Raw genomic sequence first — 144,179 nt, forward strand, 5'->3', positions numbered from 1 at the left:
AGTTGTGACACTGCACCAAATTATTTTATTGTACATACTTAATCACCACGCAGGGAAATTAGTGGAGTTTGTTTGGGAAACATTGTGAGGCAAGCTGCTGCAATTTGACGGAACCGTATGTGAGTCCAAGGTACAAAGACAACATGCAGGGATTCCAGTAAATGACATAATAATGCTGTTATAGTCTCATGGGATCATGGGAAATTGTACTTGGTCTGAAGCACTGTTTACACCATGTGAGCACTTTTAGTCTGATTGGTACATTTACTCAATATTTGCATTTCAGTTGTCAGAAGTTGCAAAGTGTACAAAAGTAACCGATATGTACCCTCACACTTTTTGGCGGCCTTCTCTTAGGGTACGTACGTAAACCATGAACAAAAAGTGCTCGTAGTCTTTCAGTCGCAAAATGAACTCAACTCTTCTGAAGCCTCTAGGTTTGTGATTTTTATTTTATTATATTTGTCACTTTTTGACCTGCAAACAGCTGTCAATCTAATGCTGCTTTTCCATAACACAACTCAGACCGGCAGTCTGTTGACGTCACATTTTAGTATCGACTCAGCTCGCGAGGGTTAGGGTTATATATAGTTGGAAGTATATAACGTTAACGTTAAAGCACCAAAAGTAGTGTAGAGGTTGTGTATTCACATAGGTGTTTTCACACAGTGATCCACTGTCCCCTACTCATATGCGCCATGCTTTATTTTCTTTTTACCAATAAAGTGAAATGTTTACAAATTTGACATCTTCTATTGAAGAAAAGTTCCAACTAGTGAATGAGACATTACGTGGTAAACTCTGTGTTCACGTTGGAAACGTAAAAATGTATCATGGCCTAGCCATTGTTAGAAATAACAATCGAGTGATTTACTGTGAAATGCTACAGAAGTGGTATTCATGGTGAAAGTAGCAGCGTTTGTATGGTGGCAGCCATTTTGGAATCCTGAAGTTGTAATTTTGAATTCTGACGTCGGAATGTGTTGAAGTTGCTCCGAGTATCCTAGTTAAAAAATCCTGAGTCCTGACTACAAATGGAACGCAGCTATTGACTGAAAAGTAGGTATCATCATTCCATCTCATTCACATTGACCTCCATTCAAACAGAGTTTGAGAGTTTTTGCAACCAGTGGAATCACCATCTGGTGGCTATGAAATATAGTGGGACTTCCTGGTGAGGCCCATCCTGCAAACTGGAAGAATACAAATGACAGTAGAATGAAGTCATGCACATTGTATACATTTCTGTGTAAATCTCACTTTGGTGGTGTTCTGACTGAGCTCTTGCAGGAGCAACGTCAGAGCAGACCAGCGCTGAATACCATTGCCTGTGATAGATAGAATAAAGCTTTTTGCTTAACTGTTCTTCATAGTTTAAGTGGCATCACTTGAACCATTGTGAATTGATCCAAAGAATTGGGGTGAAGAAGCTTATAGGCTTGACCTCAACTGTTACACTCTTAAAGGGACACTGTGTAGTATTTATGGGTTTATATGACCAAAAATCCACTTTTTTATACATATTATGTGCTCCTGCATTGTCTAGTCGCTGTATAATATTCTTTGTTTCATTTTCGTAGTGTTTCAAAAAGTCGCGGGCCGCGGTTGCATAGCCACTGTTAGCAGCGAGACGCCATGTTTCTACCGGAGCCTGTATAGACAAACGCGAGAGAACAAATCAAGCGTTGCTTTACTTGTAGCGTAACCCTAACCCTAACCAATAAAATGAAAAATATAATAAAATAAAAAATATTTAACTTGATTTTAACATTTGAAAAAACCCTGTATTCAATTTTTTGCGATTTTGCGTGCTGTCAAGCAATACTATCAGACCAGACTGTTTGTGAGCAGTAGGTCACAGGTGGGCAGGGACAAGAAACATTTATCCTTTTAAACTACTGAAGAAACAGGCTTTTTTGTGCAGTGGAATTTACTTCTAAAACTTTTCTTTGGTACTTCTTTGTGTCTGAGTTAAACTTCAACCTGATTGAAGTCACCTCACTTTAATATCTCAACAATGCTGTTGCCGCTGTCTGTCTTTCTATGGAATAAATAACTTCCTGTGTGCAGCGTGGGAATTTTGCTGGGCACTACATAATCTAAACACTGCTATATTGACCGAGAGATTTTTTGAGTAAACTGTTCATTTTAATTTTTCACTTCCATAAATATTGAAGATCTCGGGTTGCATATTTACAGTTGCAGGTTTCATATATTCAGGTCTCAGTTTGTTTTTCACTCCCAAATCACATTTTTCATTGATGAATACATGACAAAGAAGTCTGAGAACCTTCCACAGACCGTCAGGAAACACGGGTACAGCAAGTCCTGACTCATAGATTGATATACACCAGTAAAGGAACTAAAAGTGTTACATTCAGTATACTATTCAGACCACCAGTTGCTGTATAAGAGCAATAAATGTTGCCAGACTGTGCAGTTCATCAGTCATAGTTTGTATTGTAATAACTATTATATTGGTTCCATATAAAAACAGCCATTACCAGGTATTATTATGGGACTCAACCGCACTGAGTATGTGACTTTTGAGTGCAACAGTGATAATTGGTCTCGAACAGTTATTGTATTTCCCCTTTGTGATGAGCCGTTCATAGATTTGACATGGGAGATGTTGGGTTCGCTTGGACCATAATAATAAATATAAGACTACAGTTGTGGAAGATGAGCAGTTTAGCACTGGAGCAGACACAGTAAAGAAATCACACACACACACACACACACGCGCACATGCACGCACGCACACACACACACACACACACACACACACACACACACACACACACACACACACACACACACACACACACACACACACACACACACACACACACACACACACACACACACACACACACAATAAATAATGCAAAAAACGTTACTATTGCTCATTGGTGTTGTGTTGCTCTGCATGCCCACTAGGGGGAAACCTAAACATTCCTTTAGTTTTAACTTTTTTATATGTATAGATTTTGTGAGACAATTTTGCCACATTCTTGTTACCTTTCAAAGGTAAATGCCGCTAAAAAAAAAAAATCACCACATTATTTTTGATATAAAAATGCTTGAGAGGAAAAAAGAAATAGAATAGAAAATAGAACCTATACGCACATAACATTTTCGTCAACAATGGAACTCTCTTCAGTGTTCCCACATGCTGACATGATCCCTAACCCTGCTTCAGTCTCAAACATATATTTCAAGAGAGATTGATTGGTAGATTTTTTTTAAAACCTTCTTTTACCTATTATTTTTTAGTATTTAAGTCTCCGGTGGTTTCCCTCGCAGCTCCATGATAGCGTTTCCTCGCATCCTCACTTCCCAATGATTGAGTGAGTGTGGAGAAGTGTGTTCAGTGTTTCACAGAATGTGTGAATCTGAGAATGAACTTAACATTGCGCAGATATAAGCTGAGGTTTTGCTCACTGAGTGTCTGTTTTTTTCGATCTGATTTGTTGGTGAAGATGTTCAGGAAGTAAAATTACTATGGGAAAATTAGCCTATTCATTTATAACAAGAGTAAACAAAAAGTAAAAGGAGTTAAAAGGAGTTAATGGTCTCAATCACGAGTTTCAAATATCCTTCAATAGAACATGATATCAATCGTTTAGGTGAAATGAATAATAAAACACAGCATCATAGTGATTGACAGCTGGTATTATCCAATAGGAACCTGGAAATTGTAAATCTCATATTCAGTATGTCCTTATGTCCTTTTTTTTTGTTTCCCCAATATTTTTTTTTAACTCACGTGTACAGTATATGCCTGCTAATGTCTACATCTTAAGAATATGTTGCTTTATCTTGCTGTTAGACAACATTTTCTGACTGGAAATTGAAGAATGTCCCGCTTTGCAAACTGCTTGCCCCAATCAAGACACCAAAGTCCACAGACAAATTCAATGATCACAGCACATAGGTATTGTGGATCCACTGCTGTCTCCATCACGAAATTTGGATGTGCTACTTTGTGAAATCCTTCATTTGGATTAAACCTAGTGATAAAAATGTACCAATCAAAGGCAGCAGTAGACTCGCAGCTCCTGTGTCACTGTGGGCTAAACAGTGACAGGGAGTAAGTGGTTTTTAAACTTCAGTTTCCAGTTTGTCTAACAATGCTATTTAACAGTGAAATGTATCTCTACACTATTTATTGTATGGAAATCCAATAAATGTACATATATTATGGGAGTGCACTTTTAGGAGTGTGATTGCTCCAGGTCCCTGTGGACCATCACATCATCACCACCTCGACTTTTGTTTAAACGTCTCAGACCTAACATGTGTCGCGTTCACTACCAGTTTGATGCCACTAGGTGTCACTCTTAGATCATCTGTTAGCATCAGGGTTATTGTCACTGCCACTGGATGCTGATGGTGTGATCGTGTGCTCTCAGTGTTTAGTTGACAAAAAAGAAACTGGAGTTTTTCTAATGGGTTTCATTAAATGCACAGCTTAAAATCTAGAACAAGAACAAAAGTCAAAAGGAAGTTGGCTGATTTGAGTATTTACAGGAATAATTATATATTTACCAAAATGTGAGTTTTTGTAGGTCCTTATGTACACATACATAATGTACTATATATACATATATACAATGTAAAGTTGTGATTTAAAACTTACTTTGCATTTGCAGTGATGTGACTGGACGATGCGTGTGTGTTGACACTTCTTTAGTCACTCACCGAGGGGAGACGCGCACACACACAGACACACACACACCCTGCCACAGCCTCATTCTGAGAGAGAAAATGTGTTTTGTTGCTAAGGAACAGTTTGCCTGGCGTCTCAGCAGGGGGTCTCCTTCTGAATATCATTATGTCCCCCTCCGTTGGGGAGGACGACACATTTTTCTTTTCTGCCAATATTTATCTTGGGCTCTGTACTCATTCTCCAGAGGCCCACAAAAACGTTTTCATTGATTAAAGGTGGTGAAAAGCAGACTCCACCGGCAGTTACCTCACCTCTTTCAATGTAAATGTATCAACATGGCTGCCTGTGAGCGGTGGCAGGTGACAACACAGCAGCAGCAACGGTTTGATTTTCTTCAGGCAGGAACCAGAGGAGAGGAGAGAGGGTGGTTGTTGGGATGAAATGAATGCGTGATTGAGAGCGTCACCTGTAAATGCACTGCTGCTACAATAAAGAACTGGAGAGGAAGAAAATGACACTCGGTGGCCACTTTATTAGGGACACTTGCTCAACTGCATTGAATGACTTTGTTGGTGTGAGTTTTCAAACAAAACCATCAGTAACATTTTCAGAGAATGGTTCATAAATGAGAGAGTGTTCAGTGAGCAGCAGTGCTCTGATATATAAGTATATATATATATATATATATATATATACATAATATAATACATTGGTGATGGCAGAGATTATAACCAGTGTGAGCATGGCTATTTACCATTCTTATCTTGGTAAATAGTTTGTATTTATATAGTGCTCATGTCGCTTAACTGAAGAAGTCTTTTTTTTTATGTAGTTTAAGTAAATGGGGAGAGGAAAATCATGCATTAAGACAGCTCAGCATACAACCCAGTGATCTTATCCATCATGGCCAAAAAAAAAAAATAATGTGTGAGAAAATCAGTTCATGAAGTTACTGATAAATGTGATGAACACCTGAATTACAGTTGAAGATAAGCATGTTGAGTGAAAGCGTTATAAAACTACTTCTGACAAATATATAATATATAAATAATATAATCATGTTAGAGTCTGCAGGTTTTCTGGCCTGACTTTATTTTAAAACCACCTCTACAAAAACAGAATACAAAGCATAGCAATGAAACCATACAATCCTATTCATGTTTAATAGTCAATGGAATTGATTTTTTAAAATCATCATAACATTACTTATTACTAATATACTTGTCGTTATATTCTTGGACAATAATACAAAAAAATAGCTCAAGATTCAATGTAAACAGTCAAATGTTTTAAGAAAACCTCTGGAACTGTAAAAGCAGGTAGCTCAGTGGATAAGAATCTTATTGAACATCACATCTTCAGATTCTGATACAGAGCGTGAGATCATCAGGACAAATAGCTCACACTGTCAGGAGAAGACTTGTACCTCTGAGGTTTGCAGGTCATATCTTACACTCAGACTCAGTTCCCCAACTGTGGGGTTGTTCAAGTTTTTTGGGGGGGGACCACCAGTGTGGAGCTAAATCAAAGTCTGATTCCTTGCAGACTGTACATAAGCCCACAGTTATGGAACCAAACATGCCACCTTGTGGACTGAACAAAGCCACCACTCAATGATTTCCTGGTGTACTTTTGGTCTCTTTTCAATCTTCACTTAGGATGTTAAACTTTAAAAGTGTCCTGTTCCTCACAAGAGCTGAACCTATGACCAGCTATTTTACCCACTGAGCGACCTGCTCCTACACTTCTGAGAGTTTATGACTGTCTACTTTGAACATTGACGTCTTTGAGTCTTGGCTCCCCCTAGTGGATGGGTTGTGTTCCATACAACTATTTAGTGCAAACCTTTTAGGCAGTATTTAACAAACTCACTATGTTTACACTGTAGTGTTTACCTGCTCATTTAGCATCTGACACACTTCATCACATGTAACATTACGTCAACAGTTAACTGGAGTGAACTTGTTCCTTATCTTTGTGAAGTGGTTTATGTGTTTATGCAAATAAGCAGCACTTTAACGCAGAGAAAATGAAAGTAAAACTATGAATGTTGCCATTCACTTCAAACCTGGTAACATTTCTATGCACGTTAGAACACAATAAGTACTCATACAACGTGAAAAAAAAATACAAATATGAAACATATGAACATATCTTTATTTTGAATATGTGGCAATATTTATATTATAGGTCATTAAACTTACAAGGCTTATTTATTTCTTTGACACTTGACATCAGTTTTTCAATGCATTTTACAGATATAAAAGTCGCAGATACAGAAATATCACAATCAATCAATGTCTACTTATATAGCCCTTTACAACACAATGTATCGGTACTGTCCATGGTGCTGAACAGTGTGACAGTCCATAAGAATATTCACCCACAGAAAGAAAGATGTAAACACAGACAAATATCTCAAGAGGTAAGACTTACAACTTATTTCTAAAGCACACCATTGTTTAAAACAACCAAAAAACCGAAGTCTGCTTCACAAAGGAAAAACAACAAGATGTGGAACATAAAACAATAAAACAGAAAAAAATGTAAAATAATAAAATTGTAAAAAAAAAGGGTCAAATGTTCTCATGTAACTACCTGTAGCTGTAAATATTTTACCTCATTGCCTGCACACTAGAGAAGCCAACCAGAGCGTATATACAGGGTGATATGGAACTGTGTAAAAGAGACACTTTTCCATGAGATATGACAATTATATCACACCTAACAACCAATCAGATCGCTGCTATATTGAGATATCCTTTCTATAATCATTAGTATGTCCCAAAATACTTAATCACCTGCTATTTCTTACATTTCATGTCTAATCACTTCCTCTCACTCCATCACCTCCTATTAAGACGTGGGAACAGCATTGTTAAGTGAGCAGACGTGGAGTCTGCATTCGCTGACATGTTCCCACCTCTTTACGTTCAAGCAGCACTTCCACAGCCCCTGCAACGAGCCAAATTTGGATTTCATCGAGACAATATGTGGAGCTTTAACTCACCTGTCGTCTGTTCCTCCAAAAGCTGGCACCGCCACAAGAGCTGCACAGGAATCCCCACCCCACCCCCAACTGCACCTCCACCCTTTCACTTCCTATACTTCCCCTGTAATGCAGTAATGAACAAGTGTGTGTCATTTCCAAGAGGCGAGGCCAAGTGAGGAGAGAAGGAAGTCTGCTTTCTCCTCTCCACTAATTAGAACCAGAAGGTTCTTAGTGTTTTCAAAGAATCAAAGAAGAGTGTTTGCAGTTATATGTCAGTCATCTCTGCCTATATTCAGCTGTGATGTACAGGACACATACACTCTGGAATTGCATATATAAATACACATATATGTTTATGCATGTTCCGTGTGCCTAGAACAGTGAAAAAACTAAGCAAAACATGGAACAGCAGAGACACAAGGAAAGACGGATTTAAACGTTAAATGTTACGTCAAAAAATAAAATCTATACAAAATGTTTGGAAGCTGAAGGTTATGCCACTTCTCACGCTTCTATACCAAAGTCCATAAAGAAAACACGCAATTTTACAGCACAGAACAAAGGAGCTGTTGATCCACCGTTGCCTCTATGAGTGAGTTCAGATGTGTTATTTTGTAACTTTGGTGTTTGAAATCATCTGCTCAGATTCACAGCAGTGACTTACCAAACAAGGTAAGTCAACAATTTTGTGAGTGGACTTTGGTATGAGAGAACCCTAGGTTTCCAGACAAAGTAGCAAGCATTCTTAATGTAGTATGTACTCAAACTGGAGTGGGATGGTTTATCTCCCAGTTATCCCAGTTTATATAATATAAAGGGTGTTGTGATGTGAACACCAAGAAGTGTGCTTGGTCTGTTGTCACCTTGAACAAAATAAAAAACATCTTTGGGTTAAGGGTTGAACCAAGGACTGAGTGTGAGTTTTACAGAAGCACTGTTGATCAAAAAAAAAAAAAAGGTCCTCACTGGCATCCAAAGACAAATGTGAGTGTGTGCAGTGGCAGGGGGACCGGAGGAGATGCAGAGAGCACCCAGAGGACGCTGCGAGGGGCGGATCGCCCACCGCTGGGCCCGGGCCTCAGGACGGATGGATGGAGGGATTGTGTTGACAAGAGGGAAAGATGATGATGAGGAGGAGGGGGAGAGGCAGCCACATATTCAGCAGGGAGGCTGAGAGTGCCGGCCAGAAACTCATCAAACCAATGGAAACACCTCCAGCAGCCCAGCAACAGCAGGACGTGTGTGTGCGTGTGTGTGCGTGCGTGTGTTTGTGGCCTTGGAAGAGTTGGGAATGTTTGTGGGTGATGGATGGGAGCAATGCAAGGGGCTTCATTCAACCATTGTTCATTAGTAAAGTACACAACTGTCCTGCTTAATTGCTCAGCCATAATGTCAGACTGTGATGAGTGATTACAACCAGCGCTGACCTATTCTTTACATCAGCACTCGTGAAGACTTCACCTAATCATGCGCAGAGGAGCAAAGGTGGCGACAACAAATTGCGCGTACACTTCATCATCTGATGCAAAACTTCTTTTTATTATGATCTCAATCTTTGTTCGTGCTCTTTCTTGTCATCCAATGGTTTTTACTCATTTCACTAATCATTCGTAAAATGGAGGAAACACCACCACAATAAACCAAATCAGATCAGATTATAACACATTAAAATCCAACTACCAAATAGTGTTCAAGTTGTGTTTCAAATGAGGGAAAAATATATATAATCGAAGATGAATAGCAAGTACAAACTTCATTATGAGTTGGACTGTGGAACTACTGTACAATATATAACCGTAATATAACCGTTATAAAGACGTATTTGATAGTGTGACTTGGGGTTCAATCGGCACTTGGACAAGGCGAGTGCGTGGAGTCACATGACTTCACATGCTGGCCCGAAAACCGAAGGTTCTGTTTTCAGTCAACTTTCTGGAACATGTTTAAAAGTCTTGAGGAGCTCAAGGTATGAGCTGATGTGTTTAAGCTGCTGAAAGGTCACATAAGGTAAATGGTTTGTATTGATATCGCACTTTTCTAGTCTTGAACTCAAAGCTGCTGTACACTACAGTTTTGCCATTCACCCGTTCACTCAATTTCATACAGAACATCTATGTGCAGCGCATTTTCTATCACTCATCTTTCATACCCACTCACACGCTGCCGGCACAGCCGTCAGAAAAATCTTAAGATTGACTCAGTTTTAAGTCAATTTAAAGCTCACATAGAGTGGTCCAATCGCACATATGTGAGTCATGGAGCAACTTACATACATTAACTTGTTTTTATGGTCAAAAACCTTCTAGTTGCTTCAAATGAGCCGATAGAAATCTCTCCTCACTGACGCTCTCGTCAGCCGCGCTGTTTCAGACTGAAATCTCACCCCCGGAAGACAGACTGCGTTGTGATTGGCCAGCCAGCGTAGAGCTTTCTCAACTGTCTTGTGATTGGCCAATACCCGGAAGTGACGTAAGTAGCAAGTCAGCTCTCAGACGTGCAGCTCCCCCCTCTGGAACGGTGGATGCACTGCTACTCATTATCAAAACATTGTTTTAACAATGTTTAAAAATGGCTTTGTCGCAGTCCCTTTTTATGACTTTGACCCGGAGCAGGAGGATCTGCTGTTCAGGAGACGGGATCCTTACGTAACGATTCCAGGCTTTTTCTTCAGGCCTTCATAAACGAGGTAATGGCGCAGATACACACTTAAAAAACTGCGTTAATTGGAAAATCCGGTCTATGGGAGCTTTAAATGTTTTTTTAGGTGGCGGGTGATGGGAGGGACACAGGCCAATTTGTCTGTATCTGGTGACTAAATTAGAAAATGCAAAAGTACCTTAATCAGTTCATGTAGTTGTATACTGCATGTGTTTTTGCTGATGTTCATGCCTTGCCCTCACTCCTCCCTAACTATGATAAAGTAGCTGCAGCCGTTCCCTGGACGCTGCCTTGCTCCCACTGCCCAGGCATCTGCCTCTGTTGCCGCTGCCATCCGGACTGGACCGGGTTCAGGGAGGCTGTGTGGGAGGAGGGTGTGTCCAATGGTTGTGCTCAGATTTGGGCTCGAAAAAGCATGCAGTCCTGGGCCACTTTGGCTGAAGGAGAGTGGAGATTGGGAGTGAGCCATGCCCTCATGGGTTATGATGAAGGAGGTTGTGGAGGATGAAGATGCAGGAGCCTGGAACATCAGGGCAGACTCGGGGTGGAGGGATTGAGGATGTGTGTGTGTGTGTGTGCGTGTGTGTACCACGTCCTATGGAGGGAAGCAGAGATCTCCCCTGCTAAATCTATTTGTCTGATCTCATCTGTCAATCACTGGATCTGTCAGCAAAGGTGTGCTGCTGGGTTTAGAGGGTAAACTGTTTGTGGATCTATTAGTCATGGGAGTCATATGTATGTATAGCAGATACTATTATTGTCAATTTTTTGTTGACATACTATACAGGAATCCAGCAAAATACTGAAAATGAGTAAAATGTACAGAACAAAAGGATCAAGCACATTACTTCTACAGTCTAAACTGGCTCACGGACTTTGAACTTCTGCAAATCACTAAATGGTTTAGATCCAGAATATGTTCATATTAAAAGAATATAAATCTACTGAATCAGGTCAGATAGTTGAGCCCAGATTAAAACCATCTCATACACTTATGATGGAGCTCTCTTCATTCACATTTGTGCTCTATTTTAGATTTATTTTTATTATTTTACTTACTTGGGTTTTGTTCAAATTATACGTTTATTATGTTTTACAACTTGTCAATGTGTGTGACATGCTTTATAAATAAAGCTGCCCTGCCTTGCCGACAGTCATATACTTGAACCAGTGTTTTTGTTTTGTGTGATTTCGCTACAGTGATGTCCGGAGACTCCTGGCTCCTCCATCACTAGTGATGAACTCAAACTTTCTGATGAGCAGAGGATCAACATGTCCAAACTTTTTAAAGTCACTTATCTGTCTTAAAATATCAAATTAAGGATTGAAGGGTTATTTTAACAAGTTGGTAATTTACAGCCCCATCAGTATCAGTACATTACACAGTAACACATGAGGCCCCTCACCTCATTTTATTCGACCTCCCCCTTAATTTCATTTCATTTTTATTTATATTTATTTTTTATTTGAACTTGTGACATCATTGTGCATGCTGTGTGATAAAACTGCTAATTTCAGGGTGACCTTTTATTGTGGCCAGCCTAAAGCACCCCTGTGCAATATTCATGCTGTCCAATCAGCATCTTGATTTTATAATAAAAAGGTTATATTTTTGTTCAGTGTATTTTATTGTTCACTGTGTATCTTCCATATCATGACAATCTTTAAATTCTGTGAAATATCATGACTATCCTTAATTCTTTATCGTGATTTATCGTGATTATCGTTTGAGTTGAAGACCCCTGGTCTAAATGTTGCAGCAGCTAGTTAAAAAGAAGAAGTTACTTTAAAAAGTCATGTAAAATAATGTTCGGGGGGAAAGTTATGAGATATGAAACGGAGTATTGGAAAATTACAAGAGGAACTATTACCAAGCGTCTTTAGTGGCTGTAATTTAGTATGTCAGCTAAACTACGTTCACTAAAAACACTTCCATGTACGCGACAGTGATTTACTCATTAAAACTTACTCATTTTAAAACGAGTCTGTAGCTAAACCAGCCAATCAGAGGACCAGGACAAGATGATGGCGGCTGAAATCTGAAGAGGAAAAAAAACAGCAGTTCATCACAGAGACAAGAAAAGGAAAAATCTAACATCTTAAAAACTTGACAGAGATCAAAGTTAAGTGGACCTATAGACATGAAACCAAGGTAAATGAAACCACGTGACCACATGTGTGTTTTTGTGATGAGACACACTCGATGGTTCTCCCCCCTCATGAAAGATCATGTAATGTTAACTCACAATGACGGTTGAGACACAACACAAGACAGCATGTCATGTAGTGTGGGATATGGTGATGCTACGACTCTCCAATTACACACACACACACATCAAATACACACATAAAGGCTCTCAGGTGGAGAAGGATTTATTTTGATGAGATTTAAAAAAAAAAAAAAAAAAAAAAACAGGAATAAAAGAGTCAATAACTGTTGCATGTGAAAAGGTTAGGACTCGTAAAACACTCTTCATTAACCAGTTAAGCGCTTGTGAAGAGAGTCAATGACTGAGATGAATTATCTGATTCTCCTCACACACACACACACACACAGACACAGACATCATTCTGGTGTGAGTGTTGTACAAAGGGGAGGGTGGAGGTGACAGTAGTGGCGTGGGTGTGTGGTGGCGGGGGGGTCTCTTCATTTCTAGGTGATTCATGTTTGAAGAGGGCTTGCAAAATTGCTTTATGGAAAAATGTCGAACGACTCGACGGGAACATTAGGCGGAGGCAGAGGGGAGGCCGGTGTTTCATTAGGGAGCTCTACTCCGCCTTTATTACCCAGATTTGGAGTTTTATGATTATCATTATTTGCGATAGAATCATTATTCGCATATATCTGCTCGTCAGCCATTTGGGTCGGGGACGGGTGGGACCTGAGCGTCTCTGTGACTGAATCTGTGAGTGCGTCTGAGGTGATGAGAACAAGGTTTGCCATTTTGCCTCCTCTCTCGCTGTGCGTGTGTCTGTGTGTGTGAGCTCAGACTGTAGCCGTGCTCTCGGCAGCTCGGTCGGCCTCAGTCGACGACATGTCTGACGTGTCCACGTCAAGGCCGCAGCGCCTGGCGTTGGTCAGGCAACACTGGGTGATCTCTGACTGTAGCCTCTTCTGAGTCTCCACCAGGAACTCATCCTGTTGATCACGCACACACACACACACACACACACACACACACACACACACACACACACACACACACACACACATTTTTGTACTTGCTGCATACTGAGGACTGGGTCGCTGACAAAGTGAGGACCAGCATTTCCACTTTATAAATCAACACAATTACAAATATCTACTTCATGAATGACATCTACAAAGAACTACTGTTTGCAGTACCATAAAATGTCTGCAGGTGGAGCCCCAGAGCAAAAAGGGCTGGAAAACCATTTTTTTATTTTTGGTCCAAAATTTTACAAAAACGACATATTTTTTTGTCAAAGATTTTTTCAAATTTTGGACGATTATTATACTTTATACGAAATTTACAAAAATTTTACTAATTTTACAAAAACGTCATACTATAATATAGTATCACGAAATTTACTAATTTTACAAAAACGTCATGTCGTCCAAAATTTGAATTTTTTTTTGGGACAAATTGAGTATAGCTAGCTATAGCAACCTGAGGAAGTGATTTCAATGAAAACAAAGTGAGGACCGGCCAAAATGTCCTCACTCTGTAAAAATGACCTCATTTTGTTGGTTAAAAACCCTTACTGGTCCTCAGACACACACACACACACATTGTTTCTTTGATCATTTGTCATTTATTATACATTTAGAATTACCATAGCACTTTGTGTGTGCTGCCACAAATTCTCACAGCCAATAAAATACAGCTACATCATTTTGGTTGTAGTAGATCATAGTAGATGACCCAACCCCCCCCCCCCCCCCAGTACCCACGACACTTGTTATGAAGGATTTCTTGGCTCAGGTCAAACTTGATCCAGCCCATACTGTATATATAATGCATACAATCTAACCAGTATGTAAGGATTACATAAGTTACATTGTGGAAACATTAATTTCATTCTGGCACTAGGGGGGGAAATCATATAGGATCTCTTGAAAAAAGGCTGGAAAATGAAGAACTGGACGAGCAGTACGCCTCCTCCTGCGTGGCTGGCTGCTGGCTGCCAGAATCACTGATGCACTTTCCCGCCTCATAAATTATCACCACGTCGCCACGTGAGATGCTGTCAGGACGGACCAGCATCTCACAAACCAAGAGCAACAGCAGCAGCAGCAGCAGGTCAGGGCAGCAGCACCAGACCTCCTCTCCAAACGGCACTGTCCTCGCTCTATGTCTGTCTTTTCAAACATCATGATGCTGAGACCAGCGCTTCTGAAAACATCTATCCATGTTGGCTTTGCATGATTAAGGAGAGAGGCCTGAGTGCACCCGAGGTGTGATAGACTGCTGTTGATAAACACCTCGTAATAGACACTTTCTCAATCAGGAATGAATCCAATTTGGTTTCAAACTTTGAATAAACCTAATTCTGATTCTAGAGGTATTGATCACATAAACTAAATATTTGTGAGTAAAAAGAGGAGAATTGTGGATTAATTCAGTTATTGTTCAGATCAGACCTCTTCAACTGCTCTATGTATTTGAAGGTTGAAAAGGGGGTTAACTGATCTTACAGCATCTATTAAAACAACAAAGTTCGACACACAAACAAAGACATCTTTATCTCACACTAAAGTCCACAGAGAACATTATTCACGAAGCAAGCAACACTTTTTCAGAAGCAAAATAAATATTGATTTAGTCATTCAAAAATGTTTTATTTTATTGTTTGAAAAATAAGTCAGCTGTCTGCTGATTGGCTACTGAGTTTTGAGGGACAGCTCAATGGACTGAAAGATTTACGGGATTAAAAGTGCCAAATATACGAGAAAATAAATTTGCAGATTTATGAGATTAAAAGTACATTTCCATTTTATTAAATATGTCGACTCACACCGGCGATTTCTCCCGCTGTATGTGTTCTGTTTACATATGGACCGTATCTATATTGACTGATCAGTTCAGTTTTATTTATTTTTTAACTTTATTTTCTTGTATATTAGCCACTTTTAATCTCTCTTTTAAATCTGCGACAACTTCCAAACCTCAGTAGCCAATCAGCAGACAGCAGACACAAATCTAATTCCATACTGGTCTACTACTGCAGTTTGTGTCACTAAGGTCAATTTGACAGAGGAATAAAACAAACATTTGAACTTAGGGCGCTTTCACACCACTAGTTCGATTATTTGATCCGCACCAGGCAATACAATTGTTATTATGTAACATATGACTCCAGTGTGGTCCACTTTCACACCAGCAAACGAACCAAAATTGGCCCGATTGACGTTTCATCAATGTGTTTATATCTTCTGGTAGAAAAGCGCCACTTTTGACTCACTGTGGAGCAACACGTTCGCACATTGCTACTTGCTCTGATCTTCGTTTATTACATTCTCTGTATTGGCCATTTTTGGCAAAATATCCAATTTGAGAATGAGTCGCGGCTGCGAGTGGAGAACAATCTGCTGATGCGCTGGAGTCGGCGAACACGTATATCGCGTCATTTCAGGCAGAGGAGACGCGCTATTTCCATGAATGTGGTCGTGCTAACTATGAGACGAAGATTGCGCCAAAGACCTAGACCTAGAGGCTATGTCCATGGCATTTACTGCAGAATCTAATCTGTTGGGCCAATAGGCTACAGGGTAATTTCCCACTGATAGCAAATGAGTCTATGTAAAATAACTGAATTAATAGTCTAGCCTGTTTGGACCCGAGTTCGCACCAGAGTCTGTTATTTGGTGCGGAGTCAAGCGGACCGAGACGACCTCTTTTTGGCGGTCTCGGTCTGCTTGAAAAAACGAAAACGAAACGAACAAGAGTTTTTGGTTCGAATGGATCGTTTGGTGCGCACCAACTGCTGTTGGTGTGAAAGTGCCCTTACTGATGAGGCAGCAGTGTGAGCCTGTGGTTTGCAAACTTAAAGGGACACTATGTAGTATTTATGGGATTATATGACCCAAAATCCACGTATTTATACATATTATGTGCTCCTGCATTGTCTAGTCGCTGTATAATAGTTTTTGTTTCATTTTCGTAGTGTTTCAAAAAGTCATGTAAAATAAAATGGTCCGCGGTTGCATTGACTGTTAGCAGCGAGACGCCATGTTTCTACCAGAGCCTGTAAGGACAAACGTGAGAGAACAAATCAAGCGTCGCTTTACTTGAAGCGGAAGTCCCGCCTCCTCTCTCTCCGCTTCGTCTGCTACGGCCCGCGGTAGCTCGCCCTCTCCCTCGCCTCACGGACCTCATCTGCTGACACGGAGAAAGACGACGAGGACGACATTTGACCGGCTGAGGATACCGTAGCGCTCAGTGAAGGGAGGGGGTGAGCAGAGGAGCAGTTCTTTGTTGTTAATTTCAGCCTCTCCTCTAGATGGCACTATAAACTACTTAATTCACCTTTAAGTTTCCAGTTAGAAAAAGTTGTCTTAAGTCATGATACTGTACTTTTTTTTTTCTAGCCGAGCCTTTAGTTAAGTTTCTGAAATCAATTTTTTTCCCTTGTGTCCCACTGGCAGCTGTACTTTTTCATGGAGAGCTAGTGTCCATATCAGAGGATTTCAGAATTCACACTGGACCCCAGCATTTGAAAGTTTGAAAGTTTGTCACTCTGTTGGACCACAAATCTGTCTATGTGTACATTTGTACAGTGATGATATTTCACCTCTATTCCTCATTAGCAATAACAATTATTTATTTTTCACCCTCAGTTTATGTCACTGATTGTTGAAAAATGTTGTGCCGTATAACCTTACTTTAAAGTTGTTTTTTTTTTTTAAAACTTCACCAACAGCAGAAAACAAAAATAAAAAAATGTCCAAGCTACAGCAGCAGTTGTATATTCTTCCCTCTCTCTTCCTTCCCTCTTTCCTCTTCACCTCCTCCTTGTTCCTCCCTCCCTCCCTCAGTGGTGGCGGTGGTCTGCAGCAGAGCAGTTAATAAAGAGATTGATTATCGGCCTGTCAGGAAGTGACAGTTGGACAGGGCTGCTCTGCATGAATGACAGAGGGCATGCTCACAACGCAGCAGCCAGCCTGATACACACACACACACACACACACACACACACACACACACACACACACACACACACACACACACACACACACACACACACACACACACACACACACACACACACACACACACACACACACGGGTGCCTTTGCCAGCACCGGGGGTAGGTGAGGTGGAGGAGGATGTGTGGGGGGGGGGAGGCTGGATAGTGGAGACATGAGCATGTGGAGAACAGCAAAGCAACCTTCTGCTGGTGGAAGAGGTTCGTCTGTGTGTGTGTGTGTGTGCGTGCGCGTGTGTGAGTGTGAGAGAGAGGGGAATAATATTTCGGTATTAAAATGACTGTACTGTCTCAAAGCCACAGTGAGTTCTCAGCAACTCTCTTCCCACTTGCACGCAACCGTCTTGACACCTGGGAGCAGTTCTTGCATTTTTACTACATGGTGAACACACAGTCTGTAGTTATCAGAAGTTCAGAGGAGAGTCAGTGCTGGACAAACGTGTGAGGAAAAGTGAAAAAAAAATAAATATATATATATATTTTAAATGCACACGTTTAGTTAAGATATAGGAAAACTGATGCAAATTGTTGGTCAACATTTAATTTTCATAGTTAAATTTGTAGTGAATCACTTCCTTTCAATATAAGATAAATTCCTTGTGTCCTGTTAGTCACTTAATTCGAGAGAGATTGTAGAGAGAGATTGTGCCTGCCTAATTCTAGATGTATTGATCACAACATAAACCAAAGATTGGGACTTGTTTTGTTAGAAGGTTATATATCCAGCATTCCATAAAATCTGACCTCTTTAACTGCTCGATGTATTTGAAGGTTGGACGGGGCGCTAATTGATCTCGCAGCATCTATCAAACCAGCAAAGTCCAACCCCGTCTCACAAATACTCTCATTCCACACCAAAGTCTTTAGAGAAAACCAATGATTTGAAGCTCATGGAAGACACAGGAGCTGCTTGTCTACTGCTGCCTTGTTTGGTCAGTTTGTGTCAAGTTTAAAAACAGACGTAGCTGCAGCCAGAAACTGGGTGTTCCTTAAAATAGTTGCACTACATGTGTCTTTTACTGGTGAGGGTCAGTTCATCTCTCATCTTTGGTACCGCTAACACAGTGGGACGTGCTGTGTGTCTGACAGTAGGATTGTATCATTGTGTCATCAGATACCCACGTTGACTTAAACTTAAAAACTGAAGCTTTGAACTAAATCACTGAATCCACTTTTGAAAACTTTTTTTTTTCTGAAAGAGCCCAGTTGTTATTTTCTTATTGAACACAGATGTCCAGCAGACGTTTCAAGCTACATAAAAACACCCTGGAATGTAAATCAACAATGCTACATAATCTGGCAACCTGCTATTGACTATTGATGTCAACAAAACATTTTGCCCATGTGTTGCTAACTTTATCTTGAGGTGTTTTGTCAGTTTTTCTTGATTAATGCTGACATTGAGATAAAGGATCTCTTCCTGGTCAAGACAGATATTGCCGTGTCTCCACGACATGGTCCCAGCTGAGTTTTTGTCTCAATCTCCAAAAGCAGGCAACAACAAAAAAGGAAACTATTTACGGACATAAACAGGTTAAAGGGTCAACAAGATTTGTTGTACTTCCTCCATGACCGCCGCGAGCAGCAGTGCTGTTACGAAATACACCAGACTCCTCTGTTCAATAATGAGATTCTAGACATTTCCTCTTGCTAACTCGTCAGCCGAGCGTACAGCGAGGTGCGCAGGACTCCGTTTACGCACATTTATGCTATGACAATAAAGGTCGACAATCTACATTTCTGACATCTTAAACTGATAGACGCAGAGGCGATTCTAGAGTCTGCAGGGGCCCTCAGCAATAAATAAATAATCTGACACCAACAAAATATTTATTTTTTTCCGAAAATGAATGAAATAACATGGAGAAACCTTGTGTATGTGAAAATATAAATGAAAAGAACAATAAAATAGCTTTTAAAAAACTATATAACTACAGAACCCACATTATAAAACAATATAAATATATACAAAATAAATAACTGAAAAAAAACCATATATAAACTGAGTAAAAAAGATGTGCATTACACTGTAAATAATCCTCTTAATTTTCCTTCATCGCTCATTGTTGTTTAAGGGGGACGGGGAGGCGGCTGGTCACTGCACATTTCAGTAAAAACAGCCCTCAGGCTCAGAGTGTCGGGGGCCCCCTATCTGCTTGGGGCCCCAAACAGTTGCCTGCCTTGCCTGTTCACAAACTGCGCCTCTGGGTAGATGTCTTCCACAGATTGTTACACCACAAACCATCCCATCGCCTTGTGAGAATTTCGGCCGATCAAACCTTTGTGTCATTTATAAAACCTTTCTCTATATTTTACTCTTTGCCCCCGACTAAAGTGTTAAATCTATAGTAAGAGCATTTTACATTAGCCCATAATGGCATAATGAAAAAGACGTTTTATTTATTTGTTTATTTATTAATTTATTTATATTTTGTACCTTTTAACAGTCAGTACCATCGTTTTAACCAAGTGCTCGATTCAACTTTGTCCATTAAGATCTAATTGAAACAAATTTTCAATTAGAACAATTTTCTGCACTTAAAAATGTTTACAGTCACACATCATAATCATTTGAATAAATCTTTCACCTAATGGGAGGAGAGAATTGCTTTTACATGTCTGTCTTTCATTTTAGCACAGTTTTAATAGGACACTTTTTAATTAGACTTAGAGAGAGGTGACTGGCATTAGCTGTCACAGTTGCTGTTGGTTTCGTCTGATACATGCTCAAGACTCGCATATTGGATCTTTACATGAAGTGTATTATCACAATAATACATTTCATTAATCACAATATAATTTACAGCCATTTTAAATTGGTAAAATAATTTTTCCAAATATATGTTTATTCATGTTATGCATGTTATTAAAAAAACGTATACATCTGATATGAACTTAAAAATTCTGAGAAATAAATAAATAAAATATTTACATACATATGTATGTAAATATATATATATTTTTTATTTTTTATTTTTTTTAAATCACAAAATAAAATCATCTTTTTATGTAAATGTGCAGGGGCTCCATCTTCCTTTGCTTTCCCTGACAAAAAAAATAATAATACTAGAACTTGCTAATAATCATATTTTAGTGGTTGGTCCCCTCTTGTACATGTTGATGTGTAAAATCAGCCCACATCTCATGGGAATGTCATGCCGTGATATCTTTCTTTTAATAATACATGGAATCGAGGTGCCAGACTTTCAGCACAGCAGAACTAATTTAGTGATTCCTCAAACACACACACACACACAAATACACACTCTCCTTCCCCCAAACCACACTACATATTTTTTTGCACTTGATCAGCGACTGGAACAATCAATACCTAGATTGAGGACTCATGAGCCTGGAATCAAGACTGTTTTTTTTTTGTTTTTTTTCACTAAAAGGGAGGAGGAGTGTTTCACACCCAGAGAGGAGGAATAAGAGAGGGGGAGTAGATGGAGGAGGAGGAGGCGGAGGAGGAGGAGGAGACGCAGATGGACAAGTGCTTTTTACGGCTGAGTCTTCCTCTGGCTCGCTGCCACGGCCACAGACTCTCTTTGTTTGCCAGGCTACTAAACTAATAGAGATGAAGGCAGGTTCCTGCTGGCCCCGAATTAGAAAGTCGTTAAGAAATATAAACACACATGGGAGCAGGCGTGTGTGTGTGTGTGTGTGTGTGTGTGTATGTGTGTGTGTGTGTGTGTGTGCGGGGACAAACAAACACACACATAGAAATGCGCAAGACATAATGCAAGTTTGAGCACAGTCAGGTAAGACTGAACAACAATAACTGTTCTAAAATCAATACCGCAATTTCAAAAAGCCACTTTCGAAATTCCTCTACGTTTTATTTCAATAATAGTTACATGTTAAAAACAATTCATATCTTTAAGTTGTATTCCTTTTTTTTTACAGTACAGAGTCATGTGGTCATTCTTCATCACATGTTAAATCTATCGCACAGTGAATATTTAATTGAAGATTAGCTTTAAAAGGGTATATCACATATATTTGACGTAGTATCCTCAGGAAAAGAAAAAGAAAAGTGTCTGCCTCAGGGACAGACATCCAGAATGCAACCACAGAACACACACACACACAGGCATGCACACACACACACACACACACACACACACACACACACACACACACACACACACACACACACACACACACTTCCCTGAGCCTCTGTGACTTTGTCACCATTCTCCTCCATTTGCTGTTGTGTCCATATTCTAATGACTGTGTCAAGGCCTCCATTTGACAGGTTGTTGTTGGTAGACTCGTGTGTGTGTGTGTGTGTGTGTGTGTGTGTGTGCATGTCGATGTATTATATTCCATCCATGTCAGATATCTATGTAGGGAAGTACTGCGCAAGTGTAAAAAATGTAATGTGTCTATCAAAAAATAAAGAGAAGGTTACGCTTTAAATTCTTAAACCACCATTAAATCCATAATTTGCTGCACATGCATGTGATGTTTATTCATAAAAAAATAACCGTTTTAGTGACCGATTGCACAGAAAGTGCATATTTTGTGTCGGTTATTCTTGTGTTTTGTGCTCACCCATACCCTGTTAAAAATAATACTTTACTTTCTGCTTCATATGCTGATGTTGCAAACTGTAATTTTCACAGCAGTAGTTGGGACCTTAAAGGGTGAGTTAAAACCGATTTTAGGCTCACCTAATATCATTTATTTTATTATTTTTGGACTGGAAACTGACATTTGTAAACCACTCACTCTCCCACACCAAATTCCAAAGAGAGAATCTGTATTTTTAGCTCACAGAGACACAGGAACCGCTGGTCCACTTCTGCCTCATGTATGAACACTATCCATCCATCCATCTTCTACTGCTTGATCCTCCACACTGCAGGTTGCAGGGGCACTTGTGCCAAACTCAGCTGAGTACACCCTGGACAGGTCACCAGTCCATCACAGGGCTACATAGAGACAAACATCCAAACCAGCCATTCTCACACTCACACCTATACGGTCAATTAGAGTTATAGTTTCCAATTTGCCTGATCCCCAAATCTGCATGTTTTTGGACAGTGGGAGGAGAATCTGGAGAATTTATCACATTTGAAATCACTGATGGAGGCCAAAATTAAGCAACTGCTGTGATTTTCTCTATGGACTTGGGTCTAGCGGTTTACAAAGTGACACTAACTCATCTTTCTAGCTGGAAAAGGTCTAATGGTGAGAAAAAGTGCCAAACCTATTCAAAAAATTGCATGATCTTAATTAGGTTATTATTATTTTTATGAGGTTAACCTCTTTTTAAGTGACTAAAATAATGTTTTCCTCATTTCCCTGCTGGCATCCATTCCTCAGATGTGTGTCTGGCGATGGACGTGATGTGGCACTGATGATACCTCATACGACTACCACTCATGTACCATGTGATGGAGTCTCTCTCTTGTTTATCTTTGTATAAACTCCACATGAATAACTAATGCTCATTTATTTCCTAAAACAGCTGCTCATTTGTGCTTTTCTGTCAAATGTTAGGAAAGCGTGCGTTCGCTGCTATTTCAGAAGGCTGATTAATCCACATTTAGCACAGGATGTTGTACTATGAGGGTTTGAGTCACAGCAGTGAGTTCAGCGTTGCTCACTGATGACTTTTTATTGGTTTCTGTACAACAGTGCGGGGCTCTGTGGTTCATGGGAAGACGCAGGGATGGAAAAGTAAGTACTGAGATCTTCATCCTCTCACTCAGTTTTTATCCTGTGGTCAATTAAATGAAAATCTGTGAAAAGCTTTGTGTAATATGATTTTGGAAAAAAATGATATTAAACAAAATACACCGACTTGTCAGGTATGCAAAGTTTTTGATGTCTCAATAACTGTTTTCAAATAATTGTACAGCATGTGATGATCCCACCCACATTTGCCCACCTCAAGACCATGGCTCTTTCTATGATACCTGGGTACTGAGTTGGCATGTGCTTAAAGTGAACAAATTATGCTTGGTACCCATATTGCCAGCCTGAATATAACCCTCATGGGGCAAACGTGGACATGTTTACTGGGTGGGGGAGGATAAGAGGAAGGTTTGGTTAATTTTAGTTCAGTTTAGTTTTATAAATGCATTTGAAGCAGGGAAAAGTGTACAAAACACATTAAGCTCAGCAAGAGAAAAAAAAATGCTGTGTACCACATTTAGCCACTTGCTAATTTCCATCTAGTCATGCAACACACAGTCTGGTTTCTATGACTTCAGAGGACATTACACTGACATTACATTGCATTTTATTTCCTGGAGACTAACACTGACCTTAACCATAACCCCAATCGATTACATGCGGCCCCCCCACTTAATATCATGTTTGTGTGACCATTAAACATTGGATTTTGTATAACAGTAATAATAAGACATTTGGTCATAATTATCCCATTATTAAATGTATCATATACAACATTCAATGACATAAATAAATACACTTGTTAGGGCCCGAGCCACGAATGGCAGTGACCGAAACGGCTCCTGGTATGAATTTTAAATACAGTTGTCCACACTATTATTTATGTAATTTAAAATAAATGTCTGTTTTTGATATTAATACATTAATTTTACATCATAAATAGTATTACATATAGTATATTTATGATATCATGATGCAATATTGTGAACAGTTGTTTTTTTCCCCCACCTTTTGTTCTCCAGGCCGGCCCCCGCTTGACCACGATAGATGCGCATTGGCCCCCAGGTCATTTGAGTTTGAGAGCCCTGCTTTAAAGGTGAAGTAAGTAGCTTATAGTGCCATCTAGAGGAGAGGCTGAAATTTACAACAAAGAACTGCTCCTCTGCTCACCCCCTCCCTTCCCTGAGCTGTAGCAGACGAAGTGGAGAGAGTGGAGGCGGGACTTCCGCTACAAGTAAAGAGACGCTATTTTACATGACTTTTTGAAACACTACGAAAATGAAACAAAAACTATTATACAGCGACTAGACAATGCAGGAGCACATAATATGTATAAAAAAGTGGATTTTGGGTTATATAAACCCATAAATACTACACAGTGTCACCTTAACTGACAAAAATCCCTTTGAAGTTGTGAGGACCAGGCAGAGATACACACACATGCACGCACACACACAGGTTTTCACAGCTATTCTTATCAGGACAACACATTGGCCTCCATTCACCAAGGTTTTCAGATTAAGAGGAAGCTTATTCCATTCTTTAATGGCCCTGAAAGATTAGACAGACTGTGCAAAGACAGAGCTGTGTGCAGGGATTCTTTACTCCCCCCCCCCTCCCCAGAAACAGAATATGAAGCTCTGCTCAGAGCAGAGCTGAACAAAACTCTTCACAGGTGGAGGTACAGCACTGTGGGTTATTATATATACTACTGTACACAAGTAGGGTGATGGTAGCTCACTGGTAGAGCGAGTTGTCTTGCAGCTTGAAAAGTTGGTGCCAGTGTGTGGCACCATTTCATATGCTTTTTAAAGCTCCCATAGAGTGATCCTATCGCACATGTTAGTTATGGAGGTCTATTTACATACATTAACTTATTTTTATGGTCAAAAACCTCCTAGTTGCAGCAAACGAGCCAATAGAAATCTCTCCTCACTGAAGCTCTCCTCAGCCGCACTGTTTCAGACTGAAATCTCACCCCCAGAAGACAGACTGTGCCAACGAGAGCTTTCCCAACTGTCTTGTCACGACTCCCTGCCGCAGTCCCTTTTACGACTTTGACCCAGAGTCAGAAGACACTTTCACAAGCGAAACACCTCCACAACAGATGTTCTTCTTTTATTTTGCGGTACAATGTACGCAACCGGACGTGCCCGGACTCGTGCCCGGACCAGGAGGATCCGCTGTTCAGGAGAACCGGGTTTTTTTCCGAAATCTCGCTGAGCCCAAAATTACAATACAACCCAGCGTTCTCAGCAGCGGCTGAACTGTTTGTTTTTGAATTTCAGGGCTTCGTAAACGAGGTAATGGCGCAGATGTGCACCAAACAAACACGTTAATTTGAACTTCCATTCTAGGTCCGCTTTAAAAATAAGATTTGGACCCTGAATGACCCCCAAATATTTTTGACCATTTAAAATCTAGGGAAGAATCATTGAGCCACTTGAAAACTTTTTCATGATAGATAGGTATAGGGCTCAATTCAATTTAATATGAATAGCGCCAAATCACAACATATATTATCTCAAGGCACTGTACATAGTAAGGCAAAAACCTTTTACAATATTATAGAGAGCAGAGAAACCCACAAAGGAGCAAACAACAGGCATCAGTGGAGAAAAAAAAGTTTTAACAGGAAGAAATCTCCTTTTAAGGGTAGTTTTCCCTTAAATAACATTTGATTTGATTTGATTTGATTTGATTTAGATAATGGTTGGATGGAAGTCATCACCATTATTATTATTATTATATCATTAAAAGTAGTAAAAAAAAAAAAAAATGTCAACACTTTCTCCTGCTGCTTATATAAATGATATCATAGTTCTATAACCATGTCATCACTGACTCTAACTATCCTGTATATCCTGCTTAGAGATTTTTTTTATCATATATAAACAAAACATACAGCAACAAATAAAGCCTCTATGAAAATTTAAAGACATAAAATCACAATGTAATACAAAAGAATGGTTCATCAAAAATTGCAGGCAGCAGCATTTATTACTGAAAAAAAAAAAAAAAAAACATCCACCCATTACCACAAGGTGGCGGCATCAGCAGTCTGTGCATTGGTGGAGTGTATTCCTGGTTGCAGAAGTGGTTAGATTTACAGGGTGCACACATGCATGCAGAGTGATAATCTCTTCTCTGCTCTTAGCAGCGCTACAAACATGTTGACGGTTTAATCTGACTATTAGTAAGACAAGCTTTTCCAACAGGAAACTGGAGTTTGTGTCAGTTTGCAAACCACTCACTCGCTCACACCACAGTCCACAGAGAACACATCTCAAATACAAATAAAAAAGGCTTTTTCCTACTATGAAAACCACACTATTTTTATTTTAAAACAATTATACACTGATACAAATATACTTGGGTAGTTATTTTTAGATTTCTGCTAATGTTATACAATAGACATTTTGCCTTCCGTAAGTCACAGCCCAAACCAGAGAGCAGGGAGAAGCAGTAAGTTATAAAACACTTCACAGCAAGTCAGCAAAAGCTTTGACTTGCAGAACGTGTCATACAGTATATACTACTATTCAAAAGTTTGGGGTCACTTAGAAATGTCCTTATTTTTGAAGGAAAAGCACTTCTTTTTCAATGAATATAACATTAATTTAATCAGAAATACACTCTACACATTATTAATGTGGTAAACGACTATTCTAGCTGCAAACATCTGCATGGTTTTTTGATGGAATATGGAGGCCCATTTCCAGTGTTCTAATGGTACATTGCGTTTGATAATCGTGTTAGAAAACTCTGTTAGCACAACTGATAACAGTTTTGCTGGGTCTTTGACGAAAGAAAAGTTTGAAGGGCAAAATGATTATTTTGAATAAAAATCATTATTTGCAATCGTGTCAATGTCTTCACTATATTTTCTATTCATTTTGCAACTCTTTTGATGAATAAATATGTTCACAAATATGGATGAATACTATACACCTTTTCTCTAGTTATTCTTCAATGACCACAGGGAAACACATTTATTTTTGCTTAATGTAATCAAAGTGAAATTCACAGGAGATTTTCGTATCCCACTTCTTCATGGTCATTGCTGATTTCATTAGATTTTTTTAAATGCCAAATTATTATTATCTTTTTACACATCAGTAGTGACAGCACAATGGGAATTGGGTGACTTGCTCAGAGGCACCCCAGCCCTTTCCCGGGATTTAAACGGGCAACCCACCCATTACAAGCACAATTCCTTTCCTCAAGGCCATGCATGGGAATGAGAAGAAGACCGTTCTTTGTCAAACATCTAATATGCACAGGTTTAGAGGCAGATCAACTTCAAAATTTACCACACGCACACACGCACACACACACACACACACACACACACACACACACACACACACACACACACACACACACACACACACCTGTGCTGAAATCGGGGGCTCAGAGAGCATTAAAATGTGTTTATAATAAAAAGAGAGAGAAGAGGAAGAAAACAGCATATGGACGCCCCAGCAGACGCATTCTTATTTCTAACTGAAAATTCATTACGCATTCTCACAATGACACTGTGTGTGTGTGCGTGTGTGTGTGTGTGTGAGAATGTCTTCCGTTTGTTCTGATCCTGGGCAAAACAAAGGCACATGTGCTCATTTTCAGCGCGGCCTGATTTCAAAGGCACAACTTGAAAGACGACAGACAGCTATTTACAATATTTATACATTTAGGATGCTAATACTGTGCATATAACTTCTTCATATGTGTGTCTGTGTGTGTGAGTGTGCGCGCTTGTGTGAGAGAGCGGCGACAGCAGTGGTGAGAAGAATTGCTGATGGAAAAAAAAAAGGTTACTTTGGAAATTCTCTGATAATTGGTGCCTTAAAAGGAGCTCATTTTTTAACTATGTCACCACGACTGCTCGATGACAATTAATCTGTTTGTGGCTGCTTCCTTGGCATCTGTGCCAATTACTTTATATGCTAATATATGTAAATGACATCTCAGATGCCAGTTTCAAGTATCATGCTAGTGGTGTGTTGTGTCGTTGTTTTTTTTTTTTTAAAGTCACATTGTTGAAGCTAACGTTAAGTTTTTGGAATTTACACCATTTACCTACAATGTGATGCTCTTCAGAGAAGAAGAAGAAAAAAAAAACCTGGCTCTTTGTGGTTTGTCTGATTTTGACTTTTGTCAGAGTGTGAAAAAAAAAAATGCGACATGGAATACTAATTTACATATTGGAAAGAAAAAAATGGCAGGAAATATTTTGACAGGTTTTTGCACGGCTGTGTTTTCCTGATAGTATGATGTATTTTTGTTCTTAGAAAAAAAAATATATATATATATGATACATTTAGTCACTGAAATAGCAGTAAAGATATTCACAAATAACCACAGGCATTAATAAGTTCTTGTTTATTCGTATTGTAGATGGGAAATATGGATGTTTAAAATTAAAATGTGCCATGCAGGGGTTTAATTCCCACACAATTGAAATCCATAGATACTGTCCAAACTAGTGAAAAAGCATATTTCACTCTCTTCTTCACCCACTGAGGATCTATACGCCTGTGATTCTCTGAGCCCCAAACATTTAGATTCCTGCATGAAAAGAGAGACGAGCGACAGCGCGTCGTAAAAACAAACGCAAACACGTCGCTCAGATATGAACATATTCTGGTCTCGAATCAGATTCAAATCCCCCCAAATTGTTGCTGTGACATCGACTCTCTCTCTCTCTCTCTCTTTCCGAGCGACAACCATTTGTCACACGACACCTCTCTCACCGAGTCCTTAATCAGTGAAGTCAAAACACTCGCAAATCACACACCACGTTGCAGGAAGCTCAATAAAAATATTTCAATAGCTTTTACATTATTATTTTTATTTTTTTATAAACTTCAGATTCATTTTTTTTAATAAAATGAATGAAGAAATTGTTGCTACATTATTTTAAAATTGTCTTAATGAACACAAACAAGAAAAATATGAGATTAAACACAGTTCAAATTTGGTAAAATTACTCCAGGAAGTATACACATGATCTTTAGAGAATATTATACTATACTATATTACTATATATATATATATATATTGTGAGTCTCGAGACAAATTGCATTTTTCATGAATGCTATTTGGCGCAATTTTTAAAGAGTTATAAATCGATTTAACAGGAAGGAAGCTGCTTTTTGGAGAGAATGCAGTGTCGCAGCAGTGTGTGCTTCTGTCTGGGCCAAATTCAGTCACTGTTGTTTGCATTATTTTAATCAGTGCTTGTAAAAAACTGGTCTGGTCAGATTTACATAAGTATATATGTTTACTGCAATTAAATAATTACTGATTGGGATTAAAATCTATTTTTACAAATAGCAGTATAGTAGTTATCAGCTTCAATACAAATGTCCGTATGTTTAAATGTGCTTTATAGTTGCCACAGAAGAGAACACACTCGTTCTCCTGAACTCAGAACAGCATCAGATCACTTCCCTCTTTTTTTTTTTAGGAAGCTTGAACATCTCTTTACTGCCATCCGGCAAACATGGAGCCGTGCCGACTAAATCTTAATGAACGCACTGAAAGCATATTCACAGAGCCTTTTTTTTTTCTCCTCCTCTTCTTTATAAACGGCTCTAATTACCATGTGTTTGCTCCATCGACAAACACTGTCGAGCTGCTTCTATTGTTCCTGCTCCTCAGTGCTCAGCCTTCCATCACTCCAACTGAAGATGTCACTGTTGTATACCAAATGTCTGCACTCTAAACTGCTGTGTGTGTGTGGGGGGGGGGGGGGGGGGGGGGGGGGTTTGAGGCTGCGTTTCCATGTTCATCAGTGAGAAACAAAGCTATGTTGTTTGTTGTTTGAGGCATCTGACTGTGGCGTTTTCACAAAACAGACACACACACAAAGAAAGAAATCCAACAGAATGAATCCAACTGGGTGATCTGTAAATCAAACATAAACACATACATGTAAATGTGTGGCTAAATTACATTTTCTTTTAATTTTCTTGTTGAGAAATTAAAGTTAGAGTGCAATTTTCAAGGTATGTAAAATGTCTCACTCCCCCCCCCATTATTTTCTTGTTATTTAGCCCCTTGTTTCATCCTAAAACTCTTTTGTACGGCATTAATTTAGAGTTGACCTATTGTTTTTGTATTTTCACGCAGCAATAATGGCAACCATTATATTCAAGAGTGGAAGTATTTATTACAGCAATTATGGCAGCGATGCCTGGTGTTTCAAAGGCAGGAGGTGGTGCCATGCTCTGTTTTAAGATACACATGCATTTTTTTTTTGGTAATTACAAGATCAAAATATTTATGTGAAGTTATGATTTGGCAATTATATCGATGATGACTGGAAGAAAGAGAGCCAAAATTAAGATCACATGCAGGCGTAGAAACAAAAATGAGAAAAACCTGACACTAAACACACACAATTGCAGCAAATTGATGTCACTTTTATAACTATATTACAGTGAACTTTATAACTTTTGTGGTGTCACAGGCTTTAGTGATGGTAGAAGAAATAACCGAACATAGAGTTTGGGTCAATTATGAACCACTCACTCCTTGCACCAAACTACATCGAGAAAAAAGAGTGATTTTCACATCTCAAAACACATGAGTTGTTGAGGCACTGCTGCCTCCATCAGTAAGTTCACATTAGTTATTCTGTGACCGTGGTGTTTGAAATCCCTTATTCAGATTTACCTAAAGTGATACAGTCTAACCAAAATGTCAGCAGCTGACCAGCAGCCCCTGTTTCCCCATGACCTGAAAAATTCTTAATTTTCTCAACAGACTTTGGCGTAACAGAAAAGGACACGAGGGATAGGGCAAGATGAAGGCAGATTATCCGCTGGGGCAACTCATAAGGAGAGAAGCTGAAAGAAGAAGACTTTAGTGAGTAGTTTACAAACTTGTTTCCAGTCATAAAAGGCTGTCTGACAGCAAGTTTTAGCAGCAAACATAGAGGATTCTTAAGATATTCATTAATTGAACCTTTAATTAGGTGGCTAACATCTTTTTTCACTGTCACTGCTGACAGCTGTGTTTTGATGAGAGCGAGTTTATGCAGCTATACGGTAGTTCCCTGCAACAGTGGTACACACCACAAAGTCAGAACTGACTGTGAGTCACAGCCAAACGTCGAAAAACCTTAACTACTTAAGCCTCGGTGTTGCTCTCCACCTATTTTGAGCCACAACAACACTTAAAGTTACATAGTTTCTGAAAAACTGGTAAGGAAACCCATCAAATGCCCATCAAAGAGTGACTGTATGTACATGTGTTCAATTGCTCTGTGCTTTAATCCATGGATTTTGTACTATAACTTCATCTGATCAGTGATATAAACGTGTCCACAGCTGCTTGGTTTGACATTTTGTGAAGGTACAGAAATTCATAAACCAGTTCAAAGGTAATTGAGAAATATTGAAATTGTAATGGAAAGCTGGATCGCACTCATTCTCAAGTGGGATCCAGAGGCCATGAAATAATTGGTGATAAATTATAAAATGATGGCTTATCAGGCAAGACAACACAATATGGGATATTCTCACTCAATGCTTTCATGACTGAATTGAGACTGAACTGAGAATAATGTGTGGCTGTTCGTACAGATAGTCAGGCAGTGTTGGCAGGCTGAACTACACAATAGTACATTCACTGAGCGGACAAACAATAGTACACTGTAGAAAGGTAGGGCAGTATAATAATACCAAGTGCAATATCAGAATTGAAAGCCACTTATTATTATTATTTGATGATGATTTAATTTCAGCCTTATGGTTAAATTTTACTATTCAGGTGAGAAACATGTGCCTAATCAAAGTATTATTTTCAATTTAAAAAAATGAAAGGCCTGAATCTGAAGGTTTCAAATGAAGGAAACTGACAACCACTCATTTTACAAATATAAAAACATAGTTTGGTAATATTAGGTAAAATGAGATCCTACAGTTAAATTAATGAAACAAAAGAAATTCAGTCAAGAAGAATTCTCATTTGCATGGTTCAAGTGAAAGGAAGTCAGTGGTTATTTGTGTATTATCCTGTCTTTTACCCTCTCAGTCAATTTATCACATTTCTACTACCCTAACACCCCACGCAAAGTAACTCAGTAACTTTTACTTTAAGTACATTTCAAATGAACTACTTTTTACTTATACATGAGTACATTTTCAGATGACTACTTTTACTTCTATTTGAGTAATATTTCATCAAAGTATTGGTACTTTTACTTGAGTACAATATTTTTGTACTTTTTCCACCTCTGCATAAAACCAATGTGACATGAAAATGTGCTGTACATAGATGTGAGGTATGAATGCATGAGTGGCATAAACTAGTGTAAAGCAGCTTTGAGTGCTCATCAAAAAGTGCTATATCAATAAAGACTGTTTACTATTTACCCAGGGTCTCATTCACAAGAGAGGCCTGGTATGAACGGACACGACTTAATTCAACTTTAAGTGTCAGGTAACCCTACACTCTAAAACAGGTTTCCAAAGAGTTTCTGTCTCTAATGCTTTTGAAATAAGTTTTGAATGCAGGGTTCCAATGATCAAGATTTGGATCCTGCTGTAACAGGTTAAAGGAGAAGGAGAATGTCTTTTTGTCAAGCTCAGTACATACTGAGGGAATATAATGAAGACCTAGGAACACAGGCTTTGACTGTTTGAATGACACGTAGCAGGATAAATCAGAAGTAAATCAAAAATGAATTTGTACGTAAACCTATGCAGTAGTCTGCGTACCGTTAATGATGACCAGTTAACTAATGAGTACAGAGTGCAGCAGTGAGTGAGGGGTTTACTGCCTGTCATGAATCTTAATGCTCCATGATGAATAGTATCCAACATAGAAAGCTGGTAGAGACGAGAATCCATCAGTGTCATTATGGAATTTTTGTCCATTTGGACAATTTCTTTCTCTTGATATGACAATCATTTTGGCTGTGCTAGTGCATATGGCACACATCGCTTGAATTTTGGAATTAAATTTTTTTTCTCTAATCTATAAGTACACTGTGATTTAAAAGAAAAAAAGAAAGAAAAACATACTCTGAACTCATTGGGGGACAAACAACATGTCTCATCATAAATCTCTTAAACAACTTTAGCCCCACTGAAAACTACCAAACATTCAGTCATTGTCATCATTTAACCCTTGAAATGGCAGTTTGATGATGTCACTGTTAAAAAAAATAAAGATTAAAAATAGCTTTGTCACGACTCCCCGCCGCAGTCCCTTTTACGACTTTGGCCCAGAGTCAGACCCAGAGTCAGAAGACACTGTCGTGAAACACCTCCGCAACGGACGTTATTCTTCTTCTGCGGTTCAATGTACCCGGACTAGTGCCCGGAGCAGGATGATCTGCTGTTCAGGAGAACTGCTGTTTACATAACCAGAACAGGTTTTTTCAGAGATCTCGCTGAAACATAGCGTTCTCAGCAATGGCTGAACTGTTTGTTTCGAACCTTCAAGGCTTCATAAACAAGGTATTGGCGCAAATACACACCAAAAAAACAGTGTTAATCGGAACTTCGGGTCTATGGGAGCTTTAAGTGATTTGAGGACAAAATTTCCCATTAATTCACATCAAAACCACATTGTAATTTCATTGCCATTACAAAATATCACCATGCATTCGGTGATATTAAGGTTATATTTTGGAGAAAAGTTTGTAGTTTTTGTAGGTTATTTTAAGAAAGCCAAAAATGTTCTCTATGGATCTTTCTTGATTGAGATACAGTTATGCTGCACATTGTCACACTGCTCTACTATGATTCATATTTAACATGGTTTAACTTTTTTCATCCAATTCAAGAATTTTTACCACCTACAGTTTGGAATTAGTTGAATTTTAATTAAGCTCTGGGAAATATTCATTTATGTCCAAAAACAAGGATTCAACAGCAGTCTGCTGCCCCCGACCATACAGTGCACACCCCTCCTCTCCTCTACCCTGTATTTATCAGGCTGTGTGATTTTCTAATCCCTCCCTTTAGCAGCAGTGTGTGAAAGCTAACACTCCTCCATGTGATTAAGAAAGGCCCTGGGCTGCTGATATTCTATTGCTGATTATCTAGAGAGACCAGTGCACACACTCCTGGTCATAGCTGCTGCAGTAAATACTGGTTAACTGATCTTCACACTTTTAACCCAGGTACGACACTGTAAAAGTCAGTTTGCAGTTTTTTTCTGAAAGCAGGAGATACTTCCGACAAGTTCCTAATGTTCTACAAGTTTCCTAGCCTGCATGAACCCAGACGGATTTCCGCTAGTGATTTGGTTTTACTCTGCAGACACGTTGAGCGAGGGCACCATTTTGGCCAAATACTGAATCTCCTTAAAATAGGAACCAAACACAAACAGGTTTTGCCCCTTGGCGTGCTGGAGGTGGCAGCTTTTGTATACATCCAACATGGCGGCCACCAGAGAGCAGCTGTCTTTCAATTTGGCTGTTGCTTGCATTTTTAAGTGACTTGCTTGATGGAGCTCCTCCGGGCAAAAGTCATCGGACACCATTACTAGATAGCCATCGTCAACACTGCAACAAGCAAATTGTAGTTTCATAGGCACGATCTGCATACATGGTCCATGATCCACGTCTGATTCGTTGTAGGCCTATCCACCTGTGTACATTTTTACTCTACATCCGTTGGTCACACCACTTGAAGGTGGGCGTTTACTACACTCTTTGCCACCCTCAAAGTTTCCAGTCCGAGTGGCCAAACATATACAAGAGGGAAACCGATGTCTACCCAGACATCAGCTCAGCTAGTCTACATGTCAATGTGTCCTTGGACAAGACTTAACCCCACGTTGCTTCTGACAGTCAGTAATTGATGAGTAATTGAAAATGTGCTGCACATAGATGTGCTGTATGAAAGTGTGAGTGAACACAACTACACAACTGCAGTTTAACAATATCGTAGCTCCACCACTTTACCCAGTGTGCAAACTTTCCTACCCTCTTCCCCAGTTAGTTATTTTCAACAAACCACAAAGTTACTGTTCTTCATAGTGTTGATGAAGTCGTGTAAAACAGAGAAATGTAAATATAATGCCATTAAATTTTTGCCTAGCTGCTAAAGGCCACATAAAACGTCCACCACCGCGCGTTGCGTTATCCAACTGCGTAACCACGGAGACCCCTCGAGCCCTCATAGTTCTCCGTTGTGGTGCCGGATACACACTGCAGAGGATGTAGAGGGCTCTCCATAACTGACTTTACGCAGGAGTAAAAATTGGGCTTAAGTCAGCATCACTAGACATCCACTACGTAAAAAAATGACAGCAGTCACCACTGACATGTTTTCAGAGGTTACCGTGTCATTAAGGCACGTGGGGGTGCGTGGAAATAGGTCACCTACACGTTCGTCGTGCCAGGTCAACTGTCAGAATGGATGTTAATCATGGTTATTAGCTGAAGAGCCACCTGTCAGGTTATGTGCTCTCACTAAAGAGCACCAAACATAATTATGGGTATAATTTTATGTTTGGTTAAAGTCCAAGAGCAAAGACTGAAGTCCACATGGGACTCACTCACCCCACCTCCCGACTATCTGTTCACCTGCGGAGTTGCCAGTCTAGATCTTAAACAACAAATCGTTCATTAAGATCATACAGATAAAGCTAAAACTCACAAAGTGGCAGCTTAAAGTTACCGTGGCTCAGCCTCGCCAAAGACCTAAGGGCAGCACATCATTTTTTTTTTGAAGTAAACTCAAGACCCAACCTTTTTGCGAGGGTCCTTTCAGTGCTACGTCTTGTTTTTCTTCTACTTTCAACATGTAGCTCAACCCTTCTTTCAACTGCTCCAATTCGAGGGGTCGCCACAGCGGATGATCTGCACACTTGATTTGACAGATATTGTCTTAAGACCCGCACTAGGCGTACACTGGGTGTGACCTCCCCTGTGGCTGGTGTCAATTACCCAATGGGGATTGGGTACCTTGCTTAGGGAAACCCCAGCCTGACCTGGAAAGGACTTGAAACAGCAACCCATCGCTTAAATTACTTTTTGTATATAGCGCTTTTCTATTCTTGATGGCCACTCAAAGCTGCTTAATACTACAGTTTTGGCATTCACCCATTCATTCACTTACACTTTCATACAGTGCATCTATGTGCAGTCCATAACTCATTTTTCATACCCATTCACACGCTGTCGGCACATCTGTCAGGAGCACCATGGGGTTAAGTGTCTTGTTCGGGCACGGCATTAGACTACCAGATCCGGGAATCACACCCACAACCCTTGAGTTGAAAAACAACTCTAACACTAATCTACTGTCACCAAGCCAAGCTCCGTTTCCACTTGGCCATGGCCAGGTGTCAGTGCTAATCACTAAGTTTTAAAATGCTAAAAAAAAAATCTGCAATTGGTTGAGATATCCACTGTCAAGAAGAATCACAAGGTAGACAGCTTTGTTGTTTAAGGCATGTGAATGCAAATTTCTTCTGAAAGAAAGCTAAAACGCTTCTCTGGGTGCAGATAATTTTGTTTGACAATGCCATTTTTAATTGACTACATACGTCTCCAACTTGATTTCCTTGCCTGTGCATTCATGAGCAGACAGACTGCAGATAACATATTTGCAGGACACTAAGGACATGATGAACTGATCCCCAATGGGGTGAACAAGAGGACAACTGCAGCGAAGCCTAAACTACAGACCTTGACTAACCCTCCTGTCATCGCTTTAATAAGACGACTTGCGACGCCGTGTGTCATAGAGAAAGCCAGGAACACCAGTGTTTGGTGCCAGCATTGCCCGGAACCTCAGAGGAGGGTTGGACAGGATCTCTCCCTGACCTCTCCAACAGAACGACATCTGCTTTATTAAGGCTGCCCACTCTTCATTTATTGTGTCATCCCCACCATACTTCCCAAGCTGTGGACTGGGCACTGGCACTGGAGGAGAGGTGGCAGAGGTAACAGCTGGCTGCAGCCATGGCGACATGGCCGTGGCATAACCATGGCTTTATTAGTGGTGTCCAGGACACCAGCTGATCCTGTCCCAGGGTCCCTGTCACTGTGATGTCTTCATCCCTAAACTGAGCAGACAGGTTGGGCCCACAAGCCAGTGGAGGTGACAACAAATCCAATTACCTCCTCTCCATGGTGCCCGGTCCAGACGGGGGGATGGAGGGGGTGTTGCTAGGAGAGAGTATGAGTGATGTGAGACTGGACAGTAGGACACTGACTCTGGACTGACATCAAAGGTTTCATTTTATCCACTAGACGATAAACCAAGGTTAATAAAATCATATTGAGGACGACGAACCGATAGTGAGGGGTCTACAAACTTCAGTTTCCAGTCAGAAAAGGCTGTCTAACAGCAAGGCGGAGAGCTGAATGGGTTATTAAGATACTGTACGTAGAATGGATGGATTTTTTTCTTGTGTGCCCTTTAGCAACTTTGACACAACACCCCTGCTGATTGTTGGGGACAACAAGTCCCTGCTGATTGTTGGGCACAGCATACAAAGCTATTGTAGCATAGTATAGATCTGTGAACAGCATTGGTCTTCTCTGTGTGGTTAAAAGTAAAGCTGGGGGTAACTTGTCTCGAGGAAGGGCCTTAAATGGAGAGAAAGGCAAAATGAGGCAAACCGCCAGCTCAGAACTCCTCAGCCGTGATGTTTCCTCTTGCTCTGTCAGTATCTTCTTTCCACCACAACCCTGCACTCTGTTAAAGGAGTCTCACCTTATCAGCTGCAGAGCCTCAGTGTCTGCAGTTTCGCCTCCACTTGGTGACTTTGGTGCCCAACTGGAGAAGATCATTCACCACTTCCTCTACTGACATCTCTCCATACAGAGGTGGGATGATCGATTCATGAGTGCAGAAAGTGTGAGTGGGATACTGGGAGGGTGTGAGTGTGTGTGTGTGTTTGTGTGTGTGTGTGTGTGTGTGTGTGTGCTGAGAGAGTTGGTGGGAGTCTCACTTTTGAGGGCCGTTGCCAAGATCTAACTCGGATATTTCATATTCATAGTTAAATATTCAGTGCGCATGGTGGACAGGGGCAATTTCTGCAGTCAGCCCGCCATTCAAAAGTGAAAGGGATGTGGCTTGTGGATGAAGGGAGCAGGAGAGATAGACACGCATGGGGCTTCATGGTAGTCAGATGAGAGGCTGCCAGCTGCTGATGGGTGACTGTTTGAGCGTGGCGCCTCAGGACATGCCCGTTGAAAGGCGATGCGATCCGATACCCCCACTTATGCGGGGGCTTAATATACATACGCTCCTCTTATTCAGAGGAGGCCCATATCAATTTTGGAACCTCCAGTGTTTTGGTCATTATGCCAAATTGTTTGAGTGAGCAACTTGCGTGTCTGAATGGGGAATGTGGACTTACTGGGCTATGACCACAGAGAAAAGACTCCTCTGCATTAAAACGACCAAGCAGCTCCACGGAAAATGTTGAATCACACTGTCTGGTGTGTGTCAGCAAAGCTGCAAAATGTGTCTAAAGTTTTCACAAAGTCACCTTTCAGCAGTCAAACTATGTTTCATATACACTGTATATCTTTGATATCTGCCTGAACCCTATACATTGTTATATAGATTGTGTGATTTAGTCTCTACAAGAAGAACTATATATTTACATTTACACTCATTGAGGTTGTCCCTATGATGGAGCAAAAGAGGAAAGGAAGGAAATGCTTCTGCAAAAAAAAATTTTCTGCAACAAAGTCCAGAGTGGTCAAACATTCTGCTTACTGTGTACACTGGTAATAACCTGACCACTGTACGTGAAGTATATTTTACATGCTAATTCAGTGTGGACTAGAATGCGACTCCCACCGCCTCGACTGAATCCGAGAGAAAATTATCTGAACCTGAAATGAGGCATACTGTATTTTTTATGCAGCCAAACACAGTCAAAGTACCCTTTAGCTTACTTTGACTGTCATGGTGGTTGTAGTATTGTAGTAGTGGCAAATGACTAAAGTTATCATTACACGAGGAAGCAACTACGAGCCCCACAGCTTTATGACTTATCAGCAGTACTTATGAGTATTATACAATTTCAGACTGACCATTAACGACCAACAGTTCTTCTATATCAACATTTGCTGAACTGAACTGTAACTGCTGATAACTATTTATATCATCCAAAAGTCACGGTGTATTTTTAGTTGTTGTGGTGGAAAAGGATAGCATCCACAGTGGATGGCTGTGTTGTGTTCATTATCTTATTGTTAATAATAAACACCAGTTATGCGCAAGCAATTTCACCCTATTTTACTTTATATTTTCACTCATAGAACTTGGAATTATCAAGTCAATTGAAGGAGCCAACCCCAAAGTTATCTGGATGTTTGTTCAAACCTAGGGCTAGGGTTGGGTGTCCATGGTCTAGTGTGAACATAGCGTGGACAGTATTACCTCGTTCCCAATTTTAAAATTTGCAGATATACCCAGGATTTGTGAACCTGAGTAAAGGCCACATTATACTTCTCTGACTGCGTAATGCGTTATCCGACTGCTTAACCACGGAGACCTCTCCAGCCTTCATAGTTCTCTGTCGTGGTTCCGGCTACACACTGCAATTTTCCGCCCGATCAGTAGGGGTCACTACGCAAGGTAGTTGTGCTTCTTGCTACAGTGAGCAATGGCTTCTGAGAGAGAAAGACTGTCTCACATGAAATAAATATTTTCTGTGTCCCGGAACGCAGTTTTAAGATCATTTGAAGCGAGAAATTGGCCATTTAGATTCTAAACATGTGGTTTGTGTATTAAGATATGACGTATTTATCGTTTGGTAGCTACGCTGTCATTGGTGATCAGCTCCGCATCTGTGGAGCAGCATTACCTCGGCCTGTCCTTAGGACCAATCGCAGCCCTTGTCGTCTCCGTTTTCCCTAAATGGAGTGACGGACACTTAAAAAATATTTTGTGCAGCCGGAGACGACACAGGGACTATCCGACAGCCTCTCCGGTCGAAACCTATGTAGAGCACTTTACGCAGAAGTATACATTGGGCTTAAACCGACACATTTCTTGCCATTACCAGTGACCCTGTGGTGTTTTTTTTTTTTTTCTAATTCTGTGAATTGTGACACCACAAATGAAACAACAACACAAAGGATTCAGTGAAAATGTTGCAGTGGTTAATATTATTATTAATTAAAAGTACTGCACTCAGGGAGGAGGTGAGTCACGTAGCAGGGCACTGGGCTCCTGCACTGAACGATTTGGTGAACAAATCTTTTGAACTAATCATTTTAATGAGCTGATTCAAGTGATTCATTACACTCAAATAAACTGCTGATCTCATCACTACTGAACAGCAGCTGAGTTGGACATTATTACCAAGGTGTTGCTTTCCTACCAGTGCTTAGTGGCGGTAAACCTGGTAAAAACAAAACATGCATTGCAGTCAATTGACCCAGATGTGAACGTCAATTAGAACACATTCTCACTAAAATGGTGTGTTCCATTTCCAACTCTGTTTTCTAAGGTCATTACACAGGAACAATTCCTCAACTTGGATTTCTAACTTCTCAACTTTCAACCGGTTCCGACGTACGAATTCCTATGTAAATGGGACACAGCATGAGAAGAAATAACTCAGCTCGGCTCCCTGTAATCGCACCGGCCAAACGTCTTGGTTTGACGATTGTCAAACATTAACAGTGACAAGCAGACACGTCGAGTGTTCTTCTTCAAAGAACTCCACCTCGCTCTGTATCAGAACCCACTGGTCCGAAAGGGGGAACCAGGGAAGGAAAGTGACGGTGCTTCCCTCCGGCCCCCATCCAGACCCCCCTTCACTACACGTCCAAGTGATTACACTACACCCCCCAAGCCCTTCACCCGCTCACTCACTCACACACAAACACACACGCGCTCAGAGGAGCTAATTAAGGCTTTAATATGCAAATGAGAGCAGCAGTAAATTACACATCTGGCAAATATGCCTGTTTTCGCCTGAAAATACATCAGGAGTGCAGCGAGGAGTGTGTTTCTGCTGCTGCTGTTGTTGTGTTTGCAGAGAGCAAGCACCTCCCAGCAACCTCAGCCCTTCTCGTATGAGACTAATCCAACTTTGTCCCTTTCAGAGGCATCAGGGGAAAACGTGGATTCTAAAAGAGCAATGCTGTGCATTGGTGGAGGACATGACGATAGTTCAGTCAAGTACTTTTGCTGGTAGCACATGTTACATCCATGCTGCTGCATTTTCATTTCAGACAAATGCACATACATGAGCATTTGTTTCATGCCGGATGCGATGCCCGATGAAACCTCCCACTTATCAGGGCTTGGGACTGGCACTAGGAATACACTGGATGTGGCTGCTCATTTCTAGGGTCAATTTAGAGCAGGGGTCACCAACGTGGTGCCCGCGGGCACCTGGTAGCCCGCGGGCAGCCAATCACTTCACCTCACTTGCATGTATCCGTATGATCTGTCAGTAAAATATCTTTGATATTGTTTATAAAAACTGGTAATCGTTAGGAGTAAGCACTGGAAGGAATGTGTATGCAGTTGAATGCATAATATTAATCATTGAAATGGTAAACAAACAAAAAAATATTATATGGTAGCCCTCCATATTATTTTTTACCCTTAAGGTAGCTCTCTGTCTCAAAAAGGTTGGTGACCCCTGATTTAGAGTGTCCAATTAACCCAATTAACGCAGAGCAATGGGAATTACTCAGATGTACTCCAGTCCGTTAACTGCTGAGATTAGAACAAGCAACTGTCCAGTTGTGTCCAGACTAAATACAATATGTGACCATTCTGCTACAGTTAGCATGTGCATGCTAGTTTCAGGCAGTATTACTGACAAGAAAAAAACAATGGTGAAAAGTAAGAGCAAGGATTTCTATAATTAGACCAACGATGAGGTTAAAGTGGAATTTAAAGTATTCATTTCATTTTATGTCATTAACCTTGTTCTTTCTCTCCCTAGTTTGTCTTTCCTTCCTTTCCTGCCTCTCTCTCTCTGTCCTCATCTTGCAGGTTGCAGGATCCAGATCCAGTTTCGAGGCTTTTATTATTATTATAATAAGTATTATCTTACATATCATCACCATTATTATTATGCTATAATTAAAAGTTGATATCAGCGAATAAGACGAATTGTTGGGGTTCTCTGCTCTCCATGATGTTGCTATGTACAGTGCTTTGGTGCTACACAAATAGACTTGAATTGAATTGAACTAAAAGTCTTTCAACTGAACTTTTTGTCACAGATGATTGCCAAGTCGAGGGAGATAAGAACAAATTTAGAAGTGAATATGGCTGACTGTGTTACTGTTTCCAAAGGTCTCCAATGGTGCTGATCAAGACTATAATGCAGTTATGTGGACAACACTGTTTACTGGCTTTGTTTTTATTTGTCCAGGATGTATTTCTGACTGAGGCTGCATTCCTTTTTTAAACCACACATTTTTTTGAATTGTCATATATACTTTCTTAAACCACTTATCGTACAATGACAATCGTCTTTCTTTATGTGATTAGGTGTTATCACCCAGTGAATACAACATAATTAATACAGCTGTTAACACGTTGTAAGTAGTCGATTTTATCAAACAGGAGCAACGTGGGGCTAAGTGTCTTGCCCAAGAACACATTAGCATGTAGACTAGCAAAACCAGGAATCAAAGCTGCAACCTTCCAGTTGAAAGACGACTACCACTGAGCTCTTTGATATATTACTACATATTACACATGTTGGCTGTTTTCATTTAATAAAGAAGCTTAAAACAATAATTAACTGCTGTCAACTTTCACTTAGGAGAAAGTTACCAATGTTTAATTAACAGTGACAGGTCACTTCATCATGTTTGTATGCATGCTTCACTTGCCCTGCCTGTGTCTTTTCACAGATAAATTATTATCTGCATCATGGTCCAAGGTTAAGAGACTACAGTGACAGTGGAAACTCCTTCAGGTGAGTTTCTTTTGTTAGGTCAGGAGAAATAAGCTGTCCTCCTCTGATTCACTTGGTTAAATGTCTTTCCTTTCTCTGAGCTGTGAGAGTGAGGTGTGTAACTGACTGAGTGTGAGGCCGGGTCTCCACGGGCTGCTCTAGGCTCTTCTTTCACTGCCCTCAGAGGCCTTGCTGGGAGCTTTGTTCTGCCTGGTTGCTGGTGTCTGCCTGCGTACAACTCTATTCCCTTGAGCGACCCGAGTCATCATCATGCCAGGTGAAACCCGAGTGCCGACTACATGCATGGTCAGGCATCCTGTCACCTATACCAACCCCACTGGGACTGACCATGACAGCGAGGGTGCCCCCAAAACACACACACCCACAGACCTCTGTGTCTCACACTGCTGTGAAAATAAGAGCCCTTCAAATACTCCCTCTGTGCCTTACATTTCCCACAGCAATCCCTCTACAGACTGTATCTTTTCTCAGATGTCACTACCATATCCTGTCCACCTGTCTCCCTCCTCTTCTCTTTCAATGGATTCTTCTTTTTAATTATGACACATTCAGTACCGAGTCAAATCAGCGTAACAGCATTATGAAATCCCCATTATAACGGCTTTTAAAGACAGTTTTCAACAGGACAACCACATTTTTTTTTATTTCTGAACACTGAAACAACCTGAACTGCCTTTCCTTACACACACACACACACACACACACACACACACACAAACACACACACACACACACACACACACACACACACACACACACACACACACACACAGAGAGAGCTGTAATTATCACTCAGCGAGCTAACCATTGTCTAAAAGCTGCACCTCACTGACAGGCGACATTGAGGGGAGGACATTCTTCAGCTTTATCACCAAATTCTCATGCTGGAGAAGCACTGACAGTATAATGCTCACACTGGCCATAACACAAGTCCATTTATCTGAGCATCAAACAGGTAAACAGCCCCCCTCATCCGACCCGTGATGAATTAAGAGCATGTCGGGCAAAGAGGAAGTGTGGTTCATTAGCTGGGTTGACAGAGTCCCTGATGAGAATGTGTAAACAGCTCCACCTTACAGTGGCTACAGTGAGAACTTGCCCCTTGGAAAAAGCCTGCTTTCCACAAGGGCCGGGCTAACATGAATATTTTATCAGGGTAAATAATTAATAATTAACAGCAAGCAGGCCACTGATCAAATGGAGCAGTGTGGCAACAGACATGAAAAATCTGACTCTTGTAAACAAAGACGAGAGGACCCAGATTTCCACCCCTCCCATCCCGCCATCTTCTTTTCTCGCCTTTTAAATATGTGCATCTTCAGTTGTCGCTGCACCCCCGCGTTGCTCTCAAACCACACACATACGGAAAACACATGTATAAACACCCAAACTCCACATCAGCGACTGTCAAACACACGCACAAGCACACACACACAATGTTCTGCCATAACCCTCCCTGTCAGTCAGTCACATTCATACCCACACTTATTTTCTGCCACTGGAATGAAATTTTCATGAATTCCTTGGCGACCCGGGGAATGAGACTGAGCGAGAACACTTGATCTGGCCACCCGCTGTTTTCTGATGGAAAGATTTGCTTCTTAATACAATTGTCACTACTCCCACCTGGATTTGCCACACCGAAACAAATCCCGGCTGTGTGACTCCAAAACCTGACAGAGCTTAAAAATTCCCCTTATTACCATTCGCTTAAAATACCCAGCCACACTAACTTCCAACAATGGTGAAAATGCTAATCATGTCTCTCGGTGGCTTAGAGTAGCATGAAAACAGAGGCACCAATATGGGGGACTTTGGGGAAGGTGCAAAAAAAGAAAAGAGAGGAAGAGGAAAAAACAGAAGATGTCCTGGCTTTAATGACAAACAATCACAGAAGCGTCAGGACTCTTAAAAGATGCGTCTCTAAAATCTGGCACATCTTGCCATCTGACTTTTGCCAGAGGAGACATTTCATAAAAATCTGACTTAATCGTGTAAACAACACGCAGACAAACAGAAAACCACTGCAAACAAAAATAAAACAACTTTGGAAGCTGTGTACGGATCGCCTTCAGAGTTAATTTTAAAATAAGCATCCCGTTCCTCTGAGATTTTAATTAATGCTTTAATATGCAAATAAGTTAGCGGAGATAAAATCATGACAAACAGATGGCAAGTGTGGGTAATTATTTTGTGAATCCAGCAGGGGCATGTATTAAAGTTATGGCATCATTTTCCTCAGGCCTCTGCAGCCATGGAACACAGAGAGAGAGAGGGGAAAAAAACATCTCTAATGAACTGACACACAAATGACTTACTTGTGTCTCCAAGTGACAAATCTGTGAGTGAGTCTGATTCAACTACTAATATCTGTTAATTCTGAATTAGAGGGATATTTTTAATTGAAGACACCCACAGTCATTTGACTGCCCACAAAGCTGAAACACAGGCTTGACATCCACACTTTCCTGACCATTTGTAGTCTAAAACAGAGAAGTTTGAAAACACTGCTGCGTCCATTTTAGTTTGAAGGGGTGCCTTTTAGTCAGCAAAGGTGGAAACGGAGGCCCGATCCACAGAGAAACAGAACTAACCATAAACAGTATTTTTCTTTGTTGCTTTGAAAAGGTTTTGCATCACTCTAAACAAGAGGTGCCAGGATGAAATTGGACAGGGGGCCAGATTGTGTTCAAGTGAGACCTCATGGGACCAGATTACACTTTCGGACTTAAAAGACCAAACACTGACTCAACAAATGGATATGTAGGCAATTTGAAATTATTCATGAAGGCATACACATCAAAAATAAATTGCATTGGCACCAAAATATCCTCACAATGAGACCTACAATTACATACATTACAATTAAGATAAGATAAGATAGTCCTTTATTAGTCCCGCAGTGGGGAAATTTCCAATTTTCTCCAGCCTAAAGCAAGAGACAGTGACCCTCAAGTAGCCTACATTTATAAATTAGAAATGCAACAAAATAGACTAGGTGCTAACAAAACACATTTCCTTTAAATAACACAAGTGTAAACCCGTCAATGCATAATTAGGCCAATTAAAAGATGACTAGTCTACCATCAGCACTACCAGCGCAGCTGCAGCTGAGGATTCCATTTGAAAATTAAATATATACCCTAATTTCTGGACTATTGAGCGCACCTGAATATAAGCCGCACACTAAAACCACTGAAGTCGTCTTCTTCAGCACCGGACCCGAACAACCCCAGAACGACTCCGTCAGTCACAGTCTCTCCCTCGCCGTCGGTCCCACCCCCACCCTCGTCCCGAGGCGAATCTGTGCGTGTGCCGTTCTCTTCATCACGCAGCTGTCCAGCCTCCCCGAAACCCGCCGGTGATCGCGGACTTTACCACACACGCCCCACGATGTCAGGATCCACCGGCAGACCCGAGCAAAAGCCGCTCCTCGCATGTGGCAAGCCCCAGTGAATGACTTCTCGCCACTGGTCATCCGAGCCGTGTGGAAAAGAAGTAGCGGTTTAAAGTCCGGAAATTAAAGTAGGCTATATATTTTAAAAATTGTTTTCCCTTATCGCTCGGGCCAGATAGGACGTACAGTCGGGCCGGGCCGTAACCCTGGCGTCCCTGCTGTAAATTATTGGGCTGTCTTGCTCAATGATATTGAGGTCAGGAGACTGAGATGGCCACTCCAGAACCTTCCCTTTCTTTTGCTGTAGCCAATGACAGGTCGACTTGGCCTTGTGTTTTGGATCATTGTCGTGTTGGAATGTCCAAGTACGTCCCATGTTTGGTGTATTGTAAGCAGGATACTTTGTGGCACTTGAGTAGTAATGGCTTTGTGGCAATTCGACCATGCAACCCATCTTTGTGTGCCTCCTTATTGTGCATCTTGAAACAACCACACCACATTATTTTCCGAGAGTCCTGTATTTTGTGGGTTTTTCTTTGCATCCCCAACAATTTTCCTGGCAGTTGTGGCTAACATTTTAGTTGGTCTATCTGACCGTGGTTTGGTTTCAACCGAACCCCTACTTTTCCACTTCTTAAACCTATACATACCTTTCTCGCATTTTTACACTTTCCTTTTGTAATCTTAAATTGCTCCTAATAAGCGTATGGCACTCTAAAATGTAAGATAAACCCACCAGGTTTTGAAACTCATCATTATTTAATTTTCATATTATTATGATAAAGGTATGGACAATTAAAATATTTGGACTGAATTAAATAATTGGCCGAGCTACCTGTCTGTCTTCTGTCACGCGCCTCGACTCTGTCATCTGTCGCGCGCCTCGCCGATCGCTGTCACAGCTTGCGAGTCGCGCACATCTCTGAGAGAGCAGCGTTGCCAACATGGCGACTTTGTCGCTAAATCTCCCGACTTTTTGTGGTGTTTGGAGACTCTCACGTGAAAGCACGTATCACTCTGCAGTTACTGAGCTCAACAAGCGGCGTGTGTTGTCGAGATCACCTCCCAAAGCACGGAAACCTCCACAGTCCCAGCCTAAAGTCAGAACAGCGATTACCTCTGTGTCCAGGCTGCTAATGAATTGTGCATGCGCATAGCCGCTGAAGGGTGGGTCTTTGAGGGATTTGTTCATCTTCAAATTTGTACTCAGTGCTGTGAGACATGCAAGAAAGGTATAGCTTTAATTAGATTTCTGTTGTCATTACGATAAATAAACAGTTGTTTTACAATAAAGGGCAACTTCAGCCAACCACAAAGCATGAGTGAAAGTGTGTTTTCATTCATATTCTCTGACAAATGGCCAAGAAATCATAAATTCTGTCTGGGTATGTAATGTTATGAGCACAAGTGTATGTGGCCCTGCGATGGACTGGCGATCTGTCCAGGGTGTACTCCGCCTATCGCCCTATATCAGCTGAGATTGGCACAGCATCCCCCCGCCACCCTCCTGTGGAGGATAACGCGGTAGAAAATGGAAGGACGGATGAAATGGTGCAGCCTTAAATCGCCTACCTGCTCCTCTGGGGGAACATGGTCCAAATCCAGAATAGCAAGTGAGCGGTTGATTCTCAGGGCCAGACACAAGGCCATCAGGCCCCCGACCTTCACCTCATTCTGAAGGAGGTCCAGACGCTGAATGTGATGGTTCTCAGCGAGGAACTCAGCCAATGCCACAGCACCTTCAACCAGGAAAACACAAGTTAGATATAACACATTGATTTAGTCTTGAAAGCTATACTGACATCCTTTGTCCAGACTCTTTTTAACAGGCTATTCTGTCACCAAGTCCTGCGCCGCACTGGATTGCTGAACAGTGAGGATTCATTGCAGAACATATTATCAGATTAGAGCAGCCACATTTCCTGCACAAGATGCACATCTTGGGCACATCTCACATAAGAGTGCTGCTGTTCTTGAGAACAAATCTTCTCTGTGAGCCCCACGCTCAAGTAGCACTGGTGAGAAAGGTGAGTCACTGTAAAATGTAAAATGTGTTGAGGGAACATGAAAAATGCTCATGCCAAACCACAACCACAACCACAAACTTAGCTACAATGTAATTGGTTAGCTATAGGCACTATGTTCAAAATCATCGGTCATTTGCCAACAAGATCATATAATGTTCTTTATAGTAGTGTTTCCCAAAGCTTTTTATATGGGGACCCACTTTTTAAAGATGGCAAACCATGGACATCCAAATCACAATATCAGTAATAACAAGACTTTGACTACTTACTAATTTACAGCCATATCTGTAAAACCCAATATATTTTGATTTGGTAAAATAATAATTTCAAATAGATGTTTGTTGAACAAATAAAAATGTAATTGTATGCATTCTATTTAAACCTTTAAACATAAATCTTATCTCAAAGGTTGGCGAAAATCTGAAGATGTGTTTGTGGACCCCAAAACAAATATCTCCCGCAACCCATCTGTGGGTCCCTATCAAGTGCTTTGGAATGACTGCTTTATAGCATAAAGGTTGTGCAATGAGAATAAATTGTAATCCATATGAGTTTTGAACAAAAGAAGCTATTTCATAAGGTCAACTATAAGAAATGATGACACAAAAAGAAAAAAATAACTGGTAAGCACAACACAGTTTTACTTAATTTGATATTATTTATAAAAATGTACGATAAAAACCAATAGCACATTTTCACTTATATGGGCCTCATGTTAATGACATGAAATCATGTTTCCCTTAAACAGGCAAATGCTACAACATTTAAAGAGTGGATTAGTGTTTGGGTTGTACCTTCACAGGTGATGTTGGTTTTGGACAGGCCGAGCTGCAGCAATGAGCAGTTCACCATGAGAGATGTCCTGATCACCTGGATCCCCTCGTTCTCGAGGACATTCTCAGCCAGATCCAGGACCTCCAGGACCTTCAGTATTGGCTGTGAAACACGTTTTGCTGAGGTCATGGCATGATGATAACTGGGACCAGACACAGGCTACAGTCTGTGACACAAGCTTAACTGTCCTCCTGAATGGACAATCACAACAACACAGCATGTGACAAGCAGCCTGTTGAAAGTACGACGTTCAACCTTGTGTGATAGAAAGAGAAATAATAATAATAAAAAATCTGCAAACAGCATTGTGCAGGCCCTCGCAGCCGCCAAGCTGCCAGCTGGCGGTGCTATGCCTGACTCAGTTTTCATGTGCTGATGTTTTCTTATCTCATGTATGAAGTTTCGAGCAGATCAGTAATGAACTTTGATATGTTTAGTACAATCTGATGTGTTTTTTAAATGTTGGTATGATTATTATGCACAGACCAGTCCATTCATTTACGAAAATGTGCAAATTCACAAAATGGATGTCACATACAAAATGGCTGACTTCCTGTTGAGCTGAGGCCATGGTCTTAATAGAAGTTTTCATTCGTAGTAGTAGTAGTTTTCTAGCAGCCATGGTTATCTAGTAATGGCGTAACGACTTTGGCTGGGGGAGCTGTGTGGCACAGGTCACTTAAAATGGTAGCAACAGTTGGATTGAAAGACAGCTGCTTTTTGGTGACCGCCATGTTGGATGTAAACATAAGCCGAGTTCTTTTTCCTGTGCCAGGGGTTTGTGATTAGTTTCTGGAGATGCTGAAATTATCTAAAGTGCCGTCTTTGCTGGACGTATCTGCAGAGTGGAATTAAAGCGCAGCTGGGTTCATCCAGGCAAACCTTGCTCAAACTTGATTTTTGTCAAAATTGGTAGTCCCATTTGGTACCAACAAACAAAAGCATTTAAATCACTTTCTCACTTATTTATGTGCTACTGCTTTATCGTCCACAGGAGGGTCATGGGGGGATCCCCTGGAGCAATCCCAGTTGACAGGGTGAAAGGCTGGGTTACAGTCGCAGTCCACTGCATGGTCAACACACAGAGATGAACAACCATTCACTCTAATTTACCTCTGCATGTTTATGGATTGTGGGAGGAAATCAGAGAACCCAAAGAAAACCCATGCAAACACAGGTAGAAATGCAAACTCCACACAGAAAGGCCCATAATTTCCTCAGTGCTTTAGATGTGTATCAGTCTATGAGTCTGAATGACTTTACCCTCCAATGAATCTTTCCTTTAGACTCTGCGGTGCTGTGAGTGTGAAAGAGCTGAGAAGTTTTAATTATCATCATCATTATTATGCTGTGACTATTATTCCTTCTTGAAATTGTTTCCTTTCATGTTAAAAGCTCACAACTTCTTCGGCTTTCACTCTCCAGAGCCGCATTAGCATGTAAGCATGATTAGCTGGTGCATAAAGCTGGGGGTGTCTGGGGCACATGGGGCCCGTGTTGCCCAACAGCTTGAAGAGGAACGCACCACCCACTCCTTGGTTGCCCCTCGCCTCGCCACCCTTGTTTAACTCTTTTGGTCACTGCTCTGAAGAGATTGAGCATGGGGGCGGAAGGAAAGCCAGGAAGGCGAGGAACAGACCCAGAGAGCATCTTCTTTGGAGTTAATTTGCACCGCAAACACACTTGAGAGCACCCTCCCTTCCCACCACCACCTCATTTTTTCCCTTGCTGAGTTGCGGCACACAGAGGCACTGGCACATCCAATGCATGCATGGCAAGACGTTTCGCCACTGAAGAGGAGAGGGAGGAAGAGCTTGTTGAATGGCTATGCACGAGGGATAATAGCAGACAATTAAAGAGGCGACTGCGTGGTTGAGAGTGTGTGAGAGTCAAGCATGGTTGAAGCCTGTCAAACGTAAACCACGGGAGGGTTGGAGTGAGAAGTATGAGAGGAAGGGGGAGGCAGGAGTGTGAAACCACCAAACACACAGTATGCTTTCTCACGACATGCCGGCTTAAACAAGATGATAAAAGCGGAAGCAAGGAATGAGGGACATGCACAAAAAGGATATTTTTTATTTAAAAAAAAAAATATACCAAAGAAAGAAGAAATTTTAAGATTCCAAGAGTCAAATTCTACAAACTGAAATCAAGTGGATTTAAAAGCCCAGATATGCCGCCCCTCATCTTGGTCCTTCAAAAGACAACAACCAGGAGGACAGAGAGGACACACCAAGCAGAAAGGTTAATAACAGCTCTCCTCATCATCATATTCAACACGACCAGCGACGGGTATATAATTATCATCATTACGGCCTGTGAGGACATCTACTTATCCTCATGACTGGCAGGCCACATGAGCAGCCCTGCTTAACACACATCTATTATTTAAACTGTTCCTTCTTTTGGTAACACTGGAAGAGACAGGCAATGTATGTGTGTGTGTGTGTGTGTGTTGCAGGCCTTTAATTTCTAGCCTTCTGACTTCCCCATTCGCCACTCACATGACAGGAAGGTACAGTTTATGCTGCCAATCAGGTGGAAGGAATGCATGTTATTAGAAGTCTATAGTGAAATGCGTGGAGGCGGGACATTTTTTTTTTCGGAGGGGGGAAATGCTCCGGATGAGTCTCTGAGCTTTTCATTTCCTAAATTCTGGATAAAGAGAAAGAGATTAGCTTAGCTTAGTGCCGAGTGCTGTTTTGATCACTGCACAGCCAGAATTAGATTTGAGTGGGTAACTGTTGGACAGATCATTTTCTTATCCTGGTTACTATTCACAGCACTTTTATGCTGTGTTCCATTATCATCGGAGCCACTGCGTTTAAGAGAAAAGTCGGAAAAATGTAGCTTGCTCGGTGCTGTGCTGACAAGATGTTACTACCTCGTAACACTTGAAAAAGCCCAAACTTGACCTCTGGCAATTGTTGATGGTGTTGAAATGAAATCGGGTGCAGACATTTTGCTGCATGTTGCTGTTCAAATTATGACAAACACAAGGCAAATTATCTGACATATTTGCAACAGCACAATCATTTCTGGACCATTCAGGTGAAGCCATTTTATGGATATTTGGCTAGAAAGCTGATGGGAGACATTCCTGAAAATGTCTGGACTCTCACATTCAGGAGCAGTAACCATAGCAGACCATTATTTTTTCAAATAAAGAGCAGGCAATATTTGTTCCCTACCAGAATATTGGCAAGAAAGACCATGCCATGTGCAGTGATGTGGTTGTTCCTCAGCAGTAAGACCTTCAGACCTGCTGTCTGCCACCTCAGACCATTACACAGCTCCTCCAGACCTGCAGGCAATAGGAAATCAACAAGCACTTCAAACTTCATTTTTACCTTTTTACACCCTCTTCATGTCCAGATAGCTAACAAGGAATTATTATAAAGGTGTTCCTCTGTGTTCCTGCTCTTTCTCCAACTTACAATATAGCACACTGTTTTCACTGAATTTCCTTGTTACTTTATTCAGCACATATTACATATTATACACTAGCCCGCCAATAAATAAATGTCACAAATAAGATACACTTAGATGATCAATTGGACAAATGGAATATATGCATTTTTACGTAAGCCAACATCCGGTCATTGAGGGGAAACTTAGACTTTTACCAGCATCTGCCAGAGCATTGTTGCTGAGCTCCAGCGTCTTTAAAGTGGCGTTGTAGCGTAGCAGGTCTCCGAGCTGCAGTGCATCCTGGTAGCTGTTCAGCGAGTTGTTGGTGAGATGGAGTTCTTGCAAAGCCCTGTTTATCTTCAGTGCACCAACTGTGGACACCAACAGAAATAAAAGAGTGTTCAAATTATCACGTTTGTTTGAAGCAGAATATTAGTTTAACATGGAAACCTGAGATGAAGCTCTGTACCTGTAAAAGTAATCAAACCATTTTTTTTTTTTTATATTCCTTTCCTTCTTCCTCTGCCTTATGTTAGGACTCCTTTTTTAACAGTAAACCCATTATTGTCCCACTCTGTAAAACACTCACTCACCCCACACTAAAGTTCAAAGAGTAAATCAGGGTTTTTACTTCATGGTATCAGACTTGTTGATCCAAGTTCAATTCTGTTATTTTGACATAAACTTACCATATGAGGCACCAGTGGTTTAGCAGCTCCTGTATCCTTTCACTCTAAAAATGTAAATTTTGTCCTTGTACTTTGGTACTGGAGAGTGAGCAATTGTGTTAAATTACATTACTTGAAAAGGTCTGTCTAACAGTAAATTTAAGAGAAGCTACAGATTTTACAAGGTTGAGCCTATTGAGTGCCTACATTTTGTCTTTGCCTTGCAATCCACTGCTGCATCCACCACTTCTTTGTGGGAAACTCCTAAATCTCTGAATTAACTTGCATTAGACCAGCAGCTCCTGATGATATCACTCTTCCACTTACATAGCTATTCCTTTTACATCATGATGTAGCATTTCTAATCGTGTAAAAACTGACACCACTATATCTTTTTCTTCAAATAAGTTTTGGCAGGCTGCACTGTATATATATACAGGTGCAATGCTGCCCAACACAAGATCGAAATTGCCCTTCCTTTCTGATCCTCATTGTTTATAATTGTGAATGATACAAAATGTGGTACAGTTCATGGTCAAATGTTTTACTATGTTCTGCTTCCAAACATTTTGTTGGGACAAAATGGGTCGTCTTCTCAGCTCGGAGTAGAAAAAGACCCAACTTGATCTTCCTGGATCAGTTTGATTTGATGTTTAACCGTCCCACATCCCAAACACACACACAACCCTCATTCTTCCATTTTCATCCTTCACCCCACTACACCCTGCTCCCTGCCTCTACCAAGCCCCCCCTCCCCCCCCCCCGTCTCTCGACAGGGGGTCCCGGCTGAGGATCATTGCCTTCGATTGTGGGGGGGCCCCTGATTGCGGTATTGGGCGCTCGCAGTGGAGTCGACCGGATCAATCCCACCGATTCCACCATTTGGTCCCCCCTGTGCCTAATGACAATGTTGGCATTCCACATGCAGCCCAACAGGCTTGATCAAATCTGTGGCATTGATCGAGTTGTGAAGGCGGCAGAGGCAACACAGACACATGTACACCACAGTACAGTACACATTACACAGATGCACAGGGAATGTCCATTAATTCAATATCACTCTAAATTTAGAACGATAATTAGGAAATTTAAAGGAAAGAAAACAGTGACCTTTTTTTGGAGATCCTGAAATCTTTTAACTGGGGAGGCCTCGAAAACTTCTTCTTCATGTTGGAATGGAGTACCTCTGAGTGAGCTTTATTGCAGTCATTTCAGTAGGCGGCGACTCCTGCTGTGCTCTCATTTTCATGCTCAAGTTCACCTGCCATCAATCAGTCTATCACAGCTACAGTGCAACCTCAAGGCCAGCCTTCCACAATGGGTCCTATCTCATATAAGATGATAATGTGCTTTAATGTGCATCCTTTAATTGGGTGAGAGAGTGGTTCTCCTTTCCGTACAAAGTTGGGACAGCATATTTCCATACACAGTATTTCTCACTGCCAGCTACTTTGTTTTTTCTAGGTTCTGTTTGTCTTTGTCGTCTCTGGCTAAGACACAACTCTCTTAAAAGCACAAATTACTACAAGATGCATTCAAGGAACTCCACAAACAACATCTACTGCTGCCGCCTCCATCTAGTGGTTATAGATATCCAACAAATAAATAATAGATGCGTTATTGCAATTTTCCCTTGAATATCAGGAAACATTTCAATGTGTTTAATAATAAAGAATATACAGCCTGTTCTATAAAGTACTATCAATGGCTGATTTATTATTGGTCATGGAAATGTTGATGATAGTAATAAAATAAAAGTGTGAGCCAACAGTGAATATTTGTCAGGCCTAATCTGGATATTTTATCAATGTGAATGGATATCCACGCTCGCTCTGCTCTCTAAATGTGTCACCAGTGTATTTACATTGGAGTCAATTGAAAGCCTGATGGATACAGGAAAATGTGCTATTTTTACTGCTACCTCAAAATCTTGCTAAGCACTACGTGGCGTATTATTGCCTAACCTTGACTGTGTGTACGTGTGTGTCCTCGCTGCCAGAGCTGTCATAGATGTGTGCAGTGATGTGTAACGTGACAAGTTAAGAGATTAGCCCTCTAATCTGGATCTAGACCTGCAGAGATGGTCACAGGTCAAATTCTGGTCCTGCTGGCCACAGGACACACCACAACTCATCCGCCCACATACACGTGCACGGACGCACACACACACACACACACACGTACACACACACACACACACACACACACTTACATTCTTGTAGAAACACAGTCCACAGTCACACATGGTCAGTAGTTAAGGCCCCGTTATACTTCTCCGACTGCGTAATGCTTTATCCGACTGCGGATACGCGCTGCAATTTCCCGCCTGATCAGAAGGGGTCGCTGCGCAAGGTTGTTGTGCTTCTGGCTACAGTGAGCAATGGCGTCCGAGAGAGAAAGACTGTTGTTGTTGATTTTGTTGTTGTTTTCTCACTTTTCTGTGTCACGGAACACAGTTTTAAGATAATTTGAGGCGAGAAATTAGCCATTTAGAGTCTAAACATGTGCTGTGTGTGTTAAGATATGACGTATTTATATTTTGGCAGCAACGAAGTCGGCGGTGATCAGCCCCGCGTCGGTGCGCACTGTGAGCCGGCACAGAGCAGCTTCGGCCTGTCCTGAGGACCAATCACAGCTCTTGCCGTCTCCGTTGTCCCTTGACGAAGTGACGGACACCTTAAAATATTTTGTGCAGTAGGAGACGACGCAGAGGCTCCCCGACAGGCTCTCCGTCGACGCAGAGGATTCTGCGTAACCTACGCAGAGCACTTTACGCAGGAGTATAAATTGGGCTTTAGTCTCCAAAGATGAGGAGTCATCAGTTGTGTGAGTGAGTGAGTGAGTGAGTGTAATGTACGTCATACCCAGTGTGAATAGTGGCATTCCGCTGAGCTGCGCATTGTGAAGGTGCAGCACTGTGAGCCTGCTGGTCAGCAGAGCTTTGGACAGAGACACGGCTGGGTAGTCTACGATGGGCGTGTTACAAATGTCCAGTCTGGACAGACACACGCTCTGAAACACACAGGAAAGCAGTTAAATGGAGAGATAACAAAAAGAGAGGGAATGCATGGAGACAGACAGCTTCACCATCTGTTGTCATATGGTCAGGCCAGACCACATTCACACTATAGACCATATATAAAATGTGGTGTCAGCGATTGACTGACAACTGCCAGAGGTGAACACAAACATGTTGACATCGGAAAAATCTGTACAATTACTCGTTCCATTCCTGCAAATAGCCATAACATTCGTGAACAGTCATACGTAGCACTATTGACATGATTGGATCCTTGAGGATGGATATTAAGAAATTATATGAAGGGGGCCTTTTTGATTTGTGGAAAGCTTTTCATGAATAATGAAAACATTGGGAGATTGTCTGAGTCAATGTCCAGAACATCCAGGGCAGGAGGTTGAGCCTGGCTTGGAAGCAGGACATTCACCCACTCACCAACAGAATTATACAGAGCTTTTTCCGCTGTGTTCTCACATGGGCTCACAATTTCACTACAGATATGGCAGGAGAAGATTCCAGAAAATGTCAGACGGGACTTTTGAATGTGTGTTTAAAGTGTTAAGAGCAGTGTGTGTTATGGCTGAAATCACACCCTGTTTGCTCTGCCCAGCATCTCCTATTCCTGTCATGTATTCCACACTCACTTTCCAGGATGTATACATTATTCCCCAGAGAAAGCCTACAAGAAAGATGACTATTCCACTGTGTCAGCCAACCTGCTTTATCAAATGAGCGAGGGCCCTCCAACCGGATGTTCCCATACTGTTGTTGTCAGAAATGTCAAGATGGGTTGTAGATTCATAGTACAAAATCATATCCAGCAAAGACGATGCTCCCTGGAAAAAGAATATATAGTGAAGAAGAGAAATGAAGAAAGCGAGGCTTAAATTTTGAAAAAGGAACGTTATGAAGTTCTTTTTGGAATGACAAAAAAAAAAGAAACTGCCTCTAATCTGATACACGGTGAGGCCTGAATATAAAATGGTGCTGGAATTGGAAGACGAAGATGAGGGAAAATAAGTTTTGCTCATAAAACTCACATTTTCTTCCAGTTGGGCCGCCTGCAGATTGATGAAATCAAAGTGCAGCGATTTCAGGACGACTTCCAGAGCTTCACAGGAGCGCTGGTCTAATCGCTCACCTTGATAGAGGCAGGCAATCAAATGGGATATAATTGGGACGCTGTTTGCTAACAGACAAAATTGCACGGCTATAAATGTGCTTTATTCTTTTACTGCGATGATAGTTGCAGCAGAAATCACAGGAAAACAACTTCCTTTATAGGCACAGTTCAAGGTGTGTGTTTGTGTGTGTGTTTTTCTTTGAATGAAGATCAGAGACGAGATAAATAAAGATGACATCTGCAGTTTGAAGGAAAAGAATGTGTGTGGGGTCTTTTTTGTGATTGGATTCCAAGACACAACAGCAGAGTCTCCATTGATTACTGATTATTTCTGCATTGTAATCAATAAACTAACACAAACATAGTCTGATTACTTTGAGATGCTTGTCTTCAAAATCACACAGTGTGGTGTCAACAACTTTACAATAACTGTAGTCTGTATGACAATGAATAAATCTATTTATTTTGTTATATATGTGTTTATATGTGTGTGTGTATATATATGATGTCATTACTTGTTTTGCAAAATCGAAGAACTTTGGAAAAACAAATACTATAGTATAGTAGTTAAAGTAAAACAAATAAAAAAAAAAATACTCTGACCACCTACAACATTTATAATATCAGCAATAATAGAAAATAATAGCACAACCTAATATAGAAAAATACTGACATATGCTGGTCTGCAAGTTTCTAATCAGAGACGGCTGTATTATGGCAAGATAGTATGGCAAACATAACATTTAATTAGGTGAGACTTCTGCTTGTGTCCCTACTGGCAGCCATGTTTTTTTAGTGTGTTTGTCTCATACAGGCAGATGCACACTGCCCACTGGCGATATTTAAGTACCTCATAAAATCGTACTAGAAAAACCTGAACTCTTCCTTTAAATACTACAGTTACTCATCTCTTTCACTGTCAACATTTTAAATTGTTCACGTTTGATATTTGAGTAATTTAATTTCTCATTTAACACTGTTAATGGTAAATGCATATTATCATATTATATTAATATTATTGTGGTGTGAGGGTGCTGTGCGCAGAATAACACCCAGCCTTACAGAAATATTAATTTGATTTACATGATTATAAATAGATATCAAATTATATTAAAAAAAAGTATCTTGAGATTGTTATAAGATATTGCCCAGCCTGATTATGGCTTATGCATAGGTGGTAAATCCATCAGTACAACTATATTAACAACTTCAGGGTTTAAACAATGTAAAACAACAATATACAACTGATTTCTGTATCGGCAAATACTCAAGGCATCGGTGTCAGACGTAAACAAAGCAAAGTTTTATGACTAATGTGCTTGTGCTACTGAATGAAACCTAGCAGTCTGATTACTGTCTTCCACAGCCCTGATGACGGGTCACATTTAAAATGATAATTAGTATTATGATTATTTCCAAAACGATATCTTCTCCTTCTCTTTTAACAGTAATCACATGACTGAGTGATGGCAGAGGGTGTGAGGGGTTTCAAAGGGAGTGTCATCTGAAATCCCATTTTTCCTAATCCACCCTGCTTTGGGGAGATAATGGCCTACATCACCCATCAGTGCGTAACCGTGGTGACACCCATGAAGTCACTGCACACAACTTCACCTTGTTGCTGTTTGCACATTTGCATGCTGCTCTGCTACTTCCTTATTTGTACGAGTAGGCAAAGACCTTCTAAGTGAGGACATGTTCAGCATTTACTGCAACAACAAACTAAATTGGATCTGAGTTTGGACTCAGGGTTCAAATGAGAATTTTGTTGATTGTAAGACATACTTGGTGACAAATTAAAAGAAAAAAAAAACACCAAGTGTTTGCGTAGCATAAAATGTTGGGACAGTGCAGGCAGCAAAAGCAGATGCTGCCTGACATTGACTCTCTGAAGTCTGAACTCTACTGGAGGCATCACTCCTCCAAACAATATTGGTGCTTTTTAATGAGTGTGATGAATGAATGAACATTCCGAAAAAACAGGTGTTCCAATGTGTTGAGAGCTGCCGTCTGTAAGGTGAACAGATTTCTAAAATGAAAAATAGGACCGATAACTAAAATGTCCAATTCAAAATTCTATTAAAACTGCAATTTGTAACTTTTGGTGATTCGTCAAGCAAAACTATCAGACCTGCCTGGGGGAGCATTTGTATGCTCCGAAAGATGTTTAAACCACAAATGGATATGGTTCTGAACGTGATTCTTATCGGATTTTTACAGATCTGTTTAAATCTGAACCTCTCGGTCACTCAGATAGGATTTCAAAGTGTCTTCCCCTGGATTCAGTGGAGTCTGTCACTGCATTGAAAGTGATGGAGGAACACAACACTTTAATACAGGATCATCATACTATTCCATGTGGAAGACGAGACTAGACAATGTCACTATCGACACATGTAGATCGGACCTGATCACTTGCAATATATAATGTGAACAGTCGGTCAGGAAGATCAGATTCTGATCGGATATGCTTACAAATCCGATATTTGGGCTGCAGTCTAAGCGAGGCGTTAGAAACATTTTCATGGACGTGTATCGGACCAATACTGATACTGAGTAGCAAATCAGCTCATCAATAGTTAGGTCAACAAACTCAAGTGCTGGGTTTGAAAACAAAAATACGACCCATGCATTACTGCAGTAAAGAAATGTACACCAACAAATGAAAATAAATAACTGAAAATAATAATGCTTTACAATCCAGGAGGGTAAACAGTATTAATATTATTGTTATCGTTATCATAGCATTAATAATTTTTGTAATGAGGAAGTATTACAATGGTGATAACATCACATTTCTATCAAACTTATTTTCACTTCCTGTTTGGCATTTCCTGTCAGTGTGTAGCTTTGTCAGGGGTTGATATAATGGCAGTTGGTTTAAAGGCCCTAGTGTACTTCTGCGTACATGCCGTGCGTGGAAGTATACCAGGGCCTTAAGTGAAAGGCTTTAACGGAACAGTAGTTTTTTTGATAATTGGCCGCGAATAAGGCGGGAACGAAGTTTTTTTCCTCCTCCAAGAATAAGGAAATGCGCTGTGGCTCAAAGCCTTAGATTTGAAGAGGCCACTGAAGCGTCTCTATGTCTGTTCATTTGACTTTGTTGAACATAAACCTTCACAAGATGGTCCAGAGTAGTGTCTACACTATAAAACCTCCGAGGTGACATCAGCAGTCGCAGATAGATTAGACACAGCTAATTATGATTCAATGTTGTTAATTTCTGGGTTGTTGGCGTCCCGACTAGCACCCATTCACTGTGTCATGGGTGAGTGGCAAAACTGTAGTGTAAGGTAGCTTTGAGCAGTCATTAAAGGTGCATTATGTAATAAATCTAAAGCAACTGGCCATAAAATCCTCCTAATATGTCACAGAGACTCAGGAATAATGTTCGTATGACGTGCTGAACTCACCAACAACAACAGTACTGCCAAAATATTTGCATTAAAAAAAATATTTTACAGACTGCAAATCATGTTTATGTTTTGAAATCATGTTTTGGCATGTGGCGCCCCCTACCGCCGTCTACCAATCATTGCAGTCAGTAGAGTCTCAGCTGCCGAGCAACCACGGGTTGCCAGTTACGTCAGAAAACGAAACCTAAAAGACCTCTGAATTTTTATTTGAATGTAGTAACCGTTTTTGGCCACATTCTTACATATGGCACCTTTAAGACTAGAAAAGTGCTATATAAATACAGACCATTGATCATTCGTATGTTATATGAGGTCACTTCCTCATGTCGTCCTCTGTAATATTACACTGACCTGACGTTTCCATTTGCTATCAATACTAACAAGAGTTTGCACAACACTGTCAAGAAAGCAAAGATAAATAGGGCAAACGCAGACCAGAAGTGCCACACATTCAAAAATAAGGTCTATAGTAATCACGAAGCATTAGCTTGGTATTTTTTTCATGAGAAAGTATTACACTGATGGCTGCTTAAAGAAATTATCATTACCAGGCTAACACCTGGATATATATAGTTACCTAAGTATTACTGCTTACCAAGCAGTATTATCATAATATTATCACCATATTACAAAATGATCAGGTTCTTCCAAAGAGGAAAGGCTATGCACATGTTTTGATCAGGACAATCTACAGTATTTCTATAAATAAACTCCAACTCAAGATTTAGAGTAAGGGTGAATTCCAATTCCTTGCTTAACCCTCAATCTCAAAATTGCGCTCCCTCTAGTGCAAGTGCTGTCTCGATTCTCAGAAAAATTAAGTTGAGGGGCAAGTTTAAGAGCTGTATCGCCCTCAATATTGAGATTTTCCGAGACCACCCTTGGGAGCAAGGGCTACCCAGAATGCATTGCGTGTTTTGACATAACAAAGATAGCGCCGAAAGCAACGAAGCGAGTACGCTACAAATTAAGTATTTTTTTTGTTAATAGAGATATAAAATTTATGAAAACCATTGTATTATCTTAGTTTAGGCCCATATTATGGATTACTGACGTCATTGTTGCGTAACATTTATTTTTATTTTACGATATTTTGTCAATAGCCGGCCGGTGCGGACACGCGATCGTTTGCTATTGTTTACTTTTCAATAAGCCGTGGTGTGTGGTAACTGTCAGCTGAATATCTCCGTGGTTGTGGTATTTGTATGAGTATCATCTTATAACTAACTGACAACCTAATAACTTGACTGACAAACGGATCGTAATAAATAATTGTGACGTAAATGTGTTCTTCTTCTTCTTCTTTTTTGGAGTTGACGGACTGGACGCAGCTTCCGTGTTATTCTGCCCCCCACAGTATGAAGACGTATCTGCATTTAAGGGGTGTCCCATTTCTAAGTGATAAAATAACCCTCAACACTTGGTTTTGAGGGCCAGTTAAGATTAAGGGTTGAGCTTGAGGGTTAAGATTGAGGGTTAAGATAGGGATTGGAATTGGCCCTAAATGTAAAATATTGTATGTGTGTGTGAGAGAGAGACAAACATATTCCCCATATGAGAGACAAGAGATCAGTGTTTTCATGACAATGTTCACACTTTTTGCAGCACAAAACATCAACATAATCTAAAATAGTCGTGTCCTGTTACTTCCCGTGCTGTCATCACGACACCTCCGGCGGACGAGAGAAGAAGAACGGAGCACTTCACGAGTGTCGCACAAAGTCGGCGGTCATATTTAACGATGACAGAGTGAGGCGATGAGCTTACCTTTGAGATCCAGACACTTCACACTGCCACCTACACACGCACCCTGCTGAAAGAGAGAGAGAGAGAGAGAGAGAGGGGGGTTAGAAGCAGGAGGTGTGAGTGAGAGGCATGAAACACACACACACACACACACACACACACACACACAACACACACAGAAAGACACAGAGATATTTGGCACCAGCAGTGCATCATCCTCCCTCCCTGGTCTCTTTCCGCACGGCCCTCTCCCCATCCATGCCCTGCTGGAGCGGTTTGATCAGGGAGGCTTATTGGACACCAGAGCATGAATTATAAATTTCACACAGTTTACTGCCGCCGCCGCGGATGGTGACACGGCGTCCTAATTAACCAGTGTATAATAATTAGAAACAGCTGGTCATCAGTTGATGTGTTCATTTGCCAGAGCCACTACATCTAATTTGACTGCATCAATCACCGGATGTGGCAGATTTGTGCGGATGGCGGAAAACACTCTTTTTTTTTTTTTTTCTCTTACAGACAAGCAAAATACACACACACACACACACACACACACACAGAAAGAGAGAGAGAGAGAGATTATAAAATGAATTTCAGTAGCTGGGATGTCATGACAAGCAAGGCTCCTCTTGAAAAGCAAATGATTATTATAATTTATTATTATTATTTCTTTCTTTTCTTTACAGGCACAATGTGCACTTAATAAATAAATACTTGCGCCATAGTTTGCAGCTGATTTGCATCTTGTCTAATACTACCCATCTTCACTAATGACACCGTCATAAGGAATGCACAATATGTACAAGCCACCAAAGTGAGTTTTAAATTACTAGAGTGCAAAAAAAGTTAATTGAACACAGTGGTGGTGGCATTTTTGAGCAGAGCTTGAGGTTTGTTTTTGAAAATACATGTACATGCACTGATACACACACGTGCGCATAATCACACGCATCTAAACCTGTAAAACTTTAAAGTGTGTATGATAAAAAGTCTAAAATATACAAAATATATATACATACATAAAAGGTGCCTTGAAAATTAGCACAATCCATATAGTTTGAAACAAACCAAAGAAATTGTAGAACAAAACAATTCATGTTTTACATTGAACTGAAGGTAAAGGTACTGGGATTTAGCTGTAAAAGTGATTTAGCTGTAAATGTGATTTAGCTGTAAATGTGATTTAGCTGTAAATGTACTGTGATTTAGCTGTAAATGTGATTTAGCTGTAAATGTGATTTAGCTGTAAATGTGATTTAGCTGTAAATGTATTAGAATTTAACTGTAGAATTACTGTGATTTAGCTGTAAAGTTACAATTTTTTAGCAGTAAAGGTACTGAGATTTAGCTGTAAAAGTATTGTGATTTAGCTGTAAACGTACTGAGAGTAAGCAGTAACAGTATTGCAATTTAGCTGTAAAATTATTGTGATTTAGCTGTAAACGTACTGAGAGTAAGCAGTAACAGTATTGCAATTTAGCTGTAAAATTATTGTGATTTAGCTGTAAACGTACTGTGATTTAGCTGTAAAATCACAGTGATTTTGCTTTATATTTCCAATATAAATACAGTTTTTTATGTAACCTCAGCGTAACAATGTCATACTACTGTGATCTCACAGTATCTCCTATATAAATACCGTTTGTGTTTTGTTTTTTACTGTTACTTCAAAGTGATGCCATTATATTGTGATTGAGTCAGTATTTCCTTATATTAGTACTTTATATTTTATTTAGTGTTATTTTATCACAGTTTAAACCAAGTGACATTTACAGTGAAAACCTGTGAAATAATTGAGGCAGAGCCTATAATACAGTTTTTTTTGAGTGAGGACCCCAGGAATTCTGCAGGGGGCCCAACATATTAGCAAATTAAAACTGAAGTTGCTTGAGTGTCCACTGATTGCTTCTACTTCTTACAGGGAAAAATAAAAAGGCAGTGTAACGATGGTTTCATTTTTGTCCTCTTATTATTTTATGTGAATTAGTTTAACTGCACAATGTAAACACTGTTGTTTGCTGTTTACACACAACAACGGACCAAAGGCAGAGCAGAGAGTCGATGTAAGTGTAAAATGTTAAAATGTAAGGGGAAAAAAATGTATTATTCTTATTCTCACTGATTTTGGGGTGGGCCGGCCTCAGTGACTAAAAAGGTGACATCACAAACATCTAAGCACCAATCAGGATGTAGCACTTGAAACTGATATTTGTATTTGTATAGAGTCACGCTTTTTCACCACACTCCAGATGATTTTCTCACATTCACACCAATTTCAGTTTTGTTATTTATTTATTTATATTTTCTTTAAAAATTTTGTAGTCACATAAGTTAAGCAACACCAGAAGTGTCAATGCCAATTTGGTTTATGCTTTTTTGCCAGCATGTTTATTTGATGCATATTTTTGTGCATCAAAAAAACATTGAATTATTATTATTATTATTACAAAAGCTTTTGTGTATAATATTTGTGCATTAATAAATAAGGTAAATTAAAATAAGTGCAATTGAAACTCCAATTGAAGGGCTTTTTCCCCTGGTAGTTTTTCCTTACCCTGGCCGAGGGTCTAAGAACAGAGGACGTGACCAACCGTGTGAAGCCCTGTGAGACAAACTGTTAAAAAAATTTAGATTTTTAGAAACCAGATCATTGTTTGTTGCATCAACTTATTTCCATTTGTGTCAGTGTGAGCAGCATATGCTGCAGTCTGATTCTCCTTTCTCGTTAAATACAGTCAGAACTTACACCTCAGAAACCGAGCTATGATTCCAAGAATAACACAAGCACAACACTGGTTCTTTTACTGTAAATAGCACTTCTGTTGTATTTGCTTCACAATAAATCAAAACTGTTGAACTTTTATCGATAAACATGTTGCTACACTGTGTGGACAACATACCATGTACAAGTATTGTTGTTGACTAAGAAACTCTCGCACGGGATTTGTGTGCATCCATGTTTTTTTCCCTAACTTCTCTCTGGAATGCGGTGACGTTACTCCCACCTCAGAGTAAATGGACCAAACCAAGAGCCCATTAGCATCGGGAATAAAATCATCTTTGAGTGAGATTTCAGTTGTTATCAGATTAGTCTTATATCAGCTCACTGAATGGCTCCATTTAATTTCTATGTGAAATGAATGTGGAATATCGGAACGGTTTAAAAATAGTGTGCGCGGTGTTCATTTGACTTTATACGTGTGTATTATTTGTCTTCAGAGACTCTAAAGACACTCTTTCAAAGGTGGTAAAGCAACAGATACAACACCGAAAAAGTATGGATATTAAAAAAAAAGGAAATAAAACACTCTTCCTGCAAGTCATGTAAAGGGACAGTCTGTATATTTAAATGTATTGTTTAAAGATGTATTGTGCTCTTGTAACCAGACATTTATTCACTATTTAAAAATTGCAATGGAGTTTTTAAAATGTTAGGTTCATAAAGAAAATTAAGTATGTAAGTCACAAGTGAAATTGATAAATTACAGGAAGTATTTTTCTTTGTGCTGTGAGATGTCCCATCATGCAGCTGGAGTACAGTATATTTTTGGTTTTGGTCATTATCTTTAACAGTCTTTGTGCTGTATATGCATTTTCTGTCACCACACCTTTTTTTTTTTTTTTTTCTGTCACAGCAAAAAGGAAAAAAAAAGAAGTGTGAGTGTGTGTTTGTGGGTGTGTGGGTGTGTGGGTGTGTGGGTGTGTGGGTGTGTGCGTGTGTGTGTGTGTGCGCGCGACGGCGTCCAGTGAGCTGATGGGAAACTGCTTGTGGGACCAGTTTGTTTGTTTGCCAATAAATGATGCCTGGTACAAATGTGGAAGCAACTGGATGATGCTTCCATGGGTGCAACCACACACGCACACGCGCGCACGCACGCGCACACGCGCGCACGCACGCACACACACACACACACACACACACACACACACACACACACACACATTTCTTCGTCCTCACAAGAAACACTGCAGTGGCAGCTGTTTTTCATCTTAATGAATTTCTGAACTTGTTCGCTCCCTCTCCGCTCACTGCTGCCTCGTGGTGAAAGACGGAAACTGAAGGCACCGGCTGCCAAATCAATTGATGTGTCAGGAGGGAGAGACAAAACGGCGTGATAAAAAGAAAAGCGTTCCCTCTCTCTCTCTCTCTCTCTCACACACACACACACACACACACACACACACACACACACACACAGAGGCAGGCAGCAGGAAAAGACAGAGAGAGGAGGATCTGGTTTCCAAACTTGACTTCCACAGAACTCATCTCTGGTGCTTTTTCACTATTCTTCACTCAGCCGTCCACAGATGCTCTGCCTCTGAGGGCGGCTTTGTGTTAAAAACTCTTTGAGTGCACCAATTTCTCTACTTAGTCTCTTTAATTCAATGACAAAAAAAAATACCATTTAATATTTAATATACCATATTTGTGTACTAAATGCATATTTGTCAGTTCATTTCCTCTCACGTAAATTGTTTCAGTGCGTCTAGACACGTGTGAAACTTCACCAAGGACGTGTCCAGATCCATCGCGACGATGTATTTAATATATATTTTTTTTTTATGTGGAATATCTGTAGCTCTTTCTCACACACATTTTCACACACATTTTCCTTTCAGCATCTTTTCCGCAATAAAGGATAAATTATTTAAAATAACACGACCTTTTATCTCGCGCCCTTTGAAGGCGGCAAATTAAAAATGTAAATTTGGAGTTCATTAATATGCAAATGTATTCGCTCGCTCTTAACAATTAGCAATTAAAGCTGCAGTGTGAAAGAGCACAGACAAAATTAGTAACTTTCTTTCTCATTTTGAAAAAAAAAAAACAGAGAGAGAGAGAGAGATCTGAAAACACATGCATGACATTCTAATTGAGTCTCACAGTGTTTGCCAGTGTGGCTGCTTTTGTTCATCCACAGTGGTTTTGAAATGTAGGATAGCAACTTCATTAATGCCACTTTATGTCCACTACACCCTTAAAACGTTCAAAAAGTAGGCATTCATACCCTTTTCAGATCGGTATCAACTTGAATGTTGGCACAAACAGGAGAGACTAAAAACACAGGGATATGGCAACATTTATGATAACAGAAATAATAAAGGAATAAGAGCAAACCTACATTTCATAGGAGGTGGACCGTGATCATAAATCTCCACATTCAATTGAATAAGCCATCTTTCCTTTGTTTTCCTTAAGGAATTCTTGCAATCTTGCATTAACATGGATTTATTTCACTATTGAGAATGCCACTTGCAGAGGCTTTTACAGTGTGCATATGCTGAAATCAGATATAAATGAAGACATCTTGTTAATTTTTGTCTTCATATTTGTTTTTATATACATATACATATATACATATACATATTTATATATATATATATATACATACATATATATATATGTATGTATATATATATATATATATATATATATATATACATATATATAAATATATGTATATTAGTGCTGTGCAATAGGTTAACACGCGTTAACACATGACACCTTTCCACGAGGACTGACCGGAAAAAGACGTGCATGACGTCATGTTTACGTGCCACGACACCGGAGTCCAGGCACCGTTTACCTGTTAGCTCCGTTAGCTGCATTAGCTCCTTTAAAGCCGTTGGAGCACACCTACAGTCGAGCTGGAGCGGTGTGTTTATGAAACGAAAAGAGCAGCGCCGCAAATAACCAGCGTACCTGTGTATTATTATTACTGGGTATGTGTGCCTCTGTTTTTAAAGTTCAGCGTTACTTTACAGACTCATTTTAAACATCACGTCACGTGTGTCTTTTTCCGGTCAGTCGTCATGGAAACGCGGCATTGCGTTTATATACGTTTATATATATACATACATGGCCTCGTCACAACGTTAACAATAGAAATGAAACTCAATACTGATTTTATTTTAATTCCTAATTCATTTGGGTGATGTTTTCATATTAGTCAACTATTTCTTATTTATTATTGTCTTAATTTGCACATCAACTTTGATAATCAATTTGACTGATGTTTTTTTTTATAACACATTTTTTTTTTCCTGTTTATGATTTTCTTTATTATACTACATATTTGCTTGTTGCTTTTGTTTATTTTAAGTGAATACACTATGAGGACCACCAACACACAGGCTGAAGCCAGGGCTTAATATACCAAAATTGCTAAATGTACAAGTGAGGTGGGAGGAGCTATTTTGCACAAGCAAAACAGTTGCATGAAGCGTAGTGTATTCCTTTTTTAGAATATGAAACATGTCAACTAATCATATCAAATGAAACATTCAAATGTTAATCACTTGTGAACATTTACATGTACATGTATGCATCTTACACGCCATATTTACATGTCATTTACATATAAAAATACCAGTTCCTCATACTTAATGTTGAAACATCACTGCACATTTGACTGTGATTCAGTGTAGAAGGAGACAAATATTATGTTCTGTCGATTTTCATGTTTTTGTGGGGAGAGAATAATGTTAATTTGGTAACGGACATGGTGGCTGACGTAAAATGAAAGTAGCTTTAACTTCCATTTGGTGATGACGGATCTACTGGAGTGCTCCTCTCAAAGGTTGTTGTTAAAGCCACACAGCAGGTACAACTCAGAAATCAATGTCACACTCAGGAGAATTTCAGAATATCTGGTGTAACTTTTCCTGCTCATGCTCATGTCTGTCTCCTTCTCTTTTTTATTTTGTTGCTGTTTTATATTCATTATCACTTTACCGCACGGAGTGGGAGTCAAGTATTGTTTGTAGTGGCTCTGTGTGTCTGCCTGTCTGTCTGTTTGTTTGTTTGTTTTTGCGCTTCCGCACTTGCACTTGCCAATATGACCAACAGAGACCGCCAGAGCCTTCTTGCATGAATGGGGTAAAGTCTGTCATCTCTGATTGCCTTGTTTAATCCTGGTTTTCTCTAGGATTACCTATAACTTCGTTATAACATTACAGACCAAGGTGCAACACAATATAGTTTGAAATCATTCCCTTAATTAACATGATTAATACATTTACAAAAAAAATGATTTCCCTTAAAAGACATGAAAGAATGCAGTAGTAAAGTACTCATAATTACAATGATCTCCATAAAGTGTCAGAATGTTCATATTTTACAAAGAGGATCCATAAAGAATGGACACACGCACATGGATGCACAATATATTATGTATTATTCATTTCAAATGTTAAAAGGTTATTATGTCCAGTTTTTTTTATGTAGTATATATGTATTGTTTTGTGTAGCAGTGTAGCTCACAAAAATATTATCTGTGCTCCAGTTTCTGTGATGAGAAGTAGCTCATACAGAGAGGTGTGGTTTCACTGACAGCTTATATCAGGAGGGGGTTGTGCTATGCACATGTGATGATTCTGTCTCTTGGCTCCCAGAAGCTAGGTTTATGGTCGCCGTTGTGTGACGGGCGCGCGTCAAAAATGACGCCATATCCTGTGTCGAACTGGGCGCATGAGCTCCAAAAGGTGACTTGCTGCGGCGTGCGCCACTTCTTCGTTTTGTCCGAGCAGGTCCACTTGTACACCGCATTTGTATGACTCTTCTGTCTGAGAGCACCAAAACAGTCAAATGGCCTTAAATTCATGGAAGGAGATTGCTACCACTTTACAAAAAGATAATGGTTTTTTGCCGTGAAAAGGATGTGGGAAAAAAAAGAGAGATTGCTTTGTGAAGGGCAAAAGACAAACCCACAGAAAGAGGGGTGACCCATGGGGGGAAATGCCCTCCTGGTGATTCTGGTGGAGCTGGGATGGCTGTCCCAATACGTGAAACACAGAGAGACACTGAGCATCGCCTCTGTGCATTCTTGTAGGTCGCGTGCCGTCTGCGGAGCCCCGAGGCAGTGTCACGAGTGAGCATAAACAAGGCTAGAAGGTGTAAATGTTTGAGGGTAAAATTCTCCCTAAAGCAGTTTGAGAGTGCCTACATTCAAATAACCACAACTTTTTCAAATATTATTATATTAGAAATCACACTTTCAGAATCTGTAAATAACTCAAAATGTCCCTCTGCCTAGTTGTTCCAGTTAGATTTGCCATGGCTGGCCACATATATTACTATTCTGATTGCTCCTAAGTCATGGCTGAACTTCCGTGTGTGTGTCTGTCAAGTGCAAACCAAAAACCCCTAATTTGCCAGAAACAACACTGACAATTGTGAGTGCCACACAAAAACTGACCCAGTACAGAGAAAGCCACGAATCTACAGCAACCACAAATAAACAAAATGGGAGAAAAATTCACTCGATTAGCATATTTACAATTTACATATGCATGAATCTGACACATCTACACATGCTTACGATGAGGAACTTCTTTTCACAGATGTTAATTTTGGTCACGGAGCCTCTGGTGTCTGTGCCGGTCTGTAATAATATCCCACTCACAAAAGCTCTGATATTACTTGTGTGTCCAGCCGACCATGTAAATTCAATTCAGCCTAATAGTGCACCACCACTAGTGCATCACACGTCCCTTTCGCTTTAACTGCTACTGCTCCAATTCAATTAGAGGCGGAGAATGTAAAATAGACTCTTTTACGTGTAGACAAGGTTTTATCCTTTTTTTTTCCCAGTTATGCCCGCTGTTTTCCAAACAACATTAAAGAAAGATCCTGTAAAAAAACTACAAGGCTGTGGAGTTGCTGTGTTTCTTAAGTGAGTGTCTTTGTGTGTGTGTTCTTGTGTTTGTTACCTCATTGGGACCTTTTCTGGCATAAACACTAATGTTGTAAGGACCAGGACTCAGATTTGAATTGTGGTAAGGATAAGGTTAGAAAAAGGTTAGGGATAGCCTATTATTTAGGCTGCCTAAATGAATGGAAGTCCATGCAGAGGCCCTAAAAGGATACTGGCAATAAAGGATAGGGTTAGACTTGGGTTTAGCTTAGATTTATGTTAAGGGTTAGGCATTTAGTTGCAATGGTTAAGGTAAGAGGTTAGGGAATTAATTATGTCTATGAGTGTCCTAAAAAAAAGAAAGTGTTATGCGAGAATGTGTTTGTGTGTAGAAGCTAGCTCAATCATTTTAGAGTTTAAGAGGCTATTAATTTGAAGTGAATGAGTTTAATTTGCTAATAACATCAAGTAAAATGAAATTAAAGCATTGAGCAATGTCCGAGTTGTAAAAAGTAGCATTTGCTACAAACATTCATGGACAGCTTTGCTAATTGTGAATGTGTTGGATGGCGTTGCACGAGAAATTAAATGGTGACGGTGTTTGTTTCAATAAGCAACATGGAGGAAGACATTCTGTTTTTCTGATTTGTTTGGGGACCAAAAAACAATATACCACGACCCATCTGTGGGTTTTGACACAGTTTTTTTAGAACCACATTACTGCAGCAAAGCCTACAGGAGACAAATCCAATAAATTAAATGGGTTTTTTGACCAGTGGGAATGACTGACATGAACATGTTAGCAACAGGTCCATGGTGAAATTTAATCGCGGCACATACTTCCCAATTCTGTCTTCTTTTTTTTTTTATTCTTTCAACGCATGTGATCTTCACAGCTGCGGCTGCACGCCATTTCAAATGCTCCACTAAGCGCCTCTTTACGGCGTCTCAGCCTATAATGAGAGGAGCGACATATGTCCGGTTCCCCTGCTGTTTCCAGATAAGCCCTCGCATTCAGGAGCAATGCTGGAACACTCCTCCAACCCTTTTCCTCCTCGCATTTTTTTTTATTTTGCATGCACAACCTGCTAACAACTGCCAAGGAAAATAGTGAGGCACTTACTTAGTGACATTTACCTCGCCGACAACTATTCCACGTACACAGGGGTGGATGGTGGGGGGAGATGGGAGGCAATAACAATCAGCATGCATTTAATTTAAAAGGGGAGAAAAAAAAAGTGTTCCCTTTACAATTACAGAGGCAGGGACAGATATAGTTTTCTCCCTCCCTCTGTGTGTGTGTGTGTGTGTGTGTGTGGGTGTGTGTGTGTGTGTGTGTGTGTGTGTGTGTGTGTGTGTGTGTGTGTGTGTGTGTGTGCCGGCAGACTTCCGCAGTGCAACATTAATGCTAATCAAAAGAGCTGAGAAAGCAGCGGTGGTCTGTAAAAACAGATTTTCTCTTGTCTTCTCATTTCTGGAGGGATTCTCTTTTTTTCTCACCCACTCCTCCTCCTCCTCCTCCTCCTCTTTCTTGCAGGGATTTATCTCAGGGAAAATCATATTTATAGGAATTGAATATGACCACATGCATGTACATGTGGTATTTGTGTATGGGGCCGTTTTTTCTTTTCTTTTTCTTCTCCCTCCTGCTTCCTTGACTGTGTACAGGATGAATCATGGAAGTTAAGTTGTGGTAATTGATTTCTCTTCAGTCCACTCAACTGAATAATCTGCAAGGGAAACAACACTAAGCTGTTCATTAGAAGATTTGCCAACATGCAAGTAATTCCGAGCTTTACTCTCCAAACATCATGAAGGAACTTAAACTCGTATAGTAAATACCCTTTGTGTTTGGAGAGTTGGAGAATACGTCACATTTTTGTAATCTTCCTCTAAAAAGTGAAATAAGTCAATAAAGCCTTTTTTCTTGCTGGTCAAAAAAGCCAACTTACATCCATTTGAGAATTTAAATTATTAGTATTCACTCTTGGGTCAAATGACTCTGCAATTGGCTATTGTTTTTTTTGTTTTTTTCTTTCACACTCGACTGTTTTCTTCTGCCAGTCTAGACACTGGACATTTCCCAGTGAGCGATCTCAAATAAAAACTTGCTGCCAGTGAGTCTGAAAGAGGGACTTTAGGGAAATATGTAAAAATTGTAACAACCATTGTATTGTCATCATCATAAACCCTGAGAGATTTCATCAAAATTCACATGTAATGAACAGTTTACCCAGCTTTTTAAGACAGTAACGACAGAGGTATGGATGTTGAACTATGGGCCTGACAAAAAAAAATATTGCAGAGGAAAATGTGTGATTTTTTGTTCTGATTTTGTAAGAATGTTTCGCTAAATTAAACAAATGTTTCATTATGCAGATGACACTCAGTTTTACATACCAGTCGCACCAAACAATTTTCATCAATAACAAATCTCCATACACCCCTAGATGACATCTAATTCCCGATTTCAATGAATTACCTACAATTAAATGACTGAATTTATTTAACTTGGTCCTCTTGCTCCTGTCAAAAGTCTGAGCAAAGTCCCCTAACCAAATATTGTCACATTGTGTTCGGACATTTTGGAGTCATCCTCTCTCTCAAACAAGTCACACAAGTGTCTATCCAAATGTGTGTGTATCCAAAATGTTAAATACAAGACATGTTTATCCAAAAATAAAGTCATTCACACCTTAATTTCCCATGGGTTTATGATAATATAACTCTGTATCAACCCCATTGTGTGACTTTACTGCTTCCTAATTGAATACACAATTACATTCAAAATTCTAATATTTGTCACTCAGTCTTGCTTCTGCATAGACCTGCAATGGTCTAACTCCTAGATTCCCCAAGGTCATCCTCACCACAGCTCCCGTCTTTCCCCTTCTCTCATTTAGAAACCACACTGCTCTCTGTGATAGTCCCCCATTAGGTAAATACTTCAATTAAATTTAAAGTCTTAATTTTAATTTGGGTCTGATTGTGGCAGTGATGTGTGTATGTAATAAGTGTACTCTTTAACTAATAATATAATAATAATAATAATATAGTTATTAGTATTTATGAAGAATGAAGAAGAAAAACTGTGCTTTTTTTTTTTATTATATTACCATTCATACTTATTTATAAAACCAGATTTGAGTGACAAATATATATATTTATGTATATATTATGTACAGGGTAACTGTTTCCAGTTTCAATTCTAATTTATGTTAAAACTAAATAAGGCACTCTGTGAATGTTCTGTTTCTGTTGTGACAATACATACCTCTTTATTACAAAGTTAAACATTAAATTATTATTATTATTTTAAAATTCCAGTCCTAAATACAGATTTTGTAAAACCTAATCATTTTATCCTTGGACAAATAACCAGATCATTTAATTCAAATCTGTCCTTCAGTTTTTGAGTTATTCTGCTCAGAAACAGAAAAACAGATGAAAACATAACCTCTTCTGCAGAGGTAATAATAATTGATCAATCAGTCAGGAAATAACTGTCTGTCCTTGGGGGAAGTCGAATCCAACACTATCACTTGCATTAGCTGCTAATGTGCATCGCAGTCATTTCTCAATCTGATTAGAAATCCCCGCAGTTAAGGATCGTCCTTGGTGCCACAGCAGATGTGTACACTCGGAGCTCGATCGTCCCCAATTACCTTTATAATCTCAGAATGAGCTGAACAGAAACACACACACACACTTCACAGTAGTTTGCACAGTGGAATCACAGAGTTTAAGCACGGTGGCCTCAGACCCCGCTGGCTCCAGCCCTATAATTGTTTACCACTCCTATGAAAATGTCACCAACAGCAATGCTGTTTTATCCACTTACAAAATTTCAAAGCAGTGCAAAGGGGCCCGAGGGTGCAATAAAAAAAGCTTTAAATAGTCTTCAGTGCTGCTCCTCAGGGGAATCGCCCCTCGCTTGAAAAGACCTAATTTAATAAATTTGCTCTTTAGGCGTTCGTCGCTTCGTTTTGCATCCTCTTATTATGAATTCATTCACATTCGGCCCTTTTGGTCTAAATATTGCCCCTCTTAGCTAATGCTTAACCATACATATTTTACTCTTTCAGGAGGACCACCTACATTCGTTTCCAATGCAACTGGGTTCATTAGCACCTCAGAGATAATACGCTGGCGATGTATGCAGAGCGTAAGCACTGCTAAGTCTCTCATTTTCCACAAATAATTCCCCTTGATCTCTGGTGAAAATGTATGCAGAGTGGGGCGGGATAGTGCGCAGCATGCTTTTACATCGTCCAAGTAAAGAAATAAATGAATTATAAATGGCAGACTGCGTGTGTGGCAATGAGAGAATATGTGGGATTATTTTACTGAAGAGTGAGAATACAGTATGTGTGTCATGGAATAAAAAAAAGTGTATATTATGTATGCAGTTGTGGTGTACAGTAGCAGTTGTGTGCAAAGTTACGAGGAAGTTTCACAGTTGCAGTTTACATCAATAATTCTCATGATAATAATCACATGCAATATCAATTATCAGGGATCCCGCACACTACTTTTCTATCAGTCAGTAATTAGTCACTTAAATATGAATTCAAACTTTTACGATTGAACTATTCTTTCCAAGTCAAGCTTTAGAACAATATTTATTTGCTATTATTGGCACAATATTGGTACCGGCTGATATTGGCTTCAAACATCGGTAAACATTGGTAAACACACTAAGAACATATGATATGACTAATGACTAAACTAGTAGGCTGAATAGGCTGCTATGTTGCATATGTTTTTTTATGCACATTGTTTTACACTTGTGAGTCCCCTGGAAAATTAACAGAAAAACAGAAAGAAAAAGTATTATATATAATTAGAATTTATGAATGGTGCATTCATACTGAATTAAAATAAACTCACTTCCTGCGTTTAAACAATACAGCGCTGTTGCAGCAAAATGCAAACACGCTTGTTCTCTTTGCAGTGATTGATGAGGCTGCAGTGCTGCTGTCAGTCTGAATGCAGTTTGTTTGGGTGTAGACTGTAATGATGCTAATTATCCAGGGAGGTTTATTATGTGTGTGTACAAACTGTGTCAGGGTTATTGGGTAAATATATAGATACGTATACACACACACACACACATATATACTTTATATATGTTTTTTTTTAACTCTTATGTCCACTGTCAGATGCAGTAAACACAGACAGGATTCAGGTGGTGGGTATTTAATTTCTCTTGGTCTTGCACCAGGTTATAGTGTTGATATTGATTTTTTTTTTTCCTCTGGTGTGCCATAATATCATTGCACGGTACAGTTATTTTCTGAGCAGAGTTGCTGACGTTGCATATCAGAACAGGGCTGTGCACACAAAGCTTTTCAAAGCAATACTTCAAAATTGCTGGAGTTTAAAGTCTCAACCTGAGGACTTTGTTTGCTCTCTTTGTTTCTTTGACGTTAGCATTTCCTGATGTGAGACTCACATGTCAAACACAGAATGTTAATTCGCTCACAGTGAGTGGAGCTTCATGAGTAAACCATACACTGGCCTCATGACATGCAAAGCTGTGACCACGTAAATAAAACCTGGTTTTCTATGGGAGCAGTCAACATTTGCCACCTATTACTCACAAAAAAAACTTTTTACATTGATTTCTTCATAATCTCCAATTCAATCAGCCCTTTGCCTCAGAACCCCATCCCTCTCCTTCTTCCCCCTGTCCCATGTCCCCAGTTCTCAGGCACCATCCCACGCTCAATGTCTTTCGTTCCAACTCTCCGTCTCTTGTCCTCAAACCTCAGTCCTCTTTCCCCATGAGTTATAGTACAAGGTTTTTAAAGTGAAAACATGGCTGGCAACATGGACACAAAGAAATACAGATTTGGTGCGTGGGTCTTTATCTCATGGGTATATAGCCTTTTGCAACTGGAAACTGAAGGTTGTATAGCACTCCTACACCAAATTCCATAGAGAGAATGTAGATTTTCAGCTTGCAGGGTAAGAAGAACTGACTGAACTGATCTACTGATCTCATTTGGTAAGTTTGTTTCATACATTATACATGTACATTCAATTTAAAGAAAATCACCTTTACACCAAAGTCACAAAATAACACATTTGATGATTACTGATGGAGACAGCAGTCAACTGTGTAATTCGTAATCTTCTCTTTGAACTTTGGTGCTGGGAGTGAGTGATTTGGGAGTGAGTGACACTATTTTTTAAGTTTCCAGTCATACAAAGCTGCGTAATAGCAAGATAAACATAAGTACGCTGTGGTCAAAAACTTCCTCGCTGTCTTTATTCCAAGCTTTTCCCTAAACAGTCTCTATAAATAAAACTGCTAGTGTCGTAGCGCTCCAGGTGTGGCAGCCTTGTTGATTTTTAAAAAAAAAATTCAAGCGAATGATGCAAACGTCTGTACATTGACTTTGTATGAAAACCCGCCCTGCGGAAAATTTGCATCATGTCTGTAATTCAGCTTATTTGTAATTCAGTGAGGCCTTTGCTTAAATTCTATATATTTCCCTTTTGTTTTCCCCACAACCATGTCATCAGTGAGAGTGAATCTTCATTTCTCAGCTGGTTCTCGACGGTCACTGATTATATGCCAGGACCTCATACAACCACACTTTAAACAACCTGAAATATCCGTTTAACCCTTAGAACACAAAGCATTGCGGCTACTTTTTCCATTACTATGTTTAAACATACAGTATATAAGAATAGCCTCTCTGCAAAAGAATGTGCAATATAGAGTGTCTCATATCCTTTTTTCCCCAAGCAAAACCTAGGCAATGTGTTTGTTCATTTTCACCAACTATATTAACACACCTGAGTAAAAAGTACTTCAAATGTCTAAAATCGGACTGAATTTGTGAAATTCGGAAGTATCTCACAGTTCACTTGGCTCGTTTTTATGAACAAAAAGAAACGAAAAACAGTCTATTTAGTGACACGTACAAACTAGCAGTGTAGCAGAGCAGTGTACCTGAAGCTGTTGCAGCACGTGTGCTTGTGGTTGGACCTGGTGTCTGGTGCAGCTCTGCTGGTAGGCCTCCATTACCTCTGTCAAGGTGAGGCAGCTGTCAGCTGAAATAAAAAGGAATGCAATCATTCACTGCATCCCAGTGAGCCACCAGCAACCATTCAGAAGTGCTCAAGAGGCACAGAAACGCCATACGGTGAGTCGTGCTCCATTATTGTGTGTGTGTGTGTGAAGATGGCAGTCAGTGAGAAGTGAGAAGGATTTGAATGTCTAATGATAAATCTACCAATCAGACAGCTCGCTTTATCAACCATAGCCTTGTGGGGATGATGATTTCCAGATGCAAGAGACCACAAAGGTTTTTTTTAATGACTGAAACATGCAAACATTTTTATTTTTTAATTTTATGTATCAATAAAAAAGCTGCAGAGTTGCAATTTAGTTTTATACATTTTAGAGATGACAAAGAAAATCAAGTTCTTCTCCTCATTTATTAAATCAATCAAAATATCCATACTATAGTTTCCCCTTTTGACTCAAATCCACTTTTAAAAACACGCGCAGTAATCCGAGACAAAATGATGGCAATGTGATTGTCTTCAATAAAGCAAAAAAAAATTGATTTATAAAAGTGTCACATAAACACACTCGGAGCCATAACACATATAATATCTTTGAATGTTTTACCTCAGATATGTGAAATGGGTTTTTTGTTTTAACAACTTTCGTTATCGTCTGACTTGAAGATTTCTATCATGATGAACATATTCTGTCTCTATAAAGAATAAATAACATGACTCGGCTAAAAAGTTGACTCACTTGACTCATTTACACTACAACAAGTAAAGCATGTTTGTGATATTTTGTGTTTTTGGATCATATCAGATTTGGCAATTGTCTTTTATCAGTATCCAATCAAGTGATTTTTACGACCAGTATCGATAGTATCATATCGGCTCATTCCTACACAGTATCACACAGTGAGGGACAGGTATACCAGCCAATAAATACATTTTACAAGGGCTACACACACTGAATTGTTTTAACTGTTGGCTATTAGGTCGTAAAGATGAATTTGACAAAAAAGGTGTTTTAGAACATGGATTATAGCTTTAAACGGCAGCTTACCCGTTCTATCAGCATCCCTGTGCTCAGCAAACCCAGATACTATCTGCTCATCAGGTGGGAAAGACACATGCTTTCCTCCCGTACTTTTCTTCTTCAGTTTTCCTGCTCTGTCATCGCTCTGCTCTTTATTCTCGCCGTCACTGCAGTGGGTCATCCTCTGTTTGAAACTTTCAGGATGTCAAAGGACACACGTGAAAGCTGCAGTGACCACCGTAGCAACACCAAAAGTGATCCTCATTTGCAGAGGGAGCAGAAATGTCTGCACCAGCGCCCTCTTGGACATAAAGCGCTACTCTATCCACTCTGTGACACATGGAAAGGCCAGCCCCCAAAGAAACAATATCTTATTCATGAGTTGTGTTGTGAGTGAAACCTAATATGTTTGTGTCCAATGATGCATCCAGAGTAGGTACATTAACATACCTATTTGAATTCAGCATTTACAGCGACATTTAGGACTACACTGGCAATAAGACGGGTAAGTATATTGAGTTGCACCTTTTTCAACCTCTCTGCTTAATGTGAGCTGGGTCACTGTAGCCACTTGCACACTACAGTCAGCGAGTATACCTGGGAAAAAGCAGATTGACACCATTCATATTGTCAGTGGTTGTTCGGCCCTATTAAGAATGGAACAACAACACAACATGAAGTTTAGTGATTATGTCATGCTATTGTGTATCTTTAATTTCTCTGTGAGTGTTCTCATTCATTCAGGTCAGTTATCTTCTGTAGTAAATAATACATAATAAAAAAAACATACTAAATACATAATACCACACTAATGCTGCGTTCCAGAGCCCATCCAAACAAATGGGATGTGGGACTTATCCTACCTGATTTGTACTATCTCCTACTACAAAGCGTTCCAGCAATTGAAGTCGAATGTTAGAAAACATGGACGATCACGGTGCTTTAGATTTATGTTTGAAGAGGCATTTTGACTGTCAGCAATTCAGTCTACTTACATAAACAAGCGATCCGTAAATGTAAAAGCGATACATATAACGTCATGAGTATACTTTTACTGTAGCCCTACATATCTTCATGCTAATGGATAACAACAACGACATAATTTCACGCCATAACATGAAAAACAAGTTGTGATAAAATTGCTGTGTCTAAAACAACTCTACACGCAGAAAAGTAAAGTTTATAACCTATTCGTGTGACTCCATGGGCGCCGCCATTATTCTCCGACGTCATTTTGGTGAAGTTGGGGTAGGACGATCAGCCCCGACTTCGCGAGTAGGAGGTCCCACTTCGACAGGTATTCCAGTGCACTTTTTCTAGTTGGAGGTAGGATAAGTCCCACGTCCAACTAGTTTGGATTGGCTCTGGAACGCAGCATAAGAGCACAGATTACAATCCAATATTTATTTTTAGAGTTTATAGATTCTGAGGGCCATACATTTCTGTATCAGTCTGTCTTTCTTTGCAATGACATGTGGCCATGTGCTGTTTCTCCACTGAACCTTTTTCATTGTCTGTAGTCTGCAGCCAATCTGGTGTAATTTCAATGAAGCAGCATTAGTTGTTTGTTAACCCCCACAACTAACAAGCAAGTCTAGTTGCCAGGTGAAATAAAAATGACTGAGCACTGTCTCAAGTTATCAAAAGTAAAGTTAAATAAAAACATTAATAGGTAAAAGTTATGCTTATGGGAAGATGAGAAGAGGGTGAGCCACCTTCAGCTACACTGAAGAACTTTGAACTGTGATGAAAAACTTTGAACTGTGTGTCTGGGCTTTGAACTGTGATGACTGTGAATAAGAACTTCAAACTGTGGAGGGCAACACTACACCTCTCAATGTACAGCCTGCCATAAATGAGAAGAATGCTGTGTCGTACAGCCTGCCAGACATTACTATTTGTATAAGAGGAACTCCAAACTGCCGAATAAGAGCTTTGAACTTTGGAGCAGCATTACAACTCTTGGTGTACAGCTGGATGGAAATTATTAGGTGAAATATACATCAGTGGATGCCAGTGAGGTTTTGGAGCAGTTAGTGATCGAGACACATACATAAGGTGAGAAAGAATAGACTAATAAACCATAAGAAAGTAAGAAAAGGAACTTCACATGGTCTGTTATGTCGGCCAAACAGAGTTTTAAATTTGGACAGTAATAATAATTAAGTTGAATAGTAATAATAACCACACCAAGAACAATAATACTATTGCTGGTATACATTATTATTATTATTATTAATAATAATAATAATAATAATAATAATAATATATATAATATAATATTATATATATAATATCATATTATTATATATATATATATAATATCATATTATTAATAATATATATTATATATAATATATAATATATATATAATAATATTAATATTATATATATATATATATATATATATATATATATATATATATAATAATAATAATAATAATAACAATTTTAATAAGTATAATAATTATAATCATAACCATAATAATAATAATAATACAAATAATAATTCTTCGTTTAATTTAAAACCAGTCTTTTATTTTGAAATGTTGACCTGTGTCATATGAGATATAAATGACTCGTCTGTCTTAAAATTGTGTTCACATTATCAACGCTCGGGGATCTCATGCAGGCATATTCAATAGCTCTCAGTCACGTAATATCGACGTAATCCCCCAATAGAGTAGCAACATTGCGTGACGTCACTTCCTGGCCGGTAGTTTTGCGGGAAGTTCGTTCCTGACACAGAGACCCCAATCTCTGATAAACAACAAAGTAAAGGTGAGCATTTACAGATTCACTAAACGCGTGACCGTCGTTTGTAACCGCAGTGGTTCAGTAGAGTGCTGCGTTACGCTTCAGCTAACGACAGACAACCACATTAGCTTCGTTAGCTTTGTAGTTAACCAGCGGTTACAAGAGCCTAACGTGTTTTGCTACCTAGCTAACGTAGCGGTAGGGGTTTTACAGACATATTTTGCCTCCAATTGATTGTATCAAGGTTGTTTCCTGTGTTTAAACGTACTAGTAACGACTGTCTAATACAGTTATTGCATTTAAAAGCTTTACCCCATGGCGTGGGGACGTGTTAAGCTAACGCTGCTGGTAAACGGAAGCGTCAAACCAATTATGAAATTAGCATTTCGATGATTTAGCTCAGATGATGGATGGATGAATGCGATATGGAAACTAGTTGACGTGTTTGCGGTGATCAGTTAAGTCTGGATCGCTGCACTTTTCAGTGTGTGTGTGACCAGGGCCTGTCTCCAGGATAAAAAAGAGTTAATATGCAGTTAAAAATTCTAAGGATGCATTTGTTTACCACAGTACCCACACCTGGAATTAAAGTGTGTTTCTTCACTTCGTTTGAATATTTTAAACTAGTCGAAATCAACAGTAATATACATATATGATGGAAACATTCTCTCTTTCCTTCTCCTATGACTTTTCCTTCCCCACCATTTCTCATATTTGTGTGTATTGAAACAGGGAGGGACATTTATAAGCTTGGGATGGATGAAGTATTACTATAGGTAAATATATTGGGTGTGTGTTGTGGTAATTGGCCCTGCATGCCACGATGTCTCACTCCAAGTTTTTTTCTCAAAAGTTGGCAGCCCTGCTATATAACACTAAAAAGGGGAGGCAAAAATGAAGGACAGTTCTGTCAAATATCATGCATTAAGTTATTCCATCTGATATGTCCATCCCTAGCAGGATTTCCCCCAGAAAACCTGCCAAGCCCGGTGGTACCTCTCGGGCCCACCGGCGGCCCACAGCGTTTTTGTAAAAAAGAAAAAAAAAAAAAGTTCACAGGAAATTTTAAAATATGACTATTATGTGTTATTGTAAGACATTTATTAACAATACTTACACACCAACTATGGAGTCTTACAAAAAGACACTCTTGAAATTAAATAAATAATAATATAATTTTTTTTCACTTAAGTTAAATGTTTATTAAGTAATCGGCCAGTGAATCTTAAAACAAGCCAGGCAATGGTTACATTTAAAAGTAAAATAAATCAACATAAATAAAAAAGAGGTAGTGCCCCCTCATTTGCCTCATCTGGGGCAGACAAACAGCCCTTTTATTTCTGCGCACCACCCCTGCGCTGTTCTCTTCTCCCTCTCCTGCGCCGTTCGTCGCTCCTCTGCACTTCTGCATCTCCAAGTGGTCATTTCATATCTAAAGCAGACTAGTTAATTTCTCTACATGTTTTATCCCCACTTAAAAATAATGCTCTATATGACGAGGATGGAGTACAGTCGCGATGAAGTGCAGGGGATCTGAGCAGATCTGAGTAAAACGCAGTGACAGACTCTTAAGAGCAGGGCGCACTTTTCATCGTTTTCACTCCGTGGTCTTTGTGAAAGAAGGGAATAACGGATGCATCAGATGAGCTGATGTCTTTAACTGCTCAAAGGGAGAGAATGTTCTCTGGTGTGAAGTGAATGTCGCGGAGAGTTCATAATCTGCTCCGGGTTGGGTTTCAGTCGGCACCTGGACAAGCGTGCGCTATGCTGATTACATGGGGGAGCATGCGCTCTTGTTCCCCGGAATAGAACAATCAATCAAACATATATTTAAAATAAATAAACAAGCAACGCTAAGCCAGGCTTATAATACACTGGGGGAAACCCTGCCTAGTCTACATCTAACGTTACCATACATTATTAGACATCTTGGTCTTTACTGAGAGAACAGAATTGTGTGTCTGAGAGCCACTCATTTATGATAAAACTGTCGCTCCTCGCTCGTTGCTGATGGAGGATATGCCAACCGCTCTGGCAACCTCGACTCGGGAAGGGAGGGGGTGGAGTGGGAGGCAGATATGACTCCTAGTAACCGTTTTTGGCCACATTGTTACAGATGGTGCCTTTAAGTCTGCAAAGTGTTCTGTAATCCTTTGCATCAGGGCAAAAAAAAATTACTTTTGGGGGCTAAAGCCTGATTGCAACATAAATTGACAGGAAAAAAACAAAATGTGCAACTCATTGTTTTTTTTTCAAATGAAATTATCAGGATTGTCAATCAACGGAGTAAAAATCAAGCTTAAACCTCGTAAAACTCACTCATGGCTGTGGGGATGGAATACCACTAACAGACGTTTGACTGTACATTTCAGATGCCCCCTAAAGCCAAGGCAGCAGGCAAGGGTAGAGCACCAGCTAAAAGAAAACTGGCAGAGGAGTTCCCACCTGGAGAAGTTCTCACTGACACCGGGAAGAGGACCTGGAAACTGGGGGCTCCAATTGGCCAGGGAGGGTTTGGTCTCATTTATTTAGGTAAGGAAAATAAGGTACCAATGATGCATCCATCAAACTCTGTTTTTATTAAAAAATGTAAATCCTGCTCCATAGGCCTATTCTCCCCACTCTCTGTTTTTAGCACTGAAAATTGGGGAGTTTGAAAGCTCTGCTGTGGCTCCGTTTTCATTTTCAAAATGCCAGGGCTACATTTTAGCCTGGATGAGAAATGTGACACAATGTTCGGCTGACAAAATGGTGCATTTCTAATTTTGAGTGATTATTTCTGAAGACTGTGTCTTAAGACACATATTTCTGTTTTCCTGTGACTTTGTTTCCTGGCAGCTTTGTAAACATTTGAGTGTGTTGGACAAACTACAGTATGTGATAGTGCTGGGCGAAAATATATACCACGGTATTTTTCCAAATTTTAACGGTTTCACAATATATGACGTTATATTTGATAATCAGGTGTTCACAGCATTTTCTACTGGTTGAGAACAGAATTACTGCAGTAGATTAACTTAGGATGGTTTGTTTTACTTTCATGACTACTGTAGAATAACTCGACACTTGTACTGGTTCGCATGATATTCGAATATTCCCTCTAAAAAAACACAGATATTAAAATACATTTGCATAGTATTTGCATCGCGCACCTGGGGTGCGTTGCATCCACTGCATCTGGGGGCTAATACAAACTAATACAACGAGACATAACTACCTGTATATGTAGTTTATTTAAGGTTAAACATATTTCACAACATTACCTACACAAAAATAAGTAAATGAACTAATGACCAAGACCGCAGACCTCACTCGCTGTTGTAGATGTGCAACATTGAAAAGGGCTCCATCTGAAACAGTGTCGCTCAGCACAGTGTTCCGAACGTTGTAATCAAATACACCAGTATGGCGGTATATTAAAAATTCATATTATAATGAAAACATAAACCGGTATTCGGTGTGAACCGGTATACCGCCCAGTACTAGTATGTAGTCTTCATTTAGCATAACCTTAGTCCATTGTGGGCTGCTGTAAAAACGGTGTGTGAGTGTATTGAGCTGATATAAATATAACTTATTCATACCAACAGGTGATTGTACACAATGTATGTAATTGCAACATTCTACTGCACAAGGTATTTTGGTGATTTCTGAGAACCACTTTGTTCATTTTCTTGTACACTAGCTGATGAAAATTCTGCAAAATCTGTGGGTGCCGATGCTCGCTATGTCATCAAAGTGGTAAGATTAAACATCCTAAAAACATGAGGGGCGTGGTGATTCCACTGTCCATCACAATGCCAATCGGGTGGGCATTGCCCAATGTGCTTTGTGTTTTTGTCCACAGGAGCCGAGTGAAAATGGACCACTTTTCTCTGAGCTCAAGTTTTACATGCGAGCTGCAAAGCCTGATCTAAGTAAGCTACTGCATGTACACGTACACACACACACCCACACCATCACACCACAACACACACATTCACACCAAACCAAAGTTAGCCCTGTGATCATAGCACAACAGTCTCTCACCACCAGGGCAAACAAATAAAGAAAGCTTACTTTCTTAATTAAAAAAGACAGTCTTGTAACAGAGGCATGGGAGGCCCCATACAGAGGAATGGAATCTTTTGGTAGAGGCGCTGTTGGCCCCCAAGCCACAGCTTTGCATTTTATATAATAACAATCCAAATGTCAATCTCCCCTGACAATTAGCTACTATATTACTAAGGAACCAGAGGCTCATATTTTATTCATGCTGGAATCCCACGTTGTTGGTAAATATTTGTCCCAGCAGCAGATTAGCTTGCAGCCCCCCTTACCACCACAACACGCACACAGAATTAGACTTTTATTACTCCGAATATCACAGCTATCACCCACATACAGCACCACCAGTTAGCACTATGTTCGCAGGATGTTTCTTTAATCAAAGTGACTTTATATAATTTGCATTTTATAGATGTATATACAGACCATATAGGAAAATGTAGCCATCTTTTCAAAATGTCCTCTTGTCTTGCAGTCCAAAGCTGGATGAAGTCTCACAAGCTGAAATACCTGGGAGTTCCCAGGTACTGGGGCTCAGGTCTGCATGAGAAAGGAGGGAAAAGGTAAAACTTTGACCACAAAAACTCTCATTAACATTTCCACTCACTTTTTTTGTCAGTGTTTGAATATAAACTAGGGCTGGGTGATCTATCGAAAATGTATCGTTATCAAAATTTAGGATGATTATCGACGTCATTTTGCCCATGTCAATGTTCGATAATTTAAAATAAAAGAAATTAAAAGTTGTTTTGGGCTGTGTGTGTAGGTAGACAGGGTACCGTTATGTTCATGTCCCTTTAAGACGCTCGGCTGTGTACAGCGTGTATAGTCACGTGACTCCACGCCCTCTGTAACAAGAAGGGAAGGAGACGGTGAGGAAAGACCAAGCAGGTGCGTAGCGGCGTTGCCAACTTGCCGACTTTGATGCTAAATCTGGCGACATTCCGACTCCTCCTTTTCTTGTCTGACTTTGTGACTAGTGACAAATCTCCTTACTTTTTCTGGTGTTATTGGAGACTTTTGTGGAAACTCGCGTGAAAGCAGAGAGGAGACGCTCTGGCTTACAGAGTGCGGTGTAAATGTTTCTTCACTCACACCAAAAAAATCACTGCATTTGATCAAACATAAAACATACATAAATATGTTATGTCTGATATGTGTCAGTACTGATATCTGCGTGTCACAGCGCACATGCTTATATCAGGCAGATGGTCAATTTAATATGCAAATTAGACGATGCCGTCATTTAGCTATCTCAAACTTATCGTTCATTTAGCGTAATCAAGGTGAGCTGCTCAATATATCGTGATATTGATTTGAGGCCATATCGCCCAGCCCTAATATAAACAGACCTTACTGTGTGACTAGGTTTGGTAGAAGAAGTACAACATGCTGGGAATGTACAAATAACAATAACAAAGTTAACTGCAATGCAGTTTTTTTTCATATCGTCAATGATGCAAATACATTTTATTAAGCTCAAAAACAGTTTAAAATTAAATTAATATATAAAATGCATGTTTAATATGAAATGCAGTTTTATATTATGTATTTTATGATTATATTATATGACACAACATAAAGTAACATAGATTCTGCATATTATCTTCTGGATGAGAGGATCACATGATGTATTTGTCTTTCCAATTATGTTTTGGGAACTGTCTAGTGAATGTTTTTCTCCACGGTCTGGACAAGGCTGATTATAATCTGATCAGTACAACCAGAAACACGACAGCATAAGTACTTGGGCTTGTCTGATAGTTCAGATGTAAGATGTTGATCTCATGGTGTTTGTGCCTTTCAGGTACAGGTTCATGGTTATTGACAGGCTTGGCACAGATCTACAGAAGAAGTTTGAAGAATGTGGAAAGAGGTTCCCCAGAAAACTGGTTCTTCAGCTCGGCCTTCGTCTGGTTGGTTATTTTTATTTTTCGTGAACATTTACGTGGTGCACACAACAGATAATGAACTTACAGTTTTTGTTACAAATACAGGTTGTTTAACCATAAAAATGGTGCACAGAGGAATTGTTTTTTTTTATATTAATCATTTATTCAAAAACCTGCAGCTTTTTGGTCAAAGAACAAGCTTTCTGTGGACACTTATCCAGGCAGTCAACCCAGTGGAACCCAGCTTAAATGAAGGGTTGTTGAAGTAAATATCACCTTTAAAATATGCAGTATGAGCTTAAAAACCCATGGAGATCATGTAACATGTGGACATGAGCTGAGTCTGAGGCTGTTGAAGTGAAGCAGAGTAAAATGACAGAGGTTTTAGTAAAGAGATGGCGTTCTCTTGTTTGGCACAGCTTGGCACCATTTGAGCCATTTGAGATTTCTTAGATACCAAATTATTAAAACCCATTTAATTTTATTTACATGTAACTATTAAAAAAAAAAAAAAAAAAAAAAAACTAGCTGTAAATCGATGCTCCCTGTGTGGAGTGTAATGACAACTCTGTGACTTTGCAGCATGTTCCATTATGCAGCGCCATAGCTCTGGTTTACGTCGTTTATCGGCCAGTTTGGGTGATTGACAGCTCGTTTCAATCCTCTAAACCAGTAGAACCGGGCCCTGGTCTCCAAATGTGTGTGAACGTTATTAGCGACTCGAAAGTATATAAATGCGTATGATGCATTTGTGCGGACATTCGCCCTTCGCTCACCACAACGATCTAATGTCACTCTGTAATGATCAATCTGACCGGGAATAGTCCCCAAAGCATGCTGGGAAGTGTAGTTCATTAGAAGCGGAAAAAGTTTTTTGATAAACAGCAAAGGTAAGACAACATTTCTGGTTGTATTTCTTGAACGTGAGTTGTTGTTTTGCTCTTATTTTGTGGCTGGATCTGTGAATCTTGTTCGTAGTGTGATTTAAAAAAAAAAAAAAAAAAATGGTACTGTTGGAAACTGGATTCTCCGCTGTCCAGCTGCAACATAACCACACTGATACTGTTTTCTGCTCCTGCTGGTTTGATCTGTGTTTTAACTGTGTTTCGTGAACATAAGAATACTTTTTTATGAAGTTTTAGCCAAGTTTCTGACCTTTCTGTGGTATGCAGCATGTCTGTGTTTATTTAAGTTAGACATGGATTTATGACGTTTTTGTCGCTCTGTTTGACGCTGTCCCCGGTACGGGGGACATCAGGGAAGAAGAGATTAATATTTGTTTATTGGTATGTTTGCATATTGCACCTTTAGAATTCAATTTAATGTTGTGTTTTTTAATTTTTAGCTGGATGTTCTGGAGTACACCCATGACCATGAGTATGTGCATGCAGACATTAAAGCATCCAACCTCATGTTGAGCCACAGTAATCCCAACCAGGTCAGTCCATGTTAAAGCTTTATGATTTTTATTTCTATTAAGGGAAAAATTAAAAGGAAATGCTGTACTTGCACTTGGAGCCAGTAAGTTGAAATATATTTTATATTACAAATGTGCACTAATTTGCTTTTAAGGATTGTTCTTCGATCTCTGATTACTGCTATATGTTGTCATTTCTAGAGTCATCACACATACTGTATGTCTGTATTCATGTATAAGCATGCTTTTGTTTTGTGCATGTCTGTATGCATGCCTGAATCACTATTTTTTGTGAACTGTAGGTTTACTTAGTAGATTATGGACTGGCATACAGGTACTCACCCGACGGTGTCAACAAAGAGTACAAGGAAGACCCCAAGAGATGCCACGATGGTACCATTGAGTTCACAAGCATTGACGCCCATAAAGGAGCATGTAGGTACAAGTAGTTTTAGTAGTCTGTAGTACAGTATTTATTTTTATTTATGTACAAATTGTGATTAAAGTTAAAGGTGCTGGCGTATAATAGTAAATCCTGATTTCACGGTGTAATACCATTGTCAACCAAACAAATTTTAGACACTTAACAAAAGGCCCACCAAATAAAATCTACCCCTGGTTAAAGCTGCAGTACATACATTTTGGTTATTTTGTTGATATCATTCTGCATCTGTTTGGTCTTTTTGAACAAATTTGGATGGTGTGTCCCTCATCTGAAAGCAGGGTCTGTGAACCAATACTGTCAGACCTGACTGAGGGAGATTTTGTATGTATACAGCAGCAGAGCAGGGGCAGTTGGAGACAAGAAGCCAATAAACTGCTGAACAGCCAGTATTTCTGAATCCACTTTTGAAACTTTTTATGGTCACTTACTTCTTTGTGTTTTCATCCAAACTCAAACCCAGTTGGAGCCTCCCACCTTAGCACAACATTGTTGTTTCCGCCATCTGTCTTAATATGAAATAAATCACTTCCTGTGGGCAGAGTGGGCATTTCGCCAGGTGACACAAGATCTAAACTCCACTACAGTGAAAAACTGGTTTGTTGAAGGGGACAGACTAAAATGTGCTTGTATTTATAAGCACACTAACACAAACCTCACTGGTTACAGTTGGAAAAAATGTCTAAAGGCAAGAAAAGCACTTTACATACAAACATATTCTAGGGATGCAACTGTACAGTTTCTCCACGGTTCGGTATGTATCATGGTTTTGGGGCCATGGTATCGGTATGGTTTTGATATCTTAATATAAAACTGCTCAGACTAGCAAACACAATATTACATTGTAAAAATAATTAAAAGCACAGATATAATCACCACAAACTTTATTTAAACAATAGTGCACTATCAGATCTAATGAAACAGCAAACATGAAACCACACAAATTAAAAATAAAGTTTAGTGCTATCCAATAAAAATAAACAAAACTTTAACCCACTCACAGAAACTACAATTATAAATACACCATGCTGCTCCAAGTGAACGAGACGGGTGATGACGCTTGCTCTGGGTGGCGCTGTAGAGCAAGTGTCTGTCCAATATCCAACAAATCAAACCAACTTCACTGCGCTGCATAACAGATGCTTGCACTCCGTGGTTTGTTTGTTGACATTCATTTTCTCATTCTCATCGTAGTCTGCGCTGAATCCTAAAATACAGAATACCGTTGCATCCCTAACATATTCTCAGGAAGTTTAGACTTAAACAAGCAGAAACTTGTTCTTTAACATTTTGTTTATTGGCTATTGGTTTTTCCGTGAGTAATTTAAGGGGCTGTTCTTAGCCATAGGTCAACAGCTACAAATTTTAGGGATATTGAAGGACATTGACAGTTTGCAACTGCTGCTGATGTGGTTGTCGCCTTCAGCTGCTTCTAGACGGAGTGACCTGGAGATCCTGTGTTACTGCATGGTCCAGTGGTTGTGTGGCCAGCTGCCCTGGGAGGACAAGCTGCAGGACCCCCTCTACGTCAAAGATTCCAAAATCAAGTGAGAGAGGAACATCTGCTTTCACCAATTACCTCCAACAATTCCATAATGAATGCTGAAGTGGCAGGACAACTGTATATCTGTTTTGTTGCTGAAATGTAAAAAGACAAGTTTTGTGGTCTGTCATACTCGTGTGTGTATATATATATATATATATATACTATAATGACAGTAGAGGATAATTATTTCTGTTTCACTTTACTGCAACACATTCCGAAAATATGTATGCAGTTTTTTGTTGTTTCTAAAAAACAAAACAAAAAAAGCATCCTCTACAGTTGTCAAGTATTTAGCGTGATCTACCCTTACACTTGAGCAATAGCACTGCTCTGTTAATACTGGAGTGGAACGTTAATTAGTTGCTGGTAAATCCTGTGTTTGTATGCTTGAGCATTACATACAAATGTTGTTGAGTTAAACTCATTGACAGCTCCCTTATTTAGAAGACCAGTTTTAAGTCGCATCACTGCATTCCAAATTTCAATGATCAGAGAATTTGACAGACAGGAAAAACAACAAAGCTGGAGGTGCCTGAAACTTTTGCACAGTACTGTATATGTATACATATATATGTCGTGTCATGGCGCACATGTGGTTATATCAGACAAATGGCCAATTATGCAAATTAGGCGATCGCGTCATTTAGCGACTTTTTTTCTCATTTTATGAGAAAAAATAATGGTAAAAAAGAAATCAAATGGCATTTAAAATAGATAAGAATGTGTGATTAATTTGCAATTAATCGCGAGTCAACTATGACATTAATATTTTTATTTTAATCGTTTGACAGCACTATTGTTTCTTCCTTACAGGTGTCAAGAAAACATCTCCCAGTTTATGATCAAGTGCTTCTCTTCACAAGAAAAGCCAGGTGAGGAAGACACAATTTTGATGACCTATCAAAACTGCTTTACACTACAGTTATGTCTTTCACCCACTCTTTCATATAGCTTGTCCATGTGCAGCACATTTTGTATCATACAAGATACATATATGCAAGATTAAAGACAGCTTGCTCTACCACTGAGCTACTGTTACACATATACAGTGGTGTCACTGTTTCTACATGCCATGTTTTTATGATCAAACAAGCACACAAAAGCATAATGGTGCATTTGCTAGCAAGCAATGCAGCAACTCACGCATCTCTCTTATATTTCATAAAGCGGTATGTGAAAAATTCACATCATTTAAAAAAATAAATACATTTAAAAAATACCGCATTTCGGCATTGGACTGGTATTCCGCCCAGCATTAATTTCACATATCAATGCGTGATGTTCACGCGACTCCAGAACGGTTTAGATTATGTTTCATGAACGACTACTAATGAAGAGAGTGATAAACTCAAGATTGAATGTACACTTGTCATGGCCATGAATAACATCAGTAAAAAATCCACCAATAAGCCCCCGTTGCTTAATGGCCCAATAGTACAATACTGTTGTTTCACCCCCACTGTCTTGATGTGCCTTTTCTCAGCTGATAGCTCATCACACAACTAGGTCAAACCCATTCTACTGCACCATTAATCAAAAAAAGGTTAGGGCCAAAGCACCATACTCAACAAACATGTGCACACGCAAACACATGGTGAAACATGTTTTGGTCCTGGTAAAGTAAATGACAACTTAAATTTATCTCTATCCTGATCTATTAATAATCTTCCACTGGGTGGCCTACTTTGTTCTTGTATGAACAATAAGCCAACTGTGTAGCAAATGCCGCTTTTCCACTACATGGTCCCGGCACGACTCAACTCGCCTCGGCGTGGCTTTTTTGCTTTCCCATTAGCTATGGTACTGCTGGCCACTGATTGGTCAGAGTGCCAATTAATTGCAGTGTCTTAAATTTAATTCTGGCCCCTTTTCCTTGCCACAAATACCTAGCTATTAATCGTTCCATTCTAAGAACTGTAGTAGGCAAAGACTGAAAAAGGTACAGTATCCGTGGAAGAATATTCATCCTGATCGATTCTATCCGGGAGCTTAAACTTAAAAAGGGTATAACGTTCCATCTATGTATATCAGACTTTATTTTTGAATTTAATGGGCCGTAATTGATATCATACAATCTAGAGAAGTCTCTAGGCAGTGAGACCCCCAAATATTTGATGGATCCCATTTCCAATTAAACATGATCTTAATTGAAGATGGAGGGTCATAGTTAAATGTTAATACTTTGAGTTTTGTTGATATTGATTTAATAACCAGAAATGAAACCAAATTCCTCTAGCAATGTCTTCAGTTTTGGGAGTGTCTGTGTAGGTTGCGTTATACTTATCAATAAATTGTCAGCAAATAGGGCCAGTTTTAGCTCCTCTGAAGTCATTGTTACCCCCTTTATATCTGATCTCTGTCTAATGAATTGACTCATGGGTTCTATAAACAAGGCAAAGAGAAGCGGCGATGCACAACACCCTTGTCTCGTTCCTCTTTCCAGAATGAATGAATTGGTTAGTTCTCCATCCATCCATTATCTACCGTCTATCTAATCTTCCTCCACCACGCAGGGGGTGCTGTGCCTATCTCAGCTGACATGGGGCGATAGGCGCAGTACACCCTGGACAGTCCATCGCAGGGCCACATATAGAGACAAACAACCATTCACTCACACTCGCACACCTAATGTCAATTCACCTAATACCCAAATCTGCATGTTTTTGGACTGTGAGAGGAATCCTGAGAACCCTGACTTGTCTCATAACGTGCAGTGTTGTCATTAATCTTTTTAATTAATGATTCTAATGATTCAGTACATTGCAAATAACTGCTTTACAAGTCACTAGATACTAGTTTGTGTGTATCATTTCATGCAGCCATGCTGTGATGACCCCACCCACGTTGAGGAGGTACTTGTAATGGAAAACCAACCATACTGTGTAGTCAATTTGAGGCGAGGCGTGGAGGGACCATGTAGTGGAAAAGCTGCATTTGAGTCGCAGCTGTAAACTGAGACTTTGATGTTTGTCGTCTCAGTGTCTGTGGTAAGAGTTGCTATTTTAGCGTTGGCAGTTTGACCTGCAGGCAGTGTGTCGGTTCAGGCAGAGGAGTCAAGCATGGAGTGTCACATGTCCTTCCTTCTCTGGTGAGCACAACTGAACTGTTGGTTGCAACTCCATCTGTGCAAGTCTGAGGAAAAAAAGTCACACCAAACCAGGTGAAGCATGTTGATGCTGAGACCATAGTAGTACATTGTGGTGAAACAAGTGTGTTTGCACTGTAGTCTTTAATGTGAAGAGAGGATGTTGATGTCCATCCAGAGTTATTGTTATTATGATTTAGTCTCCCATTGCAAAAATGTGCAGCTAAGCCTGAATGAGGGACTCGTGGGTCAAAATCCTGCATACTCCCTGTGCCTAAATCCAACCAGAGAGAGGATGCAAGTGCTCAGTAAAAACATGACTGCAGAAAAAGTACACACCAGGGTCAACACAAAAGGCTCACCTAATAAAAATATATGCCTGTCTAAGGGGATGATATTTTAAGATTATGTTGCCCATTTTACCTTTTCTGAAAACTGAAGGTTGTCATAGCTCACTCTCCCATACCTAGGTCCTTAGAGAAAATCTCCATCAGGTAAAGCTGAACAAAGGATTTCAAACACTTAAGTCATAAAATTACAGATTTGAACTTACTGATGAAGGCAGCAGTTGATCAACAACTGTGATTTTTTTTCTCAATGTACGGCGGTGCAGTGAATTACAAAAAACAACTATAGTTTCTTGTCTGAAAAGGCTGTCTAAATGCAATAAAAATTGGCAAAACTTTATAGCATACACTTAAGCAGGTATAGATTTGAAAAGGTAGCCATGCTTTCATTGAAGTTGTGGCTCGCTCTCTGCATGTTATAGGCATACAGGTGACAATGATTATGTAACAAAATATGGACATGGAGAAAATAAATTACAGAAAGATACTTGCATAGTGAGAGTCTGATTGGAGGCTCTGTTTTTATGAGGAAGTGGTGCATAATTGGCCCCATTTGTTATTAACATCCATCTTTAGTGCTGTTTACGCCTGACATTGAAATGTGCCTAAAATAATGTTTTTAACAAGTCTGCTGTCAGCATGTTTGTGAGTCGGTATGTGCGTGTGCATGGAAGTGACAGAGAAGGAGAGAGAGAAAAAATATGAGAAGAGCTGAATCAAAGCTCTCCTTGCACTTAAAAAAATATCAACAATTAGAAAAAAATGAGAAAATGCTGTAGCATTGGCTACCAATAAATTAACATACGAGTGCTGTGTCATTGTGTCATTTTATCTGAGCTGCAGATGAAATCCAGAAATTCATGGAGGAGGTTAAGTCTCTGGGATACCAAGACAGGCCGCCCTATGAGAAGCTGCGCTCCATCCTGCAGGCTGGACTAAAGACCATTCACACTAAAGATGATGACAAGCTTGAGTTCACTCCAGTCAATGGAACAGTGTCACCACCTGCTAAGGTAGACACACACACACACACACACACACACACACACACACACACACACACACTGCACAGAAGTAGCAACACCACAGCATTGAAACATTAAAACACACCCAGGGTTTCCCCCAGAAAACCTGCTAAGCCCGGTGGTAGGGCCTCTCGGGCAGCCCAGCACGGCCCACTGTGTTTTTATTCTTTATTACGGTATTTACAACCAAGTCAAGTTAACGGTGTAGGAATTACAACACTTTCTATATGTGCCTCCCACTTTTTAGGGGACCAATAGTAATGGGACAATAGACAATTGACTGAAAATACAAGCATCGTTACCTGATGCTTTTATTTGGGTAATGACAATAAAGTTGAATCTCATCTCATTTCACTTTCTGAAGACCAAACTGAAGGGAAAATGCCCCAGTTGCAGTAGAGGCCTGGCAGAGCATCCCCAGGATGAAACCCAGCATCTGGTGATGTCTATGCCTTCCAGATTTCAGGCTGTAATTGACTGCAAAGGATTTGCAACCAAGTATTAAACAATGAAAGATTTATGATTGTTTAGTTTGTCCCATTACTTTTGGTCCCTTAAAAAGTACATATAGAAAGTGTAGAAATTCCTACACCAATTCACTTCATTTCAAATCCATTGTAGTGATGTACAGAGCCAAAAAGAACAGAATTGTTTCAATGTTCCAATATTTATGGACCTGACTGTATATTGTATGTTTAAACATAGTAATGGAAAAAAGCAGCCAAAATGCTCTGTGGTCTAAGGGTTAAGGAATCAACAGCACTATTAAAAATACATTCATGCTGAATATCATAAAAGGATGTGGTTATTTTATGGATCAAAACAACTTATCAATGAATCAAGAAAATATTCAACAAATTAATCGATGATTTAGAAAAAGCATCAATAAAATAATAATAACCCTTATTTGTTTCCCATTTCCATCTTCCTGTTTTCATTTCACCTCTCCTCCAGCCTCTGCCCCTCTCTTGCTTTCTGTGCATATGAAAAATACCACTGGGGACGTGGTGTTGAAGGGTTACTGTCCCTGGTACTGGTTATTGTATGTAATTATCCCGCCAATCTGTTCACCTCAGCAGGTGCCACATGGTAATCATGAGGTAGCAATTGTCAAAATTGAGGCAAGAATGAATTTGGGAGTAGGGGGTAAGTGATAGATCAGACTGAGAGCGGAGCTTCATTATAGAGGCTTTGTTGTGACGGGTACGTACGACAGGTTTTGGTTGTCTTTGTTGAGTGCAGAGCCACTCTTTCTCTCTGCTTCTTTAGTAGACACCACAGTGACCTTGGTTTCTGTAGTTATAGTTAAGACTTTATGTTGTATAGGTTGCGTGATGAACATTAAACAAGAAAGAGATGAAGACCAGGGATGTTGCTCAGTTAAAGCAGTGAAACAATTAATTAACCAACATAATTGTGATTAGTTTTATCAAAGCAATAATTTTTCAAATCTGCTTTAAACTCATAAAATGTCTGTCAAACAAACTGATATCTCTCAATCTACTGTTATAGCTGTAGCCTTGTGGTCCTACTATACTTCCATTAGGTTATGAGTCTGGAAATTAAATTGTGTAGACTGAAAAAGCAATCGTCAGCAGAGGTATAGAACCACTGCACTTTTAGTTTCAAGTTGCATATAAGCCCATGCCCCCACAACATAACTGTTCTGTCACCTACATACAAGCACATGTTGACTGTTCATGTTTTTATTTTCACCTTCTTGCAGAAGACGACCAAGAGAAAAAAAGCAGATGAAGAGACTGAGGAAAGTCCCACAAGGAAAAAGAGAGCTACAAAGACAAAAAGTATGATGGCAAACAGTATTTCCACCAAAAGTACCAGTAACTTACAGTTCCAGGGATGACTGTCAAGGAGCTAAGGTTCCTTCATTTTCAGGGGAAAATGATATACTTACTTCTAAAGTTCCTAGTTCTTGATGAAAGTTCCTGCATTGGAACTTCTTGACTGTAACACAGATGTCAGTTGTGTTATGCAGTGTCAAATTATTTTCTGCATGTCTTGTAAGTGGAAAATAATGATACTGAAATTAATTCTCCCCTGCAGACGCGAATGGTGTGAAAAGTCCCAAAAAGGCTCCCAAACCAAGAAAGTTAGCCAGCCCTGGAAAACAGGGCGACCCCAAATCCAGACTGGTGGAGAAAGGGACCCAGACTTCACCTGGAGTCAACCAGAAACCAAGAGGAAGACCCAAGAAAAGAAACGACTAAACATCCACCTTTTTGTGCACTTCATCGATCCTCTGAAAAATAATTTTAAAGATTTTTTTTTTTTTTTTTTAAAGGGTATGATTTTTCTACCTTATCCACACTGGTAAATGGTGATGTTTGTATTTTGTGCGGTTGAAGTGAGAATCATTATAATAAAGCACAAATAAAATCATTCTTCTGTTTTATGTTATATAATACCAAGGCAGAGATAGTGTTTTTTAGAAGTTCATCATGGCAGAACTGGTGAAAAATAAGCAAAGGAAACCGCTGTTGGACTTTTGGCGACATATTGCACGAATTGAAAAACAGAAGAATGCAAAACAGATGTCGACAGGCATGGACATGGCTCAGTTGAAAAAAACTGTACATGGAGAGGGGAAGGGATGAGGGAGGGTCAGTGGTGGGTTTTTACAACAGTGAGGTAGATTATGGATGGATGGATTGTTTATTGGTGGTGTTGTAAAAATAAGTACTCCAAAACTGTAGGGGGAGCGCTGTAGAGAAAAAGCGACCAGCAAAGTTCCACTTTAACTCGTGACTCAAGATGACGCACACCAAGCACAGAAGTGGCCTTGCTCAGGTAGGTCACATACATTTTTTGGGGGGGGTTTCTGTAAGTTGGGTAAATATATTTTATAAATATGGGTCCCCATATGAAAATTTCATTCATTTGTATAATAGGTATGATTTCTAATCGCTAACGACCATATCAAGCAAGGGTATCCAGGCTTACAACAGCTATATCAGTTCAGATTTGGCTTATTTTGTAGTGTGGTGTGTGTGTGTACGTTTGAGCATGCCTATGTGTATATGTTCAGGTGTTTTCATTAGATGTGGTTGGAATCTGATTGGGATAGCCCAGGATAGCCACACATCCACCCCGTAGAAGACGAGCCAAAGGGGTGTGTGGCGGAAGTCTTCCCACCCAGGGTCAGCCCTGGGCAGACGGCAGCAAAGCCACGGACAGAGGCCAAGCCACCCCACACCCAGGCAGATCGAAGAGGCCCGGGCCTCCTGCACCCAGAGTCCCCCGAGACCACCCGAGCGGGCCAGAGCCCGCCACAACCACCCCCACCGCACACCAGAGACCGACCGCACGTCCCCCATCCACAAGAGGAACAGGCAGAGGCCCATGTAGGACCCCAAGCCAGGGGGCACCTGGAGATGGCAGAGAGGCAGATCCCCAAGCCAGTCCAGGGCAGATCCCCCAAGCATAGGTGGGACCAGAGGGCAAAGGAACCGCCATGCCCGACCCCGCGGTGCCCCAGCCAGGCGCCCCACCAAACATCCAGGAGTGCTGACGCCCATCGCAGACCCCCCCCGCGTGAGCACTCCGTTGCCCACCACAGCACCTTCAGGGAGGTGTGTTGTGATGGACTACAGCAATGCCCCCTGGGCCCCCCCAGGCCAAGGGAAGGCGATCTGATCCCCCCACATCCAGCTGGCAGACAGTTTGGATGTTGACGTGCCTCCTCACCCACCAGACCCTGCTGTCTATGATGCGATAAAATTAGGGAGAGAGTGGCAGATCGTCAGGGGTCGTCGAAAGTGGCCCCCACCATGTTCCATGGTTCCACCCCCCTTCGTAGCCCGGCCCAAGCCAACAGCCCACCACCCCCAGCCCTCTGGGGCCCCCCACGCCAAGGCAGCAACCACAGACCCCCCCAATCCCCACAGGGCAGACCCACATCCACCGAGGGGAAGCAGACATAGGACCACCAAACCCCACAAACCACCAGACAGCCCCCACACCCAGGATCCCCGACTCACAGCACAGCAGACTGACCAGCCAAGGCACCATCACCCACCTGCTCTAAAGATGGCAAACAGTGATGGAGTGGACAACCTTGTCTGGTGCCCCTCCGGAGAGTGAAACTTGGAGAAGTTTGATCATTTCTCCGGAGAGAGACGCTGGGTGTATGAATGAATGGATATAACATTAAATGAATCAGAAATACACTCTATACATTGTTAACGTGGTAAACGGCGATTCTAGCTGCAAACGTCTGTTTTTTAATGGATTATGTACATAGGTGTATAGAGGCCCATTTCCAGCAACCATCTCTCCAGTGTTCTAACGGTTTGTGTTTGCTAATTTCGTTAGAAGGCTATTGAATGATTTGAAAACCTTTGTGTAATTATGTTAGCACAGCTGAAAACAGTTTTGCTGGTTCTTTGACGAAAGCAAAGTTTTTAAGGGCAAATTTATTATTTGGAATAAAAATCATTATTTCTAATCTTGTCAATGTCTTGACTATAATGTCTATTCATTTTGCAACTATTTTTTGTTGAATAAAAGTGTGACCTTTAATGGAAAACACAAAAAAATGTATAGGTGACCCCAAACTTTTGACCGGTAATGTATACACAGTAGTAGTTGGACTCCCTACTAATTAATTCGTAATTTAGTGTGGATTTAGTCTGTCTAACACAGTTCTCCCCCTGGACCTTTAGGAGGAGAAACAATGATGATCACTTTTTCCTCAATCACTTGCAGGTGACCGTTTTTGTCTTTTTTGACAGATATTTGTCAAAATGTTATGAAACATGTCATCATTTCTGTCAACATAGTCTACGGCAGAACATTTCACGCATGAGAAGCTGCTGGCAAGCTGTCCATTTTCTTACTATCCACCCCTGTCCTCAAGCTCAATGACCGTCCCCGTTGGGCCACTCCCATCCACCCCCCCATGTCCCAGAAGGAAGACATCTCTACCAGTCCTTCCATTGATTGTTCCAGCCTCGTGTAAAAAGAATCCCCTGCGCCCTCCCCCACCCTACAGACACTGACCTCGGGTCCACCACAGCCCCATATCCCACAGTAGGGGGCAGTAGTACATAATGACTTCAAATGGATGTACGGGGGAGAGGGCTGGAGAGATGGAGGGGGAAAGGGACAACACTTAAACACAACACTACCCACAGCTTGTAGAGAAAGATAGACATCTTCACCCCCGGCATGGATGTGTTTTCCACTGTCCGTGCCGCCTGCCAGACGTTGCCAATGCGTGTGCTTTCTGTGGATCGGGCTCCGATTGGTGAGACAGCGGTGGGTGAAAACCTCACAGCAGTGGCCTAATCGCTGCTCTCATGATATGGATGCCATCCCCTCCCTGGGACCATGCGCCAATAACCCAATAACAGTGTCCCTGGCCGGTGGGTTTCCTGTGTTTGTGACAATTGTCAGTGTTTTGGTGAGGTGAGGCAGGAGGGGATCAAATTGTTGAAAAGTAAAGTGTAATGTAGAAACAGCAGGACCAATCGTTCACATGTGAAGGAAAAGAAGACATTCGCTCTGCATGAACACTTTATTTATTAGGGCTGTCAAAGTTAACACACTAATCATTGTGCTTAATACAGCTGAGATTAATGCAATCTAATATTTTAACGCAGTTAAAGCAAGTTTGTTTTCTTCTGGTGTGCGCTGACCTCTCACATGAAAGTCGGAAATTATCCGCGCAAAGCAGTCACTTGGCTGCAGTCAGTCAGATACTGTAGGAGAGACAGAGATAGTAGCTGAAGATATAGAGGTGAGGGATTGTTGGGCGGAAGGTTTCATTTTAAGAAGCTGAGCGATAAAACAAAGGTTCCCTGGATGTCACAGCCCAATTTATTGACAATGACTGGAAGTTGCGATCCTTTGCCTTGACTGTCAAAAAAAACGGATGGGCGACTGATTGCCGAGACCTGCGCAGATGCCAACGGGTGGAAAGTAAGTGGCAAACCAACCACTCTAGGCACAGATAGTGCCCGTAATATGCTGGCAGCTGCCCGGTGACTTCCTTTCACACACTTTATCATGACAAATGTGAATGTCTGAGGACATTCTCAGGTTGATTTTTTTGTTGTGATGTTAACACATTTTTTTTTTTGTTGCATACAGGATTGCAGTGATCCATGTTGAGCCTTTATTTTAAGATTAGCTGGTTGGCACTTGATAGGCCTGAGTCTCTTTGAAACCACATAGTTTGATGTTCTGTGTTTAAAAAGTAAAATACAATTAAACAATGGTGTCTGAAATCGCACGGTCTGATTATTTATTAATTTAGTCATTAGAAGAAAAGCAATATTTGTATTGTGATTTATTGAGAGTAACGAATTTCAAAATGTGAGATTTTTTTCATCCACTGCCCATCTTATTATTTATACGGGTGATGTCAGTTCGACATAGGTCTGATTTTCGTAATAAGATCATGGACAACAACGACAAGCTAAACTAAATGGCTATCCCAGGAAGTTTTAAACAATACTTCATCCCACGGAGTGAAGTATTGTTTTTGGGGGCTCTGCATGTTTGTTTGTTGTTTGTGCTTCCGCACTTGCACTTGCCACTATGACCAGCAGAGGGCGCCAGAGGTTTGTTGCGCGTATGGGGTGAAGTCTGCCATCTCTGATGAATTTTGACTTCACAGATGTGCCGTAAATGGAAGAGTCAGTGATACAACGGGAAGGTTGTCTGTTCAATTCTCTGCTCTGCTAGTCCACATGCCAAGCGTGTCCTTGGGCAAGACACAACTCTATGTTGACTGTGTCATCAGTGTGTGAATGGGTGACGAAGTAATGCGGGACTTTCTCCAGCCTTGTGCCTTAAAATAACAAGACAAAATGTAGGATCCTACCTTTTATGAGACAGATGAATGAGAGTGATAGAGAATCAAAGCCTGAGACAAGTCCAATAGGTCCACATAGACTGCTTCCTTTTTTTCTAAATGGGAGATGCACATTATTTGTTTGTGTGGATTATGCAGAGTGAATTATGAGACATTTCTTTGGCCTGTGATGCTGGATTCTTAGTTTCTTTTTGTGGGGAAGAGTTTTGGAGTTGAACAGGTAGCGGATATTGTTTTTTTTTGTTTGTTTTACTTAACTTTCCTCTTGGCATATATGTGACACACACGGGGCAGAGTGTGTAATGTAAAGAGCCAATGAAGGAGCATATTCTGTTTGAGATTTAAGTGACTGTAAAAAAAAATATAATCATCTGTTTGCACGTCCAGCAGCCTTCCTCGTTTTTTTATGTGGCACATTTTAAAGAGGCACTTTATTTAGAGAAGTCCCCAATAGCCTGTATTTTTTTTTATAATACAGTTTTATTCTGTTCGTGATTGTTACAACTTTACAGTCTGAAAGTGGCTGCATAAGCAATCTTTTCTTACCCTATTGGCAGATTATTTTTCTTAAAACAAAATTAAAATCCATGTAAAACTATTTGGCTTATTCCTAGTCAGGTTGTTTTTGCAGTGCAAATGGTATCAGTGCAGTGTAAAGACCATAGATTGTACAGATACAGGTGAGAAGCTTCAGTTCACCTCAATCAATATGAAACTGGAGAATAAAATATGTCAGTCTCTTGACAGAAAGGCCACAGTAACATGAGATAACCACTCCACACCTGTGCTGAGCAGCTACTCAAATGTTTACATTCAAACTGTTGATTAAAGGAAGGCGTTTGAAGGAGAATCAGATCCATAAAAACTTCCACAATAGTGCAGTGTGTGTGAAGAGTTTTTAATTTTTTTCTGTCGTCGTTTGTGAGTGTTGATGTTTTGCGGGAAACATCTGCTGTGGCGCGCTATACGCCTCGCAAATCAGCAGCGTACGCCCTTCTCCTTTTGTTAGTTCTTTGCTTGCTTTTTGTGTTTGTGCATGTGGCGTGTGGGAGTACAGAGTCATGAGTGTCCATGTGTTCCCACTGTGTCACTCCACTGTAACTCCTGTTCAGGGTTTAGATCACAACACAACAACCTGAGACAGCATGTCCCCTCATCACAAACACACCATATGTTTTTTTTTTTTTTTACAGAGCTACCAGTCTGCTGGGAAACTGCAGAAGAATTCAAGTCGCAAGAAGAAAGTGTGTCGCCTTTAGGACTCACTGCACTTTTTGGTTGACCAATCCAAATATTCCCCAAAAAAAATACAGTGTTTTATTATTATTATTATAATTATTATTATTATTAATACAATATACCACTCATCAGTTTGTCATAGTGACAGGCAGGTTCCTGAAATAAATAAGCTAATCATAGTAAAATATATTGATTATTCGCTCATTACATACAAATATTCCACTAATAAGCTGAATGCTATTCCTGCTGTTGCCACCCATGCATGGGGGCGCTGCACTCAAATCACCTACATTTAAATGTTTGTTTGTTTTCTGTTGCGTGTGTGGGCCACGCTGACGGACACTCAGGTGTGTGACAGTAGGGAAATAACAGAGAGAGTGATGGGATGTGTGTGTGACAGAGAGGAATTCCAAAAGTTCATTTAAAGCTCCTTTATTTTTACCTACAAGTTTGTGTTTTGTTATTAGATTTTTTTTAATTTTTGTTATTGTTTTTGTCTTTTGACTTAATATTTTCGACTGAATACTTTACTTGGTTGACTTTGTTAAACATCTGTCCAAGGACTAGAGATAATAAAAAACCTTACTGCATGGCTAATTCTGGTGCATTTACAGCAATGTTTATTAATCCAGATCCAGTTTCGAGGCTATTATTATTATTATTATTTTACTTATCATTACCATTGTGACGCAATAATTAATAGACGATATCAGTATAATTTGAATCAACAATTTCTGCTGCTGCTTGTTTAAATTAGTGTAGTTCTATAACCATGTCATCACCGACTCTAACTGTCCTGTATAAACGTATAACTTGATACAGTTGTATATCTGCAGCTGGTCTCCTTCTTCTGTCTCTACCTCATCCCTCTTGTCCCTCACCTCTCCTCTCTCCCAAATGTTAATGTATTAAAGAAATCAAAATATCTTAAGATATATTTAGATATCTGGTTATTGGTTTTATTTTGTAGTCTACAAGGAAAAAAAGTAGTTTAATTGTTTAATCTCAGTTCAGTATCACCACACTTTAAATTGCAAATTAATACTAGGCCACTTATGTGATTTTACTGCCTTCTCAGGTTAAAAAAAAACTGAGACATAAATAGATAAATAACACAACTATAATAATTGCATTTCATAGTGTTACATTTGTACCAATAATAGTCAAACATCAGCTAACACCCCATAAAGTCTTGGGCCGACACTGGCTCATATGGAAGGTGAAAGTTAAAAGAAACTCTTCACACTTGGCCTCAGTCACCGTGTCTCTGCTGCTGCTTCTTCTACGAGAAAAGAAAAAAAAAAAAAAAAAAGAAGAGCAGAGAAGATGAAATTAAATGTGTGTGTGTACACTTTATCATGCCTGCCATCACCTTTTGAGAATTGCAGGTAGCAGGAGTGTTTAACATTCTCTTGTCAAGCTTCCTCCTGCTGGGACAATAAATGCCTGTCCAGTTTTGCTCACAGTGGCAGCTGCAGATTACAAACAGCAGGAGCACGCCAGAGTCTGAACACAACACTGATAAGGACGCCGTCTTAGTGCTGCCGCTCTGGCTGACTTCTCCTCACGCCGGGAAACCCGCTGCTTTTAATATTTACACACAACTCGAATGGCAAATGTACCATAACTTCACCCACACATTGCTCTCCAACCCCTCCTACCCGGAACTGTGCATATTCTGTGTGTTTTTGCCTTCTGGAGGATGGGGATCTGATTTTTGTCACACGATGGTGATGGGAGGGGTTGAAAAAAAAAATCTCTTTTCATCCAGGAGTTTCAGGAGGAGGTAGGTGTGGATGATTGCAACTGCTGAAGACATTGTATTATACATCCCTTGGGTGGAATGTGGGTGTTTTTTATTTTATTTTATTTTTTTCAGGTGAAGGTGGAGGGTGAAATGCAGATTTACTGTCTAAGCTGTGACAATTGAAGAGCCCGGGAATGCAGAGAGACAACAGACAGAAGACACGGGAGGCCACTGACACAGCAGATTATTCACCGCTGCAAGACAAAGAAGTCCTGATGATTTAGATTAAAACACAATGGAAAGTGAAATGACTGCGTGAAGCATTTTTTATTGCCCGTTTCTGTGTCAGAACAGGCACCAAAATGACAAAAAAAAAGGATTTTGGATGGGTTTAGTGAAGTCTATAGACTTGTTCTGTCACTTGGAGAAACTTTACACTTGCATGAGTTTATTTGGGAGCCGTGCAACAAGCCGAGAATCATTTCATTCAAACCTCATGGAATGATTGGTTGTGTACCTGCAGAGACGACAATCAAAAGTCAGCCAGTGAGTTATGGGAAAAAGGGCAGAGAAAGTACAGCCAAAACTTAATGACTTCCAGTAGTTTGGAAGCTGAGCGTTGAGTAGAGGATGCGGAACATACAAAGACTTGTCCTCTAGTGATCTGGTTGTTCAGGACAGTTTCTTAAGTGAAAGGGTCAGGATTTTTAATGTGTGAATTCACCATGTGTGCCCTCCAGTGCGATCGTCAATGGTGAACCAGCCTAAAACATGGACAGATTCCCTCTCAGGCTCACCTAATAAAATATATGTCGGCTTATGCATAAGTTTGCTGCTTTATCTCAACATGAGACAGCTTCCTTTAGTTGGAAATGGTACTTTGTAAGACATTCAGTCTAATATGCCAAATTCCATAGAAAAATTCAGTGATTTTTAAATTGTGGGGACACAGAAGCTGCTGGTCTACAGCCGTCTTGTTCAATAAAGTTGTGTCACTTAAAGGTGAAGTAAGTAGTTTATAGTGACATCTAGAGGAGAGGCTGAAATTTACAACAACGAACTGCTCCTCTTCTCACCCCCTCCCTTCCCTGAGCGCCGGTCAAATGTCGTCCTCGTCGTCTTTCTCCGTGGTGAGGGCGTACGGTCAGGTACTGGTGTTCCTTTATCCACTGTAAATTACGTGTGCTCCTCAATTCTAAACGCGTAAAAAAGATCCGCTCTCAGCCTCGTCTCGGCGCTCGATTTGTTCTCTCGGGTTTGTCTATACAGAATAGAATAGAATGCCTTTATTGTCATTATACAAGTTGTACAACGAGATTTACTTGACTTCACCTTGAAAGTGCATACAGCTAACAACGAAGAACAATAACAACAACAACAACAACAACAACAACCAGAGTATGGGTCAAAAGGACATTAAAAAGAAAAAGTGACCCTAGTTAACGTGAGGTGGGTTTTCAGTTGCAGCGTACTACATTAAAAGGATAAACAGCCATCAAATTCTTATTGCACAGTATGAAATAGCAGGTCTATAGCAGGGTTTAAATATAAAAAGTGCATTTCTATGAGACGTGACCCATAGCAGGGTATAAAAAATAATAAATAAGACTATTTCCACAGTATGAAATGTAATTTTTTTACAGTATATGAAATATAGAAATATAAATATCACAGTGTGAGATGTGATTTTAGCAGCATATAGAATATAAATATCACAGAATGAAATGTAATTTTGCAGTATATAAAAATAGAAATATAAATATTTACACAGTATGAAAGTGATTTTAGCAGGGTACCATTAAAAATATAGATATTGCACAGTTTGGAATGTAATTTAAGCAGGATAAAAATCTGTATATACAATATAAGTAGTGCACAGTATATAAGTATTGCATAGTGTGGGGTAAATGATTAAATAAATAAGCATTTCAGCATGAAATGTAGAGTATTGCACATGCCAGAATGTGTGAGAGTATGTGTTAGAGGTAGGATGGTCAGTGCATGTCCATGTTCAGTGTGGTTATGGCTCTGGGGAAGAAGCTGTCCTTCAGTCTATTTGTCCGAGCTCGGACACACCTGTAGCGTCTGCCAGAGGGCAGCATGTCGAGCAAAGCCGGGGTGGGAACTGTCCTTAACAATGTTCCTCGCTCTGTTCAGGCAGCGGGAGTGGTAAATGTCCTTTAGGGAGGGGAGAGTGCAGCCGATGATCCTCTGTGCTGCGTTGATGACTCTCTGAAGACCCTTCCTGTCTGCTTCAGTGCAGCTGGCGTACCACACTGTGATGCAGTACAGCAGCAGGCTCTCTATGGAAGAGCGGTAGAAGTTCACCAGCAGCTTCTCATCCAGGTTGTTTTTCCAGGCTCCTGTAGAAACATGGCGTCGTGGCAATGCAACCGCGGCCCGCGACCATGTTATTTTACATGACTTTTTGAAACACTACGAAAATGAAACAAAAACTACTATACAGCGACTAGAGAATGCAGGAGCACATAATATGTATACAAAAGTGGATTTTGGGTTATATAAACACATAAATACTACACAGTGTCCCTTTAAGCAAATCCGAACTAGGCATTTCAAATACAGAAGTCACAAAATAACACACCTCCACTTACTGGTGGAGGCAGCAGTGGATCAAAAACTCTGCAATGAAAGAAGGCTGAGGCTAAAAGCGGTGAATGTATTCGCTGATTGAGCTGAGATAGATTTTATAACGTGCGTCTTTTGTGTCGCTAACATCTATTTTTTTTTTTCATTGGGTCCCTGCTGGCAGTCAGGATTACAGTGAGGGAGCGTCCGTGTCTGTACCTTATAAAACCACTTCCAAAAATCTGAGTAATCCGTTTCGATAAAGAAGAAACTTTTGTGCATAGTTTGTCTTGGAAGAATCATAATTGCTTTTGGTAACACTTTATAATAAGTACAGACTATTAGCATTAATAAATATTGAATTCATCATTTATAACGCATGAATACTCATTAGTATATAAGTGTTACCTTTTTATTTTTTTAAATCAGATTTCAGGGACAGATTTGTTTTGGATCTGTGATCTTCATGAACCCACACACTCTTGAGGACGTTTTGGAAAAAGAGAATGAGGACAGAACTAAAAAGAGCTCTACTCCTTTAAGGCCATCCTTTACATCAGCAGGCCATTTTCTTTTTCTAAACATTTGAACGTGTTCACAGTTTTATGGGAGTAAAAGCCAAAGGTAAATTAAAGGTGCCATATGTAAGAATGTGGTCAAAAACGCTTACTACATTCAAATTCAAAATACAGAGGTCTTGTAGGTTTCGTTTTTCTGACGTAACTGGCAACCCGGGGTTGCTCGGCAGCTGAGACTCTACTAACTGCAATGATTGGTAGACGGCGGTAGGTGGCGCCACATGCCAAAACATGATTTCAAAACATAAACATGATTTGCAGTCTGCAAAATATTTTTTTAATGCAAATATTTTGTCTGTACTGTTGTTGTTGGTGAGTTCAGTTTGTTATATGAACATTATTCCTGAGTCTCTGTGACATATTAGGAGGATTTTATGGACAATTGCTTTACATTTATTACATAATGCACCTTTAAGTATAAATTTAGGTTAAACCTTTAACCTGTCTTTATAGTTTGTATTTTTCACCACTTTCCTCCAACCTCTCAGCTGCACAGACAGTGCAGTGTGTGTGTGTGCGTGTATTGAGGGTGTGGCAGTGGGTCCTGGGGGAGCCCGTTTTGTTCCCTCACATGTCTGGAAGTGGTGGCCGGGTCTGGGTAGACTGGCCCCAGGCTGTGCTCTCCCTGACCAGGATCTGAGAGGCGGATGTTCTCCTGCAGGAGCTGGAGGAGCTTGTCTGTGGTCCACAGGGAAAAACCTGCTCACTCAGTGAACACTGAGGGCCGGTAGGGAGCCCGAGGCAATGTCTCACACCGGGGGCCACAGAACAATGTTGTGGTGAAACGCTCTGGGTTGCGGTCAAGCGAACAAAAGATCCTGTCAGCCGCTTCCCTTTGTCCTCAGATGTAGCATCTCTTGTACACTATGTGATCAGGTTTCTTTTTATGTTTCTTATCATTTTATTACACAGCATAATCCAGCAATTTAAATTAAAATCCCTTGGACTTGGTAATAGAATAATATATATATAAAAAAGTGACAAACCCTTACAGCTGGGTCAAACAGTGAAACTAACATGTCTTTTCTAAGACACATTATGTGGACTCACACGGTAGTGGGCTAAAGGCATAGTCCTTACATTTTTTTAAAGCTGCAGTGTGTAACTCTTAGTGTTTTTGACATTATTAATAAACATAATTTGTTTGTTGCATCTTTCATGTGAAAACAGGTTATGTCAAGCAACACAATCAGACCTGATTTTTTTCACTTCTGAAACTTTCCGTGGATTCTTCTTTGTGTTTTCTTTGGTTGCAGTCGTCTCACATTGTCTTTAAAGGTCAAGTGTGTAAAATCTTGGTGAAAATATGTTTAATCGGCAGATTAAAAAAATCTAAATATATACTGTATACTGACATTTTCATGCACACTTGATTGTATGATTGTTTTGTTTTTTTAATTACATGAGAATAATCCTCGACTGTCTGTCATTCATACATTATAACAGTTAAAAAAGATGGTTAACTATGTGACAAATTTGTTTTATTTCATTGGAAACTTCAGGTTTGTGTTTCTTAATAATGATGTCTTATAAAATCACTGATGCTCGGGATGTAATCTATGTCTGACATAGTTTCTTGATTCAGATCGCCTGCAAATGAATCGATATCATACATACAAGTGCACAACAAACATTTGAAATGTGTTATCGTGAGACATCAGAGAGCATCGTGCCTCATTTCTTAAGTCATTGCATATTTCACATTTGTAGGGAGGGCCAAGAGAAAAACTCTGCTTATAGAGAGGAAACGTTCAGATCTCTTCTCTCTCTCTTGGCTGGATGCCAGTGCCTGTTTCATCCCACTTCCCATTTAAACTGGTGGCTACACACTCTGTAGCCACTGATAGGTGGTAATTAAATGAGCGAGGCTGGTTCTTTGCCCTGTAAACCAGCTCTCCTGGGTCTGATACTACATGGAAATTCAGGATCTACTTTCAGATGTCTGGTCTGAAAAACACACCAACTCGCAGCAGCCCCATCTCTCTCTCTCTCTTCCTCTCTCTGTGTGTGTAGAATGTGAAGGAATTCACTTGACAAATCTTAACCTCAATATTTTCCCCCTCAAATGTATGCATAATCTGCGAGTGTGTATGATCCATGTTGGAGACAGAGGCCCAATCTTCATGATTTATTTATTCGAGAATGAAAAAGAAACGTCCATATGGGAATTTGTCTTGTGGCTTAAAAAAATATCGTTTTTTTTACAATTATTTCAGGATACTCATCAAATATTTAAACATTTAAAAGTCTTTCAATATAATATTTTAATAAGTTAATGAATACACCCATTTGAAAGTTGTTGTCAGGCTGTGGTAGGTACATTAATTTAGCTGAGAATGTTAGCTTGCTCATCCCACAGTGTAGAAATAATAATAATAATAAAAAAATAAATACAAATAAATAACATCCTTTTTCCTTGTGAACGTCCACCAGAATCCACATTCATCGATATAGAGGTGCATATTATTTATTTTTTGACCAGTCCATTGTATGAATATTAAAGGGAATATTTGTACATAAGTGTGGTTGTGTGATGTACTTATACTTACATAGTCACTGCGTCACATACAGTACTAATGACTTTGCTCTGTTAGCTCCCGAGGAAAGAAAATCTAATAGAAATCAGCAAACATCAGTGTCATTTTACAGCTTTGGTGTCTGAAATGGAGACAGCAGTTGACCAGAATCAGTTGACCAGAAGCTCCTGTGTTTTGTGTTGTTGTTTTTCCCCCCAATGGAATTAAGTATGGGAGATAAAGTGGTTTACACATGTACATTTCCAGTCAGAAATACATGTTCTACTAGATACTGCAGATTTAAGCTGGCATCGATTATTAGACAGTTAAAATAATTGCATCTTCTCAGCACAGGAGAACACATAAAGTGCACAGTCACCTTTATGTAACAAAGTGACAATTCAAACCCTTTCTCACAATTCTCCACACTTCAAGTTTATGTCTTGAATATTTATTTTGCAGACAGTTTAACAGTAAGATTGGGAAAAATCATATATTAAATAAAATTCATCATATATTATGATCAGTGTGCAGCCACATGCAGGGATATTTTGGTCCTCCAAAGTATTTGCAGAGTGAGTGCTCCTCACTATACATGCTGCTCACAGCGTGTTAAACACACACACACACACACATTGTATTTGTTACCTCTTTAGGACCAGTATTCCTCATGGAGACCAAAACCTGGTCCTAAATGAACCTCGTTTCTGAGGAACCACGCTGAGTGCTAAAATTTGAATTGTGGTTAGGTTAAAGTTAGAGTTAAAAATTAACTGGTTTAAGGTTAAGATTAAGTAATGTTATAAAGAAAACATGGCCCGCAACCGTCTCTTCCTTGTAAATACAGTATACATATATACATATATATATATATATGTATATATGTAAAATGTTTTATTTTCCATGACATATATATACATATAATCTTGTTTTTTAATTACAGTAATCCACATTGCTCTTATTATATCATTAAAGCTCTCATAGAGTGGTCATATCACTGGAGGTCTACTTACATACATTAACTTGTTTTTATGGTCAAAAACCTCCTAGTTACTGTAAATGAAACAAAATCTCTCCTCACTGAATTCAGTCCCGCTGTATCAGACTGAAATCTCATCCCCAGAAGACGGACCGTGTTGTGTGAACGAGAGCTTTCCCAACTGTCTTGTGATTGGCCAATACCTGGAAGTGACGTAATTAGCACACCAGCTGTCAGAAGCACAGCTCCCCCCTCTGGAACGGTGGATGCACTGCTGCTCATTATCAAACCATTGTTTTAACAATGTTTAAAAATGGCTTTGTCACGACTCATCTCCGCAGTCCCTTTTATGACTTTGACCCAGAGTCAGAAGACACTGTCGTAAGTGAAACACCTCCACAACGGACATTCTTCTTCTTCTGCGGTTCAATGTACCGGATGTGCCCGGAGCAGGAGGATCTGCTGTTCAGAAGAAGTAATCCTTACGTCACGATTCCATGCTTTTTCAGACTGCTTACAGAGCCCGAGAATACAATAAAACCCAGGGTTCTCAGCAGTGGCTGAACTGTTTGTTCGAAATTTTAGGGCTTCATAAACGAGGTAATGGCACAGATACAGACCAAAAAGCATGTTAATTGGAACTTCCCGTCTATGGGAGCTTTAACAGATTTATTTTGCATCGTAGATGTGTTTTTATTGTGAAATAAACATCATTCCATATCAAAATAAATAAATATCATCATGAATATCGTGATGGAAGCATTAGAAATATGGTGATGGAATATTGTGTTATAATATTAGATATTGCCCACCTGCTACTGAACAGTTTTTTCCTATAGTCCGGCCCCCTTTTGACAAGAGTAAGCACTCATTTGCACCCATGTCATTTCAGTTTGACACCCCTGGTTTGACTGGACATCGTAATAGGTATAGCTGCACAAACCTGTGTGTGTATGTGAGTGTGTGTGAGAAAGAGAGAGGGACAAGAAGCAAGTTGGTACTCATTTTCTGTTTGGTCATAAAAACGTGACACTTGACCCCACTCACAGTCACTTGATACACTGTGTGAAAATGTGTGGCGCAGAATATTTCAGGAGATGTACTTCGGAAAAGACGGCGATCATGTGAAGAAGCTGAACTGTGGCTCTCTCCACTTCACCAGCTGTTCCTCACTCCTCTTTCTCCTCCTCCTCTTTTTTCGACAAACTGTGTGTCTTTATCTATCGCCTTCAAACGCTCCCTCGCTTCCTCTCTTCCCATCGTAATGAATGGACAGATTAAGGTGGGAGGAGGAAACCTGAGTCTCTCACTCTCAGGTTTCCTCCTCCTCCTGCTTTTTCTCTGCCACATCATTGCAACCTTGCCTCACCCCGTGCCCTCTCTCACCCTCTCCTTGCCACTTCCGCTCTGTCTCTCACCATTATGCCCCCCCATCCTCACTTGACCTGCCCTGCAGACTCATGTTGCACAGGAATGGCAGCAAAGAAAACGGGTGAAGGAGAGAGAGAGAGAGGGAGGATGTGATGGCCCCCCCTTCCATCTGTCGCAACTCCAGGATCAAATAATAGGATTCAGTCTGAGAATAGGAGATAATTGCAGTCTGTATTCTGCTCCCTAAATGTATGATATTAACCCCGTGCTCCTCGCTCGCCCTGCAGTACCGGGCAGATGGTTGTGTGTTTTGATATCCAAGCTGGGGGGGGGTGGGGCGGTGAGGGCAGAGGTCACGGTGAAGCTCAACTCCAAAGTAGTGCTGCTCCTCTCCTTCTTTTAACCTCCCTGATCCTCGAGGTCCTGCCCCTTCCCTGTGTGCTCTCCCACGCTCCAGAGAATATTAGATGTCATTAAAAAAAAAAAAGGGACATTTCATCAAGACCTGTGCGCCTAACTTCTGACCCACAGCCTGCAGGAAGTGAGGGGCAGGTAGCCTCAGTGCTGACACTAAAGCACATAGGCAGAGGCAGCATGCAAAGATGTTGGGGGGTGGATCAGAGTGGTGTCTGGATCAGGCAATGGATTCAATCGTCAGGCTGCATAGTGAAGCCAAGGTCACACGCAGCTGGACGGTCAAGGAAAGGGCAGGTTGCATAGATCTCCATGTTTTAGAATTCCTGTTATACCGTCTTAAAGCACAGCATGAAGTCGTGCTGATGCACTGAAATAACCCTAACCACTTTAAGATGGACGTGAGAACATGTTACATGTGAGTAAAACGCATGTGTTTGTCAACTAACACAAAACAGAATCAAAGTGAGCAATGCCGAACTGTAGATCAGCTAAAAAGACTTAACAATCCTAAAAATGTGGGCTAATCTCCAACAATTACCAAGGAAATGTCTAAAGGCCACATTATACTTCTCCGACTGCGTAATGCGTTGTCCGACTGGGTCACCACGGAGACCCCTCGAGCCTTCATACTTTTGCGTTGTGGTGACGGATACGCACTGCAATTTCCCGCCCGAGAGAGAAAGACTGTTGTTGTTGAAACAGTGGCCGTTTCTCACTTTTCTGTGTCACGGAACGCAGTTTTAAAATAATTTGAGGCGAGAAATTGGCCATTTAGAGTCTAAACATGTGGTTTGTGTGTTAAGATATGACGTATTTATAGCTTGGCAGCGACGTTGTCGGCGGTGATCAGCCCCGCGTCTGTGGACGCTCGGTGTGCACTGTGAGCTGGCACAGAGCAGCTTCGCTCGGCCTGTCCTGAGGACCAATCGCAGCTCCTGCCGTCTCCGTTGTCCCTTGACGGAGTGACGGACACTTAAAAAATATTTTGTGCAGTCGGAGACGACGCAGAGGCTCCCCGACAGGCTCTACGTCGACGCAGAGGACTCTGCGTAACCTACGCAGAGCACTTTACGCAGGAGTATAAATTGGCCTTAAGTACTGATGAAAGCGGCAATCAATCACAAACCCTGCCGCTGTAATTTCAGTCCTGTGACCAGTGTTGGGCAAGTTACTCAGTAACAGTTACAGTTCTAGTTACTTCTCCCAGAAAGTCATTTTTAAATACTCATATTTGTCAAATAATTTGGAATCTCCACCCCTCTTTGATGGAAATTGTGTGCATGTTCAAATATTTATGATAAATCTGAATACTATAATGAAATGGACACTCAATAAATACAAGCAGAAATCCACAGAGCACAAATCTAAACTATTTTAACGTTGCTGTGGGAAAGTGAGACGAGCATCCAATAAAATGTGATGGATTATTATAGATATCATAATTACTATGCTTATAAAGTGGATACTTTATATGATTGTTAAGCAATGCAGAGAGAAAAAAAGTTTCCCCCCAAAAAGAGAAATTGAAAAAAAAAACATTTCATAATTTTTTGGTGCGCTGTCACTTCAGCACCTGTGTTACGAACAGTCGATTAAAATTTTTATTTTATTTTTTTCATTTTTTTTTTTCTTATGTCACTTCGGGGGCTCCGTATCTTACTGTCAAAATAATAATAAAAAATAAATAAATAATTGACCACTCACTTCATCACTTCTTGGTCACTCCCTTTCTGCAAGGACTGTGGCTTTTGTAAATTAGTTTTTGGGATTTGTAAAAGTGTTTCATGTTATGTAATAATGGTTTGGACTTTTTTCTATTGATTCATGTTTTATTGATTATATTGTGTGTTTTATTTCTGCTATTTTATTGTGTTTTAAAATTTCATGTAAAGTACTTTGGATACCTTGTGGGTGTTGTAAAGGGCTAAACAAGTGTTTTTGTGTGCACGGACGCTAAAATCTGTCATTTTAATCCACAGCATCCTCATACATGTCCTGCAACGCCCTCACATACTTCTCTGTCACTCCAGACGTCCTCATACAGTACCACACAGTTCCTCTCTTGGCACGCGATCATAAGCTTTCTCTCGAATATATCCACAGAGTGTAATTCCTTCTGTCCTTCTCTATACTACTCCGTCAAACACTCAAAGCATTACATCTGTGGTACTCTTTCTTGGCAGGAACCCATACTGCTGCTCGCTGAACAACTCATTTCCACGTCTTCATGGTGTGGCTAATCAACTTTAAACCTCTGTAATTACTACAGTTCTGCACATCAGCCCTTGTTCTTGGAGATCAGTGCCACTCACACTTCTCCATTCGTCAGACATTTCCTCGCACTCCGAGATGGTGTTAAAAAATCTGGTCAAAATGTTCACTGCTTTTATACCTCCACAGGTAGGTCATCTGTACCAAGGGCCTTCCCACTCTTGGATGGGATGAATGAATAGATGGGTGGGTGCGAAGGGAGAATGATCCCTTTTTAAACGCTTCCTCTGCTGCAGTTTTAAATGATGTGGAGCGTTTAACACAAAAACGACTCCACAGACTTTACAAGCGAAGTTACAGCGTGTGTGTAAAATGTTTCACAGCAACCGAAGAGCCCTGAAATCTCTCTGGATAAAATGCAGCTCAGTCACTTTTGTGATGTATGGGACGTACAGTAAAACAAGCCACGAGTTGCTCTTTCCTCTCTCCATTATCACTCATCAGTCCATTTCACAAGTGCTCACGTTCAGCCTCTATTCTCGTATATATATGCCCAGCTCTCAGAGGACAGGAAGCAGCAGGCTGCTTCTCTCCTGCTCCGGACAGCAGATAAGGACAAAGATGGATTGGAATAATGGCGCACATAAAAAAATCGAGACGGTCCCATCAGCCAAAATCACAGCGTGTGGCCACAGCAGAGGAAAGTCAGCCCTCCACACTGTAATTACACTCCAACTACTCGTCCAAATGTAGATTTAGTGCCAAGCATGGCCACTGGTAAGTACTGTTTTCACACTGTGACGCGTAAAAACCCCCTCTGTTGTTAGCCTAATGCCAGTGCATTGGGAATACAAAAGAACACACACACACACACACACACAACACACACACACACACACACACACACACACACACACACACACACTGAGAGAGCAAGAGAGAGAGAGCAGGAAATGTTGTGTAACTGTTGTATTTATATAACGTGTGGTGTCTAAAGGTGTCTGTCTGGTGCTTTGCTCAAAGAAAAGACCACAGATCCTCCTGTTAATGATCTCATGAGGTCCCTCGACAAATATAATAACAGAACTAAATTGACATAATAAGTAGGGCTGAAAACATCAAACAACTAAATAGAATACCGATTAAAATGGTAAAGGTAATGCAGGAGAGATACAATTATCATTATTATTATTATTATACATTATTATTATAAAATTAAACATTGTTTACATTTAATCACTATAAAGTAGTTATTATAAAGTCAATGATATAGTGATAAATATCTATTGATATCAAAAGAGAGGAACACAATCCAACTCAGACAACAACAAACATATGAATAAGTCTTTTGTTTTGTATTTTTTTCAAACCATCTTGAGTGCCTGAATTATTTAAGCCATTTTCAATTATGTTTTTCAGTGATATAGTGATATTCATATGTAATAATAATAAATGGTTTAAAGGGATAGTTGAGGTTTAAGGATGTGTTATGAGGTTTAGGATGTGATGTGTTGGAAATCAAACATTAAATGACATATATGTATAAGCTTGTTGGTGTTGTAATTGCAGTTGTCCACATTACTATCGGCTTATTATTAGTTTTTAAATTTGCATCATATATATATATTTTTATTGTGAAGTATACATTATTCCTTATCCAAACAAGCACTTTCACTTTGAAAATCAACTCTGTGAAATATGACCATCTCTCTTGCAATATCATGATGGAATACTGCGTTATAATCTTTAGGTCACATTCGCCTACTGAACTGTAATTTTTCCCTATTTTTTTCTCCAGACCGGCCCCCTTTTGACCAGACAAGGCACGCATTGGCCCCCCAGGTCATTTGGGTTTGAAAGCCCGGACATACTGAGACATAATCCTGGTTTTACATTAAAATGTATTTTACAATATTTACAATTCATATTCCAGTGATAATGTGCATTTATGTTTTTCTGTCTGCTCATAGAATATTTGGACGAGTTCATCAAGATAAGCAATGGGCACCATAAGGATTATGTTTAGGCTGATATGGGTCCCAAGCAGATTTATTTGTGGTTTCCATGTTGGCCCCACCTGTGTTTACCCACATGGGCTTCCCATGTTACTGAAACCATATGGGACTTGCATAATTTGCAGCTCATGCCCACTTAGTACCCATTAGTACCCAGGCAGTCTGGAAAGGGTATTAAGTGGGCATGGGCTTTAAGTGGACAAACCATGTAAACCATGAACAAACCCACGCGAGACCCACATGCTGTGTGGACTGTGGTGCAAATGTTTAAGTCAGGTCACAACAGAAGAAAGATAAGACAGGACAATGTTATGACATAAATAAAAAAAAAGACCAAGCATCTGTTATAGTAGCAATATCTGCGTTTTGCGCTCCTCATCAGTCCACACATTCCTCTCGTCCATCGTTTCTGCCATTTTCACTGTAACAGAAACACATCTCGTCTACATTATACAATATCAGTGTTTTAGTTTGTACTTTTGAAAGTGCATATGCATGCACCAGGAGCTGCTCTAGCATTGTAACAGTACAGCTTTGATATGCTCTGAAACAAAGAATTGACACTGCTACGATAAACTGCCTTTCAGAGAATCTTTTTCAAGATTATTGGACACTTTCTCTGGACTTGGCGCCAACACATTACCAGCACATTTCTGCAGTGGAACAGCTTTCCTGGATATCAAAGGCAGCATTCCCCCAGAGGCTGATGGAAGCACAAATGCCATTTGTTTCCTCCTTGTGATCTTGACTCCCTCTGTACTTCCACTCTCTCTACTTCTCTCTTCCAGCCAGGAGTTAATGTTCAGAGTTTAGCGATGATTTTTCACTGTCACCACCTTCCTGAATCCCACTCAGTCCACGTGCTGGTGAAGCTGTGGAGAGTGTGGTGGAGGTGAGGGTTCAGGGGGAATGGGTGGCAAACCCAGTCTCTCATTGATAGTTAAATCAAATAAAATGTATTCCATTTAGAAGCATGCAGCTTCTTCATGTTTTTGAGAGAAAACAAAAGCTGTGTCTCTACTCATGGGAGGCACCAATGGCACAAACTTCTGCAGGTGGTATAACCATAGGAAGCAACAAAAGAGCTTTACATTCATTTTGTAATTTAACAGTGTTTTTGATTGGATGTTTTTCTGGTACTTCTTGGTGCAGCGCCAATGCCTTGAAATATGGGGCTACAACAAAAACTATAAATTCTGCTCTCCTCAGATCAGATTGCATGTTCTCTCTGTTCGCACATGGGTTTGTTCTAGGTTCTCCAGTTTCCTCCCACAGTCCAAAATCAACTGGACTCTCTAACTTAGAGAGTGGGTACAACCAAGACAGGAGTAGATGTTGATGTGAAGTTTCTTCCGAAGATTCATTGATGTAGAAAAGGCCCTCAAAGTACGTGTCCACCATCTGCATCCATTTCCATGCTTTCCATTCATGTTCTATATGTAAACCACACAGATCCAGTTTCAAGGCTATTTCTATTATACATGTCATCACCATTATTATTATGCTATAATTAAAAGTCAATATCAGTATATTTTTTATCAACCGTTTCTCCTGCTGCTTGTATAAATGACACTGTAGTTATATAATCATGTCATCACTGACTCTAAGGCCCTGTCCCAATACCTCCCCTAACCCTACATTTTGCGCGTTCATGTGTAGGGTGGATCAAGGGAAAATGTGATTGTGCCCTTATAATCAACCCTCAAAATGTAGTGAGCTCTGGTGCAGGCTTAAAAAGAAGTGGAAGATGAAATTACCCATGATGCTTTGCGGATTCAGCCATCCGGCTGATATTTTTCAGCCTATTTTTCATCTACCAAGGAACATTTTCGTTGTAATATATTTTCGAAAATAAGCACGTTACAATATCGAATTGTGTTTGAATATGTTGGTTTGATACACATCCAATGGACCGTTGAGCTTTGAACACTAATGTCATAAAATAAGTGACGATTTATGAAAGCAGCTAGCTAACTAGCTAGCGAGCGGCTACCTGCCGAGTGCCCTGAGAGAGCATGCACGCCACGCAGAGCTGCATGACGCTGCAAACGCTCTCGAAGCACCCGGCAAACAGCCGCCAGCCAGCTCTGCTACATCTGGATAGTTGTGTCAGTGTTTTGATGTGTGTAGCGGCGTTCACTTGAACACTAAAACCCTGGACTTGTCAGATTTCAATCACATTCGTGATATAGCGTTTACGAGGACGGAGAAAAACCGGCGTTGACGGCATTTTTTCTGAAAGAAAATAGTAGCACTTTCCACCGGTAGAATTGTCAACATGTGACATAGGTTAGCACGTTCGTTATGTTTACTACGCTAATTTGCATGTACTGATGTCCCAATACCACTTTATGGTTGAGGGCACTCAAAACCAAGGGGAAATCTTAAGAGGGAGGTATTGGGTCGGACCCTTACTGTCCTGTATAACTTGATACAATTGTTGTATATCGGCTCCTGGTCTCTTTCCCCAATCTCCCTCTTGTCCTTTCTCTCCCCCACCTCTCCTCTGTCCCCCATTTTTTCTTTACTCCCAACCGGTCGAGGCAGATGGTCGCACATCTTTGAGTCTGGTTCTAGTGGAGTTTTTTCTCTCCACTAATACCTAGCGCTTGCTCACTGTGTGGATTGTTGGTTTTCTCTGCTCTCCATGAAGTTGTCTGTGTACAGTGCCTAGAGATAATGTATGTTATGATTTGGTGCTGTACAAACAAAATTGAATTGAATTGAATTGAATTAAATCGAATGAATCTGGTAGTGAGGCATTAGGTTTCAAGATACAGCGCAAATCTACAACTTTTGATTAAACTTAAATCAAAAGCAGCAACGGCAAGTGCATCTATTTTGTTACATGAGGGGACGTTTCTGAACGAGCTGCAATGTTGGTCTGGCTTGAAATCCATCAGCAGACAGCCCATCAATACAAGTGGTCGTGGAATCAGGTGCAGCCAGCATCTTTGCGGGTGGCTGTCGGCCTGTATGTGGGGTTCCATTGGCTTGGGTGCCTGTCAATCAATCATCACCATTTAGTAGCACACCCATCAAGTGTACAATAGTGATCACTACCATCGAAAGAATGTACCATCTCACATGGGATGATGTTTATTTGCTCAGTTTATTTGAACTCTTAAAGCAGTAACTTGGTCCCCACTGTGTAATGAAGTCGGTTTCCAATTTTTTAAATGAGCTCGATGTGAAAATATGAGTGTCCACATCCCAATTCTTCCCAGCATAGATTGATCCACAAAACTGAACTCTAGTACTCATCTCAATAGCTTCCACCTCAGTACCCACCCCCCACCCATGCACCTAGATGCAGAATAAAAAGCATGCAGCAGCCATCATTCAGACTGGGATCAGTAATTTAATGTTGTCTCTGACAAGGAAATAAGAAAGGAAGATGCAGGTTAATCTCACTCTCTCTCTCACGCGCACAGAACCAGTAAACACACAGTGGCTCCACAGCCCTTCCAGTCATATCAGTGATCTAAAATTTCACTTACATTACAATTGAATACAGCCTATCATCACAGGTCGGCTTTATCTGTTGTGATGTATACTCCCAGGCTGAGAGGGTGGAGGAGGGCAGCAGCATGGTGAACCTATTTTTGTTTATGGCTTCGCAGGGAAAGAGATAAATGACCTCCCGTTTTTATTTGGATTTAATGAAGTAGGGACTGAGGGACTCCCTTGCATCCCCTACTCTCAGCCTCTCCTCTTTCTTTTTCCCCTCCACCCGCCTCTGTTTGTGACCTAGATGCAGGACATTTGGCACAGGTTAGAGGAGAAACTCACCTCTCTCAAGGTGCGAAGTGTGAAGTGGCGTGGACTGTAGGTGCCAGGCAGAAAGCTGTTAACCGGTGCCGTCTCGTGAGCTAAGAAGTGTTCCCTTGGGTCAGGGGGGTTGGGGACATCAGTGGAGGGAGAGCAGGAGCTGGATTGGGCAAAAAAAAAAAAACATATTTGGCCACCGCATGTTCACCATACCAAACAGCCATGCTGGCTTGTCGTTAATTGGACACTCGGGCCCCCAATTAAGGCCATGGCTCAAAAGGCAACCCGGAGAGGAAAACAAGGGTAACACACACTTATGCACAAACAGCACACACACATGCTTTTCCTTCCCCCTCCATTCTTTCTGTGGGGCTTCATTTAATGCATGGTGAAGGGCCTCCTAAGGGACAGGGGACATGGACTCATACACTCACATGCAGTCCACATGAACACACATACATAGACATGCATGTCTCAATGTAACACAGGTCACACATGGACACACAGACATAGCTCCTTAAAAATGCACAACACTGATCAAACTCTTGAAAGTTTGACAGGTCTCTCTGTAATCCTACAGTCTGTTATTTTGCCGACAGAGAATTATCACTTCCGTGCAACAGTTGGAATAAATGGTGTTTTCCTTGTATCTCAAACAAAGCTTGCTATGATAAAAAGCCAAATTCCAAGAAGAAAGATTTCATATTTCTCATCCATATTGACCAGAATTCCAGCTTTAATTGACTTTGATAACCAGACACCTTTGTCTAGTGCAGCAACGCATCAGTTTTGTGCTATAGACCAAAGTCCATAGAGAAAATGCACATTTTGACTAATGAAGGCAACAGTGGAACAACTCCTGTGTGCCAGAATGTTACATTTTTCCTATGGCTATGGATGGTGAGTGGTTTTACAAAGCTGCACTAACGTTATTTTTCAGTCAGAAAATGCTATCACAACACCTGATCTATCACTTGAAAGCAGATGGTAGAGCAAATGCATATTTACATGTTTACAGTATATCACAGCATCGCCTCTCTACTGTATGTGCCAGTCAAAAAGCTATCTTTGTTACTGTACTGAATAGTTACAACAGTTATTGTATGTACATGTCTACATTTAATTAAATGAGTCAGCTGAGCTGTTTCTAACCTGACAACCAAAGTTTGTTTACATTTTTATGTAGTGATTTTCCACTGTGGATGAGTTTATTGATTATTACAAGATGTTGAAGGAAGACAGTCTGGCTCGCTTGTAAAGAAAAAGAAAATTAATGCAATTGACTTTGCAGCACACCCAGGCTGCACAGCGATGTCTCTGCCTGCTTTTGCACCTCACTTATTTGTATGTATTCATTTATTTATCCATTCACTACAGCAAATGTGACACGAGCGCGGTGGATGAAGATGAGAAAAGAGAGGATATGTCAATATTTAAAAAGGTCGAGTGTCTGCAGGAGCGCTGCGTGTCTTAAGAGGAATGGTCCTCAGGGACAGAGGAGCTCTCACTCTGCTGCTGTTGTGACTCAGTGGAAATGAACAAAAGACTCTGATGGGTAAACAGAAAAAAAAATGAAGCAAACACACACACACACACACTGGCTGCTGGGTTGTTGTTATCTGGTCATGCAACAGTCTCACAGTTGAGTGTTTGTTCCCTCATTAACTTTTAATGGCGGGTTATGAATTTAGCATGAATGCTCTTAAAGCCTCTGTATGAGCGTGTGAATATGACAGGCTGACTGTGTGTCAGAGGGTTAAACATCAGGAGTCTGATCCTCACGAAGAAGCACTGTGATGTGCTGACCACTGACCTGCAGGTTGCACGGGACATTTATCACAGAGGTAGATCGACGATTAGTGATTTCCATGTTTTGCCATAATTTAAATGGCACATCTTTTACTCTATTACTTTAACTGACTGTTAAATAGTTACACGTTACTATAGAACGTTCTGCTGAGCTTGCTTAGGTAGAAAAAAATAAATCATTCAAACATTAATTTCTCATCCTCTTTCTTTTGTACCTTCATCTGCCTACCTCCTATCTCTGCTGACACCCCTACATCCTTCCTTCAATACTGTCAGTGGTCACATAATCAGCTTGGGTTGATAACTAAACATCCTCAAAGACCAACCATCAGACTAACTAACTCTTCAAATGAAAGCTAAAACAGCTTGTCGCAGTCTCCGATGTCTACAGACATGCACATCAGTGTGGTGCTGTTTTCACCGATTGTGGTGCTTTTGGCAGAAATGATGACAGTTTCCTGGTTATGAATTTGCTTAGGTTTAGGCACTGCTGTGGATCTGAAAGTCTTTCGAAGCAAATTGTCTCCCAAGTTTAATATTTGCAAACTGTCATACAGAATGCAATGCAGTCTGTGGGAGTGTGCGACAAGAGCCTTTAACTTAACAATACTTCATTATAAGGCAATGAGGGGAAAAGAATGGTGGTTTTATCTCCTGTCCTTGGAGAAATAATAATGAGCAGATCTGATTTTACGTGTGAGCTATAGTTGGAAAATGTTACATTAGGTCAGGCAAACAGAAAGAAAAGTGGGTTAAATTACAAGATTGTTCATAAAAGAACCTGCTTATGGCAGTGAAAACTCAGAATTCCATAACAAAGTTCCTGATGTCTGGTCTAGTTTGAAATTGTGTGGCAGATGTCCTGCAGTGGTCTGACAGACATTTTCTTCTCAAAAAACACCATAATGTCCATACACGACTGCAAGACCTGCACAACTTAACTTAGTGGTAAATGTTTATTGCTGTTAATGTTGATGTTACTATTGGTGGTTGGTGGTTTTGAATGTAACAGACGTGTGTGTAGTTATGCACTACAAAATTATTACAAGTATTTTCCAACCAGTCTGTTGTGGTGTGGTCCATAGCAGTTGGCAGTTGGTTCATGGATCATAGGGTGTTGAACATTGTCACCTTATGGGGCTGTAAGCAGGTCATTCATGTTTGTAAACCTCTTTTACAGAAACACGAAGAAGAACAACTTGATTCTCAGCCATAGTTTCATGTTCAGTACAACCAAGACATTGTTACCCTGCTTCATGAGGTGCATGTACAAGAAAGTTGAAGAAAAGCCACTGATTTCTGACTTATGTTCAACACCATGTATATTCCACGTCACCTTCAGCTCAACCATCCCTCATCCCCAGAGAGAAAGAGAGAGAGAGAGAGAGAGAGAGAGAGAGAGAGAGAACACAACAAGCAACTAGTAAATATCATGTGGCCCCACTATGAATTTCACAGCTAAATAAGACATCCACACATCTGTGCATCACCCTAAATCACTCCCTCTGCAACTGCCAAGGGGACCTGTTTGAGCAACGCACCATAAATCCCATTTATTACACATTAAGAACTAACCCTGGAACATGTGTTGTGAAACCTGGCCTTGTTACCATGCTTCCCAGTCCCCAGTTAAACACACATTATGGCACTGGTCCCTGGATTGTGGTCAGAGAGTCAGAGTACGGCTGAGCCGGTGCTTCCTCCAGGCATGGCTGCGGGACTGTCTTTATGTGGACATGTTTGCCAATGGGGGACAACAGGCTGTCTGAATTAGTCTGACTCTGTCTGTCTCTGCTGCTGACAGACCAACAAATCAACAGTCCCATATCCCCCATGGCTCAAAAACTGATTTGAAAGTGTTTTTGACCAGTGGGATTGTGTTAAATCTGCATTCATCCCCAATTCAAATGTAGCGGTATATACCGCTTTACCAGTTATACGAATGATCAGCATTGGCCAGCCATACTTAACTTACATCGGACAGGACTCCTCCAATATTCTAAGGTGTTTTATGAATGTGAACCCTGTTTCCTGTAACTTCATGTATATGCATTTGTTTTTCATAGGAAAGGACCATATTTCACTTGAACCATCCATCCATCTTCTACCACTTTATCCAACTTTGTGAAAAATGAGACTAACTCACCCATATTGTCAGCCCGAATATAACCTTTATAATATAAACCCCATGGACATGCTGGCTGTTAAGGCACTGGTGTTTCCCTGTCGTTGCTGTTTTAATACTATAATATAATAACTGGAAAATAAACAAGATTTGGACTTCAGATAGTTTTGGCTGTTCAGATGTTTGCCTGTACCAAACAGTTTTATCCATGTAGTCTATGATTGTTTTTCAGAGACCCGATTGTGTATAAATGTGATCTTTAAATGTATTGAGATTGTCCAACCCTACCTCAATATATGATTTATACTTAAATGAGATGAACTTTTTTTATGTGTATTATGTTTGTTGGTGTGGAGTTTGTTTTTGTTACTTAAATATATAATGTACTGTTGTATAAAGTGCTGCTTCCTTTTCCTGTTGCAAGCTTCATGGCCAAAAAGTCACCAAATATTCTGCTGTACATCGCCTCAGTCATCATCGCTGCTTGTTGTGTCATGTTTAAAAATGCTCACATTGCATATTCATCATGTTGTTGCTGGCAGGTGAGCAGTGTATGTGTGTGTGTGTGTGTGTGTGGTGGTTGTGTACTTGCATTGTTGCTCACAATGGATAATGGATGTGTGTTTATGTGATGTGCTCACATCCTCTGCATTATACGTTTAATGAAGGCCCCAAAGACCAAAGAGATAGATAGACAGACAGACAGACAGACAGACAGGCAGACAGGCAGATAGATAGATAGATAGATGGATAGATAGATAGATAGATAGATAGATAGATAGATAGATAGATAGATAGATAGATAGATAGATAGATAGATAGATAGATAGATAGATAGATAGATAGATAGATAGATAGATAGATAGATGACAAGCATGCACTGGACCACAGGGGAGAGATTTTGACAACAGCAGCCATTTTACCTACACATTTGGGCTGAGAATAGGCTGACCATAATGCAAAGATCCAGTTTGACCGAATGTGGTAATTATTCAACATAGTCTCCCCTGCGGTCCACATACTTTCTTCCTGTATTCAACAGTAGAAATAGTATTTCCACTTCATGGACTGCCTTTTTGTCTCAGGCTTGAAGTGGTGGATACAGCACTCATCCTGAGTCAGGAAACTTTCGAGAAAACCAGCAGGATCTGCTTCAAAATGTTCACAAAAAAAGTATTCTGCATCATGACCACCTTGGTGTGCTTTTGATCAAGGGTCAAAAGCTGTGGCACCCAGCAAACAGAAACCTTGAACATGCCAGGTTTGTTGTGCAGAATGTTATCTAATCCATCATGGGAGATGCTTACAGCATTAGCATCTGATTAACAGTCACACGTCTGTTATCCATCACCATTAAACTTGTGTTAAACAAGGGGTCAACGTTTTCTTGGGTGGTGGCTGTGGCAGGACATCTGGAACTTGAGTCATCTTCAAGGCTCTTCTTCCCTCTCTTGAATTTAACCTGCCCACTATTGTTCAGTTGGTAAAGCTGGAGCATCATCCCCTAATGTAGCGACCATTTCAGCATGAATGTCCTTTTGGGCAATATCATTTTTCTGTAGATGTTTGGTAAAAGCACAGAGCCAGAATTTGTCCATGTTCACAAAATGTCTCTTGTACTAATTTTCAGTATGGTGGGAGCTTCAGTGTGAGTTTATCTGGGAAGAAACAATGCAATTAGCATTACGACAGGTTGAATTTAATGCATGCTAAGTGTAATTGCTCTGTCATTAATCCTTCTTAGTCCTATGACCTATGGATTTTTCAGCTCTATGACCACATTGACAAAAGTGATCACATTGACAAAAGCCTGTGAACACCACTCTGTGAACTCTCATAGCTCCAACATGTGATACTGACATCAAAATATGACTCATAATATAATAACCTGTATAACAACAACATAAATAACCTTCTCAAAATGTTTTCTAGCATGCTGTAAAATAAGTGATGAGTGACTGAAAGCCAAACAAAAATACATAAGCCATTCATTAATAATTACCAATAACATAATGTATTGTCATAAAAAAAAAAAAAATCTTTTCAACATTAAAAACATGAAAACAGCCGAAATCACAATATGACAGCATCATAATCAAAAAAACACCCCCCATTATTTGATTAAGTGTCAAAACAGAATTATGATGCAAGTCTGCAGTGCTGCAGGGACTCAGTGATCCCAAAAATGTAACTCTTGAAACAAGCAAATACCCTTTTTATCTTTATTATTTTATCAAAATAAAAAAATGTAGGGAGATCATTTTCTGAAGCATTATTTCTGTGTTGTTTGAAATCCTCTTCACACCCTGAGTCACAAACATGAGAAATGTAAACAAAATAATTGGATCGTGATGCATCAATCCAACTGACAAATGTGTGTGCCTATCTTTGTGCACTAATCGCGCAAGCTCAGAAGACAACACCAGATCTTATGCCAGCTTGCTAAAAATTCAGAAATCATCATCAGCAGAAATCATCAACCCTACCAATGATATCAAAATAATAATAATACAAAATATTTACAATATGATTTTTTGACATTGTTGTGTAGCTATAGAAGAAATCTCTGGCCGTTTCTCAATATCCATACTTGTCCGTAGTTGCGTACTCCCTTACTTGTGAAAACGTCATCAGCCTCAGTCCAAGTTCTGTTCCAGTTCTCAAGAACGCGAGCAGCGAGTATGGTTCTCATACCCAGAAGTGTTCTCGCTCCACCCAGTTGACCAAGTATGCCTTGGGTGGTGACTTGAGCGTATTTGGGAAAGCCATGTATCCCATAATGCATTTCGGTGGAACACAGCAGCAGAGACAACGTATATAAACCTGAAATAAATGTTTTTCTGTGTTCCGGAATGCAGTTTTAAAATCATTTGAGGCAAGAAATTAGTCATTTATAATCCAAACATGTGGTTTGCGTATTAAGATATGACGTATTTATAGTTTGGCAGCGACGTTGTCGGAGGTGATCAGCTCAGTGGTCACAGTGCCCAGCACAGAGCAGCCTGACCTGCTGACTCAGACGGCTCCTACTTGGGGTTTTATTATTATTTCTTTTTCAATGCAAACATTTTTACATGGCAGTTTGAAAGTTTGTATATTATTAATGTTTTATTTATTTACACTTTGAATATTAGATTTATATTAAAGTCGTTCTGACATTATATATGTATTAAAATATAATATGGACATGCATATGTATGTATGTTTATAGACATCTATATATATATATACATCTAAGTATCTACACTGCTGTAATATATCTGTTTTCCACATGGCACTGTCAATTTGAATACAAATATTTAAGTAAAATATTTAAAATAATAACATTATATATATGCATTTATTAAAATCATTTTATATGTTAATTTAGCAACACTGTAGGTGGCGGTAATAAGGCTTAAGCACTTTCAAACAGTAAAACAAGGAAGTACGCTGCTGTTCCAATTGAAGAGATCATACTCGTGTAGACCTGTACTTGGCGAGTATGTACTCCAGTCGTACTTCTCAAGTATGCAAGTTGGGTATTCATAAGAGAAAAGGGCCTCTGTCAGACCCAGAATCAGATAAATAGGTAGGTTGGTAGGTAGATAGATGGATAGTTTTTTTCTCACAATCATGTCATGTAGACTGAATGACTTTGCCCACTTAATGCTTCCATTTCATGTAACAATGACCTTCCTCACGCCCTCCCTCTCTCTGTCTCTCTTTCAAGATATTTCTGCAAATGTGGCATAAGAGAGAGAGACAGAAGGGAGAGAGTGAAGGATGTGGTCATCAAAGCAGGTCTGTCAGCTAGGTATGAGCTTCATCAGGAGACACATACAGTCTTGCTATTCCTTTCTTCTAGCCCTTCTTTGTTTTTCAAACAGACGTCTTGAGCCCATGGCAGGATGTTGTCTAATTAATGTGTGTGTGTGTGTGTGCCTGTGTGCATGCACGTGTCCTAAAAAAAAGTTATTTGTCACTCACTGAATGTCACGTTAACAAAAAGAATCTCAGGTTTTCTCGTCTTTGTTCCCCACTGACAGCGATGACAGCAGTGTAGGAGCCTAAGCACAGAAACAAGAGCGGGGATGACTGCATAGTGTGGAACAACAGCACCGCATTAGGCTAAAGCAAACATTAAATTACGTTATTGTTTAGTTTGTTTGTAAAGAAAAAAAAGTGGATTACTGTGTATGTCGACTCACCTGGCTGTGGCCTCGAGGGTCTCAGAGGGAAATAATGTCCCCATGTTGTGCAGAAAAGTCAAATAGTAAGGTGTGTTTGGGAGACCAGACTGATACCCGAGACTGAATATCAAGATCTCTCCACTTGCTTCAGTTTTGCCAATTCTTCAGTCAGCCCATCTATAATAAATCACCACAAACAGTTGACTTGAACTCACATCACTTCACTGTTGTGACATGCATTGTGTTTTGCTGCTGCGGGTGTGGGTGAAAACGGGGGGCCAGCAGGGAGGAGACGGCAGTTCTGCAACATGGTGGGCGCTTACAAAGCAAACATATTCCACACAAATATGGTTTGAGGTAAATCAGAGCTGAGTCTGATGACTGCAGTGGCTCCAAGAACACACAGAGAGAATGTAATATATTAAATTGCTCTCAACATGAAATATTGACAGGATCCAGTGCATCAGCTCCACTTGTACGGCTCCTGTACGCTATAAATGAGGAGAATATCACAGAGGCTCGCTGTGGTGTGATGTAATAAGCGGCTGGTTGACTTGCGGCGTGGAGTGTGGACACTTCATGGTTTACATTGCGTGGATCATATTGAGCCGCAGAGTCAACAGCTCATAATGCAGCTCATAATGTTTTTTATTTCAGCTTCTGCAACTCTCTTCAAAATCGATTTCAGGGTCTGGGTCAGGAAAATGGCAAATGGTGGTGTTTGACTGTACACACACACAAATACAGACACACTCACACACTCACAGAAAGAGAGAGAGCGAGAGTGTGATTTGATTGTTGGAAAAACAACACATTTGAAATATTGAAATTGTCATCAATACTGTTAGTTCTGCAAGTGTTTGGACATAAATCAGAGCAGTGGATAAATAAAAATATTGACCTGGGTGAAAATAACTAATCATTGTGTTATTGTATTGTATTGTATTACCAGAAAAGAGCTCCTACTTCAAAATAGTGTCCATGCTGAAGTTCTGGTTTTAGGTGGAAGAGTCTGACTGTCACTCTCTTTATGTCTGTCTGTCTCTCTCATTCACTGCATCTCTTTCTTTCTTCTTTCTTTCTCCCTGTGTGTGTGTGTGTGTGTGTGTGTGTGTGTGTGTGTGTGTGTGTGACAGTTTGTTTCTTTGTGTGTGTGTTCCAGGTATTTGTCATGTTGCGGGGACCTAAATCCGTTCACACTGCAGATTTATACAGATTTTAAAACAAGTCGCCATAATGTAAATGAATACATTTTAAGGTGAACATGTTGGAAGGTAAGGATGAGGTTAGGCCAGTGCTAGTTATGGTTAAGGTTCAAGTAAGAAATGAATATAACTCAATAATAATGTCCTCTGAAATCACTGAAACCAGATTGTATGTGTGTGTGTGTGTGTGTGTGTGCAATGACTGATTTCCCTGCAGAGTAAGAGCTTCTTCCAGGCTTGACTTGCTACCATCTGGACCTCAGACCCTTGGAGCTTCACTGTATATCTTCTCCTCTCACTTCTCCCTTTCCCCTGACACTAAATATACCACACTGACTGTGTTGCATTTGAACATCACAAACACAAACATTTAGCATTTTTTTGGCAAATTCGGGCCATTTGAATGAAAGAAGAAGACAAACTTGTTTTCAGCACACTTAGAAGTTACCGCTGCATAATAGGAATATACAGTATCAATGCATTTGACACCTGTCTACGAATCAGAATGTAAAGAATGCAGTTAGTTGACATAAGTTGTATCATAAGTGGAGATTATACAACAGTTTTATCACAAAAGGGAAGAAATAATGCCACACTGACAAATGAGAAAAATAAGGGGAATGTCAAATTTTTGCTTTTTAGCTGACAGACAGAGATGAACATTCACACCCAAGGTCAAGTTAGTGTCCAAATTAACCTACCCTGCATGTTTTTGGACTGAACCCAGAACCCAGAACCCAGAGACAACCCACACACACACACGAGGGAAGATACACTCCACTAAGAAAGGCCCTTGGTCGAACTGGAACCAGAACAGATGACCTTCTTGCTGTGAGGCACTGACAATGCACAAGTACCTTCCACACCACAACTTCAAGAACCTTATCTATCTCAACAGAAATATTATATACGAGCAGGTATCTACCATTTCGGCCTGAAAATGTCTTTGGAGGTGCAGTGTGTAACATTTAAGATCAAAATTTATTGATAGAAACTTAACAGTTTAACCTTCAACAGCAAAATTATTACATGACAAGCATTTGCGAAAAAAGTATTAAAGGTCCAATTTATGGTCTAATGGTGAGCCTGCAGAATGTGACACACTGAGGTCTCGCTTGGCCTTCATATACCAGAAAGCATGTTGTTCATCCTTTTAGCTTCTGTTTCAAAGCACAGCAAGGCTTTTGCATGAAGTACATTTCAAAGACATGTAAAGTCATTACACTGTCAGACAGAAAAAAGTTGACAATCTTGTAAGTTAGAGTTGTGCCAACTCAAAATTCATTGATTGATTTTTTTATATATATAATTTTTTAATTATCAGAACAAGATTAGTTAGCCAAATTGTTTGAAGAGTATTTGGTGTTGGCACAACTCTAACTTACAAGATTGTCATTAAAAAAAATATTATTAGAAAAAAAAAAGAAACTTGAGATCTTTTGTTGGGCTTTAAACTCAAAAATTGATTGCAGTGAGTTGCCTTGAAATTTTGAGTTCTCTCATGTTTTTCTTTTTACAGTGTACACTCCTATTAATACATTATATGCAGTATATTCAATTTCTGCCTGCAAATGTTACACACTGGAACTTTAAAAGGAGGATTACACGTACAGGAAAACACATGCACAACAAGCTTCTCATTTGGACAGCCTAACCAGGCATTAGGCCCAAACTTAACCATAACCAGTTAATGCCTAACCCTACTATTAACCACAATTCCACAATTGTAGCCCTACATTTAACCAGTTCCTCAGAAATTAGGCTGTGCCTCATTAGGACCAGGTTTTGGTCTCCATGTTACTGGTCTGATAAGGTCAGTGTTTATGCCAGAAAAGGCCTTAAAGTGGTAATAAACATTTGTCTTCAGAAAGCATTAAATTGATTTCCATTCATTTCCTGAGAACTTACTCTATAACCTATAACTACCACTTGTCTAACCCTAACCCTAACCTTAACGTAACGTAACGTAACAAAACGACATGTAATCATTTCCATTATGAGGACTTTTTTTTTATATTGATTTGTTTGATTGATTGACATTTGTCCCCGTCATGTGATGATTTATGTCCCCACAACAGGAGTAACACCTGGGAAACAAACACACACACACTCACACACTGCAGCTGAGTGGCCCCCTGCCCCCTGTAGAGGGCAGCACTTTGCCAAAACACCTCAGGCTCCGTGTCTGTATCAGAGGAGAGCAAACAGTGAGCAAAAGAGAGAACAAGGGAGGGAGGGAGGGAGGGATGTGGGTGTGTGTATGTGTTGGGATGTGGGGAGAAGTTGCAGCAAGAGAAGTGGCATTTCCATAGCGCATCAACAGATACCCTCGTCTTTCCTCTAACTCCCTCATCCTCTCTGCATCACCCAGTCCCCTCCCTCTCTCCTCAGCCTCAGGCCTCATAAAATTGGACTTATGGCTGTGTTGCCAGCATAAATAAGTCCCTTTGATACTTAGCGGAAGAAGTTATGACCCTTCTGGGTATGGCGAGGGACAGTGGCAGGGCGGCGTCTGCTGCTGGCTCGCCGGGCGCCCCGTGGCTCTGATCCTCGCACCGATTCAGGGCACGCTCTCTTCATTACCGGCGGCCACCGGGGACTTGTTTTTTCTGCAAGATTAATGAGTGCCGCGGAAATTCTCCAGCGCATCTCCGATAATTAAGTCTTTGTTTATCAAAAAACAAGTTATATTAGGAGCAGGAAATTCGCAGTAATTATTCATAATCCTAACAATTCAAGTGTAGCTACCTCATTTGCCTGTGTAATTCTGCTTTTTAATTTCTTGCATATATTTGCATGTTAATTTTGCCCATCGGCTGCTGCTGGGGCTTTGACACTTTTTTTTTTTTTACTCTTTCCTTTTTCCCTCCCCCTCTCCTCGCTTGTTTTTTTCACATGGGTGAGACTCAGTTGGGTGGCATTTTGGGCTGGGTGTAATGATAAATTATCGTTATTATTTTTTTTATTTAATGCATAATGAAGTGACTCCTTCCCATCCTTCCTCTCTGTGTCACTGATCCTTCCTCTCGGGCCTCATCACATACCCTCCATCACCTCCACCACTCCCCTCCACATCCACCACCTTCAGCCATGTGGTCATTAGGGACAGAGAAGCCACGTTTCGTTGGTGTTAAAGGCTGTGTGGTGGGCGAGGGAGGGCAGATCAGCAGTCATCAACCAACATGGCACCGTGTCCAAGAGCTCATGCTCTGACTGACTCTGTGCCCTGGCACGACACCTTATCTTTCCTTCCCTTTCCTTGTAATTTCCCCTTCTCTTTCCTACCACAGAGAAGGGCTAAGAAGGCATAAATATGTACTTGCCCTTTAAAATGTTAACATTATCCTTTTTATTTGTTTGTTGTACTGATATACGTTTACTTTTAATTGATGCACCAACTTTTCCACCTCTCTCATGTGTAAAAAAAATTAATGTCACATTTCACACTGTGCACGACAGGATAATTTGTGTTCACTCACATTTGAGTGCTCACCTGTGTCTAATGCTGAAGCCAACCAAAAGTGAGGATAAAGTAAGACGCATTTTCTAAGAAATCAGCCAGCACGTATATGTGATCCCCATAAGGGTTATATTCGGGCTCCCAAGCAGGTTTGTCCCAAGCAGGGCCCACCCTTGTTTGCCATCATGGGCCTCTTATGTGGGGCCCATGTTACTGAAATGATATGGGACCTACATATTTTGCCCATTTCAAGCCCATGCCCACTTTGTACCCACTTAGTACCCAGTCAGCTGATTGGGGTGACAGAAAAATGTCACTTGAAGCTTGACGTCTTGTTGGGACAACCTGCCGCAAACTGAGCAGGAGAAAAAATAGCTGCTGCATGTCCTCCATTGTTGTCTGTTGTGTCACGTTCAATGTTGTCATTCTTTTTTGTCGCTCCAGTAAGACGGCATGCTACGCGGCCATCAGGCACAGCCCGCACCCCACCTACCAAGTAAAGGTACTGTTTTTACTCTTCCTCTCACCTGCCTTTCACCTTCCCTCCTTGTGTGTGTGTGTGTGTGTGTGTTTGTGTGTGGCATGTTTATATGATGTGATGATGAGCACAGAGTCCTCGTCCTTGATGAAAACATCTTTGCAGTGCACTGACATATGTTTAAGTGGTGGGAGAGCAGCATTTGTTAAGTGCTAAGCGTCACACAACGCTGACTGCCACCGTCGTGACAGTATGAATATTGATGATCTGGAGGCCCCTGATGCATGCTGGGTAATGCGCTTAAAAAAAAAAAAATACGGCCCCTGCAGCAATTCAATCTACACTGACACAAACAGACAATCTGACTCTGTAAGCCATCATGATCAAATACAGCGTCCTTCAAACTGACAAAACAAACTGAAATGATACCACTAATTCCACCACATATATATTTTTAATTGATTGTTACCTTTATTTAGTTTAGCACATATATATATATATATATAACAGACAAGGCACCTTAATAATTTTCAGTTGCTGGTGCAGATTTGGTGCTTTCCAGAGAGGCAATATTATTCCATGATCAGGGGGAACATTCAGAAAAAGGCCTTTTCCCTGCAGTTCAGTGCAAAACTTTAAAACTTGGAAGCCATAGAGCAAAGAATCACATGACACTGGTCACTGTATTTAATTTTGGCCAAATTCTTTTCATATTGATAAATAAAAATGTGTGCTGTCAAACGTCCATGACAACTGACTGCAAAAAGACGCTTGTGAAAACGTCTTTTTAAACTTTAAAAACAAAGGCACACATACGCAGTACACAGGTACGCTGTTTATTTTTAGCGCTGCTCTTTTCGTTTGACAAACAGACCACTCCATGCATCTAGGGAGCATCTAAAGAGCGGAGCCTTCAGCACCAACTGTATTTGCATTTGTTGCACTACATGGTTTAATTATGTTTAAAGTGACCCCCGACTGAATTATTTAATACTGGACCCTTAATGTGAGTTGTGTTGGAATTGATCTGCAATATTCTCATTTTCATGCCATTTAGTCATGCCAGTCACCACTGATGTGGAAAGGCCTTCCTGTATGAGGGTGGGCTGAGAAGGATGGAGTAATGATAGAGAAATGAAACTTCAACCTTTCATGATACTAACTGCATTAGAGACATTTCTTAAGCATAGACAAATTTGGTGTGGTGTTAACAAACAACTGCAGAAAAAGGAGTTAGCCCACAAGATTATTCATGCTGACATGGTTGTTACATTAGGAGATGATCATTGGGAGAAGAATCTCCCATGAATGAGTATAGAACATTCTGCACAACAAACTTGGCATGTTGAAGGTTTCCACTCAGTGGGTGCTACAGCTTTTGACCCCTGATTAAAAGCACACCAGGCTGATCATGTCGCAGGAGAACTTGGCAGATTTTGAAGCAGATCCAGCTGCTTTTCTTGAGCGTGGGTCCACCACTTTGAGCCAGAGACAAAAAGACAGTCTTTGCAGTGGGAATATCTGCTGTTGAGGACTTTTTAGACGATTAGGATTAGAGCTTCTATACCAAAAGGCATCCTATTGTTGCAACACCGATGGAAGAAGACCACAGGGGAGAATATTGAAAAAAACAACAACACCCTCATATTTTTATTTCTGATAATATTAGTTTCCATTCAAAACACAGACAGTGAATCTTTGCTGAGCTTCTCTCCTCCCTGCTGCTACCAACATGCTCTGTGTGCTCTCAAAGCCCATGGAAATGTCACAGATTAAACTGCAGCATATTGTTGGATCAGATGCACAGGAGTAGAAACACTGCCTTTCTGCTGTATACAAGCAGGCACGGTGCCACTCCTATTAGGCAAAGTGACCTCTGTGAACACCAGCCTGGTTCTTTCATTAGATGTCTTGGCTTGTGCATGTTCTCCATCTATTTGCAGAGAGTCAAAGTTCAGCCATCGCAAACAATTTATGCATAACCTTGTCATTCACAGCCAATGACTAATGTGTAAAGCTCTGAATAATCATGGAGGGGAGAGAGGAGACGGAGAGATGCAGTGAGAAGGGAGAAGAAGGGGAGGAATCGGCCACACTGGCATCTGGTAATGTGTGATTGGATGGCAGGGACACGACCCTTGTAATTGTGAGGTGTCAAAGAATCCTGGTGCTATCACAAAGAGCTGCATCCAAATGTGGGTGACACTGGGCGACAACACGAGTGTGAGGGAGTAGAGGTTCAGGTCAAACAGGCCAACACCTCCAAGTCAAAGGAAGTGACTGAATCAAACACAGGGCCAGCAGGGTAGAAATTACACACACTCACACATGTACACACACGTACGTACACACACACACACGCTCACACCAAGAGAAGGAGCCATGATTATTCCTGCACAAGCAGCATCTTAAGGGAGAACATTAAACATTCGACTTTTTTCAATTGTTTACACGCAACTTTGAAAAACGGGTCCTTTTTTCAAAATATAATCACAATTATCCCAACACCACACTCAATTTGCACAATTCCTAGATTGTTTGCGAAATGACACACTTCAGTCAAAACATATACACATTTTTGTGAAAATGCTATTTTTAGTTTTCATTGAACCAACACAGTCCTCAATGATCAGACACAATTGCAGCCAGTTTCACACTGCTGTGATAAATAAAAAAACACATTTGTAAATAAACTAATTTTAGGAAATAGCATAGAAATAGAAATAGCTACATTTTTGGCCAAATTTTTTATCTAAGGGATAATTTAGATGACCAAAAAATAGTGACAAACCCACAACATTCTTCATGATTAGTTTGAGATATAGGGAGAATGTACACAAATAGGCCTACTATAAACTTACCAAGCACTGGAAAGATTTCATCCACATCACAGGCTATGTCTTCATTGGCAAGGCATTGTTGGAAGAATCACCTCGTGTGACGAATCCACCCCTGCACAGAAGCTGCTTCGATATGATCACAGGCCTGCTCCATGAGGGGCAAACGGTCATAGGGCCGCAGGTCGTATACCTTTCACCGCCATGCTGAATAAAACTCTTTTTTTGGAACCAATTCTGGACCAGAGCAGCCCCATGGAATGAGACATTGTCCCAAACGACAATGCACCGCATCTGGTCCACTTGGTTTAATGCTGTGACTATCATGTGCAATTTGTCAAGAAATGCAATTATTATATTTGCATTATAGGGTCCCAGATTTGCAAGTTGGTGGAGGACCCCATTTTGTGTAATAGCAGTGCAAAGGGTGATGTTACCCCCTTGCTGCCGTGGCACATTGGTGATTGCCCTGTGTCCAATTACATTTCTCCCTCTTCTTCTCGTCTTCAGGAGGTTAAATCCATTCTTATCCACATATATAAATTCATGTTGAGTTTCTTCAACATCCATTTGCAAGACTCTCTGTACAATATTTCAGCTGAGATTTGGTTGAACTCTTGGTCCAGCTTCCATCAGTGTCAGTCCATGTCTGTTTACTAAAAAACGTATTTTGCCGAAACGTAGCTAACTGTTGCACTTTCTTGAGCAATACAAGCTCTTTTTATTTTATTCCTATTGTGGAAGAGTCATTTTTTGATTTTTAAAAAAAAGAAAGTAACGAAAACAAAGATGGCCGACCGCAAAGATGACGGCTGGACTACGGTGCAACACTGGGGCCGACGGACCAACAGATACTTCCATCCAGCTCCTGCCGGTCCGAATACCCACCGTGACCACCATAAGTTCCAGCCAGACGGCCACTACTATCTGGCCCTAACCGTATCCTCAGTGGATCCCTAAACTTGACCTAATCCATTTATTTACACTAAACCTGACCTTATCTTATCCTAACCCTTCCATAATTACTATCTGGCCCTAACCCTACCCTCATTGGAGTCCTAAGTTGGATCCAACCTATCTATTCATCATAAACCTGACCTTATTTTAATGCTAACCCTACCAGAATCATCATTTGGTCCTAACCTTAACCTCACCTGAGCTTTAAATGCTAATCTAACCATTCTCTGACCTCAACTTTGACCTCATTTGCACTCTGAATGTCCCTGATTCCTGGCTGCCTCTATATTGAATCTGAACTGGTCCTAACCTAACCTAATCCCCTAAAAACCTAACCTAGCCTGGGGCCACTTCCTCCCTAATATAGTCACTTACACATTGAAATATCTTCCTGTGAGCCTTATCGAAGTCTCAGGAAGTTTACCTAATTAATATGAAACCTAAAAATAATCCTTAATGAAAAAGCACAAGATTTCAGAAAAAATATTTGCACCTTAACCACAACAATTTTTTGCACCGGGTGTACTTACCTTAACTCCGGGGTCACTTATTGGTGTCATATCTGCTTGAACTGTCCTTATGGATCTTGTCTGTACTGTAAATAATATTTTTTTCGTCTCCTATACCTGCCATAGTCTGCTGTACATGGATATGTGTTATGTGGAGATATGCTTTTTCACACAATTTTTACTGTATTAATTATACAGATCCTCTAGGGCATTGGTTCTCAAAGTGCGGCCCGGGGGCCAATGGCTATGCAATGAATTACAGGAGCTACTAAGCTTGTGAAATGTTTATTGGACATTACTGGATACAGACCAATAAGTGTAAACCACTGCAATCTGGTCATTAAAATTATTACAAATGGGATTTCTTTCTGTTTTTTTTTCCTTTGGCGGCCCTCAGTCCAACGTTGGGTTCCTAAATTGGCCCTCAGGTATCAAAACTTTGAGAACCCCTGCTCTAGATTCATTTGACTCTCTTATAATGTTTAATGCTAATCACCATAACTTGCTGCTATGTAAATATGTTTGATGGACACTTTATTCACTCTTTTTTATCATGTTGGTTGTTCAAATGATCAATAAGTGTTGCACGGATTTCTTGAGTCAAATTTGGTCCTCGTCTTCTTTGTTCAGGTTCTATCAACTCTTCAAGTCCTTCTCTACCTCCTTCTCCTCTTTCTCTACCTCCTTCTCCTCTTCCTCTACCTGGGTCTCGTCCTCTATATCCTTCTCCTCTTCCTCTACCTAGGCCTCCTCCTCTACCTGGGCCTCCTCCTCTACCTCCTTCTACTCTTCCTCTACCTAGGCCTCCTCTACCTCCTTCTCCTCTTCCTCTACCTAGGCCTCCTCCTCTACCTCCTTCTCCTCTTCCTCTACATAGGCCTCCTCCTCTACCTGGGCCTCCTCCTCTACCTCCTTCTCTTCTTCCTCTACCTGGGCCTCCTCCTCTACCTCCTTCTCCTCTTCCTCTACCTAGGCCTCCTACTCTACCTGGGCCTCCTCCTCTACCTCCTTCTCCTCTTCCTCTACCTGGGCCTCCTCCTCTACCTCCTTCTCTTCTTCCTCTACCTAGGCCTCCTACTCTACCTGGGCCTCCTCCTCTACCTCCTTCTCCTCTTCCTCTACCTGGACCTCCTCCTCTACCTCCTTCTCCTCTTTCTCTACCTAGGCTTCCTCCTCTACCTCTACCTAGGCCTCCTCCTCTACCTCCTTCTCCTCTTCCTTTACCTAGGCCTCCTCCTCTACCTCCTTCTCCTCTTCCTTTACCTAGGCCTCCTCCTCTACCTCCTTCTCCTCTTCTTCTACCTAGGCCTCCTCCTCTACCTCCTTCTCCTCTTCCTCTACCTAGGCCTCCTCCTCTACCTAGGCGTCTTCCTCTATCTCCTTCTTCTCCTCTTCCTCTACCTCCATCTCCTCTTTGAGCTCCCCCTCTCATTCTCACTCTTTTTCTTCTAGCTCCTTCCATTTTTATTGAAGACAGGTGAACTCACCTGCTGCCTTTTATAGCACACCCGAGTGCTGCGTTTTCAAATTAGCATGGGTGCTTCCTCACCTGGTGGATGTGCGTATCTCATTTGTTCATTAGTGTGGTCATTGGCAATCCTGGCCTTTGTAATGATAAGGAAGTAACCTCACAATCTTTATCTATGTCTAAGGTGTGAAAATGTGTGTAGAGTTTTACAGTGTAATGTTTTGCAAAAAGGGTGAAGCAGACATTGTGTGTAATGTTGTGCAAATCTGTGGAGGTGTTTTGCTCCTTGGAGTAGAAGTTCACAAATTGTGCGGAAATTTGTATTTCAGTGTGTAAACAATCGTAAAAAAACTGTATTAGGTACATTTCTGTGTGTGTGCAATTGTGTGCAATAAGTAATTGTGGTTCTGTTGTGTGTATCTGCGTTTTATGTATTTTTTGTGTGTTGTGTATCTACAGTCTGTGTGTGTGTGTTTGCGTCGTGTAAAATTACAGTGTGTTGTGCACATTGTATGTGGTAGAGTTGTGTGTATCATCTGTGTGTTATGAATTTGTGGTCGTTTTATGTACCGGATTGTATGTGTTGTGTATATCTACAATCTGTGTGTATGTATATGGTAGTGTTGTGCGTGTGTTTCCGTTTTTGTGTTGTGTGTAATTACAGTGTGTCGTGTATATGTGGTGCAGTGTGTGTTGTGTGTGTGTGCTTGCATTGTGTGTATATCATCAATATTATGCCGACTGATGAAGACAGTTTGGTCATTTACTTGTCTCCTCCCTTCATGTGTCATGTGAGGTGCAGTGTGTGTGTGTGTGTGTGTGTGTGTGTGTGTGTGTGTGTGTAGCGTCTGGGCCACCGTAGCAAACACAGTCAAACAGTAGCAGTGAGTGTCAGTGAGCTATCAAACGTGGTTTCTGTGGTGCTGCAGTGGGACAAACAGCACTTGAGCATCACTGCTGTGTGCTGCCACTGACAGGGTGAGAGGCTGTCGAGTGCAGACGGACAGGCAGCTGGAGGTAGAGAGACACTGACACATGCGGAGGTAGGGGGAGGTGGAGGTGGAGGGTGGGGGGTGGGGGGCTGTGTTAAAGTTGAAGCCTGTTCTTTTGTGGCGGCGCGCTGCCTTCTCATCATTTACATCAAGTTGACATTCGGAGAGTTTACTCTGGGGTCTGTAATTGTATTCTTTCGCCAGTTCTGCATTGCCAACCATGAAAATGGAATCTTATCAACCCTGACCAATTTTTAATGTACAAAATGAATTGGCAGGGGTTCAAAAAAGAAGAAAAAAAAGAAAGATAGAAAGAAAGAAAAAAAAATAGACGAGCTACAATTCAAATCAGGTAAATGATACATGGCATTTTTTTTCAGTGAGTGATTGAACTGACCCACACACACACACACCTCTCCTCCCTTATGCTTTCAGTGATCATATTACACAGGATTTATTTTTCTTTCAAAGGGAGAGCAAGCAGGGGAGGGGCCAACTATAGATAAAAAATACACATGTATATGGAGTTCTCTGTGTGTATTCAAGCATGTCTGTATGTAAACACACACACACCCACACACACACACACAGGGCTGTTAAGTTTGTAATATTTGATGTTTAAGCCTTGGTGCTCACATGGCACGGATCTGTGCTGCAGGTGTACCCATGGTAATTTTTTTCCATCACATTGCCTACGTTGTGCTTATTTATTCTTAGTGGGCACCACTTAACAAAGGTAATGGATTCAACTTGGAATTCTTGAGCTAAGTTAGAATAAAATTAATCATTGTGTTAACTTATTTCTTTCACTTTATATGCACTGCGTTTATAAATGTAACCTTACTGGTCTCAATGGCTTACCACAATTAATGGTGTTAAGCTCTACACACTAACAATTCTAATTTATGATTAACTTAAATATATCCGTTATTTGAAATTAACTTTTTAATTAATGAATACACTGCTGAGTGAATAAACCCTAGAAACAATCCATTGACAACAATGGAAAGAAGGAAATACTGTTTACAAACTGAAGCTGATGTTGTGTCTTTCCTGCTGAACAGGTAATTTCACATACTTATCTCAATGTTATGTGTAGTTTTATATCTCTAACTAGAACCCAGGGCAGTGTTTGTGTTTGTATTTCATGGCTATAGTTACTAATGCACATAACATTAGCCACTTCAGCTCTGTTTGAATGGAAACATTGTAAGTCGTGTTGTCCGTGTGGGTCTGTGTTTGTGACCGGAGCAGACCCTCCCCCAACTTAGCAGGTAACATTAGCTGCTACTTTAGCTGCTAACACTTTAGCTCCTAGAGTACTGGAGTATTAGGAGTGTATATTCTAGTATTTTATTTTTGAAGCTTGTATGTTTATTGACCCTCTAAACAATGTGCCCCTCTTCATTTGCTCTCCTCCCTCGTCTGCTTCACTCTCTAAGACCGTGAACACACTCGCTCTCTCTCTGTCTCTTCTTCAGACTGTAAAAGTACAAATAACCAGACAAATATTTACTTTAGTAAGAGTAGAAGTACCAAAAGACAACTCTACTTAAGTAAAAGTAAAAAGTACCTGGTTTTAAATTTACTTTAAGTATTAAAAGTAAAAGTACTTGCATAATGATTAATTACGGCCACATAATGACGAGGAGGGCATTTGATCGGTGGAGGCCACCGTAGCGCTCAGGGAAGGGAGGGGGTGAGCAGAGGAGCAGTTTTGTGTTGTAAATTTCAGCCTCTCCTCTAGATGTCACCACAAAATACTTACTTCCTTTAACAAGTGGCCTATTTTTCTGCACAAAATCCACAATACTTACAGGTCCACTGCATTGGAAGGTCTACAAATCTGAAAAAGAAAGCACTTTAAACAGCATTAAACACTCCCGAAAAAACACATACAGTACTTCATACTTAATTACATGTAAAGTTGTTATTATCTCATTCAGAATAGCAGGACACATTGTT

The 144,179-nt window shown here is 40.3% G+C and overlaps 2 protein-coding genes across 2 annotated transcripts; one reads left to right on the forward strand and one right to left on the reverse strand.

Moving 5' to 3' along the window:
• Positions 1-13,308: 13,308 nt before the first annotated feature.
• Positions 13,309-79,554, reverse strand: LOC310942401 (uncharacterized protein; the record flags this gene model as incomplete). The annotated part of the gene is made up of 11 exons (XM_083907781.1): positions 13,309-13,461; positions 48,001-48,167; positions 49,250-49,391; positions 52,481-52,593; positions 52,916-53,071; positions 56,233-56,380; positions 57,104-57,223; positions 57,428-57,528; positions 62,694-62,739; positions 78,276-78,376; positions 79,401-79,554. 11 exons carry the CDS (start codon positions 79,552-79,554, stop codon positions 13,309-13,311), a joined length of 1,401 nt encoding a protein of 466 aa, XP_083763907.1.
• Positions 79,555-82,094: 2,540 nt separating this feature from the next.
• On the forward strand, positions 82,095-98,245 carry vrk1 (VRK serine/threonine kinase 1). The gene is made up of 13 exons (XM_083907853.1): positions 82,095-82,154; positions 84,503-84,662; positions 85,816-85,871; positions 85,978-86,047; positions 86,653-86,740; positions 87,985-88,093; positions 89,415-89,507; positions 89,789-89,921; positions 91,355-91,475; positions 92,288-92,346; positions 95,750-95,919; positions 97,658-97,736; positions 97,996-98,245. The coding sequence occupies exons 2-13, from the start codon at positions 84,503-84,505 to the stop codon at positions 98,157-98,159; spliced, it is 1,302 nt and encodes a 433-aa protein (XP_083763979.1). The 5' UTR covers positions 82,095-82,154; the 3' UTR covers positions 98,160-98,245.
• Positions 98,246-144,179: the final 45,934 nt, after the last annotated feature.

The sequence above is a fragment of the Microchirus variegatus genome, assembly GCF_963457635.1.
Source record: "Microchirus variegatus genome assembly, chromosome: 21".
Taxonomy (NCBI): domain Eukaryota; kingdom Metazoa; phylum Chordata; class Actinopteri; order Pleuronectiformes; family Soleidae; genus Microchirus; species Microchirus variegatus.

Bases quoted from the DNA above. Each gene is read 5' to 3' on its own strand.
- vrk1 (XM_083907853.1), top strand. From the start codon at position 84,503: ATGCCCCCTAAAGCCAAGGCAGCAGGCAAGGGTAGAGCACCAGCTAAA. The intron at 88,094-89,414 runs GTTGGTTATTTT...TTTAATTTTTAG, and splicing joins TTCAGCTCGGCCTTCGTCTG to CTGGATGTTCTGGAGTACAC. The intron at 89,922-91,354 runs GTAGGTACAAGT...TGTCGCCTTCAG, and splicing joins TGACGCCCATAAAGGAGCAT to CTGCTTCTAGACGGAGTGAC.